The sequence below is a fragment of the Vanessa atalanta genome, chromosome 25, assembly GCF_905147765.1.
Source record: "Vanessa atalanta chromosome 25, ilVanAtal1.2, whole genome shotgun sequence".
NCBI classification, from domain to species: Eukaryota; Metazoa; Arthropoda; class Insecta; order Lepidoptera; family Nymphalidae; genus Vanessa; species Vanessa atalanta.
The window spans coordinates 8673073-8777500 of NC_061895.1; the positions used below are offsets into that span (position 1 = coordinate 8673073).

The following is a 104428-nucleotide window of genomic DNA, read 5'->3' on the forward strand; positions in this document are numbered from 1 at the left end:
GGTAGTCGACGCCTTTATCGCTGGCTATCGCGTAAAAAGAGCTCGCTTTAGGAAGTTACGGTATGCCAATCTGAAATAATATAATTACAAAATATACCTTCATTGCGAATTTAATTATTGTAATGACATTGCAGATTTTAAAACTAATCGTTATATCAATTTGCTATGAAGATTTCAAGGCTTTTAATTATCGTTTTATTTAAACATAATTCGTTTGAGTGGAGTTCCTTTTAAGATACGATTTAACAAACCTCTACAACTACATAGTTATATTGAAACACAAATTAGATACGTTAACTATAAATATAAAAAATAAAATTTAAGATTTTGATAGTAAAATATGTGTGAATATGTTGCTTGACGGGGCAAATCTGGCTAGATAAAATAAAAATAAAAAGTGAAACAACGGAAATCAAAGAGTTTATTTATATTACATTATTAAAATTGATGTATAAAATTTTTGAGTACTCATAAATCAAATCCTTCTTTCTTAATATGGTAGTTATTATATATTTCACAGATAAACAATGATGGAAATACGTAGATCTGTAAAATAAATGTTTCATCAAATAAAGAAATGTGTGTCATTTAGTTAAAACATATTCTACTTTTAGTGTTTACTAGTAACCCATAGCAAGGGATGATAATGTGTTCTACGAATCTATGAATATTAATGATGCACGACTGTAACCATTTATGTTCGTCTATACTTAGTTATATGCAAAAGTGACACTAGTGACATAAATAAATAAACATATACAGTAATACATGAAAGTAATACGTACTGTTAAACGAATGAATGGATAAATGTAAATTTAGAAAATAATGTCTAAAAACAGAACAGAAAGCGCTCAACTTGAAAGCCAAGTTTACAATGTTTTGAATATTTGCAATTTAACTGGAGTAAGTTAACTTTACAAACGTTGTGTTCATTAATCAAAAGTTTGGCGCAGGCCCCTGTCGCGCCTGCCTTCTCCGCCCACCCTCTCGTCTGCCTGAATACTAACATAACTATATCTGTATGTATATATTTTAGAAATTCAGGTCTTTCTTAATGCACAGTTAGAATTTATTCAACTTGCAACACTGGCTCGGTAAGGTCAATATTGACAAATGGCTGAACTAGCTGTCACTTTCGTAACGAAAGCGGATAAACATCGTGTACTGTGTTAATTTATGCTTATAAATATTGTTTTGTTTAAAACATGGATGATATTTGCCGTCTATGCTGTTCCCCTCATTTTGTAAATAATTATATTTTTGATGAGGAGAACGCTTTGTTTTTAAAAATGTCGTTATACTTGCCAATAAAGGTAAAGTATACTGAATTTGATGTAATTAAATGTGGTATTATTTGAAAATTTTAATATTAATGTGATGTCGGCAGGTGTTTAAAAACGATCGACTACCTCAGAAGATTTGTGACAAGTGCAGTTGTAAAGTGAACGATTTCTACCAATTCTGTAATGAAACTATAGAAGTTCAAAACAGGTGAGCTTCGCGCCCGACCGGGTCAGCTGTAATTAATATAATATGCGCATTTTTTTATGATTTCATTCAAGACGACGCCAGTTATCACTGCAGTACCTTGCTGTTCTGATTTACCAGTTTCAGTATTTGTATCTGATACTATGTTATGTTAATATAATTACTATTAATTAACTTGTACATATTTGTATAAGTAATGTGCAATAAGATGACACATTGAACTGAGAAATCAATATATATATACTTCTGTACTGATTGTAATGATATTTGATATTTTAATTATGATTGCTAATGTATGAATATGTAATGTATGTTATTGTTTCACCAGAAATATTTGAATTAATTGACAAAGCTGATGCTATATATAAATTTACTTGTTTATTATTTCAGATTAAAGGGCATTTTGACATCATCAAAAATTATTGTTAATGATAGATTAGACTTCACAATTATAAAACAAAATGCCAACTCACCCCCGCCTCCTCACACTTGCACTCAGGGCACACAAACGGAACACCAACAAGATGGCACTAGTGAACCCAAAATCAAAACTGAACCAAAAACATTATCACCGGAAATTAAAAAGGAGTGTGATTACTTTGAAATAGATGACTTTGCACACATAGACATACATTCAGATAATAGTGAGGAAGAGTTCCTTATTGATATTAAGAAAAAAAAGAAAAGTAGGAAAGAAAACAATGACACTAGCAATGGGGTAATAAAAGCTAAAAGAGGCAGGAAGAGAAAAACAAAACAAAGTGACCAGGAGCTCGGCTCACAGTCTATAGCTAATGGACTGGCACTGATAAGTGAGGAGTCTGGAGTGGATCTGGATCTTGTCAAGGAAGAGATAGAGATGAGGCCACAAGAGCTGGGAAAAGTTTTGGATAGTATGCAAGAGCTGAAACCAGAGTCTAATGAAGATGTGTTTTATTGTTGCATGTGCTTTGCCCAGTGTGGCTCAAGATTGGCATTGTTAAAACATTACAAGTATGTTATGTTTTTTATTATTTATTTATAATTCATCCAAATTTTTTACAGAAGGTCTCACATAGAGTCATCTTCTAATGTTAAATTATAATTTTTTATAAAATTACAATTAATATTAGTAATTTGTGTGCTTAAATTATGTAATTGTCATGAATCTTTTTTTTGTAGACATTAACATATCACATTTAAACACTATTTAGAATAATAATGCTTAATAATATTTAGAAAAAATATTGATAAGGAGTAGTTTAGTAATTCCCGTTGATTGCTTATTGCAGGGAGCATGGACGCAAGTGTGAGGCTTCGCAGGAGCCCGCTCCACCGCCAGCACCACCAGGTGACGCCTCACGCTGTCTGCGCTGTCAGAAGGTATCAAAAGACCATTATAGTGTACTGACTCATAGACCATTTAGGTGCTTCAAATTGAAGTCCTTTCATTACACAAATAGCTCTTTATCTATGAGAGATTACGCTGATGAAACTACTAGTGTTGGCTGTGTTTTTATTTTTAAAAATTGTTAATTGTCAGCAAGACTTAAAATGCATGAAAATTATATGTGATGTCTATATATTTGACCTTAAGTATAAACTACAGGACACATTATTAACTTTTTCAGCTCTACCAATCACAAAGTTGCGACTCTCTTACAGATGCTTGTTGCAATCTGACTTTCATCTGTGCTCTATACAATACAGTCAGTGTCAAAAGTGCTAAAGATATAATATTCTATGGATTATGATTCCTTGTTACTAATTTTGAAGATAGAATCAATTAACTTTACAATTTATTTTCATATCTTCTATTTTGGGTCGATATTTGAGCAGTTTCAGACATTATATCAACATATAGCTTAACATTATACTGCTGAATAAATACTCAATAATTGGTGATATTGTCATGAATGAAAACAAAGCAGTCAAATTCTGAACTCATTAGACAACTTAACATTCATGAAAAGTACCAAATACTTATGGGTATAAATATTTACTAGCTTTAATAATGCTTTCGAGTCTGGAAAGTTTACAGTTTCATAGAAATTGGTACATTTTTCTTGTCTACACAAATCAGGAGCAAAGGAGGTTTTTATTGCATTACTAACCTCACTTTTTGAAAAGACATAAGCCAGCAACACGTTTTGTTAAAAACAAATCAACTATTACCAATTTATTGATCTTTAATATATATTTTTTTCGAAAAACTAGATAACCGCTGTCAATCAGATGCCACTTCCGTAGATCGTTTGATAAAGTTAATCTCTCGATTGTGTAAAGAAACTTACTTAGTGTGATATTAAAGGAGATTTATTGAGATTACTTTTCTCTTATCTCTCAAGTAGAACGCTCCTTCTATTATTAGCAGCAGTATTATTAGTTGTTTAAATGGTAAATATCTAATAATATCAGGAGTGCTCAAAGTTCAGTATTGGGACCACTTTTTTATATTATTTTCATAAATGATACGACCGTTCCCCTGCATCGGTCGGCAGACGGTGGCCGCGCCGCAGTGGGCGGAGCACTGGCGGCGGCACTTCGCGCGCGACACGCACCCGTTCCGCTGCGCGCTGTGCGAGGTGACGTACCGCGACCACCACCGCATCCTCAAGCACGGGCTGACGCACGGCGCGCACGAGCTGCGGCGCGAGGAGGGCTCGCGCGCGGCGCCGCGCTTCGTGTGCGACGTGTGCCCGGCCGGCTTCCGCTACATGCGCTGCCTGCTGGCGCACCGCACGCGCGCGCACCCCGAGGCGGCGGGCCGCGCGCTGGCGCTGCGCTGCGGCGTGTGCGCGCGCAGCTTCGCGCACTCCAACTCGCTGCGCCGCCACGCGCGCGTGCACTCGGGCGAGCTCAACTACCTGTGCAACGTGTGCGGCAAGGCGCTGTCCTCGCGCGAGCACCTCAAGTTCCACATCCGCATCCACACCGGCTACAAGCCCAACGTCTGCAAGTGCGTCCACTGTGCTACCGAACGTCTTCACTTGGTATCCATTTCTATGCATTCTTTGTGATGGTCCCGCAGGGTGTGCGGGAAGGGTTTCGTGAAGAAGTGTAACCTGAAGCTGCACGAGCGGGTGCACTCCGGCGAGAAGCCGCACGTGTGCTCGCACTGCGGGAAGGCGTTCTCGCAGCGCTCCACCCTCGTCATACACGAAAGGTACGCTCGGGGGACTCTTCAATTTTCAATGAATGAAAATTTTCAATGAAGCATTTTTGAATCGTCAATATTTTAAATCTATGTATCTATTTTCAATGATGATGTTTTTCAATGAATGTTAGTATTCACAATTATTGTTTCATCAGTCATGCGTTGGAACCCGTCTTTATCCAAAGAGTATTATTTTTAATGAACAAATATGTCTCAGTTTTAGATTTTTTTTTTGATTGCATAAATGGCACTACTTAGTTAGGGCATGGGTGCACTACTAAAGGTTTGAGTCGAATCAAAAAACTAAAGTAATAAATTATTAAAAAGGTAACTAAATTATTAACAAAAAATCGTGAAAGATTTTAACTTGCGATTTATCAGGGAAAATAACATAGATTTAGTTTTTATGCATTTAGAATTAGATTATTTATATCAAACCAGCCAAGAACCTGTGTCAGAGCATTGTCCACGGCGTCAAGGTTGTTTATCCTTTTGTCTATTTTAATAATGTTTCACCTGAAAACAGTACAATGTCGCAAGTCTTATTGATCGCTTACATATATTAAAAACAAAAGAGGTACTTACATTGAACCCTGCGGCACCCATCTGTGCCAGAGCGCCATGTGATTTTGCCCCATTAATAAAAACCTTCAAACCTCTTTAATTATGGTAGGGGTAAATGAATTGTAATGATTCCATAGTATTGACGTTTTCTATAAGAATAAATTGCTTAATACAATACCCCCCCCGCAGGTACCACAGCGGCGCGCGGCCCTACGCGTGCTCGCTGTGCGGGCGCGGCTTCGTGGCGCGCGGGCTGCTCACCATGCACCTCAAGACGGCGTGCGTCGACGCGCCGCGACACCGCCCGCCGCCGCCGCCGCGCCCGCACAAGTGAGTCGTCACCTCACTTCACCTCACTCTACACGCTAGTGTCTGCATGCCGTAACTGGAGGGCTGCGACATCGGACGACGACGTGGAGCATGTCTCGGTTTATAATTTTAAAGAGTTTTCTTTTCATTTTTCAGATTAAGTTCGCGATGAAAGGCTGTAGTGTTAGAGTAACACCTTCGACTGCTATCGATTACATCCGATGTGACGAGTTGGGTTGTTTTTAATTATAAAAAACTGTTTCTATGAAGATGTATGCGGATCGTTACTATTATGCCTCTATACGTATAATGTTGGTGGGTCTGTTGGTGGTCGTGGTAATTCTGAGCGATTCAACGAATCGATGGCATATTTTAATCGCACACGAAGCTCGCTTCGTTTAAACACTGGTCTATAGCTGTGTTGGGTTTCGATAGATGGCGCTGTTTTCAACTTTACAAATTATTTTTAAAATACGAATAAAATCGATAGATATTTACAATATATGTTGGCTTATCTGTAAAAACATAAATATACGACTGATAAATTTATGCAGCTGTGGTCGAGCTATTAATACATTTATTATTGTTACATTACCGTGGACGAACCAGTGAGTGTTTGGGCGCAACTTTGTCCACGTTTTATCATGGTATGATATCATTTTGATAAATATTAAAAATTGTATAGTAAAAATACATGTAAATATTTTAAAAATATCTGATTATGTTATTTTTTTTTAGATTGTCTTCAGAACATTTTCATTTTTAAAATAACCCTGAAGTTGTTTACAATCTTAGGGCAATTATTTTAAATCTACATATTGACAAAGAATTTGGGACTAAATTACTAATTAAATCAAATAATCAATTTCATAAAAAGGGGACGGTTGATCTTGATAGTGAGTTCGGTACTAATTCGTAATATTGACAAGCCATGATTATAAGCATTAGGATATTTTGATTTGCTGACTGTTTTTGCACGGGAAGGTCAGCAAAAGCTTACAATTTTTAAGACAGTCGATAACGTTCAGATAAACCAACATTATATATTAGTAGTTATTATTTCAGTAACAACAATTACAAATACGTAATAGTTCTAATTTGAAAACGTTTTATTTATTAAATGAACTGTAGTAGTAAGTGTTCGTATTGTTGTTAACCAATCCGGTTTCACTTATATTTTTATTGAGGATTGCTCGACAGATTTGGTCAAGAAGGCTCCCATCGTGGACGTGTCGATATCGTGTCTGTGACTACCTAAAAAAGTAGTGGGGCTTTGTACCCTACCTGGGCATACTATATTTATTATTTTGCATGGGTCTCTTACTAATATTGTACATATACTTACATTTAATAAAGATAGCTTAACGATCTTTTAAGTTTATGTATTCCCAATTATAGAAGGTGACAACATAGTTTATTTTTATAAAAATAGTGTTACAATGTTACAAGATTATAAAACTAAAACCAAACATAATTAGTTTGTGATAATGGAAAAATATATCTTTTCAAAAGGGCTGCAAGAACTCTGCAATCGTAATTTTAGAGGATTACATCTGTACTATTATTAAAACATGCAAAAGTAACTCTGTATATGTCTGTCCATTTGTTACTCTTTAAAGACCAATCCACTGATCCGATTTTATGAAATTTGGTGTGAATCAAGTTAGAGGTCCAATAAATGACAGGATTTTTATGACTAATACCTCACCACAAAGCCCTAAAGAGCGAAGCCGCTGTCATCAACTCGTTAAACATACTACCACTGAAAAATAGTTTATCTTCATTAATCTTCATTAATATCTGTGGGCTGTGGTGACCACTTGTAAAGAGAAAATCCCTGTCGAGTATTTCTCAGAGAAATTTAAGTGAAACTAGATCGGTTAGTGCGGATGAAATCGTTTTCCTAGAAGCATAACCATTACCTCATACTTCGTTATAAATTAGTTCTAAGATTAAACAAATTCTATTTGAGGCTGAAGGTATTGTTTTCCTGCTTCCACTTCGCAAACTAGAAAGAGATAGCACGAATTATATGAGACGAAGTGTATAAGATCCTATTTAATTTTTAACTTTTATTTAATTTTCGTGATGGTAATTTTTTTGAAACGGGGAGTTGTCGTGTTTTTTTAGTGTATTTGACGTTTGGACGGTCGCAAATTGTAGAAATATATAATTAATTTTCCGTGTTATTCATTTTAAATAATTGAAAATATAATAAAAATCTTTAAATTAAGCTAATATGACTAAACTAGAAGTTTCTTCTGTTTCTAACACGCTGTTCGAAGTATTTTTTCAAGATCAATTCACTTCACGTTGAATCACCAGCGTGTGATAGTATGTGTGACTTTAGTGCATACAAGATGGCTCAATGTGTGTGAGGTGACTAAACAAAGAATAAAGACAGCAAAAAAATGCGTTAAACCACTCAGATCTATAATGAATTTTTATCTGAATGGTCATTGGTCGGTTGTATCCGATAACGCAACAGGCGACCAATGAGCGTTCAGCATTTTTGTTATATTAGTTAATCTGACTTTAATCACAGACCTGAAGATTTGTGTGGATCTCTCAAATTATTTAAGTTTAAAGATTTTGTGTAAAGTTATCAGCAGTTTTATCAAATTAATATTTAATATGGATTCGGGTGAATGTTTAATTCAGTGTGCCTGATTTATATACAATTTCTTGCGTGTAATTTTAAGTTCCAATGTAACAACTTATGTACTCACATTGACTCTTAGAATTTCGTATCGACTGAGTTTGTTAATGTTACAAGATTCTGTTAGTAATAACACACAGGAGCGGATTTAGAATTAACCCAAAATCACAAATGTATGCTTTTCTAAAGCGATTATTTTGCCGTCGATGATTACATTACATTTTATCATCGTTGGCTTACTTTAGATATTATTAAAACAAGTTCACTATCGAAAACTAATTTTATTCTACATAGTAATAACATATCGGAAGAAAATATTAAAATATATAATATATCAAGTATAGTATGAAATCTGAAAAAAAATTGTAATTATTAGTGTCGTATCACCTATCTTATTATGAAGTATGCGTCTGTGTGTTTATGTATGTTGTATACTTTATGTATATCATGCATGCGTGCATGAAGTATATTATAAAAGTTTTTTAATATCTAACAAAATTAACTTTGTTTGTAATGAAAGAAATTTCTAAATTTGTTTCATTTCTGGTCAGACAAATAAGATGTTTAATGTAATTTTTTATGTCATGTGGGCGGACAGGCAAATGATGGCCTGGTGGTAACTATGGTGATCGCCACTGCCCATAGACATTATCGCTGTAAGAAACATTACGCACTCCTTACACCGCCAGTGCGCCACTAACCTTGGAAGCTATGATGTTATATCCCTTGAGCCTGTAGTTACACTGGCTCAGACATCCTTTAACTAACATTACTAAGTATTACTGTAGTGGTAGAATATCTGGCTGTGGTCGGTACCTACGCCCATTTTAAATTAACTTATCGGGTAGGTGCCGTCAATCAAATCAAATCAAATTAAAATATACTTTATTCAAGTAGGCTATTAAAAGCACTTTTGAATCGTCATTTAACGGAATGTAGATTCTACCGAGAACAACCGGCTAGAAGCTCTGTAGTTACTCTTTTTCAACATCTAAAAATACAGTCATGTTAGTTAAATACAATTATATATGTATGTTATGTCTCCTGCCTGAAAGTCAACAAGCATTAACTCCACGCTTTTTTATCATAAATATAATCTTGTATCGACTAATACGCCTTCTTTACCAATGTATTTTCTATAATTGACTTTAATCTATGAAGCGGCAAAGTTAAAAATGTCTGCCAAATACTAATATGCCGTACTGTCGCAATGTCTCGAAGACAGGTGTCGAGGCAAAACATTTCAGTGCCCCCATGGGTGATGGTGCATCCTCCGTGTTGGTTTATGATTGTTTCATTTTCACAGAAGCTGAGTTAACATCTTGAGCCAAAAAAAAACATGTTTATTCATCTGATAGCTATCTTATACATGCAGATATTTGCAATATGAAGTGCAGGGATCATATTTTAAAAATAAACAAGTGTGTCAGTTGTCTGTCCGCCCCGACAACTCATCGAAATTTACTGAATAATTTGGGACAACGTATGTATATTGTATTATTGAATTCGTCGTGCAGGAGATCCCCGTTAGTTTTAGAATTGAGACTAAAACGTAAGTTAGGAACAAGTGCCTCAAGTTGTGATACGATTCCCATTTTTATATTTATTATTGTATATAAATACGTCTATATGATAAGGTTATGTTACTAGTATTAAGAAAAAATAAATTCAACCTTAACGTTGTGTAGTAAGGTTGATGATTGAATGTTTTGAAATACCAACGACATACGATTACAAGTTTGAATAAAATGTATTATAATGGTTTTTTTTTACACACATCCCGGTATTCATCCCTTTTATATACATTTCATGTAATGAACTCTCATGTTATGAATCTTTACTTGTTGGTAGGGCTTTGTGGCAGCTCGGTATGTTACCGCCCTCTCGTTACATATAACTACAAAGCAGCTACTTAGTATTGCTGAGTTCCGGTTTCAAGAGTGAGTAAGCCAGTATAACTCCAGGCACAAGAAATATAGCATCTTGGCTCTCAAGTTTGGTGGCGGACTGATGGTGACAAATAATCGAAACGCTTTAATCTGTCGGACTGAACGGGTGCCCACGACTCTGTTCAAACATTTTGAATACAAGCAACGTCCGCGGTTGATCCTGCGAGCGCGGTGCGTCGCCACTCAGAACACACCGTTAATTTTTCTTACAACTCCAGTGTCTAAAGAGCGGTGATACTTACCATCAGGTAAATAATAATAAAAAAATATTTGGCCAATGAATCTAGAAATATATAAAAATAAATTAAAATTGATTAATACTTTAGTAGTAGTATAGTTTAGCAGTAGATACCGTTGACAACAACTGGCAAGAAACTGTTTTTAACAAATAAATTCATAATGAATTACACAATATCGTATGAAGTCTATGAATACTTAGAGTTTTTATATAATCGCGTATTATGCAAGAAAATTTTCTATTAATATATTTATTATTAATATATGCAGAAAAGGTTTCAATAAATAGCGAGACTTTGAGTTCGTAACCTCTTATTACGTTGGCGCCAATTCGTCGTTAAATTGTGTTCAGTTGAAGACGGCGACTGTTCAATTAAATATCAATTCAATTTTATTGAACTGTATCGAGCTATCACAATTATCACACACGTGTATGAAAATATAAAATTTTATTATATTAGCAAAACAAATACAAGCTCACAGGTCCTCAATGCAGGAAATATTATAGAGCACAGATGTGTGCATAGATACAAACCGCTAAACATAAACAACAGTTCAGGGCGCAAGATTATCTTAAGGTGCTTTTCGAAACACCGGCTTGTGCAGCGGTAAAACCCCAAACGTTATATTGACCTGACCCAGATCCAGGAATATGAATCTGCAGCTTTATAGAGTTTAAATTTTAATTGCGAATGTTGCCAGAACTAAAATCTAATAAGCTAAGAGCTGTCTGTAGGTTGGGTAAAACCTATTCTAATGGAAGTAGGAAAAAAGATAAACACATCTTAGATTTAAGTATTTCATGCGACTTGCTAATAACTCGGCTATATTGTGCACTACTAAGAGGTTGTGATTAAAATATATTTTTTTTAAATTAATTTTCTATAATACAACACTATTGCACTTAACCACGTATTTACTTCCAAAATAGGCTATTTGACTGGTTTTTAAAATCCATTTTATATTATTTAGTAGAGGTTAAGGAACCCAGTAAAAGTTGTTTTTTTTAAATTCTAGTACATATTTGTTGAAAAGTATTAAATTAAAAAAACCATATTTAAATAGCGCGTGAAAAAGTCGTCGGTAAAAGGGTCGGTGACGTCACTTGCCTGTATTGTAATATGTGGCACATATGATCCACATACAGAAGGCAAACGAGGTTAACAAGCAAGTGACGTCACCATAAACCCGACCAATTAGGAGCGTTTTGTGTCACGTGACAAACGTTTAAAAAATGCATTTTTATTTATGGATTTTTGAATAAAAATTATTATTTTCAACTTTCGTTAATAAATAACCATTTTTAAACCTAAAATATATACTGAATTGACACTTTATTTTTCGCATTGTCAAATAGCCTATTCTGAGAACAATTTCGTCGACGTTCAAATCGCCATTTTTTCGCAAATCCATAATGAATATCATAGATTAATCAAGCTCTCGACCAATGATATCGTGTCAATTTGCTGACAATTGTTGTTTAGTTTTCCTGTTCTGGTTGGAATAAAGTATAGGTGTATGCGGTATACAAATACAATTTGAATAATATATTAAAAACAAAAAAGTTTTACAAAGTTAAATGTTCTAAAATTTTAACCGTATACATTTAATTTCTGATTCCAAATCGTACTTTATCGGTTAAAAGTCAAAATATAACTTTTTAAGACTCTCCAACCCATTTGAATTATTTACAAGATAAATTTAAATATTACTATAAATATAGCTATCACTAGGTCGGAATATAGATTCTACCAAGATCGAACCGGATCGGCAAGGATTTCAGTTACTGATTAGGTACTATTTCTGTCTATGTAATCTTTTTTTTATTAATAATAATTGGGGTAATATGTAGCACTATACTTGGGAAGTATAAAGATGGGAAAGTAATTTGGGAATTATCGTAGGATTAATTTTGCGGAGAATTTGCGGAGTCTGAAATTTAGTATTACAAGTATAATCTTAATCACTTATTGTATAAAAGTTATCAATAATATTGCTAACAGGCCACGCGTTGCTATAGCTACGTTATACTTTGAGTCATATTGTATGAGGATGTTTAGCTAGAAACCCGGAAACTTGCTGATTGTAATGTTACAAATTAAATGTGAAAATATAAAAGGTTTTCACGTGACGGGCGTTCAAAAAATACAGGTATTTATTGTTAAATAAATCGGAAACATGCTTTACTACAATTTTATTGAATTTAAATATTAATTTACGTTTAATAGTTCATACGATAGGTATTCGTATTCATATCAGACGTTACTCCGGGAATGTTAAAATTTCACTAAATAACTTGATAATACAATTTGATTACAGACTTAGCTCAAGTGATTAGTAAAAGATTATTGTGCGGACGAGATATAAACTATAACTATCTTGTTGGTCTAAAGGCAATATAAGATTGGTCTTTTTTGGCGGGAAATGCTTATTATTCATAGACAGAGTTACTAGTTTTTATTAATATGATATGTTTCTAACAATTCCTGACTAATAATAACAATGTTCCTAACCTGACAATATGTTATGGTATTCGTGATGTTTTCATCTGAAAACTAATATAAACTGAACTAATATACTTATCTGTTTAACAAATCATCTTCTCATCAGTGATGCTAACCTCAAACCCCAATACTTTAAATAATTTAATTATAGAGTCCGATGTGATATTTTACTATTACAGAATAATTACAGACACAAGGGTCGTAACAGCCACACGAAATATCCTGTGGTAGGTAGGTAGGTAGGACATGGAGTGGTTTATACTACTTCTATGCTTATAAGATAAGGTTTTCATTTGTTTTTATCTAACTCTCTAACTACCCGAATTGAATTTGCTCGGTAGTTGTATGTTTGGTCTTTCGTGGTGCACTGTAAGCGTAGTCGATAGGTACGCCTCGGCATTGATGTTCTACGGCTGGTAATCCACGTTGTGAAGGTATATTCCCTGGAGAATATCATGGGGTTGAATGAACGGCATAGCCTCGCGCGTCCTTTCGTGTTCGAAAATGACTTAAAATTAACAAGCAAAACAAAGTAAAAGAGTTTTAAATATTTATTAGTTTTTTTTTTATATATGAAGTTCAGAGTTTTATTTTATAAGAAAAGCGATTTCCGCCGGTCCTGGTATATATTCTAAGAGGAATCGGCAAGAAACTCAATCCCCAAACTGAACTCACTTTTTCTAATTAAAAACAACACGAGACTATATTTAAATATGGTGTCCAACAGCGAATACGAACTACTAACGATTTTTTTCGTCTGTATGTATTGTGTAGTAAATATTAACTAATAATCATTTCGACATAAAGAAAATAAAGTTAAAAATATCCGCAGAATCTTATATAGGACCGAATACCTTTGCAACCAGATAAAGTTAAACGTCAGTTTAGGAAACGCTGCTCAAATTCAGATTATCTAATTTTACTACAAGTCGAACGCTCATTGGTTGCTTGTAGCGTCATCGCCTTTCACTGACCAATGGACATTCAGATTAAAGCTAAATTAGATAAATCAACGTTTATCGGTCTTTCAAAAAATGGAGGCAACTGAATTAAAAGCCGTAAGTTTTTACAAGTTGTGTCTAGGCCGAAGTAGGCCTATCTCTGTTTCGATAATTATTTCTCACACGTCTTATCTTATCAACGATATTGAATGTACGAACAAGCCCCGTTACAGTTTTGATATTATATGAAAAGATAATTGTCGCTCTATTGACGCGAAAGTGATTTTTTTCTTGTAATAGGTATTTATACACACCCATACAAGGAGAATAGATTGTCGAGCAAATGGACCATAAACGCGATACTAAGTAATCCAATTGCGTGGCAATGTAAGGAAAGTAAAATATTTACAGCGTTAATGAACAGCTAGGTGGTAGGGCTTTGCGCAAGTCCGCCTTGGTAAGTACCATCCACTCATCAGATATCCTACCGTCAAACAGCAAACTTCGTATTGTTGTGTTCCGTCAAAAATTATCGTTGTTATAAAAAATGCTAGAAATGTTATCGTATAATTAAAATTTGTTAATTATATTTTGCGGAACGTTAATAAACATATAACTAAACAATATCTTTATCAGAATAATTCGAGTGAAATATTACTGTAAACAATTTTATTTTTCTTACATGGCAGAGTTTATCGGTATTTTATTTATTGTATAATGTGATACAGAGCTCGTAAAGACATTAAAGGATTTAATTGAAAATCATAAATTGGCTTCCGAACATTTAACATTCTGATAACAGCCAGAGAAAGAATATTATTTAATAAATAATGTATTATTATAGAAGAGTCCATTCTTTTTTATTTCAATCGATGAAATGTCTTTGATAGACACAGATTAAAAAAATAAGGGATGAGCGCTCTAACTGTGAGCTATATACATGTAGATATTGTTTGACGTCAATCCGGGTGAATCTATACGACCGGAGACACACAAGTAAAGGCTTTACGTGCTATACGAGGCACGACAGTGTAAACATAAACAATGTATCGAACACGACTTTGAAGCTCGACGCTATTAAACAAATAAGGGACTCAAAATTTAGATTTAACTTTATTATTTCGACCAGGATTAGCAGCCTTATAAGTGGTCACTTGACCAACGAGGCGGTTCATTGTAATTACAGTTCGCTTAAACTTGTAGATATTACCAGACATACGTTGCGAACTCGTATCGAATAACACGATTATTTTCGGTTAAAGGGTGCAAGGACTGAGGACCGACCGGCCTTTTTCAAAGATTGGTGTTATTGTCGTTGTAATATCAGCTGAGAGGCTGGTGGTTACATGTTGGACGTTGGTGTCAACGTTGGGTGTCATAGTGTATCGCAGGGGCAGTGGCGGCTTGCTCGCAATTGGAATTGGACGCACTCAACGGCTTACGGCAGTGTTCGCGCTAACGTCGTCGTAGTCGCTCGTTCGTGGTCGCGCCTCTGATATAATATCTCGTCGGCCTTGGTATCTATTTTGATTCGTTGTGGTGCGACACGCACTCCGACCCACGTGTGAGTATCATTATATCTTTTCACTATCGATTTCGAAAATACACGACAACCGAACGAAAAAAATATTAAACCCTTAATACACATTAGGTTGAATATTATTATAAACAATTAATAAACAACATTATTAACTCAAAAAAATATTTATAAATAATTAATTAATGGATTCGTAATATTTTGTAATATAATAAAAACTTTTTTTACGACTTATTTACAGCGGTGTCAAAGTACATATGTTGTTATTTACAATTTGTTAGTGATGTAAAACTTGAGTAAAAAAAATATTACACTGTACATAAAATATATTTAATTTTTGATTTAATAATCCCAGTACAGAAGTTTATAAATAAAAAAAGATAGAATAAATTATTTACATCATCGTCATTCGCGTGTCAACAGCACCGACATTCCAAACTAAACGCTATAATGTAAATAATGCATAATGAGGCCCGTTCCTCCGCGACCAGCAATTTACGTCGCCGAATAATTTTAGATTACAAAAAAACATCTACGTTATTAAATAATTGTGTTAAAATTGCAACTTATAAGGTTATATCCATGTTAAAAATAATCTATATGGAGTTACGGTTTAACATTTGACACTAGTCCGTCTAAGGGTCATTGTCCCTCACGACTAGCCTCTGCCCTCTGTTAAAGAACCAACAGTACCGGGATATATAATTTAATATTTTTTTTTTTTTTTTTTTTTTTTTTTTTTTTTTTTTTTTTTTTTTTTTTTTTTTTTTTTTTTTTTTTTTTTTTTTTTTTATGTCATAAGGTGGCAAACGAGCAGGAGGCTCACCTGATGGAAAGTGACTACCACCGCCCATGGACATCTGCAACACCGGGGGGCTTGCAGGTGCGTTGCCGGCCTTTCAGGAAAGAGTACGCTCTTTTCTTGAAGGTTCCCAAGTCGTATCGGTTCGGAAAAACCGCCGGCGAAAGCTGGTTCCACAGAGTGGTTGTGCGAGGCAGAAAATGTCTTAAAAATCGCGCTGTTGTGGATTTTCGGACATCTAGGTGGTGCGGGTGATATTTGGAATTTTGACGAGATGTCCGAAGGTGAAATTCAGCAGCCGGGATTAATTCGAACAATTCCTCGGAACATTCCCCGTGATAAATTCTGTAGAAGATGCAGAGCGATCCAACATCTCTACGCAAAGCCAAAGGATCAAGCAGATCGGAAAGGGCTTGATCGTCGATAATTCGAGCCGCTCTACGTTGGATACGGTCAAATGGAAGGAGCTGGTACTGGGGAGCACCCGCCCAGAGGTGAGAGCAGTATTCCATGTGAGGCCGAATTTGCGCCTTGTATAGTCTTAGACGATGGGCCGACGTGAAATACTGTCCTGCCTTGCTGAGCACACCAAGCTTTTTTGATGCCAATTTGGCTTTGCCTTCCAATTGACCGCGGAACTGAACGAGACTCGAAACATCAACGCCAAGTATTCCGATACTAGCTGTAGCGGCTAACGGAATGTTCTCGAATCGTGGAGATACGACAAATGGTGTTTTTTTAGCAGTTAACGCGCAAACTTGCGTCTTTTTGGGGTTGAAGTGAACTAGGTTTAGCCGACCCCAGTTCGAGACTTTGTTTAACGAAGACTCGATTTCAGATATAAGTTTGTTCCGGTTTTCTTCGACGTTTTCCCGAGAAATATTAGCACGGCCGGTGTATGAGGTGTCTACGGTGCTGTCGTCTGCATAGCAATGAATGTTACTGATTTGCAACAAGTCATTGATATGCAGAAGAAACAGAGTGGGTGATAGAACGCAGCCTTGTGGAACACCAGCATTGACGAATTTTAAGTCAGAGCATGCACCGTCGACAACGACCTTGATGCTCCGATCTGCCAAAAAACTGGTAATCCAATTGCATAATTTCCCGGGAAGCCCATAGGAAGGAAGCTTCGAAAGAAGCGCTTTGTGCCACACGCGATCGAAGGCCTTCGCTATGTCCAGACTGGCTGCTAATGCCTCCCCTTTGCTCTCAACTGCTTCCGCCCATCTATGAGTAAGGTAAACTAGAAGATCACCGGCTGAGCGACCCCGACGGAAACCGTACTGGCGGTCGCTAATCAGCTGGTACTCCTCTAGGTACCGCAGGAGCTGGCAGTTTATAATGGACTCCATTACCTTGGAGAACAAGGAGGTGATGGCTATAGGCCTATAATTGGACGGGTCTGAGCGGTTGCCCTTTTTAGGGATCGGATGCACCAAAGCAGTCTTCCAGGAGTTCGGGACGACGCCGAATGCATAGGATTGCCGGAAAAGACGCGTTAAGACCGGCGCCAACTCGGGAGCACAAGTCCGTAGCACGATTGGAGGGATGCCATCGGGTCCACTCGACTTATGAATATCCAAGGAAAGAAGTGCTTTACGAACAGCACTTTGCCGGAATTTAACCTCCGGCATCGTGGTATCACACCGCGGGATTGTTGGTGGTGACTTTCCTCGGTCATCCAGAGTCGAGTTCGCTGCGAAGAGAGAGCCTAAAAGATCAGCCTTCTCCTTCGCTGTATGGGCCAATGACTCACCGTCCTTGTGCAGAGATGGTAAGGAAGGCTGACAGAAATTCCCTAAGACAGCCTTGGCGAGAGACCAGAACGCACGTGTTCCTGAAGGGAGGCGCACCAGTCTCTCGCCAATTCTGCCAATGTACTTCGTCTTCGCCTTAGCAATCACGTTTTTGAAGGACCTAGAGGCAGAGTTATATTCCTTTCTGATTGCGCTGGTATTTACATCACGAGACGCTGATGCGTTAGCCCAGTCTTGGTAGCGTTCCCATTTTCTGCGTGAAGCCGTTTTGCAGAAACGACCAAACCAGGGCTGGGACTTGCCACCGATGGGGACCGCAGAATACGGAATGAATAGTTCCATACCCTGAAGTACCACATCGGCAACAGAGTCAGCAACAACACTCGGATCATCCGGCGAGAAACAAACCTGCCCCCATGGGTAGGATGCAAAGAAGGACCGCATCCCATCCCAATCTGCTGACCTGTAGTGCCACACTCGGCGGCAGCCCACGAAACGAGGTCGTGAGTAACGCGCAACCGGCACTGTACTTCGGACGAGACAGTGGTCCGACGAGCCCAGAGGGGGTTCGACGATAACCTGGTAGCCGTCCGGATGGGAAGTCAGCAGAAGGTCCAACAGGGAAGGTGTATGATCCTCCACGTCTGGTATTCGCGTTGGCGAGGGGACTAGTTGTGTCAAATCATATGCTAAAGCGAAGTCGAGAACAGATCTACCCGCATGATCGGTAGTGCGCGATCCAAGCCATTCGGCATGGTGGGCATTAAAATCGCCAAGAATAACGATCTCTGCGGAAGGGATCTGCTATATATGGGATATAATATAATTCATGCGTAAGATATTCTTCATTTATATTATATGTGATGATTATTAATTCTTATTTACTTACTTTTGACATCACGTATGAGGTTACTAACTATCAAAATAATTTATAGTTATCATCCAGTAAAACATAAATATGGAATAACTTTTTAAAAGTAAGTCAGTGCTACTTAGTACCCATTTGCTTGAATAAAAAATAGAACTCAAAAATTAACTACCAGAGGTCTTGTACTTTTAAAGCGCTGAAACGTCGGTAAACGATTCAGAGTTACTTAAAACGCTGAATCGAGACATCATCATCCTTAAAAACAATTCTTTAAATTAAAACGAACTTTCGTTATTATAATTAATACCTTGATGAGATGTTTATTGTTTATGTTTCACGTAAGCACACTGTGGGGTCATTTTTTCTTCTAGTGCAATCACTGAAATGTTATAGGTAATTGCGTTATCGCACTGAATTTTTTGGGCAATAGAGGATTGATTAATCCCGATTCTGGAATGATTGTGTCCATTAGAGACAAACAATTAGAGCTTATTAATTGGAACTCCGAAGTCGCGTGATTCGCAACGTCAAAGTCGCTCGTGATTAATTCATTAAGACCACTTGTAGAGCGAATATTTTACACATTTATTGTGAAACAAGTTTTAACTCGCCTTCCCACTTTCCACGACGCCGTAAAACATTATTTATCTGTACCAGAGACACTGACCTGGCCAAATTTGATTACGGCTGGAATTTATTGTAGATTAAAGAATATCAATAGTATATATTTATATTATAGTGGGATAAACGAGAGACTGGGCCATGTGTTAGTAAGTGGCCACGACCACTCATAATCTGTAGTTACACTGGCTCACTCACTCTTTAAACCGGAACACAACAATACTGAGTAATGTTGTTTGACGGGAGAATATCTAATGAGTGGGTGGTACCTACCCAGGCCTCTTGCCCGAAACCCTACAACCAAGAAAATAATAATCTCTAAATATTCTTACTCTCCGTTTCAAAACGATCTCTATCACGTTATATCGCTCCGCCGTTGCCGTCGGTCTATTTCTCCATTGTGCCGGCGGTTGTGTTGTTTCTCCTTTACACCGTTTCTATATTGATATGTTAATTAAATATGAGTTGAAACAAACACCAGAAACAATAGCAGAAATAGTCAACACACTAAACATATTTTAGCATTATCATAAAATATATTTATCCAATATCTGGAAATGAACAAACGGTTATATCTGGAAATCATTTAGTTGAATTGTACTTGTGCGAGTACGAGTATATTCATCGGTTACAATCTGTGTTCCGATTAATTTTTTTTCATTCAATTTTTATGACATAATAGGCATAATAATAGAATAATTTGATAATAAAGATTTAAAAAAATACGATATAAGTAGGAAACTTAAAACGCGACGTCATACGTTTTTAATCCACTAGAAGGTGTACGAATACCATAAAAGTGAATCCACAGGTCTAACGGTAAATATAATTCTAATTAGTTAATTATATTTATTATTAAAAATATTTTAACAGTAACTTTAATTTCTCTATAATAGCAAAGTTTCGCGAAAACCGAAGTTTTGAACTTATTGCGGCCTCATCTTCATTCATTAATTGTTGGGAACGTAATGTGGGATATAGATTTCAGAACTCAATACACTCTGACTTCGACCCGCGGTTTGAGTTCCTCCGATTTGATTTAAAAGCTCGAGACTTTATATGTGTATGATTGATTGTAGAGATAACGAAAATAAAATGTAGTAGAGTTGTTTGCAGGAGCGAGGCGTGGTCGATGGCGCTGTGGAGGCTTGTTTGTGGGCCGTGAGAGTCGCGTCACGCGTCACGCTGCGCCCGACCTTTGTAAACATGTTGATCACAAGAGAATTAACGATCATTAATTGATTATCTACATTACTTTGATAAATGATCAAACAAAAATGGCTACAGTTAGCGTGAAATGTCGTACCTTTATATATTTTTATAATATCAACAGTTTTTCGGACTTCGGTGTGTCGTTAGTTTTAAGGCTTATTGTAATAACACAAAAGTATACATTTTATGTACTCACAATGGTATATATGTATGTATTTCGAATGTAAACTATGTCTCAACTTATTTGACGGGACATGTATAATGCTTTCTCTTTCCTTTGTATGAGAATATGTCCTTAAAGAGGATACGGGATGGCAAGATATTTTTGGAAAAAATGTTTACGATCTGTGTAAAACGAAAGCAACCGTTAATGATAAGTACATTTTAAATTATAAGATCTTTATCTTTTAGGGAGGAAACTTTACAGGATTATACGTTTTTTTTATAGATCATTGTTATAAAATTAATAAAATTTGATTTTAACTTAAAGTCCATAATATCTAGTCAAGTAATTACTGAGGACATCAGCGATTAGAATGATTAGAAACAAATATTCCAAATAATTCTTAGAATTGAATTGGTTTATGATAAAAATTAGTTGTCCTTGCAATATTGAGATTGCAATTTCTTTTATGGCCTGCTGTGTCCTCGGCTAATGGATTCGACCGCGGCGCGCGCGCATCGGCCAATGCGGCTCCCTCGACGCCCCTCGCTTCTCCGACGTCAATCTTCATTTTCTGGTGTCTATAAAAAGTTTCTATTAATGCGTTGTCTATTTTCGATTTGCAATTTTAAAATATCTGAACCACTGTTATTGCATTATCACTAGTTGCGTAGTTGTTATACTTTATAGAAAATGAAAAGTTTTAAATCCATTTTTTTGAATTGTAGGATGTAAAGTTCATCGTTTACAGCCACTGTTATATTATTAAGTAGTTCAGAATGATTTGTTTTGTTCACTAGCAGCTAGTTGTTAGGACAAGAGTGCATTGACATAGACACACATACATAGACATAGACAAGTTGCATGGGCTATCCAATATTATATAATACATCTACAGCCGCATCTAACGAAAGACTACAATTAATAAAAAAACTGAATGGGCAATGGCGCTTTTGTAAATATTCGAGTGCCTATGTGTTGATTAGTAAAAACTTCCCTCCATTCTATTAACAATAACAAGAAGCCACACAAGAAGTTTCGCCACAACTTGTAATTAATTTGACAACGTCATGATTTATTTTGTGAGTCAAATGTTGCTTGAATATCTTTGTTATTGATGCATTTAAGTAATATACGATAAAATTTAGCCAAATCACCGAGCCGAGTTAAATACAATAAACAGGTGAAACGATTATAAATATTAAAGAGTGTTTAAAATAATACGAATTACGACCTGGATCAAAGTTAAAATTCTCTATAATTTAGGTGCATTAGCATTAACAGCCTGTAAATTTTCCCACTGCTGGGCTAAAGGCCTCTTCTCCCTTTGAGGAGAAGGTTTGGAGCATATTTCATCACGCTGCTCCAATGCGGGTTGGCGGAATACACATGTGGCAGAATTTCGTTGAAATTAGACCCATGCAGGTTTCCTCACGATGTTTTCCTTCACCGCCGAGCACGAGATGAATTATAAACACAAATTAAGCACATGAAAATTCAGTGGTGCCTGCCTGGGTTTGAACCTGAAATCATCGGTTAAGATGCATGCGTTCTAACCATTGGGCCATTTCGGCTTAATTTAGGTGACTATGTAGGGATTTAAAACCACAAAATCTCTTGATTTGCGACATTAGACTTAATTCGCCACACAACATTAAACATTTCGTTTTACTTTGATCTTAAATAATGCCTTTAAATAGAATTCAAAAATATTGAACTATCGTGTGGAATGTTTCCGATTTATTGTAATAATTTACAATCATTTGGATGCGGTTTATGTTATTAAAAAACTTAGAATGAATGTTTCTTTGTTAGTTTGCGTTTCTTTATATTCATTGGCGATGTCATTATCTGATTCGTCGTGTCGAACAACTGCTTCACCCGTAAGTGTAATGAAGGCGGTGATTAGTAAACAATCCTACGTCTTATTCTTTCGAATGTCAAATCCATAACGACAAAAAATGACAAATCAGTGATTAACTAAACACACCCTACCGTTTGCATTGTGTATACCAGATTTTTCATCAAAGTTAAGATATAATTTAATAAATAAATGTAATATTTTTTTTTTAAGTTTGTTCTCTAAACGTTTCTGAACCAATTATCTGATTGTTATTAAACTTGCTGAATTATTTTGCTTGTACATACGTATACGTGTTGTGTGGAGCTTTATTCTCCCCGTGTGAAGCCGGGGCCGATAGCTAGTATGATATAAACGTGATATGATAAAATATTAAACGAGACTTCTGACTTACGTTATCAGATAATTTTCGTTTTAATAATACGACTGTAATAATGGCCTTTATGTTGTTTTCTCCAGCTCTAGGCATTATGTAACTCTCAAATCATAAACAAACATATAATTAAGTATATAATAATTGCTCAGTAATGCTTACTAACGGTGTTTACACGTGTAAATAAGTACAATAGGTTGAATTTGTTATATGACAAATTGTTTCGGTCGCTCGGTAACAATTTTGAGTAAGCGTTTTCATAAAACTGTGTTCGGATATCGTTTAACAAAACACCCGGACACTACTTAAAGTTTTGCTATGTATATATTTTGTTGTAAACTTAATATTATAAAAGGCCTATCTACAGAGCCGTCTCAAGCTATGCTGGGCCCTTGGGCACTAATGAATTTGGGGGAGATATTTACTACCATGTACAAATAATTTGCTTATACAAATAAGTATAGTTTCAAATAAACGGTGCGGTAATTTTCGTAAAATCGTAGGAAACTGATTGGTTGTACTTTCTTATATAGTATAGCTATTTCTATCATGAGCACGTCTATAGCTTTCTACTTTAAATATCGACTATCGTCATTCGCCTTTTCATAAATATGTTAGTTATTGAAATAAAACTAGTTTTTAACGGATTTAATCGCGTATATTAATTATTTTAACATCCCGACGTTTCGAGCACTTTGCAGTGTTCGTGGTCACGGGCAGACTAAGGTGACATTTGTCTGTTTGAATTAAAAAGAAATATTATTTACAACTACCGCCAACGATTTCTTAATTGGTATCTTGAGTAGCGTTCCGGTTGCACGCAGAAGGCACTAACTGTATCTTTAGGTCTTGCAGTCTGTTGGATTTGGGATTTTAAATTTTTAATAAGTGGATCCCAAGTGTTAGAAAGTCTCCAACCATCTTCTCTATTGAAGTTCGGATGTTTTTGAATTTCAATAGCCTCGCGTATCATTCTAGGAATGAATCTGTGTTCTCTAGCGAGGATCTGTGGTTTATCAAATCGAATATAATGGTTAGGTTTATCCAGAGCATGTTCACAGACTGCAGACTTTGAAGAACGCCTATTTTTGACATCTCCTATATGTTCCTTGACCCTAGTACCGATACTTCTCTTTGTTTGGCCTATGTAAGATAAACCACACTCACATTCGAGTTTATATACTCCCGCAGTTTGTAAAGGGATATTACTCTTGATGGGTCTCAAGAACTGGCTCACTTTCTTATGAGGCTTGTAAATGGTTTTAATCGAAGCTCGCTTCAAGATATTGCCAATCCTGTCTGTAACTCCCTTCACATATGGTAGAAATGCAGGTTGTCGCTCAACTGTGGGTGGCTTGATACGGCTTCTGCGATGCTGGCGAGGCACGGGCAGCTTGTTCTGGTGGAGTGCAAGCTTGACCTGAAGTAGCTCGTCCTCTAGGTGTTCAGCATCGCAGAGATGGTGGGCTCTCTGAAACAAAGATTTGCCAACGGTAGCTAACTGACTAGGGTGGTGGTGCGAGTCACCATTGAGGTATTTATTAGTGTGTGTGGGTTTCCTATAAACTGTGTGACTTAATGTATTGTCAGGATTCCTGATAATAAGGATGTCAAGGAAAGCTAAAGAATTATTTGCCTCTAATTCCATAGTAAATTGAATGTTTTTATTTATAGAATTGAGATGTACTAAAAATGCAGATGTCAGATCACTAGGTAGTATTGTGAAAGTGTCATCTACGTACCGTTTATAAAACCTAGGTGTTATTGGTCCGGAGCGAAAGGCCTCTCCTCTAGGTCTTCCATGAATAAATCAGCGACCACGGGGGATACTGGGGAACCCATGGCTACTCCGTCAACTTGTACATAGAATTCATCATTCCACAATAAATAACCAGATGTGAGGCAGTGATGTAACAGCTCTGCATATTCAATAGGCATGTTGTGTGTCTGTAGCTTCTTCTTGACAATTTCGATGCAGTCTTGTATGGGTAAGGATGTAAACAATGACTGGACATCAAAACTAACCATTGTCTCATTGTTGGTTAATTTAAGGTCTTTGATTTCACCAACAAACTGGTAAGAATCCTTGACATACGCCGCAGTGTGTCCTCGGAGGGGTGATAATATCCTTGCTATGTGTTGAGCCAATCTATATGTTGGTGTATCGATTTGGCTTACAATAGGACGCAGCGGAGCACCAGTTTTATGGATCTTAGGTAACCCATACAGTTTAGGTGGCTTTGCACATGTAGGCACGAGTGATCTGGACAAAAAATCACTCACACAATCAAAAATCAAAGACCTTAAATTAACCAACAATGAGACAATGGTTAGTTTTGATGTCCAGTCATTGTTTACATCCTTACCCATACAAGACTGCATCGAAATTGTCAAGAAGAAGCTACAGACACACAACATGCCTATTGAATATGCAGAGCTGTTACATCACTGCCTCACATCTGATTATTTATTGTGGAATGATGAATTCTATGTACAAGTTGACGGAGTAGCCATGGGTTCCCCAGTATCCCCCGTGGTCGCTGATTTATTCATGGAAGACCTAGAGGAGAGGGCTCTTCGCTCCGGACCAATAACACCTAGGTTTTATAAACGGTACGTAGATGACACTTTCACAATACTACCTAGTGATCTGACATCTGCATTTTTAGTACATATCAATTCTATAAATAAAAACATTCAATTTACTATGGAATTAGAGGCAAATAATTCTTTAGCTTTCCTTGACATCCTTATTATCAGGAATCCTGACAATACATTAAGTCACACAGTTTATAGGAAACCCACACACACTAATAAATACCTCAATGGTGACTCGCACCACCACCCTAGTCAGTTAGCTACCGTTGGCAAATCTTTGTTTCAGAGAGCCCACCATCTCTGCGATGCTGAACACCTAGAGGACGAGCTACTTCAGGTCAAGCTTGCACTCCACCAGAACAAGCTGCCCGTGCCTCGCCAGCATCGCAGAAGCCGTATCAAGCCACCCACAGTTGAGCGACAACCTGCATTTCTACCATATGTGAAGGGAGTTACAGACAGGATTGGCAATATCTTGAAGCGAGCTTCGATTAAAACCATTTACAAGCCTCATAAGAAAGTGAGCCAGTTCTTGAGACCTATCAAGAGTAATATCCCTTTACAAACTGCGGGAGTATATAAACTCGAATGTGAGTGTGGTTTATCTTACATAGGCCAAACAAAGAGAAGTATCGGTACTAGGGTCAAGGAACATATAGGAGATGTCAAAAATAGGCGTTCTTCAAAGTCTGCAGTCTGTGAACATGCTCTGGATAAACCTAACCATTATATTCGATTTGATAAACCACAGATCCTCGCTAGAGAACACAGATTCATTCCTAGAATGATACGCGAGGCTATTGAAATTCAAAAACATCCGAACTTCAATAGAGAAGATGGTTGGAGACTTTCTAACACTTGGGATCCACTTATTAAAAATTTAAAATCCCAAATCCAACAGACTGCAAGACCTAAAGATACAGTTAGTGCCTTCTGCGTGCAACCGGAACGCTACTCAAGATACCAATTAAGAAATCGTTGGCGGTAGTTGTAAATAATATTTCTTTTTAATTCAAACAGACAAATGTCACCTTAGTCTGCCCGTGACCACGAACACTGCAAAGTGCTCGAAACGTCGGGATGTTAAAATAATTAATATACGCGATTAAATCCGTTAAAAACTAGTTTTATTTCAATGTGTAATAATCGCGAAAATCTAAGACAACATTATATGTTAGTTATTTCTTAAAAATTTCGAAAATATACATAGCCGTCAACAGCACAAACGTGTGAAATAAATTGTTGGTTTTTCTTCGGGGCCCTCTCATGATGGGGGCCTTGGGCACGTGCCCCATGTGCCCTATGGTAAAGAGGGTAATGCCTACCTATAATAATTCTAATAACCGGTTAGGGAAAATATCATTTTAGGTTCTGGGCTTAGAGTTTATTATTTCAGTGCTGATACGCATGTAGCATATTTTATTCGACTCTTGCAGACGATTTGTTCTTAAACAGAACGAGATATATTTAAACACAAATGAAGTACACGAAAATCCAGTGTAATCTGCACGGAATCAATGGGCTGACTTTTAGGGTCTCATGTAATTGAATTAATTGTTAAAAACATACGCAATAGTTAAGGCACTTAAATAAATAATGAGCTCGTTTAAAATTCGTTACATTTACTTTCTATGAAAATTAAAATATAACGTACGTACGTACGTTCGCGGTTCGCAGTTGTTTACAGGCCCCGACCTCGCTGATCGTGTGCTATCGTTTACGCATGTATTTACTTGTTTGCCATCGGACCGACGCGGACGGCGGTCAAGTTCACGTAGACGATATACCATACATGCCATAAACAGTATCTATAATAGTAGTAATATGCGATTAAAGAGATATGCGACGATGGCGTTGTTAGTATGAGTACTTTCTGAAGCTTAAAAGAAATAGTACCAACAGCCTGTAAGCGTCTCACTGCTGGTCTAAGGCCTCCTGCTCCTTTTGTTCCTCTCCTTTTTGAACAGAAGTTTTCGGCTAGCTGCACCACGCTGCTCAAACGCAGGTTGGTGGATACCCGTGGAAGATATACATCCGCTACGTGCAGGTTTCTTCACGATGTTTTCGTTCACCGGCCGCGGCCGCCAATCTCAAAGGAGACCGGCCAACCTCGGACACATTATAGTGCAGTGTGTTGCGCAAACACAAGTGCGCTTTCTGTTCCCTCATTCTCATAATGCGATGGGACGGCAAATTCGGCACGATCGGAAATAGATTAGACGCAGTACCGACGGCTCTACCTACTGTCTGAGACACGGGAGAGTACATACTTCCAACCTCCAGATTCGGAGCTCTTTCTGGGAATTTTTACTGGGAAACTCAATTACACTAATACAATGACGAGCGCAATGATTGGGTTTTATTTTATTTTATATAATTAATCAGGCGAGGTAATGGGGTACTAAATCAAATATACCACTTTTTAAATCCCTCGTAGCTATATTGGCTTACTCACTGTTCACAACGATCAGCAAATCAGAGTTTAATTAGTTTTTGGCGGTAGAATAATTGATGAATGGGTCTTATTCATCAAGACGGGCTTGTCAAAGTAAGGCAATACTACCAGGTTAAGCGTAAATCATATGTTACAAAATCAGCAATATATAAATATATTACAACATGAAAAAAGTATAATAATATATTCCAAACCAATTGATGTTTTAGTAGTTTCGCTAATTTATTATTTAAGACAATGTCAAGGAAATAGTACTTAACAGTACGAGAGTGTTATTCCAAGACCTAAATATAAAAAACGTAAAGGCCCTGGATGAGGCGCCCCACATTTTTTCTGGGTCAGTGTCACCAGAGTGCGATGCTCTGTATGTAATCAATTACGTTCAATGTAGGCCAGTTCCAGAAACTGTAATCATACAAAAAAAAATGTCTCATTACGTCCTCCTCGACTTGTAAAAGTAATCACATGATTTGAACATATATTAATATTAATTCGCTTGTTTTATTACGTGTATTATATAAAAAAATACACGTAATTTTTTTTATTAAAAAGACTAGTAGCTATGGCCCAATTTAATCAAGGAATTACTAATATTCCTTTTTACTTCACTATTTAAGCTTAAGGCTTGTGTTAGGAGTGGAGGCGACAGTAGCCCAAGGGATCAGGATCGATCTTGTGACTTCTTACATCGCTGGCGGCCCGTGAACCATTGCGCTATTGAAGCTTAATTGCTCTTTTTTATTTAAATAGTCCACGACAAGCGCAGCGTAGGGCGTCCCCCCGCGAGATGGACGGACGATCCGGTAAAGTCCGCGGGGTATCGCAGGATGCAGGCCGCTCTCCGGTCTCTCTCTCCGGACTCACCGGTCAAGGTGGAAGTCATTGGGAGAGGCCTATGTTCAGCAGTGGACGTCTTACGGCTGATACGATGATGATGATGATTTAAATAGTATCTTAAAATAGTATGCGTATATGTTTAATAAATTATCAATGGAGGTATAATGTAAGTATATTGAATGTATAATGTTGGTAAGGTTTATCAATATTCATAAAAAATACCATTATAATATATCTAATTAACCGGGGTAGCTTTGAGATTGGCGAATCTTATTTAGTTTTAGATTTATCAAATAATATAAATCACGACGATCGAATGAAAGTAATGAATGACGTATATGAGACACGAACATTCTGCACTGACGAAAATAAACAAGACGCAGTTTGTTATTTGTTTATCCTGAATATAACTTGTTTATAACGAAGAGGCGGTCCTTCTTACTATTTTATTGAAGAATTAACTAATTAATTTTCATTAATGAAGGCCCGCACAGTTTGTTTTCATTCTTTTTAATATCTAGTGTACGAAGGTTTCTAATTACAATCAACAACAAAATTAGCGAGGTTCTTTTAGGTATTGGCGAATATTCCTAAATTGACTAATGGCTTATTAACATCAACGATTTTATTTATCACCGCAATTTTATTATATAAACGAATACCTAGGCCCAGAAGCAATTTATTAACTTCGTAGAGTCGGAATCAAGAATATGCGTTACTCATAAGTGATCGGCACATCTGTCCAGATGGGTTTGGATACAATTGCTGAGACACGACTGAGCGACCGAAACATTCCTAATATACAAAAATTAACATTCACAAAATATATTACTCTTTAAGTTTGATTTCGAATAATCGAAAAGTATCGACATGGTGTCGCACTTGACCGCGCGATAAAATCTGAAGGTGTCTAGTTTGCGACATCGGTATTATCGGAGGTCGAGATATCGGCTATCCGGAGGCACGACCCGCTGATAGCCCGCGGCCTCCGAGCGGCGGCGACGGCCCGCGGGAGCGTCACTCTGCGCCGCAGTTCCGACGCGCAGTAGTACATACTACATAGTACAGTAGCTCGAGGGCCGCGCCAGTGACGTTTATGTGAGATTATTGGACCCTAGTAGTCATATGAGGTAATGTTCATTAATTTTTATTCATACGATACATCTGGTAATATTGCTATGAATAGAATAAAATTATTTGAGGTTTTTTAATTAGGTTATTTTAAAACGTTTTTGTTTGTATTTTGGGCAACTTACTGTCTTTGTAATAAATTTGAAACATCAAACTATAGCTATTTACGAATTAACTTAATTTACAATTCTATGCAAAACTAAACAGATCGTAATGACAATATAAACTATTAAACAAAAATAAGGTAATAGTTTAAGTTTATATTTATTCTCTGCAGTTGATTAACATAATATATATTCAGTTAAAACAAATGTTATAAATTAATAATGAAAATAATATGTCTTTAGCAATATAAGTATTGTTTTTCCGAAATATAACTCTATGTTTTGGTTGCGGTAAACGCTAGAGATTTGAATTTGGGCACACATTTTGTGCGGTTACCAAATCTTCGTACGGAAATACCTAAATAGCAGATTATTTTTGTGATTGTTTTACTACTACTTACTACTGAGCTACTTGCGCGAATGTCCGAGAGCCCAACTTAAAGCCGGCACACTTATATTGCGCGTTACAAGTCATTGAATCTTTTGCGACGCCGACGTTCCACGGGGGAGAAGATTGCAGCGTAGAGGATATTCCTATTAAGATTGCATTGACTGATACGAGTTGAAAGGATTCATCCTCATTGTATTTCTCCTGAGACTAGTTGACTGACAGTAGTTTGTGAATAAGTGATGAGCTGTTTAGAAAATAAATAATTCCAATTCAAAATTCTAAATCATAGAATGTGCAGCACTACACTTGCTTGTCAAATCTACTGCTAGTTCAGAAATAAGCAATTCAAACTCGAGACGAGCCGGCGAAAGAAATCAGGTTTACTTTTGTTTTTAAAACAGAATGTTGAAAATTTTCGCTAAACAACACATCTAGGCGGGTTTGTGTGTGCTGACTGCTGTCTGAATTATCACATTAGAATCAGCGGCTAAACCGACGTCGGCGCGATAGAGAGCTAATTATTCTAATACGAGCGCGTTCCGTTCATTATTGTCACTAAAGGACGTGAGACGTGGGCGTCACTCGACGTTAGAGCACGGAGGTACTACACAGAGGTAGTTGTGATTCAGGATCAGAGGTTATAAAGAAGGAAGGATCAGTAATTACAAAATTGGGAACGAATCTCGTCTTTAATGAGATTCGTGTTCGGATAAAGTTTTGCACACCGGTGACAATAAACACTAGAGTAATAAATAATTGTAAAGCGATTGAATAAAATATTCCTTTTAAATTAATATTAATTGTAGATATAATATATAATTTTGGACCGAATTGTTTGAGCGAATCGGCTCTTACATAACAGCTGTTACAGTTGAATGATAACGATAAATAATTTCGTTGTACACATTTTATTTTTAACTCCGATAGTGATTCGATATGAGAGGTGTGAAGCCGCGGACGCGACGTACGTCTGTAGCCTTTATTGCTGGTCATTGAAACGTGTCTTATTGAAAGATTTCTTAATGCGTTTAGTACAGTGAAATTTATGAACAGACCTCGGTTCGAGCCCCAGGTCTGGCTACTAAAAGTGACTAGGTTTCTTCTGTCAAGGAAGCCAGTAGCAGTCCGAAGTTTGGAAGTTGGCAGAGAATACGACACTGAATTAATTTCATGTAATTTGTATTCTTTAATCATAGTCATCTATTCAAGATTCACTCCACTCGCGGTAATGGACGGACGTACGTATGTACTTGTATGTAGCTCTTATTACCACGACAATGATCATTACTTATTATTATTATTTCACGGTCGAGGTCTGGTTGGCGTGTCGTACTCGTGAGTTATTCAATTATGATATATTTCTTGACTGGTCGGTTGACTTGGCTTATGTTGAAAGAAAAACTTTAAGCTATTATTTACTCTACATAGGAATCAAAGTAAATTGACTCTATATTCCCTCAATCTCAAAATGCAATGGAACGAACACGAAGCAAGGCTTTCAGTTAGCTTCACGTGCTTCCTGACGATGAGGATACTAATGAACATTTATAGACATTATTATGCTTAAAGTGTTATGCCTAAAAGCCCGTGATGCGTTTATATTGACCTGGAGTTCGAACCCTGTACATTGGAATCTGTAGCCCTGTGTATAATCTAGCCATTAGACTAACGAATGAAAGCGTGTTTATTGCAGAATGTTTGTCTCGGTTATTATTTATTTATATTTGAATTATCAAAGATAAGTCTACTTTGTTGTTCTCCTCGTTTGTGTTCAAATAATATTGAAGAAGATACAGCTTCATATTGCGCGTTACTCTAGAGTCTAGAGATCGCTCGGTAAATCTCTCAGAGTAATAAATTATTACCTGAGTGCAATCAAATATTATATATTTACTAATCACTTATATTGTTATTAAGTTTCGTAGTTTTCCGCAAAGTTGGGGAAGTCGTCCAACGTTGGTTGCCATTGTGGCATTAATTGTTGGTTATATCCGAAGCTTGGGTTGGGATGTTTTATCGTTATTATTATTTTTGAAGTCTAATGAGTGAGATAATATTATGTTTTTTTGAGTGCCCAAGTGATAATATTATCTCTATAAATATTTCACAACGACGCGTCGCGCCCATTACAGTATATTGCTAAATTCATAGTAGAAGAATAAGTAGATTTTGAAATGTAATTTTTTTAAATGTTTAACGGGGAAATCAATCTTTTACTTAGTGAGGGTTTTGTGCAAATCCCTTTGGGTGCGTGTACCAGTGTAACTACAGACACAAGAGACATACCTAACGTCTTCGTTCCCAACATTGGCAGTGCGTCGATGATGGACTTTGATGACAACTTACCGATGAATGAATGAATGAATTTGTCAATCTTCCCAATCACATATACAAAATTATTGTCATCATTCCATGCGGTCGTGATTTGTCTAGTTTGTCTAGTATTATAAATACTACTAAAATATAACCTAAATTGTAAAAAAAGAAAATTAATTCAAACACTACAAGAAACAAAAGGACGGCTATAATTGGTTATAAAAATCACTTGCAAGACTCGACCCACACACATAAACGGCGACTTTAAATATAAAAGTTATAATAAGCGTTGCTGTTGTTGAAATAATATTAGCATTCAGCTAAAAAAAACCGTTGATATCTTGAATTATGTAGTTGGGAGAACGATAGATGTTCGCCAAAGGTGGGCGCGTCGCCGCGTCACAGCCGCGCCGCCGCCGACTGCGATGTCGTGTTTCTGTTTACACGACTGTCGTGACCTGCGTGCAATAAATATATTTTTATTAAGACTTTATCAAACTGCATAATAATATTTTTAACGTAGTTAGTATTGTTAGCATTTAGCATTACTTCTAAACTAATTTATTTCATGAGATGAGATGAGAGCCGCTCTAACTATATTTTTTTCACGAATTAATAATCGATACCGTTGATGTTATTCGAGTTGGCCAATCACATCACGTCAATTCTAGTTTGCTTTTTTGTCATAGACGTAGGTGGACTGACAAATGGGCTACCCGATGGTAAGTCGCCCATACACTTTGACATTTAAAAAAATGATTCCTCATATTACCAAAGCGAACAAACTTCAAAACTAAGATATTATGCCTGTAAACACTGACTCACTCACCCTTTAAACCAGAACAAAGTTATGCTGCTTAGCGGTACAATATGGAACCTACCCTGACTAACTCTCTAGTGTCTCTAGTCCTGTTATTAGAACAGGATATGCATGATTAATACGAGTAAATTATTCCTGTTAAAAATATTAAACTCGTTATATTTAAATATTTACATAAAACGAAGTCATATAAAAATACAGGAAATCGCGATTGAAATATAAATGTAATTTCCAAGATTTACCGTAATGGCGGCCGTCATTATAGTAATCTCTATTTCCTTTCAGGAAAAAACCTCGTTAGTCGTTATATTTTTCATTTACACAGTTTCATTGACTTCCGATTACAATATATACATTCTTATTATAAATGATAAATAAAGTTAAAGCTTTTAAGAAAATAACCTTTTTAGAGGAGATCGATAATATCTCCAGGGGTCAAGATTGAGCCTGCGACTTTTACATCGCTAAAGGGCCTGTAAAACATTTTCATTTCAAATAATTAACATATTAAATTATAAACTTAGATTTCGATACGGCTCAGCTGTAAGGGCCTCTTCGTTTGGTATTTATTAGTATTGCAGCAAAGTCCTGGAATAAGTTCCAAATCTACTTTTCCTAAAAGAGTGGAGGCCTACGCCCAGCAGAGGGACATTTATTATGATACTTTTACTTAACCTTGAGCTACTAAAACATAAGATTATTATGCATCGACGAGATAGGATGCCACATTCTGAGGTCTAGAAATCTGTCTGGTTTAATCTACTTTCCAAATAATTGACTTAGTAGACACTGGGTAGCTTTCTCGTGTATCTTATCAGCGGACGTTTAACGTCATAGATTATACCAAAAATATTTCATAACTGATAATAGTCTTCGATTGATAATGCTACTTAAGGAGAGGATATACCTACGTGTAATACTTACTAAGGATACAGTTCCCGAGGGTTCGAAAGCAGGTCAATAAAACAAAATGGGTGTCTGACAAGAAATTGTTTCTGGCATTGAACTCACTTCGGTGTCGGATTCGAAATCGTTAAGAGAATATACAGAAATAACTTGTATACACAAGTGTTTGAATAACGTATTGTTTTTTTATACGCACACATTTGTATAGTATTATATGGCCTGCGCTGTTATTAAGTTATCGCCAAACAGCAATGCTCATCGTGATTCGGTTTATTGGACGAGTGCGCCAATTGATGGCGAATTGACGATGTCGGAATGGTTGATATCGTTACACTGCCAATGAAGACAGCGAAGAGCACTTACCACCAGTTGGCCTATTTGTCAGTTCACCTGCTTGTATATAGTAGTCCTCTTTGAATGAAATTATAGAATGCTTCGTTATCTTCTTTCTAATGTAGAGTAACGGTTGATAGAAAGAGACAGTATTTATCTATACAGCTGCGAGACAACGGCTATAAGTTGGTTTTCATGTAAATAGTGTAGGATAAGTTTGTGGTAATGTACCCTACTGAAGCTGATTAAAAAATATGATTTTTATTTTTCGAATGACACTTGCAAAAATTGTTATGTAATTATTTGTTACAATATTTAGTGTCTTAGATAAGAATAAGTATGTAATAGCAATAAACAAAGTACCAACCATTAAATATAGTAGTTGTTACCTTTTTTCTGCTAAATTTTTAATCCTAATCTTTTTTAATTTTCACCAGTATATTAAGTAATACAACACTAAAGAAATCTTCGGCTTAATTTTGCAATGAATAATTCGGAATATTTTTTAAAGATTTTACTAACGCGTATGATTTGCGTAAATGATGTTGCACCTCCTAAGAAAGTGTGATATATTTTTTCACAAATAAAAGAGACGGAGGCTATGAGGTACAAGCGTGTTCATCCATTCTTTCTGTTCCAGCCGGTTCTTTTGCAACATTATTATAAAAGTTAATTTATATATATTTTTTTGTTTTGTTACAGAACACTATTAAACAACAACACAACAATGTCGACGGCAATAGAAAACAGTTTGTCAGTAGACACTCGCGTCAACGGTCACGCGGGATACATCAATGGCAACAGTACGAGCAACGGCACTCCGACCAACTGCACCTGGGAGCAGCAGTTCTTACCACCCCCACTGCAGCTTGATGACAGAGCACGAGCTATTAAGGTACCGCCAAAATTACCTACGGACAGTCATAGTTCGTATATTAAATGAGGGTAGTCCTAGCCTCTCTAAACATGCTGCTCTAATGAGCGGTAAGTTTTGAGGTCGTTCATACTGAACAACTCTATAGATTCTTGAAACGTTTATTTTTCCTAATATAAAGTGGTAAGGAAGTAAAAAGTATTTACTTAAAACCGATATTAGCATTTTGCATTTATTTCCGTTTCCTGATCCGATAAGTGCATACCGGAAATTTCTATTCTTGTGATGGCATCCTTGTGGTACGAATTAGAATGTGGCATATTTTACATGTGAGTTTGGCCGATTTAAAGTAATTTTAATTTTAAGCATTTACTATTAAGCTAAATTTATTTATTAACTGCTAGTTGTGATCGCATGAAATGGAGGCAAGAATGCTACCAACATTTTTCTGTGTTTTACAATTCCAATTATCTGGGCAAAATCACCTCAAATTGGTACTAGTCCCGGAAAAAATCTTCCAAGTCGTAGCCTGTTAATCGTAATTTAATTTGTAGAATTTTTTAAAAAAATAATTTGTTATTCATTTTGATAAGGATTAATATGGCGTGTCGAATTAATTGCTCTTATGTTATCGGGTTGAGACCGATCGTCAGTGAGTGCGAAATCAAAATAAATATAAGAAAAGCATTAAATATTAAGCAATTTTAGTGATAAGAATAATTAACTTTCAATTGGTTTACAACGTTTTTTTTTTATTTTGTTAGGCGTAGTCTACTAAGTGCAGTACTATTTTAGAATCCAGACTAAGACTCAAAGAGCGTAGTACATTTTTTTAAAAGACAGTCACATAAAAATGGATGATGTAGTCTTTTTTGCGTAATGGTTGCGCAATAAAATGATGTTTTTCTAAAACGGAGGCAATTTGTATCGATAGATTACAATTTATAAAAGGATTATTCAGGGATACGTTACACAAAAAAAAATCAAAACATGTTCAAGATTCGTAGTCACAAAGCTTGAAAGACTGTCACAGGATGTCAATTACTCGATTTTTTTTAAGAAGCCAATATTTTTTTAATTATTTATAATTATTTTTTATTATTTTTCTGATAATCTCCATCAATTGGCCTATCGCCCATTGCTGGCTTGACATTTCCTGTTATATTTCACGTTAAAATCGTGCAAATTAAGTCAATTGTAATGAATATGCATGCAAAAAATCCTACATATAAAACCTCCATTATTGTAGACGGTTAATACCTATACATATAAAGTACGTGTAAACGCTATTATTATTAAATAATAATAAAAGATTATAGTATATTGATTGGCCTTTCGCCCGAGGTCACCCAAAACTCTGATTTTTCCTCGTAGTGATGATAAGTTTATCTTAATTACACACGAGTATCTACGCGGGCGCTTCGTCGTGTTAACTACGCGATAGTGTGCTGCGAAGTAACGATTGCGCCTAAAACACAGGAGCGCATGAATAGACACCATTATCAGCTAGTTTATTTGAATACATACCTCAATAAAACCCGATGTTTTAGACAAATAGAATAAGAGAAATGGCTTCTGAAATAATTAATAATATTTCTACTCTTTCCGTCCCATCGGGTTATGACTAGGGGGGGTTAGAGTGCACTTGATAACTGGTCAGACTTTGGCAAACTTAATAAATAACTGTCAAATGAATTAGACGTAATATTACGTTTTACTTACTTATAGTTTTGCGAATTAATGTAATATTAATCAATAAAAAGGCTTATTACTCGATAAAAGATTATTTCTTTTGCTGATTAAAAAGTTAGTTTTGTTCCATACAGAATAAATCATATTTAATTGTGTTTAATGAACATACCTGAAATTCAAGTGTCGGAAAAGAGCTAATTATTGAGTTTAGAATCTACTTGCCGAACCAGTAATATCTTTCAATTATTTTTAAAAAATCGGTTCAATAGTGCAAAAATAAATACTTGAAAAGAAATGAAATTTTAAAATAGCAATAAGTATTGTTTTTTTAAAATTTTATAAAACGTGATTGTTATATATTATTTACATGGTTTATGAAAAACAATGAGTTTAAGTGGAAGTAAGTGCTGCACGTGCAATTATTTGACGAGTTACGATTCGCTGCACTCAATTGTGACGGATGGCGCTTTGATTGACCGAGACTTCGGTAATTGTGGAGAATTAAAAGATTCCTACTATTCTATCCGACCGTTATTAAAATATACTTCAGACGTCGCTCGATGACGCAGTGGTTGCAACATGTGAATCTTATCCAAAGAGATAGCGTGATCAAAGTAACACTTTTTGATTACATTTCACTCGTGTTAGATTAAAAAGAAATCTGTAGCAGATTTAACTTGTACACACTTGCCTGAGCCATACCCTCGAGAGACCTTAGCCCAGCAGTGAGACAATGAGAAGCTGTTTTTGACAAATTATTGACTTATTATGGAATCATCTCTTTTTCTGATTCGAGCAGCAATACTCGTATAGTCTATTCCGACCAAAAGAGGCCAAAAGCCAAATAAACAACATTTGACATCGCATTGATGTGATGTAATTGGTCGAGAGCTTGAATAATCTATTATCGGAACTTTGGAAGTAAAGTTAAAGTGGATATAAGTAGTTGGGGAATAGAAATGTGTTATAAATAAAGATACATTAATCAAGAATTTTTCGTAATACACAATAAAGAAGAGCCAATAGACAATCGCGTGGAATACGTAAATTCTTACAAGACCAATGGTTCGGGGATTGGAGCGCGGACGCAAACGCGTCACAGACTCACAGTGGAAGTCGGCCTCGCTTTGATTAATAACAACTTGTCTCAATTCAAGAGCTGCTGTAACTGATTTGTCAGTCTCTCAGATTGTTAAACTGTTTAGAAATAGAATTATTACTATTTATAGGACTTCCTCAGCAATGAAAATAAATTAAAAGCATTACAATACAATCGAGAATGATTTCTCTTCAATCTCGAGGATTTGTCAATTGAACTGAAGATATTATCTCAGTGTTAGACTTTTAGCCGTGATATACAAGTTTTCTTTTCAATTAAATATCAACCTGATAGGTAAAATTATTTGTGTCTCCAAAACTGGTCGCTACACCCGGACAGCCAATATTTAAAAAAAATTGGCAAACTCGTCAAATGCTTGTTTAACTAGTACATTATTTATTTAATTGACATTTCTCCATCCCTGTGTCTTAATTTCTACTATACGTGATACGTCTTTCTTGTTATTTTTAATTGGTTCTTTCGTATGCATATATAAATAAAATAATTCCCTCGCAAAGACAATCAATATCTATATTCCAAGTCCCATCCATTTTTTTCAGACAGCATCCGGGGCCTTGTTTGACTTAATTGCTAAATACCTACACAAAATGTTTAAAAGAAATATTTTATATTTCTTCCTTGTGTATGTTTATGTTATTTTGCAGATTTTAACGTTGGTTTAAGACATATCAATACAGTTAACATTTTTGAACAGAAGAACTGTTAACGAAAATTTGCTTTTATTGTCAAAAAAAAAAAACATTAAGCCTAATTAGATTTCTGATCATTCGGTGATCAACGTTAGCTTGAGATGTGCTGCGTACTATTTTCGCTCTGATAGATCATAAGATTAGAGAGTTTAAACAGACAACTCGTCAGCTTTATAATGAAAGCATAACATTTTGTAGACATGTACCAAGTGAGGCGTAGATACGATATCTTAATTATTTATACAATTATTACTTCGATAGTGATGTTTGTATAACAACTCCGATGAAACAAACTTACGCAAATTCAGAGCTTGCATCATACAATACGATAACTGCGCCGCTAGCGCCACGATTGCAAATCTAGAAAAGCGACTAAAATTTTCTAAATTATCAATTTGATGACTTGTTTAAGTAAATATTGTTAAAATTGCGATGACGTGCTTCTGATTGTTGTCAATCGAACGACACGACACAACAAACACAAGTGCAATCTCTGTTTCCACATACTCATAACCCGATGGGACGCCATACAATGCCAACTCCCAGACTCCGGGATGCTACTTAAAGCTCCTCTAGTTTGATGTGAGGTCGACTTTGGTGAAGAGTCCTACCGCCATCAAAAACCATAAATGCGCTATAATTTAGTGCCAATAATATATTAATGACATTGACGTCACCAGCTTCGACTTATATTACAGCAAGTACTTTAATTCTATTTTATATTGCCCCATTGGTCGGTGGTCGTGTTTATAATTGCCATAAAGATAATTTTAATTTCATTGCAAATGTTGTGATAGATACTGTTCTAAGCTTTTTATTGTCGTAGGGGATTTACTTTCTCGTTATCAGGCCCCTATCTACCTTGGAGCTAGAACATTTGATAATATCCTACGTGATACCTAACGTTCGTTGTTAGAAACGTTGCATAGACCTCGTATTCTATACTTTTGTATTGTCTATACACACCAAAAATAAATAAATAACAAATTCATTATGAAGTTTGTTAAAAATTAGCGCGTTTTTTTAAGAGCGTAGTTTGTAAGCGTGGGAATTTAATTTAGCACACACACATAGGTACTTTCCAATAATACAGTTGCATTATGCAGTGTATCGTACGCATCCCCGGACAGAATTAGTTGCTTGTTTTAGGTGCAACGAATAAATTAAATTTTCATTGCGCGTTCATAACGTAGGATTTATTAAAATACATTTAATTACGAGTAATGTATTAGCTATAAGGTTGTCACTCGCAAACACAATTATAAATTATTTGTTAGCATAGGGTGCGGTCAGAGTGCATTAAGATGCTTAATATACATTATGATTTTTATTGTTTCAACCGCATTTGTCTAATTAAACAATTAATATTTTCTGGATATTTTAAGCTTGGAAGGTATACCGAATTAGGGCGTAAAGAACATAAATTTTATAAATAAAAATAGGTAAATATTAATCAAATATTTTTTTAACTAACAAAAAACTAAAGACAAAATACTTTTTCGTGGCTAAACAAGTCTTTATTATTAAAAATTTAATTACGTATTTTTATGAAATAATTCAATTAAAATTATTTTATATTACACAAAAATCAGGGGGGTGGGCCGTTGACGGTATCTGGTCATGAAAGGTACTAAGTATAGCATTAATACACAATGGAACGTATATCAACCGTTTTTTCTTAGCACTATGCACTATTTTAATAAAGCATTTAAATAATTAGAAATTAACCAGACGAACTAAACGACATGAGTAATGGTATGAGTTGGTGTTTGTTTTAAATTTCGAATATAGAGAAAAAAATAAGCAGGATAGTGCAAACATTACATTACATTCAAGTATATTCAGGTATTCACTATGTTTATTCTTACAATTTTGTACTTTTAATTCGACATTAGGAGAAAGAGGTTACCCTTCGTACACTTTTTAGATTTGATTTTCTTACTATGTGATTAATTATCACATTTACCTAGTTTATGTACTTAAGTGTAACAAATATATTATAGTTTGTTACAAAAAAGTCCAAAACTATTATAAAAAGTAAAAATTAACAATTGCATCAAACGACACTAGCGCCCCACCCTTATGCTAACTTATCTATGTGTGCGTAGACGTTACGCGAAATTATAAGACTCGGCTCGAAATAAAAACTGACGTGCTCTCACCTTGGGCTCTGGGGAGGGACTGAAAAATTATTGACAGAAATGTCGAATAATAAGTCAAAACCGTCAAATTATTTTCTCCATACTAAATAGTATGGACGACGAATGCCAAAAATTAAGCAATATTTAAATAAAAATTTCTATAATATTGTGTGATATAATAGAAATTGAACATGGTGAATTTATTATTTACACTTTTGTGTCCCCATTTAACCAAAAATACATGTATAAACTAGCCGCTAAATAGCTTAAAAATGTTAATAGAAAAGGTCGATTTCAGTATTTGGAGTGATGTTGACGATGAATTTACTAAGTTATTGATATATATTTTATAAATATGATCCGGTGAAACTTGAGATATATCTATTCACATACTGAATGTATTTTTTATCCATAATCAATGCTCCAGTTTTAAGATATTTTGAAAATAGTAAGCGCTATTTTAGCGTTCCGCAAGGACCGTCCTCTTAATTGACCATATTAATTTATTTCGTAGAATTAGGTTTCTCTTAAAGACACAAATTGTACAAATAATTCAGGCTGTGGTCTAGATACATATAATATCCCCTCCATATATACAATGAACAATGAATAATTGTGCTAACGGGCTGTCACTGAATACGTTAAATAAATCACAAGGGGCCGAACTGTCTCGGGAATATTGCGACCATACATCTTCATAATTAATTGCAGAATCAAATGTCAGTTATCTTCAATAACATGGTCATTATGTTATCGGGGGCAGCTCGGGCCAGCTCTGCGCCGACGCTGCGAGCGCCCCCCGATAACCTGCAATTGATTTTATTTTATGGCATTTTATCGTTAAATTCATAGATATCAATAAACGAGATGCCAATAAAGGTTAAACTTTAGTGATAAATTGTTTTTGAATTTTAGATATTGCTTTTATACTTTATAATCTACTTAATATGTCATATACAAATAAAATTTGCTAAAAGGATTTAATTTGACATGTCTAATTTCTGCAATGGAAAAGGAACCAACGCGAATTGAAGAAGCGTGGGGGAATAAGCATGCTCCTGAAAAAGAGAGAAGAGTCTAGTTGTAGTCTACTGTTACAGTTACGTACTCGTAGTTCTGTAATCACGATAAATTTAGTACAAAGTAAAATAATAATAATAAAAATGTATTTATATCTCCTCATATTTAACCAAGATCTCATGTTATAGATATATTCACTCTGACTGATGAAAGAATAATGTAAGAATAAGACGACAAAAATATATACAAGTTCGATTCTATTTGTTAATGCGCGCGATGATTTGACGCGGAGGTGCGCCGTCTTGAGTGAACGGACCTATACGATATAAGTTTAATTACTAATATGTAGGTACAGTTGACATTCAAGTGAGGAGCTAGTACCAGATTTAGGTATAACATTAACTACTTAACACTAAAAATTATAGTAATACATACAAATACATACATAAATAAACGTACACACACATACGAAAATAGTTAAATATATGTGATACACTTAAAATCACGTGATGTAGTATAGTTCCACGGAATACACATTTCCAGACGAATGAGCTGTCAAGAGTCAATATCATAAAAGACATCCGACACCACTCAATACTAAGCCTTATTATGATAAGAGTAGGATTAACTACAACATTAAAAATACTAAAGACGTAGATATCTTTTAATGAAAGCCTTCCTTACTATCTTGTGATTTTTTATTTAATTGCTCTTTAATTTGTTGTATATCGATATGTTTGTATAAATCAATCAATGATTTAGTAAGTCTTTCCTCGATAACACGGAAACCTAAATTTTATTTCAAGCAACTGCATTTGTATAACGCCTTTAAATGTTTTTATCGTCCTAGCTTTGTATCGACTAAACATTATTCTTTATTTTAATCTTCTTGCTATAAATAAAAACATTAATATTGTTATTGTTTTCGAAAATCTTTGAGTTAAATATACTTTCTCTAAGATTCTCTAAGATCTCCGCTGTTAGACGACAAGAATTAAATGAGATTTTATAAAACTTTGCAGATAGACTCCCGACTCGCCGGTCTGATGCTTTGTGGGGCGACGTTGCGACGTGTCGGCGAGGTATTCTCGCGAGAAATTGAAAACGGCCTGCGCGAACGACCTTCTAGTCTCCAAATGGAAAATACATATGTTCCTGAGCTTCCCGACGGAACCGGTGTGTTGACATTCGTTGTTATATTAATTGTAAGATGTAAACTGCAGCGTAACCTATGCTAACGTTTGTAAATATGCAGCCCTGATTTCTATGATAATGATGTTTACAATGAAAAAAAACAATTCTCCATCTAGGTCAGCTCTTTATAATTTAGCCAACAACTTAAATATCGTAAAATAAATGTCTTCTAAATTAGGCTTCGACGTAAAAATTGAAACAATGATACTGATACTGATGCTATGACACAAAGTAAAGCCTAACTGGGGTAATTACACCACTCCAACACAGACACTAGCTTTCTATTTAGAAACAAACATTGCAATCTTTAACAATAACACTAACTTTTATTGTAATAATTCCAGAGGAAGGCGTGTTCCTGGCACTCGATCTCGGTGGTACTAACTTCCGCGTGCTACTTCTGGAGCTTCAAGCTGGTCAACTCGTCCGAGAAGATGTAAAGCAGTATCATATCAGGTATGTTTTGAATGAGTATTTGATTCCCTCAAGAGTTCCTAGCATCATTTGATTAGCAATATTATATTGAGGAGCTGAGACCCGGTGTGTGGCTCTTGGGAATCAATATAATCGACGGTGTTATCTATATTTATATCGGATGAAATCGCCTCCAATAGCTCCACTAACCCGCATTTGGAAAAGCCTGATCGAGTAAATATCAAGCCTTCTCCTCAAAAGGATAGAAGGTCTTCGTCCAGTAGACTGTAATTTTTGCTTCACAATTCTTTATTATTATTATTAGCTGGTATGTTTGAACTTGCAATAAATAATGACTCTAAACAGTATTCTTGAGAAGGTACTTAATATAGTACTTAACGTCTTATAGTTGAACATAGAGAAGAATAGAAAAGTTTTAGCTTAGAATCTCTTTTGAAATATTTAACAAGATTCAGCTTAAAATTCGAGTATCTTACGATAAGTATGCAAAATTTGGCGGCTTTTTGGTTCCACCGATCTCTTTCACAGCCTGATAAGGATTATTGCACAAAATGACTAAACATTTTTTTATTGCACATGAGATCGTTAAAATAATTTTTGTTCAGTGACGCCTTGCGCCTCGGACCAGGTGAAGATCTATTCAACTTCCTGGCTGACTGCGTGCAGGATTTCTTGCGCACCGAAGGCATGGAGAATGATGAACTATCCCTAGGTTTGTTATCCTGTCAACATGTTTTTGATAAATCGTTTTGGTAAATGTCCGTCTAGTTTATTCTATTCTTCTTTTTAAGATGTTTTGGGGCATATTCCACAACAGCGTTTAGAATCTAGCCAGAATAATCTGCAATTAACTCATTAGTTACTCTTTTCAATCTATCGAATTAACAAAATATGCTTGAAAAGCAACAAAATACTAGATCCACCCTTTTTTCATTCGTATAATCTTGTATTGAGTAATTCAATGTCTGGTATATAAATGGATTTTGCTAACATAAAATTTGTAATATTTAATATTTATATTTTATTAGCAAACTTAAAAAGCAATAACAGCGAGATTTTAATTCCAAAAATAATGTTTTATCCCAGAAAGGATGTAACATGGGGGATCGGAAACTTGGTGTTATAAGCTTATCTATAATTCTCGTGTTATGTTTACAAAATGATTGTCACTGACGTGCAACTGTTTACAAAATAAGATTGAAATTATTAATCAAATAGATTTCATAATGCGATGTCCTCAGCTCAACTCCTTGTTAATTTATTCTCTTGTCGCCAGGATTCACATTTTCGTTTCCGATGAAGCAGCATTCGATATCATCGGGCGAGCTCATCACGTGGACCAAAAGTTTTAAATGCGGCGGTATGGAGGGCGTGGACGTGGCGGCGCTGCTGCAGCGCTGTCTGCACGCGCGCGGCCTGCGTGTCACCGTGCAAGTGTTACTCAACGACACCACGGGCACGCTGGTTGCAGGCGCGCAGCTCGATCCTGCAGTTGTGGTATGTTTATTTTTTAGTCAATTACTACTAATAGATGATTTAGACGTTCTGGTTTGAGAGGTAAGTGAACCAGTATAGTATAGGAGTAACAGGCACAAGTGGTAAATATCTCAGCCCACGAGGTTGGTAGCAAATACGTTATGTAAGGAATTGTTTATATTTCTTACAGCCCCAATGTATTTGCTCGTAAGCCTGCCTATATAATAAAAAAAATATCTTACATCTCAATCCAGGAAACTCCCAGTGCTAAGAGCAAACGAATCTTAGTCGAGGATTGAGGGAACAAATCGTCGTAGTTTGTGTTTGTTTAAAATTCGTGTCACCAACGTCTATGGGCATATTCGTAGGTGGGGTTGCTGGGCTGTAGGCTGAATGGGTGATTTCAGGCTAATGCGTTATCATGCTTCGTTATTTAATTTCCAGATCGGAGTTATAATGGGCACGGGCTCCAACGGCTGCTATATGGAACGCGCGGAGCGCGTGCAGCACTGGGAGGCTGCACATGAGCGAGTGCAGGACGTGTGTGTGGACATCGAATGGGGCGCTTTCGGGGACAATGGCTGCCTCTCTTTCTTACGTACTGAGTTCGACAAGGAGGTCGATGACAATTCTCTCCTCGCTACATCGTTTACGTATGTATTACAAGTATTTTCATCTTTGAATGTATGTCTTTTCTCGTGCTTTCATTTTCATTTGTTCCTTGAATACTTATCTGAGAATTTGATATGTACTCTTAAGGTTTTTTTGAGTTCGGAACGTTACCATTATAAATTTCTCCTTTAAATCAAACAAACGAAAAGAAAAATTAAGGAAATCACTGCGCTTCGTAAATATATAACACATGTAAACTTAAAGGAGGAACAAAAGCTTGTGGATTTTATATTGATAGTTACATATTTAAACAAAATATTGCTGGTCAAGTTGTTGATAGATTAACTAAACAGTTAGAGGCTTAGAGCTGGTCTGCCGACCCCGAGGTCTAGGGTTTAAATACCAGCCCGGAATTCAGTAGTTGTCGGATACAATGCTGTTCAATTGGATTGTGAGAGTTAGGGAATAACAATATTTTATTGCGTAGTTAACTAATGTCTAATGTCTCTAAATAATAAATTATAGTTTTGAGAAGTACATCGGCGGCAAGTACCTAGGAGAGTTGCTGTGCGCGGTGCTGAGTGGGCTGGCGCGCGACGGGCTCTTCCCCGCAATCCCTGCGCGCGGCTCGCTGCTGTCTGCACACGTCAGCCTCTTCGAGGAGTGAGTTGTTTATAAATATTAATTTAAAAGGGTAAAACTTTGACAAGGTCGTGTCTGTATGTTGAGTAGTTTTACCAGGTTTATTGATTCTCCGTGTTGTAAAGTAAAAAGCACGATAGAATTGTTCGTAAGCTTCTTCTTAATTTATACTAATCAATTTTTACAATTGATTAGTAAGAATTAAGCCATAATAATATTAAATGATAGTCACAATAAAATATCTTAATAACGTTTGTGAATAATTAATTATAAGATCTTAAAAATCCCATAAAACTTAAAACATTAATAAAAAATAAGTTTAAGTTTCGCTTAAAAGAACTTCGTTCCAACTAACAAAAGCAGTGTTATACATTTGTAAAAGCATCCTTCCCATTTCCAGAGAGAACGTGGCGGGCGTGTGCTCGCGCACGGCGGAGGCGCTGCGGGACGCGTGCGGCCGCGCCGTCTCGCGGCACGACGCGCTCGTGGCGCAGCACGTCGCCAGGGTCATCTCCAACCGCGCCGCGCAGCTCGTCTCTGTCTGTGAGTACGGCATGGGGATATTTCACTATCACTGCCAAAAAGAAAAAAATCGGCATAAAAATGAAAGTTATAGCAAACCTTTGAAGAGATGGTTTTGTGAACACATGTGAGACATATTTTGACCTGACTCCAGATATTTTCCTTCATCGCCGAGCATTAAATGAATATACATAATCTCAGGTCAACAGAAACTCAGTTATGCCTGAACTCGCATTCTTATGTCATGTTTCCCACTCGTACCATCTCCTTATAAGATTACATTATATTTAGTTACGGTGTTCAATGTCAGGTATCGCGACGCTGTTGCATCGTATGTCGCGTGCGCACGTGTCCGTGGCGGTGGACGGGTCGGTGTTCAAGCGCCACCCGCGTATCCGCACGCTGATGGAGAGGTACATCGCGCTGCTCGCGCCGAACCACAAGGTATTTGTTGTTTACCACCGATCACCAATATTCATACGTCCAGCTGCACATAATTCGCGTATGTCTTGTGTTAAAACTGAGTGTGTCAGTGATAAAATATTCTAGAACACAAGTGTGTGCGCAAAATACAGGCCCCATAAGGTAGAAAGTTTTCAATAGATTAACAGGGTAGTATCATAATTGATGAGTATGTGATACATATGTAGGAGAATAGTCTTACTAAGTCGTGCTATTTTGTTCGTAACAGTTCACGCTGCTGGGCGCCGAGGACGGCAGCGGCAAGGGCAGCGCGCTCACCGCCGCCATCGCCGCCAGGATCGCGGCGCGCTCGCTCTAAGTCTTACGGGCGTTTTGACCATCGCGCTCGTTCAGAAATAAGAATTGTAGTTATTTGAGAGGAGGGAGAGAGAGTTATGACCAATATAATGTCCGCATTTTCGTATACACGTCCAGTGACATCGCTTTCGTCTAATGTCTTAAACATTGATCTTAATTCTGACCGCTCATTGGTCGCCTATTGGGACATCAGTTCGATCCACCAATGACGGTTCAAATTCTGATGAATTGATCTGACTTTGATCAGCGTTGAAACATTTAGATCACAAATGAATTGGTTACTATGCAACCATAGAGTTACATATTGTTAGAGCTGCATATTGCTAGCGATATTTCCTTATTTTTCGATAGCGATAGTACTATTGTTTATTTTATTCATGTATCTGTATAAAAAAAGACATGTATTTGCATACGAAATAGTATGTAAAATGTACACATTATAACTTTGTAAATGATTTGATATCGTCTGTTTTAAAGATTCTACTTGTATTGAAACCACTAATTCTTAAACATTTTTAGGAATGACGATATTTATGGTTCTTATATTAATTTTCCTTAATGTATAATTTGAGATTCCAAACGACCTCTGTCCCGAGGGTGTCTCCTGTGTGATCGCACCGCGACTCAGGTCGTGTGGTCGTTACGATCTTTTTAAATGACAATAATTTCAATTTTCCTCGCACATACATAAAATAATAATTACACATCCCACGAGATATTATCTTACAACTCTTGTTTACACAAGGTATTTGTCTCTCACTATTAATTTAGTTTAGTTGTCTTACTGCTGTTAACAATTCGAGTTTTATCAGTCCGCGCGTCATGATGACACGAGGGGTAATGATCCGGAACACGAGTACGTTTAATAATGTCTGATTAATAACTCATTTCAAACCGAAATTGATTATAATAATATAAACTGATTTTGTAGACTTATGTAGGATTGGTCAGAAACATATTTTACAAATAAAAATGGCCAGGCGTTGTAGTGAGGCCGCAAAGTCTGAAGTGTAGCTGTGCGCATGCGTGTGTGTCGTCGCTCGCGGGTCGAGTTGTTTGATGTGTTTTGTAGTAAAATATACAAAAGATAATATATAGTTATTAGAAAGTAAGATACTATTGTTCGTGCCATACTCATTAGGTATACTTTTATTGGATTGTATTGGACGGGAGGATACTTTAGACTTGGTCGCGAAATCATTTTAAGATGTCAAACAGTAATAAGAGAGTTAAATGTAGCTTTTCCCTGTCAGATTGGATTGTCGAATGTCTGTGACGTCACTAATTAGATTCAAGTTTGAAGTTTATTTTATACAGCATTTGTAATATTCAAAATGAAACTTAATTGTATTTACATTTTCTCTGCAAGCAAGTATTAATATTGTTTTAGGAGAGTAAGGACGTCCACTTCGTGGCGTGGCGTGTATTGGGCGTTCTTTCAAGACAATTTTATGTCTAATTAATCGATTCTTTCCGTGTAATGAATACGAATAATCAAATTATAAAAAACCTTTATATTGTGACGTCACTGATGTAACGGCTTCGTTTGACCAAGTGACACAGAGAGGGTGACTCCAGTGATTGTAATCGTAAGATTTGAAGTGATTTATCTAAATAGAATTAATGTATTACATTAAGTATCAGGGTTGGGTAGGATAGATATTAAACGAAAATAAAAGACTATTTTACGGCAACTAAATAAATATATGGATATTGTAACATAGAACTATTTACATAATGTTAATAGTAATAGTAACTCAAAATAGAAGGATATATTTATTATTAAAGTAAGTGCTCTACTTACTGTAGCTTAAGGAAGCTGGTGATAAGCATTTGTAACGTTTACCTATTATTTACATTCGTTTATTAGAAATGATTACTACATATAAGTTATTATATTTTACATTGTTAGAAAACAAAACTCGCAGCTTTATATTTTAATATTATCTGTACAAAAAAGGTACTTACGTGTTACCGCCACCGCAGCCAAATGAAAACCGGCGAATGCACCAATACAGGCTCGGTTAGGTTTTATTTATTTCAATTTAAACTAACCGATATTCGCTGATTTTTATTTGGCTGCGGTGGCGTTAAATCGTAAATGGCCATAAAAATATTATTGTTTTATAATTTTAAGAAAAGATTGAATAAATAATCGAATTATTGCAACGTAATCTTTTATTGAAACTCCCAGCTGTTACTTCCTGTATCGCTATTTTAACAAATTAAAAAAAAAGAAAATGAAATACCGTAACGAATAACATTAAAAAATATGACAGTATATTTATTATCTATAAGAAAACCTATAACTTTTAAATCATTAATTAAATTATTAAATTAATATTAGCAATAAGAGGAACTTCTGTGATAATCCGGAAGATCGAACATGTCACGTGTGGTCTCCGGGTTTCCTGTGCTAGTATTGTTTGACTTGTGCATGTTGTGCATGTTCCTGGGCTCGTCGATCAGGAGACCTCGACCTTCTCGCGCACCTTGCGCAGTATGCTCTGCAGCTCCGACGCTGATGTCGTCTTGTACTGTGCGCGTGAAAGCAACCAACACAGAGATACAACATTAATTAATTATTTAACTTTGAATCAAGTCCGAGTTTGCTAGTGAATAGAACGGAATAGGAGGATGATGTCTTGGATCTCGAGACTCCAACAGTATGTCTTTTTTTAGTTAATATTCTTATTAATACGTGATAATATGTTCTAAAGCAATATTTTGTGTATTTACAAAAGATCAATTTCAACATAAAATAAAATTACTTTACACAAAAAAGTTTAATATACAACATGAAGTCGCTCATTTTGCAAAGTCAATAGAAAACTGATTTGCGTTTACTCGAGTTGCACGAAATTGTGCTCGGTATATCTTTTTTTATAGTAGGAGGACGTTCAAATAAGTCATCTGATGGTCATCACTGGCATAGACATTGGTGTCATATGAAAATTTTAACCGTGGCTTGCATAGCCGATGCGCCACCAATCTTGGGAACTGAGTTGTTACGACTCTTGTGCCTGTAGTTACATTGGCTTATAGCATCAAACAAATTATCAAAAAAATGTATTATTTTCTAATTGTATTACATTGGGTTTGTAATTATTATCATTAAGTCATTAACATTTAAGTCTGCGTTATTAAAATGTTTGGTTACCCCAGACACGTTTCTCTGCACAAGGACCTGGCTGTAGAGACGCTTGCCTTCGTCCTGTCCGAGCACACGCTCCAGCTGCGTGCGCGAGAGAGCAAACAGCTGATGGCCAGATACCCGCAGCTGTTTCTGAGCCGTCGAGCTGAAGCCCTTCGCTTCTAACCAAGCTGCTACTTCATCAGGATTTGATTTCTGAAAATCAGTATTTCTTGTAATAGTTTTTTTTTTGGAATTAATTTCTCAATAGTCAATGAGTTCAACTTTAATAACAACAACACCTTTTCTCTACAACACATACATAATAATTATATAAACATAAGCAAACGAAGAATAATACAAATCAGATTTTGTCTTCAAGAAAACAATCCCCCCAAACATTTGGGCACAAGACTCGCCGTAGTTGCAAGAAAGCGGCAGCTGGTAGGAAGAGGAACACACACTGACCGACAAACATTAAACACACCTATGAATATTTAAAATTTTCTAAACAATCTACTGTCGATAAATATTTCACTGGTGAAAGTTGTGTACGTTACCTGGTGTATGAAAATATCAGGGGTTTTTTTGAAGTCGAGCCGGCGTTGCTGGATCTGGGGTAATACCATCTTCAATTCCTCGTGCAGGCCACTACTGGTGCTCGTTACTGATTTAGTCGCTGGTGAATTAGTAAATATAATTTTTTTGTCTATAATGATATATTTTACTGAGTAATTTTTTAAATTTAATGTTATATAAGTTGAAACAGCCACCGAACCGCACTGCAAACTTCTTATAAAGTGTAGTAGGACTTGGAGGGGCTTTAGACGTCAACTTGAAACAGCTACATACTATATTTTTGATGCGAATACTTTGATCGCGTTCCGTCCTTATTGAGTTATGTTTAGTCTGGTTTGTCGTAATAACAAAGTTAAGTTAAATCTGTTTGCTTAGATATTTTAAACTCCGCAACAGATGATTAATAAAAAGAGTTTTAATTCAAGAGAAAGGTTTATACGTTTACGTCAACTCCTTTTTATATTTGTTCTTTAATCTAAAATTTGTATATATACCCCTATTGTGGGTGGTATGTGAGAGCAGCTCCAAAAGTATCAGGGATTTGGCTTACACTTCATGGTGTCAGTTTTGAGGGGCACGATCACGGGTGCTGGCGTTGGAGGTTCGGGTGGCGGCGGCGGCGGCGGTGGAGGAGGTGGTACCACTTTCTCAACCTTACGTGGCGATTCTGGAACTGAAGTATTGTATGCAATCTTTGATTCGAAAAATACTGGAAAAGTATTTTCTATGTTGTATTTCTTATTAGATATTTAACACAATTTATTGATATTTATCGGGATATTTTTATAAAATTATTGCTTCTAGAATCATAATGAAATTCGTCTTTATTGTATTTATAATTAGGAGTTAGATACTTTGATAATTGACCATTTAAACCATTTTACTACTTATATTTATATTTTTTATTTATTTATTGTAAATACATAAAAAAAGCAAATAACAATTTCTACTAGACAACATAATTAAAATGGACGTTCTAACGAAGTCTAGGTAGGTAAGTATTAAACATAAAATTTGACAACACTTACAAGTTAATAGTTATTTTAAAATATTATTTGCAAATAACACACAATGTTAGCATAACACTTACCGCGACACGTCGCGCCACAGATAACACAGGCATAAGCAAAGCACACACAGATCACACTAATGATTGTAGAAATATTTTAAACATATTATTTCAGGGCGAGAATTAAAACGCTTAGATATGTAGTGTTATTTTTTTCTTCAATTAAATCGAATAGGAAGGCGGAAAGAATAGACTAGTTTAAGTATTTTTTAAATAGTTTATTCAGGGTATAAAATGTAAATATAACAAGGAGTATATTCGGCTGCAGAGGTGAGCGGAGCGGGACGACTCTGCAAAGCTATTTCGTAAGAAACGAATACGAAACTCGGCCCGACCATAGAATGCTTGGACCTTTAGGTATATGGCGATGGACTTGTATATTATTATTGTCGTCAATATCACTGTATAAAATTTAACAATCGAGTTCTACGTCGGGTTCCAAGTTTGTTCTTACGGAATAATAGCTCTGTTGTCAATTTCAAATTGATTACAGTTCTCATCGGAGTCCGGTCGCTGAGAGAATGCGTTCCTTATTTACTATATCTGTCTAGTGTAGCGGTTGGTGACTGCAAACATAAACAGTTCACATAGTTTGTATTTAGAATAAATTTTAGCTATATTATTATAGCATTTATTGTAAGTTAAAAAAATGATATTATTCGTCTGCAGGGCAGACAAATGATGATAATATGTTTATCGTAAATTCTTCGCCAATTCAAAGTCACGAAGCTGTCCAAAACGCATTCTCCCTGTGGCCGGACATGTGGTTAGTGACGCTATATACAATGTACGAGTGTACTTTATTAAGATAAACATTATTGGTAATCGCCCCCTCCCGCCCCCTGTACAAAATACATATGAGTTTAGATAATAATGAGTTGATTTACAAAACATCTATCATATAACTTAGACGTACGATAATAATTTATTATTGAAGTAAAAATATAGACTCTGTTAATAAAACAAATATTCTAAGTTATATATTATATAACTCCAAACTCACTGCATTAAATAAAACATAGCACTATCGATTAATATCAGACTCGTAGGTCACTAATAGCGCTGATGTTGACAATTCTTTCAAAGATATACTATTTTTTATCGAAATGTTTAGTGTTGAAACCAAGTTACAATTTTATAACGCTGATACAGCAGTAAACGATACATCAAGCGTACACACACAGTTACGACTACACACGCACAAACACAAACTAGACGTGTCAGTGGAAGTATCATCCGAGCGATACCGGTGCCCTGTGGAGTCGGTACTGCGCTTCGACGTTCCCAGCGAATAGCAACACACACGCAGAATTGAGACAGACACGACAACACGCACACACGCACGCGGGCGACGCGTTCCGAGCCGGCGCCGCCGACTCGATGCCACAAGACTATGTCAGTACGTATCTACACGGATACGAGCGTACGTGACGCGGAATAATAAATATCTTAAATCGATATATAAATTATGACTAAGCGATGTCCTGGCGGACTGCACGCGCGTGCGTTAAGCGCTTTGGTAGAGGACGTCCAGAGATGGGGAGGTGAGTACTTGTAGCGTCACATACGATTACATATGGGAGTATAAGTACATATGTGAGGCTACAGGTTCAAGTCGAGTCATCGGCGGCGCTAGAAATATCGGAACTCGCCCTTCTTGCCGAGGCGCTCGCGGCGCACCCAGTCGGCGCCCCCGGGGCCCCCCGCACCACCTCCACCCGCACCCCCCGCCGCGCCTCTACCCGCCATACCGGTAGGACTGCTACCGCCGGAGCCCCTTCCACCGCTTTCCTGATGGATAAAGTGTATGTTTTGAGAAGTAGAAGTTAGTGAATAGATACATATTATGATAGTAAAAAACTGGTGATAAACCGCTTCGTTGGTCCCGATCACGAACTATTTTGGCAAAAGGGTGATAGTTGTTATTGATCAAGATGTATTATCGGTCCAATAATCCTCAGTAGCAGACCTCAATCTGAGAGTTATGTTGTAAACTCTTATGTCTCGGAAAGCACGCAAAGCTGTTGGTAGTACGCCTGAATTTTCTTCGGTTGTGGAAATAGAGAGTGCGCTTGTGTAATATGTCGTTGGCAATTGGCTCGTCTCTCTTGAGAATGTTGCCGAGGGCGGAACCGGCCAGTAGACATAAGTATATATTTATAAAATAAAAGATATTATTTTATAAAAAAATTACAATTTGAGTAATTTCTAACTCTTTACCTGATAATGCGTGTAGATGGGGTTGGGGTAGAGATGCGGCGAGGAGGGCGGCGACAGCGCGGGTGCCACGATGGTGTGCGGCACGTGCGCCGTCACGCCACGTCGGTTGCGCGCCTTCCACCACTTGCGGGAGTCGTCCAGCACCTGGGGTTATATCACTGCTAGTTTACTTTAATCATATACGCCTTTCTAGGGGTCACTTCGCTCTCGAGTTTAACTATGTTAAGGTGTTTTAGAGGATAACAAGAAATGTTTTTCGCATTATAAACATAAATACGTTATAGGTCTATATGTGTTGATATATTTTTATTTAGTATGGTACCATTAAAGTTGAAAAGAGCAACGCATAGGGTTATGACCTTAGGCACTGAAAGACTGGCTACGATGTGTTTATTAAGTACATCCATCGTTTGATTGTGTAACCACCTACATTAGCGGGGAAGTAATCCAGCAGCAAAGCTCACCAAAAAATTGGGATATTTAAATGCAAATAATGATAACGATGAGCAGTCTAAGAATTACTTGTGCAAATGTGCCGAATGAAATGTACTTACCTCTAAATACTCCCCGCGTACAACGGTCAGCTCCTTGTCATTGTTGGCGGTGCGGGGGTAGGTGACGCGCACCACCCGCCCCCCGCGCGCAGACACGCCCCTCGCCCACGCCTCGCCTAAGTCATCTAGAAAGAGCGATATCTTTGAAATATTTGATAATTACATACATTTGTAAACTAAATTTAAGGTTTAGTTAATTTAAAATTATGCAATAAAACTTTGTACCACTTATTGACAATTATAATTATATTCAGATAGTTCAGATACTGTCCCATCGTATACAACTTCCTCAATGCGTCGCTAATGACGGGATGTTACGGGATAACATCTAGTTATGTCATTGTGTCAATCGACGGTTCATCTTTAAAATCGGAACACACGGTAATAGGATAATTGACGCGTATACCAAGACTTGTAGCAAGTTTATATTTAAAAACAATATTGGTGAAGCAAAAATAAAGTATAATCCATACAATTAAACTTTATTTAAAAAGGCTCATAAATGCCAATCGAGATTTTACAATATCAGATTCTACCGAAGAAGCCATTACTATGTTCCGACATTAAATGACACAGTATGCTATTTAAATACGCACCTTCGTCACGATCGCTTCTGTAGGCGGGCTCACGCTCAGGAGACGACGCTGCTGAGACGGAGTCCTCGCGAGCCATCGCTCGCGTGTTTCTGAAACATTTACACTTTCAATTAGTATTCAGTCAATGCACTTACTACATACTTTTCAAAGTGTAAATATACATAGATGAATGATTCTGTACCAAACAGATTTTTGGAATGAAACATGATCCAAACCGCGAGAGATTATTGCCTCGTAAAAGTTGTTTTAGCATTAATTTTGTATTTTGTATGGTATAGATAATGGTCAACGACAGCTGATAAGTATTTGATAAACGATGTGAATATAGGTATTATGGGTATTACATGGAAAGCAGGGGAATACCAATTTCCAAATTCTGATATCCCATTGAGACTAATACCGCGATATAAAGATCTAACACTTTGTGGTCTGATTCAGGATTTTAACTCAGAAATTCGAAATCAGTTACCTAAAAGCAACCTTTAGACGAAATAGACAATACAGATGAATAACGAAATGCAAACCTGGGAAATGACGCATATTGTTCGCCATACAAGTCAGGCTCATCTCGATCATATCCGTAGCCTTCGGAGCGATCAGCCCTCCCAGCTCCTTCCTCTTCTACCATAGCCCCATCCGTTCCCCGACCGGCCTCATTTCGGCGAGGAGACGCCCTTCACCACACAAAACACTCAACACAAACAAGAAGCAACAACACATGGAATGATATACAAATATGGATAACAAAGAATAAAAATAAGACAAATGGTAACTGGTGATGGAAATTGTCAATAATGTAACTCATTGTGGGCAGGGGACACTCTGCTAACGTATACAAACAATCAACATGGCGTACTATGTTACCTGATCAATTAAAAAGTTTATTGCCTACTTACCGACGCAAAGGTTGGTCATCGACTTGATAGTCCGGAGACCACCCGTCCATGAATACCGGTTGGTACGGAGGTATCGTCGTCTTCCATTGTTCTCTAGAATAAGTATTTATTAAAAATTAGATTTAATATTGATTACACGATACAATTTGGTACAAAATGTGGCCTTAATGTTAAAAGTCATTGTTAACTTTGGACTCTTTCGCCATATGACGCCGCCGACACTGAGGTCCTTTCCTTTACTGGATTTTCAAGACCCTGGAGTGTAAGCAGTGGCAGTTGCCAGACTCGGGTCGGACTGAAATTTATGTCGTCCAAAAACCCCAATTTTATTTTATGGCTGAGGTCAATCCCCAGAACTCGGGATTTACAGCCTAATAAGCTTACTGCTAGGTTTACGAGGCAGTCGAAACTTACAACTAAAGAAATGGCAGTATTGTGACTACTGATTTAATAATACTACCTATTCCCTTTGTCATGTGTTATTTATCGAGGAATACCCGAGACGACGCCTTTGGGATATACTCGTATATCGCGCATTCCTCGATAATTTACTTAGAAACCGGTGTAGCTGATAATATTTTTAAATGATTCAACATGATCGACAGATAACGAAGGAATGTCATTAGTGGAAAATTTATCAGCAGTACTATTTTGTAAAAACTTACTTCGTGAAACACAAGTTGAAAGTCGACTGACGCTGATACGCTATTTTGATGCGTGTATATGTTGATAGGAAAAACGTCACAATAATTGTCGATGAGTTTAATCTAGACCAGATATTTATTTAAATGAAAATAAATAAAAGATTTTATTTTGGTTTGCTCTTCATTTCACTCTGATATAAATAAATAAAATACTCCTCAATGCTCGTAATGAGTTGCAATATTACTTAAAGCTGTATTTAAGCAACTATCCGATACACCGATCCATCTATTGCAATTAGCAGATGCTATTCGAAATGTAGATTTTGTAGAAAAATGAAAGATTTGTGGAGTTTTAAATATTTTAGAGCCTCCTGATAGGATCGTCTTTCTCCATGGACGGAGATCTATGGAGGGGATCCAAACTTTGTAATCCGACAATCTATATAATCCGGTATTTAATGATATGACATTTATTAATGTATATAATATAGATCCTGATGTATATCTGCAGTTTATTTATCAAATCAGATTCGATATCTATGTATATTAAAAGATTATGCAAATAAGGCCAATAATACATCGTTAAAAATATTTAAGCCTTTGTCTATATCGTTCAGTCCGTCAGTCAGCAGCTTTACTTTGCCTTTCAGCATCTGATAAAATTTTACTGACATAGTGAGTTTGTATGATTGACCGCAATTACATCAGGAACTACTAGTGCGATAAGAAAAAAAATAGTCGTTTATGATTGAACTTCTAACTCTATGCGCAATTGAACTTATTGCAATTCAGCTGTGCAGCTTAAAAAATATTCAAGAAAAAGTATCAATAAAATCAATTATTTAATGTCCGTTTTGTGTGAGACGTCTAATAATGATTTGTTACCTGGGTATGAGCCACGCGTCGCCGAGAGAGTGCCACAGCTCCGTTTCTTTGCTGGTGACGCAATTAGCGAGCAGGTTGAGCGCGTCACGGGTCAGGAGCGGCTGAACGACCCGTGCAGGGAGCCGCCCGTCGGCGACGTCTTGTGCCGCGTCCACGATCAGCGCTAATGGCGTGAACAGGAAGTGGACTAGCTCTGGGGCGTTTGGGTCATGGATGTGAGCACGGAGTCGCGCCAGTAGGTTAAAGGAAAGCTTGAATTTCTGAAGCACATCCACGAAGTCCCGTTCTGGAGGTGGTCTAGTACGCAGTGCCAGCATGCCCTCGCCGGTGCCCGCCGCACGCTTGCCCCCCCCGCGCGATCTTCGTCTCCGTTCGAGCTCCCGGGACGCGGCTGCCGCGTGCTGCAAGCGCGCTATGAATTTTTCGATGTCATCGAAACACCGATTCAGGATGGCGATGTCCTGTTCATAGAGTCGTTCCGATCCAGTCGAGGAGGCGTCGTCTCTCTCCCCCCCCGATCCGCCGCGCTCACGTTCACCGCGCCCCAGTTGAGCCGACATTTGCTAAAAGCATACAATCTAAATGAGAATCTAATTTCATCGTTCATTTTAAATTATTAAAATGAGTTTGAGTCATGAACAGGAAACGATTAGATTAAAAACTATTTTTAATCGCGCGTAATATCTCTGTGCGTAATACATTTAAGTGGTAGTCGCGCGAAACTCACAGTGAGGACCGCCTCCCACTGCTGCCGCGTTAAGGTGTGATAGAGCGGCGCCATAGCGGCCGGGCGAGGTACTGATGGGCGAGGTGGTGATGAAACTGACCAAATATTGCCGCGACCCGTATCTCCCTTATCACTGATAAGGGGCTAATGTACGTAATCCTACCGTGGATTATCTCTGCTTAAAAATGTTGACATATTCTGTTCTATTACTTGACTAATACCAGCGTGGGAAATACCCTAACCAATATAATATAATATATGACAATTGTTATGTTTTGGACAACTTAATATACTACTAGTTACCAGTTACATATAGTATAAATTACGAGATACTAATAAATATTGTTGAAAGCGCTTCATTATTTATGTTCAATTTTGTACGTAATACTAATATTATACGTGTATTTTTTATTAAAATCTGTACCGTAACTTTTTTTATATAAAATATATTATATATTGCGGTCTTTTCATTCTAGGAGCTACAATTTATCTCCACATGACTATTGAGTCAGCTGTTGAATAATTTCGGTCCAAAAGTACCTCCACTATCTTTTATTAGTTTGATAATATAGGTGATCAGAAGTATGAAATCAGATTTTTATATATTTTGTCATTCATAACATCTCCAATGCGCCGCCAGCCTTGGGAACTAAGATGTTGTGTCCCTTGTGCTCGTTGTGTAGTTACACTGTCTCACCCTTCCAATAACTCCCAACAATACTAAGTATTACTTTTCAATGGTAGAATAGAAAATGAGTGGGCGGAGCAAGCAAAATACTTACTTAATTGACATCAATGAAAAATCATTAAAAACTCTCTTAAATTTTATTAAAGATTCATATAATGAAATTTATCATGCACTACAACCTTCCAAGCAAATAAGTCGCTTCAAAGGCATCAACGTATTGAAAGGTGAAAATTTACGACGAAAGATTATCCGACAGACAATAAACGATTTTGTTTTATTTAACAATATTTAATTGTTAAAATACCGCCGGATCGATCTATTTATGATGGAGTCATCTCCAGCTGTAGAAAATGTAAAGTCATTGTTGCCAAAGAGAACAGAAAACCACTTTAATTTAAAACTTTAACTTTTAGTGTAATTGCGGCAAAATATTAAAATATATTAATACAATATATATCATACAATATATATTAATATATTATTAGTCTTGAGATTAAATTAATTGTAAATGTTTAGTGTGCTCGATAGCGGCACAGATATAGTCCATAACATATAAGTACACGTGATAATAATCCAATAATAGTTTATAGTAAGCATATTGTTCTTCGCAATAACAAAAATGAAAATAAAGTCGTTTGTGCTATGTAGGAATTTAATCAATTCGAATGTGCAATAAAAGCAATCGATTGTACGCCCTTATCGAGAGATGATAAGACGATTGATAAACGATAAAACAACCCGCGAGTTTCTAGAACAATGAGCGCCTCACGTCGGCAATGTTCTTATACATTTAGTATAACGAGGTCAGGCGTTATGTTGCGTTTCTAAGATAGTTTTTATTTTATTCAATATAAAAAGTGCGTCAACATTACTCAGAGTTTGAATAGTAAACGTTTTTGATCATCCAATGCAAACACAATGCTACATTGAAACTTAGTTACGTCTCTCGTGCCAGTAACTATAGTATTCTCATAAACTGTAGCTGTAGAAGCTACAGCTGTAGAAGCTATTGCTGTTTGGCGGTAGCGCACGTTGTGATTAGCAGGTACTCTCACATACGGCTTGCACAGAGCCTTATCAACAAGCTAGTAATATTTAATGTAATGTATCGGGAAGTTAGTTAGTTACCTGTCTTCTTGGTCTTTCCATTTCATTTTCTCGTTCCCTTTCTCTTTCCCGTTCGATAACAAAATCACGACCTCCCTCAGATCCTCCGCTGCCGACTCCCCTGCAAGCACAGTATTATTAACAAATGTTCTGTAGCGAGTACTAATATACAATTTTTTCGAACACCTGTATTTCACTTTGACAAGTATGCGCACCAGGTGTAGGCAGAGACGGGTAATGGAAAGACGAAACCCTTGTTGAACATGTGAAGTTTACGCGATGCCGTTAGCGATTTGACTGCATTTGACGTCTGACAATGAGCTCCTCATCTCAGTAGGACCGCGAGATAAATGATAAGATTAAGCGTATTTAAAGCATTCCACGCGTTGTTACACGATGAATAGTAATATTCGGAAGATAACATCTGTATGAGTTATTGTAAAGTACGAATATATTTTTGCGATTTTACGGTGACATGCTGCTGACGTCGTTGTCATCATTTCACGCTTTGACGAATTGTGCAGTAGCAATTTATAATTTGAATTTTTGAAAACAATTATAATATTATATGTACTATGTACTAAACAAAATACAAACATAAATGTTTTGTGTTTGGGATTTCCGCAGTGTAACACTAAATATATTTTTTAGCATATTTGCAAAAACAACAACAACCACAAAAAAAATAATTAAATGTGTTATACCTGTTCGTATCGTCGCCCGCACCAAATGTTGGTCGAAAATCTCAGCCAAATCATTTATATTAAATTAATTTGCAAGGTTTCATTAAGTAATTATTCTTTAGTTTTTATCATATTCGTTACTGATTACGGAAGGGGACAAAGATTATTTCAGATATTTTTAGATTGTTACTCAAGTTAATTTTGTTTAATTAGTTGTTAGACTTCAAATATATTGAAAATCATTTTCATCGCATTTAACAATTTGATAAACTTGTGAACCATTTATACATTTCAAGGAACCTCCTTTAACGTAAATTGCCGTAATTTATTTTAAAGACTTCCTTGAAACTTGAGAAAAAATATTTTTCCAGTGAAATAACATTTTAAATTTGTTATAATTTAATTTAGAATGATAAGCTGCATGTCGATCATTCTTCTCATAGAAACATATATATATATATATATATATATATATATATATATATATATATATATTTATATGTGCACTATACATTCTGTGCTTGTCTAATTAACAATGCCTTTCATAATTGAATGGCTTTTGCAATAAAACATATTATTTACAGCGAAATATATTTATGGTACAAATATATAAACTTACTTAAGAGCATTTAATTCCTCGACCAGAGTCTGAGCTCCGACGTCATGGCATTGAAATATGTGGAGTTCACGTCGAGCGTTCGCAGGTGAGTTGCCACCGCCGCCTTCCGGAGCTCCTACCACGAACGCCAGCACGTTGTTGTACAATTCCGCAGGCTCGGGGGACGTAAACGCAGTTGGAGAATGTACCCATGAGGCTGGGAAGCGTTCCATTATGGACTGAAACAGGACACAAGTGGTATCATATACTGCTTTTAGTTTGTTGTTATGGTTGTGGCAGAGTAGAATTTTACCCGCCTTGTGATTCCTAGATATTTGTTTTAACACAATTGAACAATTTAAAGTGTTTTGATCGAAAGAATATGTTTTGTATTTAGCTCATGGCAATTCTCCGATACGGTATTATACTAGAAATCTTCAAGTTCTACCTACAACTATGCAAAGTTTTACTACATTCAGTTGAACAAGAACGAGCATACATTTCGAGATACTATATGTGAAGGAGTAAACTCAAAGTAATCGCTCACCCCGGTTTCGTAATCCATTACTAAGACCCATTGATCTTCTAAACAAAGCTGCATTTTTTGGCTCCATATTCCTGAAATTAAAGAACGACAAAATGACATCAAAATATTCTTTATTCGAATAGGTTCTATATTTAACGATAAAGTTGGAGAGTTGTACAGGTGACGGCGCTAATCTCGGGAAAATATATTTTTCATTCATTTCTTCATAAGACTTTGCATCGCCATGCCGTATTAAGTTGAATTTAATTCTACTATCAGTTCGGAACGATTCTAAGAGAAACCGACAAGTAACTTTGTGGTTACTCCTTTGTGACAACAAATGAAAAACCTGTTAATAAGAGTACCAAAAATAAAACTACATCTACTCAGATTGCCTGAAGATGCTCTGATAAGTGATTTTTAGAATATATTTCAGTTAGTTAGTTAGTTATTTTCAGTCATAAAAGCATCGTTCGAATTTTTCACTGTTTAAAATAGCGTTTATAATATTCTTTCTAGTTTAAATTTTAAAAAGTTGTATGTACTTATAGTTTATGTAGGCATTTTATCTAAATCTTACATAATTCGCTTGGAAGGTCAATTATTTATTACCCATTATTGTTGCAAGCAATCAGACATTTTTTCATCTCCTTATACCTAACTCGGTTGGTCTTTGGCCAGCTTATACGGCTGGAGATCAATAGTTCAAAAAGTTATTAGGTTTCCCGTCTCGGCAGCATCCCGTGTTTTGAGAGTAGACTCCAAAAACACGTAAAATTGATCCTGCCTGTCTACTATGCCATCGGACTATGAGAATGAAGGAACAGAGCGTGCTCCCGAGTTACAAGACCCGCATAGCCCTAGCTCTACAGTACGTCATCATACCTTGAGTTTTTACAAAATTTTGTCATAAATTTAAAGGAGTTTTTGTGTAATACATTTGTTTTCGTATTACCGTTGCTCTTTTCCAACTGCAACAGTCGTCTCATTCCATCTGCGGGATAAACGATGCCCGTCTCGCGTGTGACTGTGAAGGTCGCGAGATGCTCTAGCACATAGGCACTTCTCCTCAACCCTGCCAGGGTATCGAACTCGTCCAGGGCGCGTGCCGCCGTCGCGTCCGACGTCCGCCCCCGGGCACCTCCCCCTCCGCCGCCTGAGTTCCTCATCGCCATCATCAGCGGCTTGTTTCACGCCGACTGGTTCCACTCACGCATCACGATAGATTTTATTTTTGGTATAAACGTTAAATACTGATATATTGTTTGTGGAATCTGCAATCAAAGAAAATCGTATATAAAATAATATAATAAACAAAACTCAGTAAGTAACTACTCCATCTTCAATAATATTATAATGTTACGAATGAATGCTTTATAGCATTCAAATAAAATAAACTTATTTGCCATGACACGTTTGTTAAAACATTGAATTCTGCTAGTTGCGAAATAATTTCATTAACAATAAATACGACACAAATGTAACGAATCAACTGTCAACACGCCGCCCAGTTCGTGTCGCCACACAATGTCGTGAAAGATCTTTGTCTTCGGGTTTTGTTTACAGAACGTGACTCGACGAGACAGACAGAACAGTAGTGATGCCGCTCGCATGGACTCATTAATTTTTCACAAGCTACTTGTATTATGTACCAGTTATTGGAATCAAAATGTATTCTGATGCAGTAACAGCTGACGAAGTGCACTCAGATCAGGACGATTTATTTTTTCATATTTTAATTCCATATTTATTGGTGAGTTAATATTTCCACGAAAGAAGTCGGTCTACTAAACTCGTACAAAAGTGCCACTTTCCTAAGATCATCGGTCCACCTTATTTGAGGACGTTTTCATACTTATTGGTCTTTTTATCAATTTTCCATAAACTTTGTTCACGCCCATTTCTGGGCAGATTACTAGGTAGATTAATTAAAACTAGTAAAATTACACCGAATTTATTTGCTTTGCTTACCGGCTTGTGGTTTGAAATTACGACAACATAATATCTAAGCCGAGTTGTCGGCCGGAACGGACATCGGATACAGTTACAAATTGTTTTGACAGTAACGATTGAATTCATAAAAATGGCTTTGATATTACAAGCGTGAATTGGTTTTGCGTGACTTATTCTTTAATTTGTTATAATAAACGTCGAAAATATGTCAGATTGGATTATTATTGTGAGAGTCTAGCAATCAGAGCGAGAGGTAATATTAAGAGTTTATTTTAAAATTACAAGTACGCTATTTATATTAAATCTAAATAAATTTATACCAACGAAAGCACATGTCAACTTGACAGATTTAACATGATGCTGGCATTGGTGACGATCAAAATGAAAATAAAATACTTGTAAATGCCCAGCTTGCATTATATAGCCTCTTAAACGATACGACTCGTCATTCTTCGGGTTGATACATACAACATCAATGGTTCTGTACCATAAGCCTATACGTAAGTGCTAACAACTTACCAATAACACAGTTCTAAGCGATTCTATTAAGCGAAAACAATAACAATAAAACAAACCAAGCCAATTATGCTAACACAACTTTAACTTTATGAAAACGTGTTAACTTCTGTGGCGCGCTGTTGTGAGATAGCAGTAGATAATGTGTTACAGAGAAGTGCGCCCGCGCTGCAGGTGCGCCCTTCATTGCGATGCGCGCCGTGAAAGAGAAACCTCCAACCTCTCTCTCACGCACAATACAGAACACAAGTCGCGTTTCTAATCATTTCTTGTCTCTGTGTACAAACATTCTTGCTACTCCATAGTTATTTTAAACACAAATTCATAAGGTATGTGTTTATTGAGAAAGTTTTAGCGCTTTCACTGCTATCTTACGACATTATTTACTGGACGATAGAAACGACCTTGCGTTTGAATATTAAACCGAATATTTGAATATTGTTCCAGTAAGCACGAAGAACGTTAGTAGCCGGCCGAGGTAGTCCCGTGATAGGTGAAGTCTGGTGGAATACGCACGGATCCGTCACCTAAGAAGGGCACCAAATTATCTTAACGTATTCCACAGCATTCCGTTTTTTGGGACATTTACGAGCTTTTTTATCGTAAACAGTTTGTAGTGGATTATTAGTTTTGTTGTCAATTAAAACATTAGAAACTGTAGTGTTAAAGGATCAAAAAGTAAGAAATGATTAATAATTATGTACAAGATTATATTGACGATATAAGAGCTTGGAGTTAGTATTTATTGGTTTCCAAACAAGAGATAGTTGTAAGTATAATACATATGGGTACATGATCGATGAGCACGTTCTAATTTACGTTTTGATCACGTGATAGTGATTTAAATTCAATCGTAACTACGGGTTACTTGAATTAGGCATTTATATATTTTTTTAGGTTAAGAACATATTAAGAACGTCGTGACTAATTCGGGTATGACGTCACAAGACAATTTAAAACACCTCGGCTCGGAGGCTGTGGACTGCTATCTGCTAACAGGTTCCAAGGCACGCATTCCAAAGGAGTTATGCATATCAATGTTATGAATTATGATAAGTAAGTTGTACTGCCGACCTTCGGCGCTGTAGAACGAACGCGTCTATTTAAGACTTTTGGACAGAACTAATAATATATTTTAAATTGAATTTAAAAACAGCTATATTCAAAAATCTATAATAAAATTTACGTCTTTATTTTTAATGATTTGGTAAAAGCAAAATTAATACTAGGTTCAAACCTACGGTAGCTTTTATAGCTATTATCTATTTTATTATTTAATATATGAGCTTCCAACAAAAGAAGGACAATATATACCAATGAAGGATTTATAAGTTGAGTGCCTTTTATTACAGGAGACCACAGTCCTACTCATAAGCAAAAATATTCACAGTAAAATATCAAATTAAAATTTGAAACTAAATTACAAACATTTTAAGTACATATAAGCTTATTGATTTTTTTTGTTATATGGATTTTGACAAGCTGTCAAGATGAATATCAAGATCATTTTTATTCCTAAATTGTCTACAGAACCTCGGAATGGTAGCTTTATATCCCAAGTTTGTGTCTTTAAATATACTTTATACTGTGTGATTATATTTAAGCAAAATACGTATATATACGACTATCTATGTATTAATATACGAGGATCGAAAACATGTATCTTTTTCTTATTGAAAAAATAATAGTATTTTATAGTTTTAACAAATTTTATTTATTTTAGCATTTAATCACAAACAACGCTTGTGTGAATAAACCTTAATGTACAGTCAGCATCAACACCGTGTATATGACACTCATTGATATTAAATTCAAATTTATATTGTATGAATCAACATTTGATGTCTATATTGAAATTCAACAGTCAGTTAAAATTGCCGACACAAATATAAATACTAAATCTATCAGGCGCAGGAGCAGGCGCTGCGCGGGCGTTAATAGATTTACTCTTCGTTACGTCCTTAGTGTGTTGTGTCTGTGTGGGTTTATGTACGTAACGTGTGTGGGTTTGCTAATGAATTGCGGATTTGCGAATCACCTTCCAATATAGTTAATTATATTTACACCAAGTTTAAGTAGCCGTGTCGCAATGTTTATCGTTGCGATCGATACAAGTTAAAAAACATATTGGTTGATAGTTGAAAGGTTTAAGTTTTGACATATATTATAAGTTACTGACATACTATCTAATTAAAATGGTGAAAAAGAGTGACCACTGAATTTCTTGCCGGTTCTTCTCGCTAGAATCGACTTCTCTATCTTCTCTTCTCTCTTTACTCCAAATCGGTGTTAGCTTTTAATTTGATTCAACTCTACAGAGTTAATTCAAATTAAAAGTCAAAAGTGCTTTTGAAGTGCATGACGATTCAAATGTGCTTTTATGAGCCTACTTAAAAAAAGAATATTTTGATTTACTCTTTTCCGCCATTTTATTACAGAGTATGTCAGTGAAATACAATTATTTTTTATATTCATATCCTGGCTAGAAATCAACAAGATTTTTTCTTTAATATAACTTTGTATTGAGTAATAAACCTTAGTTATCAATGTTTTGACATGAGCTTTTAATTTAACCTCCACGGTTAAATTAAAAGCTCATGTCTGCTTACTATGGAATGAATACCTTTCCCTAGGAAAGATGGAATTAACTTTGCGAAGTCGGAAACTAGGCATTATTAGTTTACTTTTTGTCCTCGTGTCTAAAATTAAACAATTAATATATCTTAAATATATTTGTTTATTAGAATTCACAAGGTTTGATGTTTCTATGTAAAGACTATTTGTGGTCAATAATAACTAAACAAACGGCTCGAATATTTGTCTCTAATTCCAAATGACATATTTGTGCTGTTTGAAATGTAATAATGCAAAAACACTTTTAAATACACAAGACCCCGTCGTATTGCCCCCCATTGGTGACATAATTCGCTTATAGAATTGGATTTGCGTTCAAAGGGAAATGCTCCATGATTTAAATAGGACCTATTTTTTGGATATATTTAAATCTTCAAGGTATTTTTTTTTAAACAGGCACCATAGTTTCAATGGTTGCGGTCTATTGACGGTGAAAGGAATAATTAAGATTTCTAGCAGTGATAATATATATGGTTGACTGTTGATCATCATACCATTTTGCTGGTCCATCTTTCTCTCATAAATTAGAAACAATACAAAACTATGTTTTGGTAAACGTGTTACTATAAAAGGTAATGTCAATCACCGTGACCTCTCAGGAGATACTGTTAAAGGAATTTGAATTTAAATTCAAATTCCTTTATTCAACATAGAAGCATTACACTTACTTATTGATGGTCAAATTAAACACCAACACCGTTTCGGAAAAAGGAACACCCTGACCTGAGAAGAACCGCCAAAAGAAAATCAGCGGGTCGTTTAGACAAATCTGCATTACGCATCTCCTGCTTTGGCGTCATGTTATTTATTTACTTTTACGACATCGTATTTTTATGATATTTTGTATTTACGAATAAAATTATTTATTTTGTGAATATTTCCAAATATATATTGGCTGTTACATCCAGGTTAAATTTAGAATTTTACCCGTTTCATAAACGATAAGAACTTGCATACATTGACAAGCGTGAAGTTGGAGCAAGTAAAACCTTTAATAAACTGACTAATCCCAAGTAACCGGGTTATGAGGCCCTGCTTAAACGAAAAACCTCATACATTATAACCGGCACTGAGTTCCCGACACTTTAACATTGAAATTCTCCTGTTGTATTTCACAAAAAACTGATATTTCCTGTATCCTCGACAAGAATTCAAGCAATGCAAGATTTCAGTTATTTAGATATAATATAAATTAGACGTCCTCCATATCTCATCCGCGTTAATAATAGATTATAAATACTTTTCTCAAAGCTTGCAATATGGATTGTCTCTCATGTTTGCAGCTCCGCTCCTCGGGGACTGGGAACGCAAAAATAATTAAAATCGACCGTATATTTATTTAAAGTGAATGCTCTCAAACACAAACTAGCAGTTTATTTAACTTATATAAAGATTACACGGTGTTTTATTTTTAATTTATGCCGTGGGTTTTCCAATAGTTCGTGTTTATTAAAACTATTTCGGAATCTAATATTCCTTAACATTCTTTATAATTATACTTGATTTTCACGTTTTGTTACATTTACACTATAAATATATTACATATTATATTAACTCCAACATAATTATATCTTTATAGAATAGCTTTTCAAGGTCTCTTCGCTGGACATTTAACTAAGACTTGTGAGAGGATATATTTTATGGAAATATCTGTATGTTATAAATAAATAATAAACATATTCGCAAATCATAGTTATAATACTTTTTTTTTAAAATGTTATCAGTTAACCGTAACAAGTGCATCTACTGCTGGGCAGGGAATATCTCTATTCCTCTTAAAAAATGGTTGTTACGATGAGCCGAGAGTCGTGACGGAATTTCTAAGTAGCTACAATATGTGACTATTAAGATCTAAGATCGCGGGGCGAATCAATTTGGAGTTTATTCCACCACGCTGCTCCAAAGCAAGTTGATACTTTTCGTGAATTTCAACTAACACAGGTGACAGGATCATCATCCTCACGATATTTCTCTTCATCGTAGAGCGCGAAATGTTTTGTGAGGATTAGATCAGACGTCACAATATTCAGAATGCGCTAAGTATATTGGCCACAAAACATATTTTAATTAATTTATAGAGATACATTAATTAAGGCATAGAGATACCCTTTAAAAAAATATATACCTAAGCTTGTTTTTGTTTATTAATAAATTTAAAAAAAATTGACATACTGTGGTTAGTCTTGTTTAATCCAACTTAATTCGTTTAATTTCTCACTGAATTAAAACTGTAATTAATAATTATTGTGGCGTAGTTGATATAGAAGTGTATTCACTATAATAAATTCAATAATCAGAGCTGTATCTACTTAGTTATAGCTGATATGTTTGAAGTAGCGTCCCCTTATCAGCGATAACGTCATCGTGCCTACATGTGCAATGTGCATGTGTGTGCGTATTGTGTGTGTGTGGAAACACCATCACATATATTGTTTTGTTGAAATGCAATAATGGTTCTAAGGAGGAGAAAAAGTTAATAAACAACTATGACCTTCAGTTGACATGACATTAGAGTTTAGCCAGTCGGGAATTAATGATCGATTAAAGTCGTTGTGTTGTTGTATATTTTCAATTTGGTTAAATTTGAATTATTATCTCATAAATAATGATAATCTTGTATTGGTTAAGTAAGCCATCCTTAGGGCGAGATGGCATGCGACCACGGATATCCTCCGAATATCCAACTTGTAGCGAAAGGATTGGAATTTCGGATACGAATATATTTACCGTAAATTCTCCACTGACGTGAGGCCCGTGCCGTTGTTATATCGAAAAGTGTTTGGCTTATTGTTTGGTTTTATTAAAGCTTCTTTAAATTCAAGGTTAATATGGAAAATACGATTTTTTTATTTTAAATATTCCTACTAACGAGAAAAGTAAATACAGTAATTGAATGGGAATTTCTGGTTTAACTTATAACCTGTCAATAAATAAACTATAAACACCAACGTTTGTATGTAGCTATTTATTAAATAGACTTTTTAATACTGAACTATCTATAACGACGATGATGACCGATGACGAGAGCCGATGCTATTATTGCGACGTATTTGTTCCCTTCGTACTTGTCAGTATGGTATTTATGGTGTTTTGGACAGTAAGACGCCTTGTACATAAGACGTGTCATCGTTGATGTCTTTTGCAGGCTCATCGGGCGCGACGCACGCTGTCTCGCGTGAGCGGGTACCGTGGCGTGTTCCGTAGCTTTCATATGCGGCGATGACAGTGATGTAATGTGTTCTGTAACTGTTACGATACAACTAGAACGGACGATAGATCGAGGCGTTGATTACATTACATTAGTAACGTTGCCAGTTTTACATAATTTTCTCATTCGCCTTAATCCTTACTGATATCATTAATATCGGTTTCACGCATTATCAACATCATATTATGTGACATTTAGCACACGCTTGATGATGATACCACACGGATAAGAAATAAATATTTCGATCGACATAAATGTTACGAGACTGCGATGATATCATAAGTTACAGAATATACTTTGTTCGAGTGTGTAATCATAATTTTTTATACCCTAGGATAAAAATAATAATGAAAATTTTAGCGGGATCCAAAATTAACGTACCAAGCTTCAAATACAGACTACACTAAAGTAAACTCCTGTAAATATTCTATACATGGACAAAGGCCTTCACCCGTTGAGCAATGTGTGGCTGTCGACGTCTAAGACCCGGTGGTCTTGCTGCTGGAAATAAACTAAAACATACAAGCTTATCAAAGTTCGGTAATGCCCTTTTGGACTTGAACTGGCAATCTTTGGTTAATCCACAAGGCTAATTAAGTTTTTTAATATAAATTTAATATAAAAAAAACATAATGAATAATTCTCTATTATCATCTATTACTGACGGATAATATATATTACAATTCATATAACTACACGTAAATACCTTTGACAGTACAAAATACAACATACAAGGGATATAAAATACAAGGTTTTTTTATCATAGTATTCACAGTAGTCTACGATATATTACGCCTTATTCATATCGAGTAGTATTGACGCCGTGACGTCTCTAACGTCCGCGCCTCGCGCCGCCGCCGCCCGCCGCCTGTTGCTGGGGAAAGTGAGGCGGGTTCGGTTCCTAGTTGCTTCATTGTTAGACGTCGCGACATCGACTCACGTGGGAAACTTACGAAGAAATTATTTCTAGTTATTCCGTTGTAAATAGTTAAGACTCGGTGGCCAATACTGTTATTTTAAATGTCTTGTAGAATGTCTATGTCTATTGTTATTAGTGCTATTTAGTCTATTTATGTTTTTATTCTTATTTAATACTAGTTTTTCCCCGCGGCTGTGCTCGCGTTCTACATATTACACATTGGGACACATTAGGACCGTACGAAGTATTAATCAACATATAAGGGACCAACATGCTGCTTGCACCTGCAGTTACATTGTCTCACTCACCCTTCAGACCGGGACGAAAATAAATAATTACTATTGCTATAATGAGTTTGCATTTAACAATTAATTAAATTAAAAAACGTTTTTTTTATGGCATTGTTTGTCGGACGAGCATATGGGCCACCTGATGGTAAGTGGTCATCACCGCCCATAGACAAAGGCACTGTAAGAAATATTAACCATTCCTTACATCACCTATGCGCCACCAACCTTGGGAAATAAGATGTTATGTCCCTTGTGCCTGCGATTACACTGGCTCACTCACCCTTCTAATCCGAACACAACAATACAGAGTACTGTTATTTGGCGGTAGAATATCTGATGAGTGGGTGGTACCTTCCCAGACGGGCTCGCACAAAGCCCTACCACGAAGTAAATTATTTATTACGTATTAATATATAATGCATATTACACTTTACAGGATTATATAGATGACAAAAGCTTGTATTTGACTTTCATACAGGATATCTCAATAGAACGTATCTAGAATGATCTAATTCTTACACTTACACTTATCTGAGAGACAGATATTACACGAATGTTAATTTTCTTGATTAAAAATAAAAAACTAGAAAGTAATTTACCTTTCTAGTTTTTTGCCTCGATGTTGTTTATTAAGAAGAAACGTGATTAGAAGTAACAGCCAATCCCACTGTTGGGTAGAAAGAGAAAGAAAGATTGGACCTTTCAACGAGCTGCTCATCATGCCGCGCGTTCCATGTGTTAGGAACTAAGTACTTGCCTGGATTTGAACACGCAACTGTCTTCAAATTTCCTTTTCTATGTATACTGAAACATGAGTATTCGCTGTATTATAAATCAGAAATAATTCTAATTACATATATGTGATTAGAATACTTTTTGGTATTTAGTTTTAATCGCTTTATCATTACAGATAAAATCGTCCGCTTTTACACATTCGGTGAATGCGGTGTTGTCAATAGCGCAGCCGTGCGCGCGGCTGCGTGAGCCGCTCAAGGCCGCCCAGTGTCATACTAGGGCTCATGCCTCAAACCAAACTAAAAACGTATTTTGGTCTTTGACACACACTTTATTATAAATTCTCTTTAAGAATTCGACCATAACATGATGTTTGCAATTGCTGTTGACGCCCGTTAATATAAAAAGTAGTGGGTAGATTGGGTTTTACGCGGGTCACCGTATCGTAGTGACGATGTATTTTTTGATTTTTCTTTGTCTGCAATAAACCGTTGTACGAAACACATGAGTTTTAATCATGGTTCTTCGAGTCGGATAAATAACAGATTAGTTGAAAATAAATTAATCAAATAATGAAAAAATGAAGAGAATATAAAGGAAATAACATACAGATATAAGCAAAACGGCTATTAATACGAAGAATTCATAAATCTACCACTCAATAAGATTGAGTAGTTCCTGTGTGACCAACCAAAAGTTATTCAGGAGCCAAGACCTGACAAAGTTGAAATAGAAGCAAAGTCAAGAGTGCTGAGGCCGGGTCGCTGGTGCTGCTTGCTGTATGCCAGGTGCTGGGTGTCCGAAGCTGGGTGCCGGGTGTCGGGTGCCGGGTGCCGTTAGTCGTCATTGAAAACCAAGCTTTGCTAATTCAAGAAGTTACTGCTGGCTGCGAGCATTTCCAGATGAGGAAAGTTTATAAACCAAGGTACTGAGTTTATTTATATGAAAGTGAACGTGAAGTAACGTGAAAAATAAATGATAATTTGAACCTTATAAAAAATCGTAACGGTTTTATAAAAACATTTAGTGAACTAAGTTATAAGTTAATCAACAATTATTTAGTATAATAATTTATTTGAATAGTACAATTTAATAATTAATTGGAAAATTTAATTAATTATACAAACGAACTTTATTATAACAATAAATATGGAAAAATTTATTAAGTACCAAGAAGATCATCGGGGTCAAATACAAAGAAATTTGGCAAACTTTAAAAAGTCACCAAAGTCTAGAATTACGCAATCCTATATAGAAACTAAACTTGAAATATTAAATGATATTTGGAGTGAGGTTAGGGTCACTCATAAGCAAATAATTGACATAGCTACCCAGGAATCTAAGTTTAATTGTGATTATTTTAGTATGAATATGTATGAGTTAATTGAAGAAGAGTATACTGCATATAAATGTGAACTTAAAGAGTATTTATTAAAAGTTAAAAGTGTTAACTTATCAGAAAAATCGGAATCATCGACTATAGCTAAAAATGGCGGTTATCCTATTCCTATAAAATTACCGGATATTAAACTACCCGTTTTTTCTGGTAAGTACACGGAATGGCCGACGTTTAGGGATTTATTTGTATCAGTTATTCATAATAATAAGCAATTAGATAATGTTCAAAAATTGCATTACTTAAAAACTAATTTATCGGGAGAAGCCGAACAGCTGTTACGACATATTTCTATTACTGATGCTAATTATATTACGTGTTGGTCACAATTACAAGAGCGATATAATAATAAAAGATTCTTAGCTAATTGTATTTTTAAACGTTTATTTTCGCAAAATAATTTAACCATGCAATCGGCCAATGGTATAAAGAACCTTTTAGACACAACGAAAGATAGTTTAAATGCATTGTCTAATATTGGTATCTGTACCGATTCATGGGATGTGTTACTTATTTATTTAGTTTGTCAAAAGTTAGATTGTGATACCCGCAAACAATGGGAAATAAAATCAAATGAGTTAACCGATGATTTACCTACCTTTTCTCAATTCGAAGAATTTTTAATAAGTCGTTTTAGAGCATTGGAATTCTTGGAACCTACTACAAGTAGATTTAAATCAAATAATTATAATCAACCTAAGGCACATCACGTCTCTTCTGCTTCATCTACCGTATGTCCGTTTTGCTCGGAAAATCATAAAATGTTTCAATGTAAAAAATTTCATCATGCTGATTATAAGACTCGTATAGATTTTGTGCAAAAGCAAAAGCTTTGTTTTAATTGTTTTGGGTCTAACCATAGTGTAAAATCTTGTTTCTTACGTACCTCATGTCGGATCTGTAACCGTAAACACCATACACTACTTCATCCTCAAAAACCAAATCGATCGATCGCGTCTGCGGTACCTGTTAACCATGCTGTTGAGTCAATGCATTTTAGTGATGATCAACCGCAGACTGACCAACCATTGAATATGGTTACTAATTGTTATTCTAGCAAGGATAAATATACTCAGGTATTATTAGCTACTGCATTAGTTAGGGTCCAAACTAAAAATGGAAGCTACCAACTGCTGAGAGCTTTGCTCGACCAGGGGTCACAGGCCTCATTTATAACAGAATCAGCAGTACAGTTACTTGGAGTCAAGAAAACTTTTGGAAAGAGTTCGGTGTGTGGATTGGGTGGTAATGTTAGTGTGTTGACCTCAAAGGCTGTAGTCAATATAGCTATATCATCAATCCATGACACTGAAACAGTAATTGAATTGGGTGCTCATGTTTTGAGCAGATTAACATCGTTTTTACCAATCAAACCAATAGTCATGAATAACTGGCCTGAACTTAAAAATTTGAAGTTAGCAGATCCAAATTACCACACTCCTGGTAAAATCGATATTTTATTGGGGAGTGATGTCTATGGAAAAATAATACAGGAAGGTCTCCTTCGTAGCCCTTATGGCACCACCATAGCACAGAAGACTAATTTGGGTTGGGTACTGTCAGGTCAAGTTATTTCACCTACCACTCACAGTATATTTGTGAATTTACATACACAAATGAGCGATGATGAACTTCTCAAGAAGTTTTGGGAACTAGAAGCAGAACCTACCGATAAAATAAATCAACGCTTAACACCAGAGGAACAAAAATGTGAAGATTTGTTTGCGACCACAACAAAAAGAGACTGTAAAGGACGATATATAGTAAGATTGCCTTTTACAAAAGAAACCCCAGCATCAAAATATGGAAATTTAAGAGAAATAGCTGTGCGCAGGTTTTATGGACAAGAAAAAAGATTAATCAGAAATAGAGATTTGAAAAAACAATATGATGACACTATTGAAGAATACTTGCAATTAGGTCATATGGAACAAATCAAATTTAATAAAAATACAGAAGCTGTTTACTTGCCACATCATGCAGTGATTCGTGAAGATAAGGCTACAACAAAAGTGAGAGTAGTCTTTGATGCATCATGTAAGGGTGAGAATGGCATTTCGCTTAATGACGATCTCCTGATAGGACCACGTCTACAACCAGATCTACGACATTTAATTATGAAATTTCGCCTAGGTCCAATTTGCCTTGTCGCGGATATTGTGAAGATGTACAGAATGGTTAAAGTAGCTCAACAGGATGTGGACTATCAAAGACTCGTTTGGCGCAGAAATCCAGAGGATGACTTAAAAGATTACAGACTTCTTCGCGTTACCTTTGGCACATCCGCAGCTCCCTATCTAGCAGTCAAAACATTACAGCAATTGGCTTTGGATGAAGGTACACAATTTCCTTTAGCTGCTAAAAGAGTTTTGGAGGATTTTTACGTCGATGACCTTATGACCACTTGTGACACGTCTAATGAAGCAATATTTCTGTACAAGGAATTAAATAATTTGATGATGAGAGGCGGCTTTAAGCTACAAAAATGGTCAAGTAATAGCAAATTAGTTACGAAAATTTTGAGCAAAAATGAAAAAAGTAAAGAATCTATGGAAATGATAACCGACCATATGACAAAGGTTTTAGGGCTGACTTGGAATAGATCAACAGATAAATTCGTATATTCAGTACATCTAGAAGAACAAATTATTCCAGTTACTAAACGACGTGTGATTTCGGATATATCTAAGCTTTATGATCCACTTGGATGGATTTCGCCGTGTATTATACCAGCAAAAATTTTAATCCAAAAATTGTGGATGTCAGGTATCTCGTGGGACGAGGAGTTACCATCTTCGTTGAAAAAGGAATGGGAAGAGTATCGCAAGAGTTTAAAAAAATTGTCTGAAGTCGAAATAAAGCGTTGGATTGGACTCCAATCAACTAATTCAAAATTAGAATTGCATGGATTTAGTGACGCATCAAATGCAGCCTATGCTGCTGTTGTTTATGCAAGAGTGCGCGATAAAGACGGACGAATTCATGTAAACTTGTTCACTTCCAAAACAAAAGTAGCACCAATAAAGCAAATATCAATACCTCGATTAGAGCTGTGTGGTGCAACGTTACTTACAAAATTATTAAAAGAAGTCGCAACAATGCTACACGTAGAACCATCCAATATACATGCGTGGACCGATTCGACAATAGTACTGGCATGGCTGCGTGGCCACCCTAGTCGATGGAAAACTTTTGTAGCGAATAGAGTATCAGATATATTGACAACACTTGAAAGTAATCAATGGTCACATGTTAAGTCTGGCGAAAACCCAGCAGACATCGCGTCACGTGGGATGACTCCTAGTGACTTACAAAACAATGTTTTATGGATGAACGGACCCAGCTGGCTTTGTAATGATATTGTACATTATGACAAACCAGATGTCGGTACTAATTTAGAAGAAAGGAAAATTAAAGCTTATTGTATTAATATAAATGAAACGTTTCAATCACTTTGTGAAAGATTTTCGCGATTAAAAAGAATGATTCGAGTAATTGCGTATTGTAGGCGCTTCTTACATTTCAAGAAATCTAAGGAACCTCGACCTCAGTTTACTTATTTGCTAACGTGTGAAGAATTAAAAGTTGCATTAATAACATGTATAAAACAATGTCAACTACAGGAATTTGCCGAAGATATTTTATATTTTAATAAAATGAAAGTAATGCCTAAAAAGAGTAAACTATATTCACTTACCCCATTTGTAGATGAAGATGGATTATTGAGAGTCCGGGGTCGAATAGACAATTCGAATGTCAGTGATGAGGTCAAACATCCAATTATCATACCAAGAAGTGGTCATTTTACGAAGTTAATGGTTGCAGATGCACATGAAAAAACATTACACGGAGGACCACAAATGATGACCAACTTCCTCAGAGGAAAATATTGGATTATTGGTATAAAAAATTTAGTCAAGGAACAGTACAGGAAATGTGTCATTTGTGCACGTTTTAGAGCTTCTACTCATGAACAATTTATGGGTCAATTACCTACAGCACGCATCTCTGTTAGTCGTCCATTTTTTGTTAGTGGAGTGGATTATGCAGGACCCATACAAATAAGAACAACCAAGGGCCGTGGCCACCATTCCCACAAAGGATATGTTTGTGTGTTTGTATGTATGGCTACGCGTGCAGTGCATCTTGAGGTCGTTAGTGATTTTACATCTCAAGGTTTTTTAGCAGCATTTAAACGATTCGTAGCTAGAAGAGGTCACTGTGGTCAAGTTTGGAGTGATAATGGAACCAATTTTGTAGGTGCTTCTAAGGAATTGAAAACTTTATTCTCCAAAGAAAATTCCAATTTGATGCCCGATATATCAGAGAGTTTATCTAACAATGGAACATCATGGCAATTTATTCCTCCACATGCACCTCATTTCGGTGGATTATGGGAGGCGGGCATCAAGTCAACCAAATACCACTTAAAAAGAGTCGTCGGTAATTCCACGCTCACCTTTGAAGAGTTGACTACGGTTCTATGTCAAATTGAAGCATGCCTTAACTCAAGACCTATTGCACGTCAAAGTGTAGATGACCCAGAATCGGAAATGCCACTAACACCAGGACATTTTTTAGTGGGTGGTCCATTGGTTATACCTCCAGATTACAACTTTGAAATGTCAACTATTAGTACATTAAAACGTTGGCAATTGACTCAACGTATGGTGCAGGATTTCTGGAGACGATGGTCATCAGAATACCTTACGCAACTTAATCAGCGATACAAATGGGCAAAAGTATCACCAGAACCAAATATTGGTGACATTGTACTTGTTAAAGAAGACAATCTTCCTCCAGCAAAATGGTTATATGGTAGAATAGAAGCAAAGCATCCCGGCCCTGATAACATAACGAGAGTGGTAACGATTCGGTGTAAAAGTAATTTGATTAAACGAGCAATTTCTAAATTATTAATTTTACCGATTGCAGACTAATTTCACTAAAACTTCTTTACATATATTTCACAATACAGTCCATTTTGTCAATTAAAACAATTATTTTTTTGTTAAGTTTTAAATTGCATAATTATAATGATTGTTGACGTTATCCGAATGGAATTATATTGAATGTGTATTGAATATGTAACAAACATTACTAAGTCATGATTGAAATCAATAATTTAATTTAATTTTATGTACCTATAGAATTTTCATTCCATAATAAAAATCTCTTTGTTATTGGTTTAATAACATAGATTGATTCAATAAATAAATTGAATTGAATGTGTATTTAATTAGGATTTTTTTTTAATAAAATTAATTAATTTAATATCATTATGAATTTATATCTTATCATATTTTTTATAATTATATACAGTAAACATATACATTAATTTATTTTATTATTGATTGTTATTTTAAATTATTGTTGATAATAATTATCCCTTTGTTATTACGCTACATAGCAATGTGTGATGAAGTTTGTAATGTAAAATTATACATAAATTGTCAGTTATAATTATTTATTAAAAAATGTTAAGATAAATGTAATGAGCAATTACTACGATATTATGATCAAATGTAAACAATAATGTTGTAAAAGGGAAAAATTGTTAATATTGTAAAAATAAAATGTGTAAATTTTGTTTAATGTATATGCTCCTTAAGAACTGCGTTCTTGGGAGGCGGCATGTTGACGCCCGTTAATATAAAAAGTAGTGGGTAGATTGGGTTTTACGCGGGTCACCGTATCGTAGTGACGATGTATTTTTTGATTTTTCTTTGTCTGCAATAAACCGTTGTACGAAACACATGAGTTTTAATCAATTGCCAAAAAAAACGATGAAAACGTCGACGTTGAAATACGATTTATATTTTAGATTTGATTGTTTTGAACAAAATATGTAACCGGTCGCCGGTCATATAAGTGATTACCAAAAGTCACGTATCGTTGGAAACGTTTGCAATAAATAGTAATGTTAAGTGCGTGCATGTGTGCATGTGTGCGCGAACGCTACCTGCGTGAAGTCGAGTCGACGAGCGCACGTCATCGCTCGGGAATGTCGAAGCGAACGGAGTGTTTACTAGTTACTACATCATTGAGCCTTAAAACTACTCCGAGCGTTGATGTACGAGTTACGACCCGTATTTGAATAATAAACGTCGACATTTATGTTCCAAATGAGACATTAGAAACCTGCTGATCGTAATTTTGAATTTGTGCTGGAATTAACGTGTTTTTTGTCTTAATACGTGAGATGACCGAGTGGTCAGAATCGGTGAGCTTGGCTTGCGGGATCAAATTGTAAATCCAGCGCAAGCATCGATGTATATTAAAGTCCATCAATCCGCACTGGAATTAAGTCAAAACCGTCTCCCTAAAGATGCCTTTGCCCATTTACGAACACATTATGATACGCAGTTATTTATTATAACGCGATATCCAAAATTGTATTCGAAACAACAGCTTTAAATAAAATTTGAATAAAAATTTAAAAGGAACATGAGTCATAGGAATATGTTGCTGATCAAGAAAGTGTTTTTTAGTACGTGACGAGTTCTTAGGTATGTCAGTGACGTGCTGTGGTACTCGTACTAGTGTAGACACATCGAATAAAAAGTGCGGTCTCAGAAGTACCGCGTTGGTTTCACCGCGACTTTCGCGTCGTGCGACTTGTCTGCGGTCGAACGAATGAACGAACGAACTAGCTTTGGGAAACCGCTTTTAGCATCATCTGCTTGACTTGGGCGCTCTAGATCACGAGTTAAATACTTTAGTTAATGTTCTTTTATCGTTACTATGTTTATCGTATAGTTTATTCCCACACTAAAACAATAATTCATTTCTAGCTACCAATCGTATCAACGTAACGGTACAGTAGGCACACGACCGCAGCGGCTTCCTGTGACAATACTCATGATATAGTTTATTTAATATATAATCATTGTAAGTGGCGCCTTCTAATTAAATTATCAAAATTATCTATTATATTTTATTATTAGTATTAGTCGTTGTCACCAGTTAAATGACTCAACGGATTAATTTTTAATTTAAAAACTTTTACAAACTAAAACAACAAAATTTTTCAACTCATCTCGTAAGACACGAAATATGAAATACAAATGTCAATAACGACAAAGAATCGTAATTGAAATTCATAGTTAGTTAACGATTCCATCCGCGATTGCGACATGTTCGATATAATTACAGTTTTGGGTCGTTTAGTATTTCAAGTTCAACATCGTAATGAGAGCTTCGCTTAGTCATTTGACTCGTCGAAGTGGTTTCGCAGAAAAATGTAATCAATTGTACAAGTCATTAGTCATTTTATAATCGACATTCATATAACAATTCAATATTATTGTTTTAATACGAAATTTATAATCAATGAAGATCAAAGGCTAAACGGCAAAAAAATTATACAACAAATGCGTTTTTAAATATTAAAAACTTTTGGTAAATATACCATAAGAATTTATACAGTTTTTATACAATTAAGAAAATTTCATGAACAGGCTTTCTTTGTCCTCCCTAATTTTTTTTTTTTGGTAATTATCTGTTACCATTTTTGCGTTATAACATCTTCGTTTTGATGGGAAACCAGAAATCTTATCGCCGCTGTCAAATGCAGCTGCACAAAATTTCACCTCTGCTGGATGATGCGAATCGAAAGTGCTGGCTCCCAGTGAGAAGATTTGGAGCGTATTGCAGATGTGGCAGATTGTCATCCTTGAGGTATAGGTTTCCTTATGATGTTATCGATGACACATAGATTAGGCAAATGAAAACCGAGTAGTCCTCGCTTTAAAAAATTCACTAGCTTCGGTTATGATTCACGTTTGACAACTGTCATCTCCTATAGAATACTTAAAAGTACAAGTATTTGAGATGGCCGGATAAGAAACATTGAAATGGGCCCGCTGGAAACTCACTTGTATCTAATTTAAATTCATGCCTTTAATTAGTTTCCAGTGATTATTAGTTCCACGGAGTGTTGTCAGATATAATACTATACTCAACTTCTGTTCAGGTAAATAGTAGTAGGCTGGCCATTTTTAATTATTTTGAATAATAGGCAGTTCAATTATTGTATTTATTGTAAGGGTCTTTCTCTTGTTTTTGGGTGACCATGGGGTCGGCAGTTGTTTCTTATACATTCTTGGCACTTTGCTCTAAAGGTGAACAAAAAATCAAATTGCTATCAAAAGTAATGTCAATGTAAAGTCATGTTCAGGTATGAGCATAAATATTAGAAAAATATACTAAAATCGTGTTTAAACTTTCTAATTAGAATACATGTTATGGTGATGGTTACTTTAAAAAACCAAAATATATCAAAAAGAGCTCCGACTGTTGCGCACACGGCGTGACTATAAATTGATTAATGGGACGCTTTTGAGGAATCACGAGTTCATGTCATGTACTCTTGTGTTTCTTCATTCTCCGCCGATTAGCTATTCGTGAAAATTTATCAATTAACAACGTTTTAGATAAATTATATTTTTCTTTAATTTATTTAAATTTGTGTATTATTTACTAAATTAAATGCTATTAATGATATTATCAAGAATGTGTCCTAATCAAAGTTATTCTAAGATAACTTTAATCTTATCGAAGATTAGTGTTGTTGTTGACACGTAACTGTTGCTTGTACGAGTCAGGAACTCCACATCGCGTCGATGCTTGTGTTCCCAGCGAGTTAGTTTAGATAAGCAATAAAATGTCTGTCCTCAACAATATAATGTGACATGTATGCATAGGCCGATATCTACTTCCTGTGCGGACGGTGCTTTTAATTATGACGGTCACGAAGCACGTCGATCCGTGCGCAGGAACTCCATACAAGTTCTCATAGCAACGGTTTGTGGAAGGGAGTTATCCGGTGCCGTAGTGCAGGCTTAGTTCATCCTGTCCTAGGAGGTGCGACTTATGAAGTAAACAGCAATTAGAATTCAGCTGAGCGAGGCCTGACGTGTGAGAGTTGAGGCAGATCAACGACCGTCCGACCGCCGCTAACGCCATCTAGCGGCCGCTCGGGACCCGCGCCTAGCATCGCTACATGAGTACATGCTAGTAATTAATTCGAAACATTTCGAGTGAATGTGTCTTAACTATGAATTTAGGGTTCTCTAATGCAACAAATTACTTTAGCCGTGTAAAAGTCGTTTACTCTCTCTTCCTCCCGCACTCTCGTGAGGATATTTTCTGGTCAAATTGAACTAATCACGATTTGCGCAGTCATTTAAAATAGCATTTTGTTTAGAGGAATATATTAATATATTAGGAACACCGTCGCGGGGAAGCGGCATACTCTCGAAGCGACCTCGATCCCGAAAGGTACGGGCGTTATGACGTGTCGCCCTTACAGGTTTGCTCCAATCTTTGGAGCTTGAATAATATACGGTTCTGTACTTACCCTTCTCAATGTAAACTCGGAATCCCTTTCCGTGGACTTCCAACAACAAATCGTGCACACACTACACTCACGACGATAGTTCGCGCCGCAGCGGCGACTCGGTATACACTGGAGGCAGTACTCATGTTCCCCCGCTCCGCTCGCCCTCGGTCCCGAGCCGGAGCCTCCACAGGTGAGGCGGAGGAGGGCGTCGGAGGTGTGCGGCGCGGACGCGGGAGGCAGTGGCTCGGAGCGTGCGGTAGCAATCGCGCGCATTCACAGTCATAGTTATGGCTGCGAACGGGTCGGCGGCCGCGGAGCCGCGGCTCTGCCACGTGCGGAAGGTGCCTAATTTCGATGGATACGGATTCAATTTACATGCTGAGAAAGGCAAGCCTGGACAGTACATCGGCAAAGTTGACGACGGTTCTCCGGCTGAGGCAGCCGGCTTGCGCCGCGGAGATCGCATTCTAGAAGTCAACGGGCAAAGCATCGCCGGAGAAACGCATAAGCAAGTAGTCGCGCGTATCAAGCAACGGCCTGATGATGCGGAATTGCTCGTAGTCGCTCCAGCTCCGGGCGAGCCCGTTCCCGATCTCGATGCTCCCGAGCGACCGGCTTCTGCAGGATCAGTATCCGCGCCATCTGCAAATGCTTCTTCGCCAGCGAGCACAAACGATTCCTCGCCAATCACTGATCGCAACGAGTCGCCTTCGTCAGAGCCTCCACCACGCCTCAATCTTCAAATGACAGCCGCTGAGATGCGCGCGCAACTCGCTGCTAAAAAAAAAGTTGATCCTAAGAAGGTGCCTATGGATCTAAAGTCGAAGTTTGACATCGTGAAGAAACTATGAGGTGCTAGGAGCGGTAGTGTGCGTACGAGGGTGTAGTGCGTGTCGTAGGCTGCGCATACGGCGTCGCTACATGTCGTACAGTGCGGAGTGCTGTGTGGCTGTGTGCGTGGGTCACACCGGCGGCGACGGCCGCGCGGCAGGTGCGGGCGCGGCGGCGCGGGGTGCTCTCCTCGCGCCTCGCCCCGGGTTGTTATCGTCGTACGGTGACATCAGTGCTCTTCGAAATCACGTTTGATTTGCGATCTTATTCCCTAGTACAATAATTTTAGTATTTTAATGCGCCGCTGCTTCACCCGACAGAATGTAACATATCGTGCCTTTCATTTATTGCCATTGAATGTTGTACATAGTACATAGGTACTGCTCGTTATTAAGGAATTCTATTGAAATTTAATATTATTTTAATTATAATTTAAGAGGAAAATCGATTTTTATGAAATGATTACCTAAATGTGTAGTTAGATTTATATAAATACTAAGTGCAATTATTGTTGAGTGATCAATAAAGGATGTTTAAAAAGATGTCATGTTATCTGCCGACGATAGCGCAAGGCTGCGGCCCGCGTCCTTCGGTCGGTCCCCGTCCGCCACGCGTGTACCTGTTCTAATGGCTAATGCATCGCTTCACGCTTGTATCCAACGTCTATATGCAATCAAGATACGAGTAACGAGACGTCCTTCTCTCTCTCTCTTTCTCGCGCATTCAAATATCTTGTTACATAACATCTCAGAAATTTTTGTTATTTATTTTGTAAAGAAAAGTGTTTGGCAATAAATCGAGAGATTTACCTACCGGTAATTCGGTGAGTTTATCCGGCTGGCTATGAACCTAAGTCTCATCTGCATTTCATTGATGTTGGACTAAAGGCATTTGGACAGGCAGGCATTTTTGGTCGACTTTTTTATTTTTGATACATTTCAACGAAATCGGTATACCTTAAAGATTAATATCGCTATTTGAAAATTCTAATGACTTAGTTACGCTCTATTGAGGAACTCTAATAGCAACAGAAACTTATTCTGCTTCACGAGACAACTCGAAATTTGTATCTAATAAAATAAATAAAAATTACGCTATATATAAGAATGATGAATCAAATTCCTTTATTCCATATAAAATCATTGTTAAAATCATTATTATTTATAAAACAAAAGTCAAATTAAACTTTACCACCGGTCCGTAAAAGAAAATACCATGACATGAGAAGAACCGGCGAAAGAAAAACCAGCGCCTCTTTTTGTAAATATATATTATCGAGTCAAAATCTTGGGTCGATATAAATACAACGCGAAGGTTTATAGTTTTATGCGTTCTTAAATAACGCGACCGGTTTGTATTCAACTAGGTATATGTATAAGCTCCGGCCCCACGAGCCGACACGGAGAACATAGACGTACTCAAAGGAAGCCAGGCAAATACTGTTAGATATATTAACCATGGGGCGATGAACCATTTCCCTCGTGTTTGTTATTACACTGGCTCACTCACCATTCAAACAGGAACTCAACATTGGACCAGGAACTAAAAATTGCGTTTGTATGCTATAGTGTAGAGGAAGACACTGCCCAGCCATGGATACTCATTATGTGTTTTGTCATTAAACTTATCTTTCTAAATCTGGTTAAAAATGAAACTTCATTAACATATGCATACAAAATATAAACTTTGTATAAGTCTTTGCTGCCGAATGAGGCCACTTTGCTACCTGCAAAGTATAAGATACAATATATTACTTGTACTTAATAAATTTAAAATTTTTATATGTTAATAGACAGCTTTATAAATTAGGCGCTGCAGCGCTTAGATACAAAGATACTTGAAACTTGTTTCTCTTTTGCAAATTAAAAATAACAACAAACGAGACGCGTCATCGGTCACGTGTCTGAAAATATACAAGAGACAGAAAAAACACATCAACAAAGAAACATATTTTATTTCTTTAATGATATTAATTGTATTTTCGAGGTACCTTTAATTTTTTAGCCCTCGTAATAAACCCCGCTGTTTCTTCTCCTGTCAAGCAAGCCTCGGACCTACCACGCTACTCCTCAACAGGATATGGTAAGTGTTGTCTACAAGCTACAGCCCTACAATATAAAGCAGGTATAGTACAATAACTACTGCCCTCCAAACTAAGCAGTCTCTTATTTTATTCTCTTATCTCTATCTTTATACTCAGGTGGAAGGTTATTTATCCGGCACAGGCAGGTTTCTAATGATGTTTTCCTTTAACTTCCATGAAAATTCAACGATACTTGCTCGGATTAACACCGATAACTTCGGTTATGACGCACAAGATGAAACCACTAGGCCATCGGCTCTTATATGTACAACGCATGGTTTAAAAAGATTAAGCTGTCAGTAATTTATGGTCAGATTGTCACTACCGAGGAATGATAAAGACGTATAGTGTTCGAAGAATTAAGTAATAATATTATATTCTAATCACAAGTGTGGCACGCACATTATCTATATTATATGACTAGAAAAACAATACTACCTATATCTTATTTGATTCTGACTGAAACCCAGTTGCTGCTTCATAAAAAATATTCGTTTTACATGCGGATAGAAGCTTGCCCAGTCGGCTTGTACAGTTTTCTATTGAAACACCAGTACCTGTCATTATCAAACAACATCCCTACCATTCGTTACCAGCAAGCCGATGGTAGTTCTTAATTTTTCCGATTATTCTTCTATCCGGAAAATCGAAATAATCATTTATTGAATACAGTAAATAGGCATTGATTAGGAGGACGTGAAACTGCTGGTAAGCTTTTGTTACGAAGACGGGCTACCTGATGGTAAGTGGTCAACTCTTAAGGCACTGGCACTGTTAGAGGTATTAGTCATGCACTGTCGCTACGTTAAATTATATTTTATGACTCTTATAAATAAATTGGCGAATAGACTCAGCTCTGCAGCCTATGCGGTAAAAAAAATTAGACTTTTGACTGATGTGGATACGGCTCGCCTTGTGTACTTCAGTTATTTCCATAGTATAATGTCGTATGGCATCCTACTCTGGGGTAATGCAGCTGACATTAATACTATTTTTGTACTGCAGAAGAGGGCTATTCGTGCAATTTATAACCTGGGCCCAAAAGATTCGTTAAGAGGTAAATTTAAAGAAATTAAAATAATGACTGTCGCTTCTCAATTTGTTTTTGATAATGTTATGTATGTACGCAAAAACATAAATGATTTTCCCAGAAATTGTGACGTACATTCTGTTAACACTAGGAACAAGAATAAACTTGTTACTCCAAGTACCCGATTACACAGGGTTAGTAACTCTTTTTTGGGGCAATGTATACGTTTTTACAACAGGATCCCAGAAAACGTTCAAAATTATTCAATTATAAAATTTAAAAGAATCGTTAAAGAGCGTTTGTGTGCTAAAGGATATTACAACACTAATGACTTTTTAGTTGACTGCACACCTTGGGAATGAAATGATGGCCTCCAGGCTGTTTCAAATAACTAAAATATAATTTTCATTGTACACGGAAAATGGTTAAAAAAAAAAAAAAAAATATATCCCGCTGAGTTTCTTTCGCCGGTTCTTCTCAGGTCTGAGGTGCTAAATTCCGAAACGGTGGTAGATTTTTGACAATCAATAAGCAAGTGCAAACACTTCTATATTGAATAAAGATTTTTGACTTTGACTTTGACTTAGTATTTGGCACACTGGCTCACTCGAACTGAGACACGGTCATACATATTGCTCATTATTACTGTGAGATTTTAGAATACATACCAAAATGTGGGTGATATAAATTTGTACCACCGATAAGTACATATTATTTCTGTAAGTACATGTACGTATGTATGCTTGGAAGACAATCAACCTGTATATAGGAGATATCACTGGTGTCCCTCAGGGGTGTGATCATTTATTGAATTAAAGTTTTGTATTAGAGGTGAGTAATAATTTCTGGTAACTTCAATTGATAACATTGTGAGTTACAACATGTATAAAGTCTATTGTATTCGATAGTAAAGTCTCAAGGTCTCGATAATGTCCTGATTACGAAAGTAATAAATAGATTAATACTAGTTTTATTATGAATTACACTTGTATTAAATTTTACAAATCTATATTTTTTAATTGTTCGTCTGGTTCTTTCCTTTTTTAATGAGCCGATTATGATGAAAATTTGAACCATGATGTGATTGCCTGCGTTGGATACTGAATTAGAACAATAATTTTACGTACTTACTATTTCTTTATCTATGAAGTATATCTTTAAAGTTAACACATAATGTCACCAACTGCACGTACATTCTTTTTTTTATGTAATCGGTAAAAATGGACTACCTGCTGGAAAGTTCTCACCGCCACCCATTGGCATTGGCGCTGTTTATAAAAAATCCTTACATCACAGCAAAGCGCCATACACTACTGTTCCCCTTGTGCCTCTGGTTACATTCAATTTAAAAGCGCATATTTTATCTTAGTACAAGAGGTATTACGTCATATTACTTTATATTTTGCCTCGTAGAATAAGAAATGTTTCAATACCAACGAAATACAAATAGTTACAAGTTCTAAGCCAATTACAGGTTTCAATTGTCGCATTTTTAAGTAGGAAGGTTCCTTTTATCATCATTTAAATAAATAATTTATTGTAATTTTTTCATAAAATCATTAGCAGCGACGCATTGTGCCTTTGCATCCTTGGTTTTTGCGAGTGCGGGTTAGTCTCACGCTGTTGTGCGGCCTTTACCGGCTCAGCGCGTCGGCCTTGCTCGTCACGAGATGCGAAGTGACTCAGATCAAAATCCTTCATTCACCCTAAGCGCTACACTACATACACTAGCCGTGTTGTGAGCATACAGTTGAAATTACGTCATCGATGCCGCGATAATTTCTAATTTTTTTATCAAGTCTACATAAACCGAAATATTTAAATGGACGGAGCTCGATGACCTCAACCGAAATGCGGGCTTACATCCGGGTTAAAAGGCAGTTACGAGAAATATCTGTAGTGCTTAGAGATGAAAAACACTAACAGTCTGTAAACGTCCAGGTGTCCTCCCCTAGAGAAGATTTTTAAGCTGATTGATGGATGAATACAGAGCTGTTCCACTGCGATTCAGTAGATTTACAGTTAATACGGATTGCTCTAATTAAGCACACTATGCAGTATTGCTACGTCAGAATTGAGGCCGATGTTTTCGTTTAATATTCACGTGTTACAACCACTGAGCTAGGTCGACTCTAAAGGCACAGAACATTATTTATTTACTAAATAGTATTGTTAGGTCGAATAGGTTGTCTAAAACTACACGTAGTTACGAAACGTACTTAGCAAGAACGAGTAGCTAATTATCAAGTCAATAATTAAGTTTCAATGTTGCTTTGAAATACTCTTCATACAATGAGACAACCAGTTGATGCATGTATAATATCCTTTACTGGCTGGCGCGTATAGAGCGTAGTTAAATTCATAGTTTCCATTGTCGTGGTGAGATCGGCGCGGTGGTCGCCGCAAGGTCGGCTGGCGCTGATAGCGGCCGATGTGACTCACGTACGGATATTTCCATTGTACAACATTTTTTACAAATAACTTTAAGTACCATATTACACAAATGTTAAACCGTTCCTTAAATCCTGGCAGAATCATACACGAAGGATCGTTTCCATTTATCTTTATTATATCTTTATCTTTATATAGTTAATTACAGCATTTCCGTTTGATTTAAATCAAATTTAAAAAGAGTTCATACACTTAATAAAATACATTGTGTTTAATTGACATATTTTTACCTATATATAATTTAAAGTATAAATAAATTATATATTTTTCTACGTGTTCGATATCCACGACGTGTTGTTCGTGCTTTAGGGGTATCTATTTGATTGTTTTGTCTCGCATTACGCGTTAAAATACTCACATTTAATGCTATTATTGTCAAGCAGCATCACAATCACAATTTGAGGTCTACGTGTAATTCACAAACTTTAATTAAAGACGATGTAACATGTAGTTGTCGGCCGAGGTCTGCCGACGTACACGTGCCACGTGCATGTATTGTAGATGGATGTTGCGCTACTGTTCGCGGAGAGTGTAATCTCCCGGCGCCCGAGGTTGCCCGTAAGAGATCGCTTGTATTGATAAGAACGCATTTAGAGGCAATGACATTTTCTTCATCTTATCATCACTTAGACATGTCTATACTTGCAATGTACTTATGTGTATACCTATAAGAAAACAAATGCTATATTGTTATTTGTAAGAGATAACAAATTAATGATAATATATTCTAGCAATTGATTTTAATGGGCAAGGATGTTTTCAAAACGATCGTATGAAAATAAACCAGGAACCGCAGATCCCGATCTGCAGTTCCGTAGCCTTACCAGCTACCCGATAGATCGACGGGCCGTTAATAATTATTACGCAATCGTTTGGTCGGTTCGTGTCCGCCTGCCGCCCGCCTCCGATTTAGTTTCAGTGTACGGTACATGTGTGTACAGTTGTTGCAGTCACGTGCCGCTTGCGTGGTGGTATCTGGCGTCGTACCACTACCATCACAACGTATACTATAACTTCAAAAAACTGTTAAAAATATTTTATAGTCATGGGCAGAATCGTTATAAATATGTGTACAGTATAGAGTTGAATTGTTTTTGATTTAAATAAAATATCGTCAGTGATCTGTGGTCCGAAAAGAAATATTTATATATTTAATGTATTATAAAACATAATTAATTAAAGAGGCGAGAGTTTCATCCCCAGCGCTTTTGTCTAAGAGTAGGGTGTAGTATAGAGCTGGAGTGTTTGTTAGTTTGAATGTTATATCTTAGGATCCATCGATCCTGTGTGAATTAGTTAGCCCATTTTATAGACAGTGTAACATCACGCCATGACTCTTGCGCGAGGATGTCGTAATGAGTAACGTGGGCTTTGTTATAACGTTTCGCATTCAATATGTTTTTTGCGCTTTAATATTAAACATTATTTTTCCTTTCCTTGTCGTCACTGCTAGTTATACCTAACGCTCATCGTATCGTCAAACAGCATGAGGAAGATTCAGCGAGAGTCAATTCACTCACATCGTCATAAAATATGTTTTGAAATTACCTATTGTTAAATATATTTATGCAGTTACATTTATATAATTATTATTATTATTATACAATGAGCTTATATTAAAACATCCGAGATTGCCCAGTTATAAAGCGTGCATCTTTACCGATGATTGCGGGTTCAAACCCAGGCAAGCACCGCTTTAAATTTTCATGTGCTTAATTTGTGTTTAAAATTCATCTCGTGCTCGGCGGTGAAGGAAAACATTGTGAGGAAACTTGCATGTGTCTAATTTCAACGAAATTCTGCCACATGTGTATTCACCAGCCCGCATTGGAGCAGCGTGGTGGAATAGGCTCCAAACCTTTTCCTCAAAAAGAGAGAAGGCCTTAATCCAGCAGTGGAAAATTTACAGGCTGTTAGTGTAAAATAAAAGCTTATATTTTGTTATTGTATTCGATTTCACAAAAATAAGTGTAATCGATTTGAGAATGTCATTCGTATGGCCTTAAAAAATTATACTAGATGGTTTCCCGCGTAAAATTAAAAATAAAAATGACCGTCACCGACTTAATGTAAATGGGAGATTTTTGTTTAAGGTTTATAAGTACTGGTGGTATTACTATTATATCACATTGTCTACCAGCAAACCCCTGACTTTGTCCCGTCTGCATGTAATACATACCGATTGTGTTGTCGATCGTATATTATTTATTGTTCTTACATATAATATGTAATGCTGTTGATATGCTGCAGCGCCATCTGCGTGTGGTAAGTTAAAAGCGTACAGCATAAAAACCTTTACCCTAAAACATATGATGTAATATCGCTAATCCGCGTCCTTCTAAAAAATAAAAAGAAATATAAAGGATGATTTATATATATGTAGATTTATGTATTAGATCAACATACTAAAGTAAATAAGTGTATGTAAAGTAAAACGCCTTGATTGAGTTTTTACTTGAAATCCTCAACCTGGTTTAGAAGCAGAAAAACAGCTGGATTTAGATACTAGTTTATACTTATTAGTACAGAGTAAGATTCTTTGACCTAATGATAATAAATGAGTGCTATGTGAAAGTATGTATGTAGTGTGCCGTGCTATAGGTTCATGGCTAGTTAGTGATAGCTTATGACAAGAAGGACGTAACACGTCACGGCATAAAATAGAATTATGAATCATTTTGTTTACTCTTATCTTTTAATGCGTCTGAGATTAGCTACACTCAGATGATGATGATGTCACCCTGACCGATTTCCGGCAATAGAAAAACTCGCTGCATCTGATACTTTGCGTGCGAGCGTGCTTCTCTCTATTCTTTTATTCTTTTGATCCGATTGAAAATTTGATATGACTGGGAGAAACCTGAGCACAGGGCCAACCAAAGCATGTGATTCCGGAGGCTCGACAGGATAAACAAACGTCCTAACTTCAAGCGCTAACTAGTATTTTACAAAAAAACCCAAACACAAAGTTTAATAGGCTTAAGCCGCCGTATACAATATAGCCAAAATTTTACTCGTATGTGTATGAGTATGACGAACGAAGTTTAAGCCACTTCTCATCGTCGTAGTGACTTAAAATTTTTCAATTATATACATTTGGATGAGTATATTATAATTTTATACCATCGTAGAGAAACTTTTTAATGGTTAATTGTAAACCGGTCGAGTTGGAGTGGTGCTATTATGTTGATTAATTTAAGAATTAAAATTATTAGATAGAGATATCACTTCATTACAATCCGCATACTGAGATACGCATTAAGACTAGATAGTAATAATAATAATTTTAAAATGTATTTTTTATAAAATTAATGACTGGGACCATATTATCAAGAACCCTACTCTTAAAAATTAAAGCTCTTGTTAAAAGTATCTTTAAAGGAACTAAATAAAGAAAAACCTATCAATTTCAAGATAATTTAAATATTTAATGTACTTTGATTAATTTTGTTATTATTTGTTACCTAGAATTATCCTAAGGCCGTTTCTAACCGTTTCAAGCATAATTAGCAGCAGTCGAGTAACAATTATCCTATATTTACGGATTGGGAAAGTTTTGACGAAACATTAGTTGCTATTGCTGCGGCGAAGGTTCGGCTCGGTTCCCGGATACGAGTGAAACTGTATTCATTGCCGTGTGTCCCAATAAGTACGCTATTTGTAATCACGACCGCGCATGCGCCCGCGATGTCCGACCAACGACGCGTGGACGACTACTGATGAAAGTCTTTGTACATTATTATTTCGACTCATTTGTGTTCTAAATGCTCATTTTCTGCGATACTTACGTTAAATGGTATTGTTCAAGCTTAATTCAATTAATATTTTAAAGTAACTCTTAACTGTGCCACTGCAGCACGGAGGCTCTCTGCTTAAGGGGAACATTTGGAGATTATATTTTTAACAAGAGATTGGATACGGGTTTATTTCCTAACTTGTTAAAAAGTTGTAAAGTTTTACAACTTTTTGAGACTGGAAACAGAAGTGATCCAAGTAATTACAGGCCTATTTCTATACTTCCAATTTTCAAGTAAAATATTCGGAAAAAATTTTTTTAATCATCTTCTCGTTTATTTTGGTACAAATACTATTTTTCATAATGAGCAATTCGGTTTTGCAAGAGGTCGCTCGACAATTAATGTGGGAATATCACTTCTCCAACATATTTACGATGCATGGGAAAATAACAGAATACTATTGGAGTATTTTGTGATTTGTCTGAAGCATTTGATTGAGTAGAATACAAGACGCTTCTTTGTAAGCTTAAATATTACGGTATTACAGGTAAAGTTTTTGATCTCAATGCTTAGGTTAGAGTCCAACAAGTTTTCATTAATTGAATAAATTCTTCTGGATCTACGTTAAAAATTGGTGTTGCACGAGGATCAATTTTGGGTCCATTTCTATTTCTAGTATATATAAATGACCTTCCTTTCTATGTTAAAGGTATTTGTGATATAGTGTTGTTTGCTGACGATACTTCAAGGATTTTTAAGGTCGACAGGAAAAAAAGATACACGATTGGTTCACAGTAAATAATTCAGTCTTGAATGCTCAAAAAACAAAATGTGTAGTTTTTACCCTAACAAATGTTAGAAAGCAAAATTATAATATATCGTCAAACGGTGGCTTGACGTAACCAATACTACAGTGTTTTTAGGAATAGCATTGGATTGCAAACTTCAGTGGAGTCGTCATTTATCGTCCCTGACTGGAAGACTCAGCTCCGCAGCATAAGCGGTTAGAAAAGTTAGACAAGTGACGGATATTGATACCGCTCGTGTAGTATTTTTTTTGTTATTTTCACAGGATAATTTCATATGGCATATTACTTTGGGGTAGCGCTGCAGATAATGAATCTGTTTTTATTATACAAAAGAGAGAAATCCGGTCGTTTATAATCTTGTAGTTAGAGATTCTCTTCGAGATGTTTTTAACAATGTAGGAATACTCACTGTTGCGACACAACAAATTTACAACAATATTATGTATATTCACAGTAGCATTGACCACTCTGATAGAATCAGTGATAATCATTGTATGCGCACGAGACGTAAGGATAAGCTTATAACACCAAGTTTCCTACTCGGCAAAGGTGAGTTTGTATCGATAGACCTGAAGGGTTAACTCTGGTTTAATTTGATACTACGCAAAACAGCTAACCCTATAGTCTCTGGCGATAGGATTACGTTTTGATTTCGTGTTATCACACCGCGAGGATCGTTACCCGTAAAACAGTGTCACCAGTACTACAGATAAGATACTGTTGAATATATTTACAGAGTTACTTCTGAAATCATTATTTAGCTTTGATATTATTATTTTATTACATAGGGAATATTACATTTTAATATAAATATAATAAATAAGCAAATTAAACTCGCGTTGGGGTATCTAAATCTACTGGTACTAGAATTTCTTGGTAGCGGTCCGGGTAAATGTAGGCAGTGTTGTGAATAAAATATATTATTTAAAAAATAAATACTCAAATGTTGTGTCGATTTGGTTACGAATACGAATAGTTATTAAAAGTGTCGCGATATGCTCTATGCTGTTGCTACGTGCTTATCGAAGTACATTAGCGACAGTGTTGGCAGAGTCGCGTGTCCTCTTGCTATTCTGTTGTTCGCCGAAGGTTACACTCGACTCTAATCTTCACTCGTTAATAAGCGTGTACATGTATTCCAGCAAAGATAATAATTGGTATAAATAAACCTATCACTTTTATATAAAATTATTTATTATCTGTTATGAGCCAATTCTCCAGTACCAAATATATAATTTGAGATCTTGGATTTATTTTGAATACATGATGTTTAGCTCCAATTTATTTAATGAATAATTAAAATTATTCTTTTTATTATTGTTAATTTTTTTCGCTTGTTTTGCTTCAATGCTCTGTTCGTAAATATTGTAAGCTTCGGCGGGCACGCTGATGATGGATATGCCAGGACGAGCGAAAGCTTTTAGGAGTTTTTAGGAAAGAAAATTAAATAATTAGTTCCTTCATTAGCGATACTTTGAGTTTCTAGGATAGTGTTTGAGTGGTTGGTTTTTTGGAGAAAAATCGTTATATATATATTTTGATGTATGTTATTAATTGGACGTTTTTGTGTTGAATATCGTTTATAACCCTTATGTGAGTGACGAGGTACCCGGGTACCTTTGGCTATTTTAAATTTAAAAAAAAGTATGTTTTACGCCCTGTAGGTACCTGTAACTTCGTGAGAGCTCCTAACTATTTATAAATTACATATCTTTTAATGTTTTGACCAAGTCTATTATTTACAATGTTTTGTGGAAACCAAAACATATTTTAAACTCACAATCGAGTGACAAGGTACCCGGGTACCTCTTTGTGTGTTGTATGACTATGAAAAAAGCATTTATAATTTCGTATTAAAATTAAATAATAAACATGTTTTATTTTTATAATAGTTACAAATTCTTTGTTCATACAGAATTAGTACAGCTCTCGAAGCAGGTGTTACATGTTGGACGAGTTACTGCATGTTCATCACAAATTGGTTTTCTGCAGTTGGTGCAAGCTTTTCGAGTTTTTCTTTGCTTGCGTTTGAGTTCTCTGCATAGGTAACAACTTCCGACGACTGCAACACGCCCGGTAGAATCTCGTCTAGTCTGACTTATAGAAGTTGTAGATCCAGAAGAAATTGACGGCCTAAGTTCTCGACCAAGCACGTCCTGCATTGCAGATCTCACATGTAATTTTGATGTCACAATGCAATTTTTTGATCTCTCTTCTATATTTTTACTACACAGTTGTAGACTCAATGATTTTAAAAATTTTCTACGTCTGTCACTCGAGGTCAATTGTGGGTTATGTTCCATATAAATGATATATGCCGCCAAAGCTGCAATGTCAATGATGTTGTAAAAAAGTGCTAAAGGCCACCGATTTGTTCTGCGTTTTACAGTATATTCTGCTAACAGCTTATCCATGTTATCCACTCCACTTTTGGTTTTATTATAATATAAAATTATTTCAGGCTTGGCAGTTTCCTTATAACTTTCAATTACTGGTGACATGTGCATTGATGACAACATTATTACTGCTTTCTTTTTTTTAGGTACGTAAGAGCATACAGTTGCTGCTTTGCTAAATGCGAAGTTAGAGGAATAAATCGACCTCTCCTTGTGTGCTTGCATATTTGCAGGAAGAAACCGTTTATTTTTTCTTACCGTTCCAACAAGTGTCATATTCCATGAATTCAAGGAATGAGCCAGTTGCAGCGACGTAAAAAAATTATCCGTAGTTACATTGAGCCCTGAATTTTTATATTTAGCCACTAGATCTAATACAGTGCATTCTCCTACATTTGTTTGACGCATGCCATCACTTGACTTTCCTGTATATATTAGTCCATTTAGGGGGTAGGAATTATTTGCATCAGAAGCCCAGAATATTTTTATGCCATACTTTTCTGGTTTTGATGGCATGTATTGAGTAAAGCGAGTCCGCCCACGATATCCATATAGCTGTTCGTCAACGGTAATACATTCACGAGGCTTGTAGAGTTTTTTCAAATTTGAAATAAACATAGTCCAAATATCTCGTATAGCAGCGGCTTTATCAGCTAACAAACGTTCAAGGCGCGTTACATCATTATCAAACCTTATGAAGCGTAGCAGCATTTTGAATCTATCATGGGACATCGCAGCACGAAATAATGGTAAGTGACTGGATTTCCAAAGTTCAGTCAAATGCTCTTTATTAGATCTATGCACCCCACTAAAGATTAGAATACCAAAAAATGCATCCAATTCTTGTTCTGTGAATGGTTTGAATATTTTTTGTTTTGGTCGCTTGCTAATATCAGGGTAATTTTCCATCAGTCTATTATTGTATGCTTCAGTAACCTTAGTCCCTTTACGATTAGTTTCCCTCAAGATTATGTCACACATTTCATTGGACAATATATTTTTGAATATTTCCATTTGATTATAAAGTTTACTGAAAGATGCAGCTCCGCCCCGTATGCGAAGAATATTTCGGTTACTAGTTTGTGTTCTGGGAAGTGGTTCAGACTGCCACCGCGTTCCATCTTTTGCAATAAGAATATTTTCAAGCGATTCCCCTTCAAAACTCGCATCGGAATCGTAAGAATCAATCTCATTTTCGACTTCAGCTTCTGGCTCAACGTCCGAAATTTCAAATCTACTCTCTTCAACCAAAGGAATATAATCATGTTCATTATCAGAAGCAACAAACTCACCCTCGTCACTAGAAGATTCTTCTAATATCGCTAGTAATTCTGTTGAATTATATCTTCGAACACGTGATCTTTGTTGAGAAGTACTCGCTCCGATATTCATAATGAAATAATTATAAACTCACAAAATATAAATATACTCCAACAATAGAAACAAACGTATGCAGTCAAATGTCAAGCACGATGCAATGAATGGATTCAGTGTTTCTTGCGCGTCGATAACCATGTACCGCACTCCACTTCTCCTCCACTTTGATCGCCACAGATTGTCAACTGTTTAGCTTAGCTAAAATAATAATATTCAAAGTATATGTAACACAAAAGCAGACCTTGATTGTTTACATTACTTATAAACTGTATGAAGGTACCCGGGTACCTCGTCACTCTGTTAAAGGTTTTTTAGTTGTCACTCACATAAGGGATAAGGATGTTTACAGTGTAACGTGTGTCATCTGAGTCTATACTATATTAATATTAAAAATACGTTGAATAGACGTGAAACGAAACAATTGTAAGTCTGGTCTCGTGTTGGCAGACAGCCGACCGCGCGACCGTTACCTAAATCGTGTGAAACACGTTTAAACCCTTTCAAATGGCGCTGGTGACTTGGTCGTATTTTTGTCAGACGCCCCATAATTCTAAAAACATAATTTTACAAACGAGTGATGTTAGCACGAGCATAATAATAATCTATTAAATAATTAATAATGTCATTCAGGATATGATCCCAACTAAAACGACACATGTATTATATTCACTACCCAATATGGTGCCGAGAGCTTAGACGTCACCGATTAGGTGGTATCTTGTCTAATTTCATTAATGTTACTCAATAGACAGCTGAAAGGTGATTAAACGGTCTAGACATCAATTTATACAGACAGATGGCGGTGCTGGTGGCCTCCCTTATTTTTGTGTCGTGTCGCAATTCGCATGCAAATCACATTTAATTAATCATTTCAATTAGTAAAAAACAAAGTCCTTTCCCGCTGTCTGGCTGTCCCCGTGTATGCTTAGGTTTCTAATGTGATGACATAAATGAACACTTTTTTTACGCTTACATTGCAAACGCTGGTTGAACCCTACGAGATAGATCATAATAATGTTCCTCTATATTGTACACCTGAAAAACGTCTACAAAAATGTCTTGGATTGTATATGTTTATCTCTTAGGGATAACCTATAAAAACCATTTTATATCCTTTACATTTTACGAGAAAAAATGTCCTGTTTACGAAGTTAGTTTAAGCAAAACAGTACTAATAAATTATTATGCAATTAAGTAACTTAAACCCATTGTGCATTTAATATAGATCAATATGGCCCTTTACAGCATGTAATTTAAATGAATATTTTCGATGATATTACAAATAATAATGCAGGACATAGCGGTTTGTATAGTATTCGAAAAAACATTGTTGTCATTCGAGTCTTCAGTAGATAATTTATTTAGGCTTTAGTAGGGCTAATTTTTCTACAGATCCAAATGTCGAGAGAGTAATAAATTTCTTAATTAAATGCTTATTAAATTACGAATAGCGAATTTAATTGTCGAGCAAAATTATTTTACATTACATTAATGTAAAATAATGTAATTAGCAGCCCGTAAATGTCCCACTGCTGGGATAAAGGCCTCCTCTCCCTTTTAAGGAGACGGTTTGGAGCATATTCCACCACGCTGCTCCAATGCGGGTTGGCGGAATACACATGTGGCTGAATTTCGTTGAAATTAGACACATGGTTTCCTCACGATGTTTTCCTTCACCGCCCAGCACGAGATGAATTATAAACACAAATTAAGCACATGAAATTTCAGTAGTGCCTGCCTGGGTTTGAACCCGAAATCATCGGTTAAGATGCACGCGTTCTAACCACTGGGCCATCTCGGCTCTTCGGCTCAAAATTATTTACACAAATATAAATTTTATAATTGTGAGTGTAAATTAATTTATGATTTTATTAGTATTCTGTTTTTTTTTTTTTTATGAGCGTATGATCATTTGTTCTTTTATCTTAATTTTAATTTACTGTTTATTTGAATATATTTTATGAAATTGTTTTGTAGACTTTTTTGTACTAATTATTTAATTATTTTACTCTCCGTACTGTTCTGTCTTTTGTATTATATTTGAGTGGAAGTTCAGCTGTTGGTTTAATTCTTAGAGCATAGACATATACGCTGGGTTTCTCTAATAAAATAACTTTTACACCTATTTTGCATATTTTTAAAATACAAGAAAAATACATGTAATTTATTATGCTAATTTTGAAATATTCATGGAAATTAATTATTATAAGATCGCAACATGCGACGACGATGAAGTCACAATAATTATCAATTATATTAATTATATTCACGTTAATTGCAAATCATGTAGCAACTGCATCATAATGAATTATTTAATTGATAACGAAATACAAAAGTACCTGTTGTTTTATTTTGTATAATTATTTTACTTTATTTAAGACACCGGGTGGTGTATGCATGTCTGGTGCTCACCGGTGGGCACCATTACACCAAGCTGCTTTATTGCGGGTTGGTAGATACACATATGGTAAAATTTCATGGAAATTAGATACATGCATGTTTCCTCTTGATGTTTGCCTTCACCGCCAAGGACGAAATTAATTATAAACACAAATTATGCACATATATATCAGTAGTGCTTGTCTGGGTTTGAACCTGCTATCATCGATGAGAATGAACGCGTTCCAACAACTTGGACATCTCCCACTTATATAATTTTAATATCCTTTATGTCCCAACTTCACTTTAGGATTGAGTCTTTGTAAGAATTATAATGGTTATGTATAAATTAGAATGACAAGTGAAATAAGGGAGTATCTGTTAATTATTAGACCATGTTAAATTACTGATTACGTTAAAATACGAAGAGTACTCTTATAGTAAAAAATAAGAACTACTTGATTTGATACTGTGTTTTGTGAAGAGCGGGTAATATTGTCATCACTTTTAATTAATTAGATAGAAACAGCAGCTGTATCGCCGTGTGAGTGGGAACTCGCGCATTCTCCGGTCGCGATTACTTACGGCCGATAAAAAATTCCTACGGTAGAGGCTTTTGTCCAAATTTATAAGAGAATAAAATACCTTAAAATATTGCCATCGAGGTTCTCTGAGGGAAGGCGATTCGATCAACTCTTATCTACTCTATAAGTGGAGCCAACATACCATACTAACTGAGGCGACCTAAGCAGACAGCATCTCCACTATTTCGACAGCGTCCAAGCCACGGTGCAATCTCAGAGGTGATATCCTCAGAGCGTTGGGGTTTCACAATGCGGCTCAAAACTGTGGCAATTAATTTTAATTAGAAAAAAAAATGGAAAGAATTTGTTTCAACTGAAAAGTATTACTATTTAAATTATTATTTTAATCAATCCTTTTTTGTATATAATGTCGTAGTAAACGGACAGCTATGAGCAGATATGTAAGTATATAATGAAAATAGTATTTATTATATCTCAACGAATTGATTAGGTTATTAATAAAACAGATATGTTGCTGTAGTAATATAAAAGATTGTACTGTTGATAAAACATTTACTCACTTGTAAATAAATCAAGTTGTCTTAAAAGTAACATCAGTCACATGTTTAAAATATTAAATATACTAATGGTACTAATGAGATGGCGTGCGATAGTCGGCGCATTGTATGTTAAATAATAATTAATAACACTTAACTTTAAACAGAAGTAATTTCATATAAATGATGTTATGGATTTTTTACTAATTAAAGTGTTATATAATTAGGAAATCATTGAGATTTAAGAAGTTTCATGCAAGCAATATTAATAATGTGCGCTCAGCCAATAAGATGCGTTACATCGCAACTGCGCTTGAATTCAATAACCTAAGGATAAAAATTGTAGTTTAGTCACGTATCGAATTCGTCGTTAGAACAGATGCTGGGGCGCTGACTTGGGAGCTGCACCGCCGAACGAAATCGGATTACTCAAGAGTGCAACATACATAGATGTTATATCATGCAATAGGCCTAACTCAATACAGAGCTTCATAAACAAATACGACAACAAGTCGTAGTCTGCTGTCTGTTAACTTAGTTAATTATTCAATTTATTATTATTACTATACTTACATCTTATGATCGTTATTCATTCGTCTTGAGGTAAGCAAATGTAAGATACGTTCTACTAATCTACATTTTATTATATAGAATATAAGTTACTAATTCTTGAGGTCGTTTAAAGTTCTGAATATTTTATCGATATATTACTACGATGAGCCGTGATGGCCCAGTAATTATAAATCCAGGTTAAATATAAATCAAATCAAAGTAAATATCTGTAAAACCTTTAGATAATCTTTTATTAATTAATATAATAAAGAATTAATTTTTAATAATTCAACAAACAATTTCTTTATAAGTTATAAAAAAAATTATTACAAACTGAAAATTGCATATTACCCAGTGATATGATTCTGATATAAATTAATACTGACAAAGACAATTCTTTAGTTTCTTAATAAATTAATAAAGACTTCCGTCGACGGTCAACCTTGTGACATATATATGTATACTCTATTCCAATGGGAATAGGAAAGAACCAAAACAAACCCTACTTTTAATATCACAAGTGTTTTGTTGGTAAATCCGCGATATGATTTACTACAAACAGTTCTTGATTTTAATATATCTTCATTTTTAATACAACAATATTTCACTTAACAACGTAAAACCACTTTAATTTTTTTTTAAATATATAATTATTTTAATTGGTTATTATTTTATATAGTAAAGTAAAGAGAAAAAATTTACAAGAATTCATTCATTTTTAAAGAAATACACAAACACTTAATTTATAGTTTTGAAAATACTACAAGATTAAGAAGATATTATTCTAAATTATCAAGTTTTTTTTTTTTTTTTTTTTTTTTTTTTTTTTTTTTTTTTTTTTTTTTTTTTTTTTTTTTTTTTTTTTTTTTAAATTGTAACCGTTTAGTATTTACAATCTTTTGCTTTCGCATACTGACTTTTGATTTGCCTTCAACACTTACTACACTGATTGAACATTACTTTTTCAGTTTGAAGATTAAGATAAAATGTAATTTTTAGTTACATTCTTTTTTTTTTTTTTTTTTAATTTAATGCTAAGAAATTTATAATATATCTAAAATTCATTCGTTCTCCATTCGCTTAACGAACATCCTTAGTCGTGCAAACCATTTTAATTGTTCCTTCATCGAAAAATGCAAAAATGGCGTCTTCTATGTCGGCAAAACTGTTTTCCTTACTTTGAAACTAAAATTAAAGTGGATTTACGTAGTTAAGTGTAATTACCGGTGAAGATATATTAATCAAGAACATATTATCAGCTTTACTTGACTTATCAGAAAAACACTTGTGATATTGAAAAGTAGTTTGTTTTTTCCAGCATTTTTGTTTGTCCTATTGTCATTGGAATAGAGTATATATAGAATATAATAATAAGGGATAAAAAGTAAAACGGAATATATAACAGTAAACATTGATGTTGCGCCGAGGTGTTTTCGTAGTCAATTTCCTTCGGTGAGATCCATTCCCGACAGTAAAAATTCGTCGTAGCTGGTAGGTAGGTAGGTAGGTAGGTAGGTAGGTAGGTAGGTAGGTAGGTAGGTAGGTAGGTAGGTAGGTAGGTAGGTAGGTAGGTAGGTAGGTAGGTAGGTAGGTAGGTAGGTAGGTAGGTAGGTAGGTAGGTAGGTAGGTAGGTAGGTAGGTAGGTAGGTAGGTAGGTAGGTAGGTAGGTAGGTAGGTAGGTAGGTAGGTAGGTAGGTAGGTAGGTAGGTAGGTAGGTAGGTAGGTAGGTAG

General features: G+C 36.0%; 4 protein-coding genes across 7 annotated transcripts; 3 read left to right on the forward strand and 1 right to left on the reverse strand.

Moving 5' to 3' along the window:
* The first annotated feature begins 1153 nt into the window (after nucleotides 1-1153).
* On the forward strand, nucleotides 1154-9071 carry LOC125073649 (zinc finger protein 250-like). Its single transcript, XM_047684552.1, has 8 exons — nucleotides 1154-1313; nucleotides 1388-1491; nucleotides 1879-2481; nucleotides 2760-2850; nucleotides 3969-4426; nucleotides 4499-4633; nucleotides 5378-5518; nucleotides 5654-9071. Exons 1-8 carry the CDS (start codon nucleotides 1206-1208, stop codon nucleotides 5667-5669), a joined length of 1656 nt encoding a protein of 551 aa, XP_047540508.1. The 5' UTR covers nucleotides 1154-1205; the 3' UTR covers nucleotides 5670-9071.
* A 6118-nt stretch (nucleotides 9072-15189) lies between these two features.
* LOC125073650 (hexokinase-2-like) lies at nucleotides 15190-50241 on the forward strand. 2 transcript variants are annotated; one of them, XM_047684555.1, is made up of 11 exons: nucleotides 15190-15351; nucleotides 35578-35770; nucleotides 43434-43587; nucleotides 43950-44061; nucleotides 44646-44752; nucleotides 45317-45537; nucleotides 45961-46169; nucleotides 46654-46791; nucleotides 47171-47313; nucleotides 47603-47736; nucleotides 47984-50241. In XM_047684555.1, the coding sequence occupies exons 2-11, from the start codon at nucleotides 35603-35605 to the stop codon at nucleotides 48071-48073; spliced, it is 1476 nt and encodes a 491-aa protein (XP_047540511.1). In that variant the 5' UTR covers nucleotides 15190-15351; nucleotides 35578-35602; the 3' UTR covers nucleotides 48074-50241. The 2 variants fall into 2 exon arrangements, with proteins under 2 accessions (XP_047540511.1, XP_047540509.1); XM_047684553.1 differs by lacking the exon at nucleotides 15190-15351 and adding an exon at nucleotides 29855-30004.
* On the reverse strand, nucleotides 49756-84120 carry LOC125073648 (epidermal growth factor receptor kinase substrate 8-like). Of its 3 annotated transcripts, none has more exons than XM_047684551.1 (16): nucleotides 83990-84120; nucleotides 63933-64251; nucleotides 62999-63069; nucleotides 62473-62690; nucleotides 61207-61291; nucleotides 58649-58947; nucleotides 57120-57212; nucleotides 56748-56897; nucleotides 56224-56312; nucleotides 55628-55752; nucleotides 55074-55217; nucleotides 54605-54644; nucleotides 52335-52457; nucleotides 51766-51884; nucleotides 51233-51421; nucleotides 49756-50609 (listed from the first exon to the last, which is right to left on the reverse strand). In XM_047684551.1, exons 2-16 carry the CDS (start codon nucleotides 64153-64155, stop codon nucleotides 50538-50540), a joined length of 2040 nt encoding a protein of 679 aa, XP_047540507.1. In that variant the 5' UTR covers nucleotides 64156-64251; nucleotides 83990-84120; the 3' UTR covers nucleotides 49756-50537. The 3 variants fall into 3 exon arrangements, with proteins under 3 accessions (XP_047540507.1, XP_047540505.1, XP_047540506.1); XM_047684549.1 differs by having other exon boundaries at nucleotides 58649-59211; nucleotides 61192-61291; XM_047684550.1 differs by lacking the exon at nucleotides 56748-56897 and having other exon boundaries at nucleotides 58649-59211; nucleotides 61192-61291.
* A 66-nt stretch (nucleotides 84121-84186) lies between these two features.
* LOC125073651 (Na(+)/H(+) exchange regulatory cofactor NHE-RF2) lies at nucleotides 84187-85344 on the forward strand. Its single transcript, XM_047684556.1, has one exon. The coding sequence runs from the start codon at nucleotides 84259-84261 to the stop codon at nucleotides 84820-84822; it is 564 nt and encodes a 187-aa protein (XP_047540512.1). The 5' UTR covers nucleotides 84187-84258; the 3' UTR covers nucleotides 84823-85344.
* Nucleotides 85345-104428: the final 19084 nt, after the last annotated feature.

What these genes read in the sequence shown, in the direction of transcription:
- LOC125073648 (XM_047684549.1), bottom strand. Translation starts at nt 64,155, where the DNA reads ATGATGGCGATGAGGAACTCAGGCGGCGGAGGGGGAGGTGCCCGGGGG. An exon ending in TGGAAAGACCAAGAAGACAG is followed by an intron (nt 59,212 to 61,191) that starts GTAACTAACTAA and finishes GTATGCTTTTAG; the next exon opens with CAAATGTCGGCTCAACTGGG. An exon ending in GATGACCAACCTTTGCGTCG is followed by an intron (nt 56,898 to 57,119) that starts GTAAGTAGGCAA and finishes TGTGTGGTGAAG; the next exon opens with GGCGTCTCCTCGCCGAAATG.
- LOC125073650 (XM_047684553.1), top strand. An exon ending in AGCTCGATCCTGCAGTTGTG is followed by an intron (nt 45,538 to 45,960) that starts GTATGTTTATTT and finishes TTTAATTTCCAG; the next exon opens with ATCGGAGTTATAATGGGCAC. An exon ending in CTCCTCGCTACATCGTTTAC is followed by an intron (nt 46,170 to 46,653) that starts GTATGTATTACA and finishes AATAAATTATAG; the next exon opens with TTTTGAGAAGTACATCGGCG.
- LOC125073649 (XM_047684552.1), top strand. Translation starts at nt 1,206, where the DNA reads ATGGATGATATTTGCCGTCTATGCTGTTCCCCTCATTTTGTAAATAAT. An exon ending in CGTTATACTTGCCAATAAAG is followed by an intron (nt 1,314 to 1,387) that starts GTAAAGTATACT and finishes TGATGTCGGCAG; the next exon opens with GTGTTTAAAAACGATCGACT. An exon ending in ACCCTCGTCATACACGAAAG is followed by an intron (nt 4,634 to 5,377) that starts GTACGCTCGGGG and finishes CCCCCCCCGCAG; the next exon opens with GTACCACAGCGGCGCGCGGC.
- LOC125073651 (XM_047684556.1), top strand. Translation starts at nt 84,259, where the DNA reads ATGGCTGCGAACGGGTCGGCGGCCGCGGAGCCGCGGCTCTGCCACGTG.